We start from the raw sequence: 144,179 nt of genomic DNA, 5'->3' as shown, positions 1-144,179 counted from the left end.
CAAGTACTTTATTTTTTTTTTTTTAATTTTTTTTCAACGTTTTTTATTTATTTTTGGGACAGAGAGAGACAGAGCATGAACGGGGGAGGGGCAGAGAGAGAGGGAGACACAGAATCGGAAACAGGCTCCAGGCTCCGAGCCATCAGCCCAGAGCCTGACGCGGGGCTCGAACTCACGGACCGCAAGATCGTGACCTGGCTGAAGTCGGACGCTTAACCGACTGCGCCACCCAGGCGCCCCTAGTCAAGTACTTTAATAGATGTGTGCTGTTTGGCTGGTCCTACAACACTTTACTTACCAACTTCAACCCTCAGAGCTAGTAGAATGCACTAACAGCACCATTCAGACTCAATCAACAAAATTTGTAGAGACCCTTCAAATGCCTTAGCTAAAAGCATTGCCATTGGTCCTTCTAAATATGAGATCCATCCCCTTTGGAACTCATAGACTCTCACCTTTTCAGATAGTCACAGGGCACCCGATGCACCTGGCCCTGCCTCTTTGGAGCCACAGCCGATAAAAGGAGATACACTCCAATACCGTAAAGACCTAACTGCCTTAGTTGAGAATAACCATGCTTTAGTAGAATAATGGTTTCACAGAACACTCCCACAAGACAAAGACCTTTAGCATCATACCTTGCCACCTAGAGATTTAGCCTATTGGAAAAGACACCTCCAAAAAGACTCTCTTCAACCTTGCTGGAAGGACCCCTACAGGTACTGTTAACCAACACTGTGCTGTCAAACTTTAGGGAATAGACTCCTAGATTCATGTGTCACATCTAAAGAAAACAGCAAACCCCAAATGGCCCTGCACACAAACTAGTGACCTAAAAGTAAATATTTCCAGTAACGAAACCAGATGGCATCTTATAAAGACAGCTTTCCCAAGATATCCAGACCAGTCTGTATACCTTTTTCTCATTGTTGCTTCCTACATTAATTTTTCTCTCTTTTTTGGAAAGACAATGATCTTACTGGTATTTCCCAGTCTATTGCAAAAGGGAGAAACCTTTCTGACTGTTGGATCTGTCAACAGGAACTCCAATCTGTTCATGATATCTGAGATCCTTTAGTCTTACTGTAACCCATTTCTCTTGTAATCTATTCCGCATACTCAAATGGAATATGAATGGGACGAGTCCTCATTTAAGGCTTTTAGAAAAGACCCCTTAAGGATGGGATGGTGCCTCACAGAATGTCATCCTAATTCCTCTGATCCCTGGCTTAAAATGGCCAATTAGGAAATTCCAGCCAATGGATCTATCAATGACCAGACCTTAGTTGCAGTCATCTGTGCTCCACCTGGTATCTTTTTTGTTTGTGGTTAGCCTTTCCCAAGGGCATATGAATGTTTAGATAGCTGGGGAAACTTACTGAGATATTTAGCTGTCCCTGTCAACATCCATAAATCCGAAATCCCCCATTGATCTGCCCACTCATCCTCTAGAGCTAACTTAAACAGGAACTTCCAGGAAGTAGTCATGACTGCAGTTTTGCCTTCATAGGGAGAGCCTTTCTCCCTTCTGTTGGAGTAAGTGTCAATGAGTACATGATTGGGAACTTCTTCTGAAATAGAAGAGCTGGCTGATTCCATAGCCAAAGCAGTAACAGCCCAACAATGATCACTTCAGGCATTGGTTAAAGTAGTTTTGGACAATCGCATAACCCTTGATTATTTACTTGCTGAACAAAAAGGTATTTGTGCAATAGCAAATACGACATGTTGCACATGGATAAATGCCTCTGGACAGGTAGAAATTCAATTACACAAGATCAGGGAATAAGGCCACCCATTACAACAAATTTTATCAAATGACCTCTAGTCTTTTGACCTATTTAGCCAGTTACCTTCAGGTTTGGGCTCCTGGTTTTGAAGACGGTCTAAACTGGATTTATCATATTAGTTTTGATTCTGCTTTGCATAATTATTTTTAAGTTTTGTACCTGTCGCCTGTCAAACCTTTGTGAAAAAAGGCATACCCAATAGGGTGATGCTAGCTTAGTGCTTGGAGAGGATCTCCAATGTTTATCACCTTGATAAGACTTTAGAAAAGAAATGCCTGAGAGTTCTCTCTCTCCTAACCTTCCTTGCTACTCAAATGTGGCCTTAAGCGGTTTTCAACTGCTATGTACTTTCCCTCAAGGTACATGACAACCAGGAAAAGGTCCTTTCTGGCACCAAGGGACAAAAACCACTAAATACAAAAAACTTGACTCTAGATGAGCGCTGCTTTCTTCAAAAGATCTTGACCAAAAGGGGGAAATCTCTCTTCAAGGTTCGAAAACATTTATCTTCTATTCTACCTCATCCTGAAAAATATCAGTTCTGAGACTAGGGAGGCAAAGAGGTAACTAAGGCATCCAGATAACTCTAGAAACAAGAAAAGCCCTTGATCACTTAAAAGACTCTGATTCTAGCTCTTCAAGAGTAAATCAACCTATGCTCGTTTAGCTTGGCTTTGTCGCTTAAAATTGCAGTGAGGAGAAATAAGAGTTATTGGTGTCTTTTGTTTCGGGGGTGTTTTGTTTTGTTTTGTTTTTAGCACAGGAAAAGTTACACTTTTGCTCAAAGGCAGTCCTTTAAATTTCTCACTGATTCTGTCTCTTAAGGCTGAGGGCAGCCTATTTTGGCCTATAGTTGCAAGGCATAAAAGAGGGTCAAGGGCACAGAGAGAATGGAATGGGAATCTTGGGTGAAGAAATGGAAGCACGTGTACTGTCTGTTCTGAACCTCTTCCTGCAAGAGTCCTCAAAATACCAAGTGCTGCTACCGTGTGTTTCCAGGCAATGCACATGCCCGCCCTTGCAAAATGACCTCCCACAGCCACCCGAATTCCCTCAGATGTCTTTTCAGAATTGAGACTAAAGGGCTTAAATTACCAAAACCTGGAAGAATTAACCTGCTCATATGAATGAGTTGTAAATGTAAATGATGGTCTCAGATCTTTGTTTGAATTGAGGGAGAGCTTCAAAAACTGTAAGAATAAAGACAATCATGTAAACTCTAAGAATAAGGGGAAAGGGAGGGTTTGACACTGAAGAATAGTAAACCCAAAGCAGAGGCTGCAGAGAGAGGAACGTTTCCAGGCATTTCACCTGGACTGGAGAAAGACCAAGCTATAGTACAAGGGACACTAACTAGCCAGGTTTGGTCAGGTCCAAGGCGTTACCTAGGACTGAGAGGTTTCCCAAGATGTGACACTTCCACTGCTAAAACCAGAAAAGCCACTGGCAAACCAGGACTGTCACCTTAACTATACTTCATACCCAGGGGGCTCTAAGGAAGGTCACATTAGCCAGAAATCAGATTTCAGAGTAAAGGCCTCAGGGCACTTTCCATGACTTAAAGTTACGATTCCTGGGGTATTTAGTTTACTGGAGTTCCTGCCTTCCTTCCTCCGGCTCCTCACTGTGAGTGGGTAGAAGGTACAGATCCATGAGCTTTGTAAGAACAGTGGGCCTTTGAACAACTCGGGATTGAACTGAGCTGGTCCACTTACATGTGGATTTTTTGAATAAATACAGTGTAATACTGTACATGTATTTTCTCTTCCTTATGATTTTCTTAATAACATTTCCCTTTCTCTAGCTTACCTTATTGTAAGAATAATACATTATTATTATACAATATTGTATTATTGTAAGAATAACACATTGACATGTATATGATACATGCTATTACGTTAACTGGCTGTTTATGTTTTTCATAAGGCGTCTGATCAGCAGTAGACTATTAGTAGTTAAGTTTTAGATAAGTCAAAAGTTATATGTGGATTTTTGACTGTGATCCCTGTTTCTCACACATAGCGTGGCACAACAGCAATTCAGAATGGCTGGACCCAAGTCATTGGTCAGCCCCAGCTTCTCTCTCAAGCAATGTAGTTGTGTGCAAGGATCTAGAAGGGAAAAATGTAGCCTGACCAAAGAAACATGATACACTCCCCTGCAGTTCAATTACAAGTACAGTATAAAGTGTTGTTTTCAGGATCTTGACCTTTAAATAATAATTGAAGTGACTTTATTTTTACTTTCAAATGTAGCTATTTTGGAGGGGTGGTTACTTTTATATTATGGATTCTTATTTAATTTTGGTCTCCTATGTTCCTTATTCCCATAAATGGCGCCCCACACTGCCCAAGCTGGAAGCCTACAATTGCCCTTCTCTTTTCCCCCCTTCCCCAACTACAGTGACCATCTTATTTACTAATCCATCCTCTTCTCCCCACCCCTGATCAACTGGGTGTAAGCCCTCACTGTCACTCATAGCTTTTAGCAAAAACCTATTTGCTCATGTCCTCACTATTCCATTTTCCTCAAAGAATTAAAGAGACATTTTAAAGTACAAATGGAGACAAATATGTCTCCATCCTGCTTGAAAGGCTTTACTGATTCCCAGTTAGTGGTGGGAAAAGAACCAAGTCCTTAGCATTGTATACACAGTCCTTCCCATCTGGCCCTTACTCCTGGCTCCAGCCTCAGCTCCTGCTGTGACCCTACCAGTTTCACAAGGATAGAAGCTTTATTTTTGCATCCCCAGCACTTATCCCACTCCCGGATTTGATAAATGTTTGCACAATAAGGGAAGGCTTGCATATAGTAAGAAGCGTGAATTTTAAAAAGATACTTTTTAGGGGCACCTGGGTGGCTCAGTCGGTTAAACATCCGACTTTGGCTCAGGTCATGATCTCGTGGTTCATGAGTTCGAGCCCCGCATAGGGTTCTATGCTGACAGCTTGGAGCCTGGAGCCTGCATCGGATTCTGTGTCTCCTTCTCTCTCTGCCCCTCCCCTGCTCGTGCTCTGTCTCTCTCTCTCTCTCAAAAATAAATAAACCTAAATAAATAAATAAATAAATAAATAAATAAACAAAGAAAAAATAAAAAGATACTTTGTAGCTCTGAATTTTCTATGAATGGTTCAAATTTATTTCAGATTGTCACATTGAAACTTCAAAGTTAGCTAAAGCTCAATTTCAACACTTAGAAAGTGGTCATAGAAAACATATTTTATATAGATGTACAGATATGTGTATATATGTGTGTATATTATGTGTGTGTATATATATATATATATATATATATATATATATATATATATACACATAGGCATATTTCATAGAACATAAATACATTTATCTCCTAAACATCTGTTTTAAGTTTTATCTGCTTCCTAAAAACATCATTTAGCACAATAAACATATTGACGTTTATATCTTTTTGCCAGATAAAAAATGAGATGTTTTTTATTAAAGAGTGACAATTAAAAATTAGAATAATTGAAAATGAAGAGTACTGAAGACCACCCCCCTCCCCCAAAACAAAAAACAAAACAAAACAAAAGGCTAGGCAAGGAGATACTGTGTTTGGAGGCCCAAGGAGTAAAGATCAGGCCAAAGGAAAGCATACCTGAACAAAGTGTAGCTATGACCTGATAGAAGGTCTTGTTGACCTATGTATGTGGCAACTCATTAGACATCATTTCACCCAGGTGCACATTATCAAAGCTAAACTGAGTCCCTCCTATGTGCCAAGCACTATGCTGGGTGACAGGAGGCCTAGATGACCATGAAATAGATATTAAGGAGTTCACAATCTAGCAGGACAAATAAGCCGTTGATAATTATAATATGGTGGCATATTCAAAATGCTGTGAAACACAAAGAAGGAGCTTGAGTGTTGGGACCAACAAGGAGGCCAAATCAAGGAAAGCTTTTTAAGGGAGGTAGCATGAACCGGCCTTTAAGGAAAAACGGTGAAGGGTTATCCATCAGAGGACCCAGTGTGAATACTGGCAAGAAGTTTGGGAATTCATGGCATATTAGGTGCCAGATGAGAGGTGGGGTGGGGGTGGGGGCTGGTAATGAAGCTGGACCAGTAGGTGGAGGACAGATGATCCAGTGTGAAGGACAATCTAAATAATTAATGGAGGACAAGTCATAAAGCCAGTACCCTAATCTGATGCTCAGAAACCAGACCTCTCCAGAGTGGAGAGGCACTGGATGCCTGTTTTTTATCCATGAAGCAATAGGGAATACTTCGCAAGGGTCATTTTGATTAAGTTTCGAAATATAGAATCACACTTTTCATTCAGTGCTGCAGATGTAGTCCTCTTCCTAACCACAGTTTTCAAAATGCTAGTCAAATCATGTATAATCCAAACACAGGGATTTTCTAAATGTGGCCAGCCTCATTAGAGCTAGCTATTTGATCTTCTTTCCAGGAAAATGCGCTTTATTTGAGGATTGTGGGCTTCTTTTCCCCTTTTACATTTATGCGTGTATTTATACTCCTACCACTTTCACAAATGATTTGGTGTAGTCTGTGCTATTTGCTATAGAATAAAATAAGGATAAAATAGAAGTAGAAATAATTATGACCAGGAAAAATTGGGGAAAAAAGAGTTCAAGACCAAGGAAAAAAGAACACAAATGTACAGATGATAAGATCAGATATAATTCATCAGAGCTTCAAATCTAATGCTGAGCTTCCTGGAAATCAAAGCAAAAAGGGGTATCCACCAGTCAGCTATCTGTTTTCAGCAGGAGAAAGAACATAGCATACCAGTTGATCAGGAGACACGGGCTCTAGAACAGGTCTTTTCTAATTTGTGTGACCTTAGGACAGTAACTGAGCCACTCTGTGCTTCAGAGTTCTCATCTGTGAAATGTATAATCATATTTCACTTGGTCTCATTCAGGAGGATCATCTGGAATTATAACACAGAAGTACTTTGAATAATTTAAAATGTCATACCAATGGATTATTATTTGTAACAGAATGCTGAAAAAATTGCCTTAGGAGTATTTGCTATCCATCTACAATGACGCAACTGCATGGCAACATCCCTGATGGCATGACAATCGTGTTGACATTTACATCAACTTGCAAATAAATCAAACACCAGCATCCCACAGGACTGTCATTTGTGTGGCTTTAGATAGTGCAATTCCTGGGACACATCAAGTCTGCCTCTTAATAGAAATAGCATCTCTGATTCTTATCAGCCCAGGCAAAAACATCTCTCTATCCTCCCACTATATATAATCATCTCCTTAGCTATTTATTTATATGTTTATTTGGAACAAGAGAGCAGAGCACTGAGTTAATCCATACTAATCACATTACTGTCCCATTTATGGAACATTATCACTGCTAACACATGCAAAAATCTTCTATTGATTTTTATATCAATTTACTCATTTCCCCCTATATCCACTACCATTGCCTTCCCTCATATGTACACCCAATTTACTATTTGATGTACATCATTTTATTTGCATATTTCCTTATAAAATATGTATTTTCCTGCGTGTCTTTATTTTAATGAACTTCTGTTTCCTACTTTCTTAGCAATGTTTTTAAGATATATACATGGTGGCCCATGGACATCTAGTCTACTCTGGTGACAGCATTCCCCACATTAACCTCCCCATATCCCCCATAACAGATACCCAGATTACCTCTATTTCCTTGCTCATAAATGTGTTGTCATAACATTTTTGAATGTTTCTCTGGGAATGATTGTTTAGACTCAAAAGCTTAACAATTCTAATTGAAATTATTGAAGAACAACTTAAATGAGAAATATTTATTGTAATAAAATAGTTGAAATATGGTCTGTACCATCTAAGACAGAAAGAAGGGAGTAAAGGAAAATGAAATCAGGAATATAAATGAGTTTAAAATGAAAAAAAAATTACATTTTTAAAAAATGTTTATTTATTTATGACAGAGAGAGACAAAGCATGAGTGGAGGAGGGGCAGAGAAAGAGGGAAACAGAATCCGAAGTAGGTTCCAGGTTCTGAGCCATCAGCACAGAGCCTGATGCAGGGCTCGAACTTCTGAACTGCAAGGTCATGACCTGAAGTTGGATGCTTAACCCACTGAGCCACCCAGGCATCCCCAAACTTACTTTTTATAGAAGGAAAATAATAGAAGAATCATCAATATAGATGTGTCTGTTGGAGAAGAAAATTGACAAGCCGTGACCACCGGTTGACCCAAGCGATTGGACCCAAGCGATTGGAGGGTCCTCACTCCTTCCCCCGTGCTTGAAATGTACACTCTCCCCACCATTCCCACAGTGGGAGCTGTTTGCAAGGACACAGCCTTGAGAGAGCAATGTGTTGTTGAGACCACCTAGGCGGTATATGTGACTAAAACCAGTTAAGGTCTATCTATAGATTTTTTAAGATTTGGTGGATGGTTGAAGAGATCTACTCATCTTGTGGCTGCCTAAGACAAACCTCAGAGTAAGTTCCCTTCTTTACTAAACATGCTCACCTACAAATTTGGAGTAGTCTAAGCCTCTCTCCTCAGTCTCCTCTTCCCCTGTGTATACGAGTGTCAGTTTGCAAACTAACAGCCTGGAGAGTACGCGACAGGAAGAGTATGGGGAAAACTGGCTGAATTATAGGAATATCCATTTTCCTTTTGCTACTTCTGGGGTATGTGTAGTGGGAAGTAAAGAAGAAGAAAGACTGGCAAGATCCATGGTTGACTTCTGGAATTGATTTCTTAACTTAAATGTAAATACAGTTACATCATGTATGTTGCTCACCCACATCGCTGTATGTCATGCTCACTTATGCAACAGCAATAGTCTTTCCCTTTCCCTTGCAACTGGGTACATGAACTGCCAAGCCTCCTCTGCTTCTGCTCTGGGAATCCAAGACCTACTTGGGCCTTTTTTCCCTTTCCCACCCTACCAATGATTGGCCTCAGGACATGTTTATGTTATGACTTCTGAATTCAAAAATATTCAGTCTCCTCATCCAGGGACACCTGCTCACTAAATGTACAAGCAAATATACAAGCCAGATCTAATTTTTTCTATTTCTCAATATTACAAATCCTTCTAAACCTGGATTGCAAAAGAGGACTGAATATCCCCTGAGCAAATTTCAATAATATGATGAGTTTGAGTAAGTCAAGAGTCCTGTGAGATGCTGGTGTTCAATTTAAGGTAAACTTAGTGGTGACCAAGGCATTCCACATTCTTATTTTCCTTGCTTCCACTCTTCTTCTCCCATTTATTGTGCTGTTTCAAATAATAAGGAGGAAATTAAGGCAGCAAAACCATTTATAGATAAGAAAAATAAGATTAATCGATTGCTGAGATTGTAACATCTATCCCAATATCAAAACTAGAATACAGATGATCCCATTTCCCCTTATTCTTTGCTATGGTTAATTGTTCACATTCCCAATTTTTATTTTGTGTCTCTGTGGTAAGTTAATGTAATTTTTTTGTAATTTTTGGGGGGCAGGTATTCTCTTACCCAATTCCATTAGGCCTGGTCTTGAAAGTGTTTCACATTGACATCTCCCCCTTTGTTGCCTGATCCAAATCTCAGTGCAAACAAAAGGGATAAAGTGGGAAAATAGATGTATCTTAGTCATTAAAACCAATGTGCTGGGGCAAGAAGCTCATCTGTGTCATTAAAATGCACCAAAGAGCAGTAAAATTTGGGGTGAATCTTAGCACATTCCTAGACCCCCTTTTCCTCATTAGTACAATGAGAATTTTAGTGAGATAAGTTCTAAATATCATCTCATTCTCCACTTCTCCCACTGCTGATGGTCCTCTTTGGAGGAGTTTTCCTTTACAGCAATCACAAATAAATTATGGAAAAGCTGTGTATCTAGATACACATAGGTAAGTGTTCTACATGATATCATTGACTCTCTATTATGTCCTGGGCATTTCACATTCATTGTTTCATTTAACCTTCAAAATAATGTTGCAAGGTATAAGTAATCACACTTTACATAAGAGAAAACAGAAATCTAGACAGACTAAGCAAGCTGCATGAGAACCCACAGTTAGGACACGATGGAGCTTGGGGTCAAGTGGGTCAGCCCCCATCTCTACACTCTTTACATTAAAACATACTGTCAATCATGCAAATCAGGGCAAACCAATGTGCAGACTGTAAAGGCCAAAATTATTCTCATTCTATTCTAAATACCACCAAAGAAATGTTAAAGTGTTTGTGTTGTACTAGAAATTAAGTATTCCAAAAAGTTATCATAGGATCTTGAATTTGCAGGAAGAGATGGAAAGAGAGAGAGATGCCAAACTGAGTCGATAAAAGGAGTTCAGAGGAGAGGGCTTATTTTGGGCTGGACTTTCTGGGCTGCTTCACAGAGATAATAGAACTTAAAACTTATGGGGCCCAGAGAAAATGTCTTTGTCTAATAAGCAGAACAAGGGCTTATATATTATTTAGGATGCTTCCAACTTCATAAAACAGATAATATACAACTCAGCTTGGCTTAAATATTAAGGAAAATGTATCTCATATAGCAAGAATTCTCAAGGTCAGATGGCTTCTGGATTAACTTCATGCTCTAGAATACCACCAGGACCCATGATTTTTGCACCCTCATGGTTTGCCCTTTTACTCCTAGTTTTTCTATGGTTGCAAGAAAGCTACTGTAGTTCATGATATTAAATGCAGACATAACCATATCCAGAAGAAAAATACGTATTGCTTCTTCCCATGAACTTATTTATTTATGTATGTATGTATTTATTTTAAATGTTTATTTTTGAGAGACAGAGACAGAGTGCGAGCAGGGGAGGGGCAGAGAGAGAGGGAGACACAGAATCCAAAGCAGGCTCCAGGCTGTCAGCACAGAGCCCAACGCAGGGCTCGAACTCATAGACCGGGAGATCATGACCTGAGCTGAAGTCAGACCCTTAACCAACTGAGCCACCCAGGCGCCCCTTCCCATGAATTTATTTTTAAGACCAAAGATACATTTCCTAGAGTCTCCTAGCAGATTTCCTTCATGTTGCATTTGCCAGAAGATATATGCCCAGGCCTAAACCAATCACTGACAGATGAATGAGACCAAGTTGGGCTTAGGCCAATCAGGATTAACCCCTAGAACTGAGAACAGAGCCACTCTTCTCTGAGTCTCTTGGAGGAGGGTTGGGTACCCTTAGAGAATTAGAGTCCTGTCCCCAGCAAGAAGGGGGGAAGGTAACGAGTAGGTAATTAGTGCGGCTACCTAGCACACCAAGATAAGGAGGGAGCAATGTTCTGGAAAAATCACCATAGCAAGGGAAGGCACTAATGGGGACAGGATTGGATCAATAGGTAAGTAGACCAAAATGAGAATTTTCAGGGCTACAAAGATAAAAGAACTTATCTTTGGGCAAGCAGAAAGATGCTATATTATTTCCTTCACATGCCAGGAAAATAGGTTATTATCAAGGGATTTTAGCACAGTTTGTATTCTGTCTGGATGATTAACTCTTTTAATTTCTCTCCCTCTCTCTCTCTCTCTCTACCTACCTCTACACCCAACATGGGGCTTGAACTCATGACCCCAATATCAAGAGTTGCATGCTCTTCCAAATGAGTCAGCCAGGCGCCCTGTAACTCATTTTTTAATATTCCTGAAAATCATGTCTTTTTTTTCATTTTCAAAATTGTTTTAAATGTCTAATATATTGCCAGCAGTTTTCTTGTTCCTTTACTGTTGACTGTGTCTTTCATGCATAATTGGTTACTTTCTGACCATTGGATTCTGCAACGTAGGGATGAAATGACAGACTTGGAGATATAGGCCATCAAGTATAAACTCTAACACAGAAACAGACAAAAGGGAAAGTTTTCCAAGTTCAGTCTTGCCAAGAAGAAGAGATCTCTTGAGACTCAGCAAAATCTCAAGGCCAATAAGTATAACAAGAAATACATTAATGACAGCTAATATTTATTGTTTATGTTGTACCGAGCACTGTACCAAACACTTTTCCATATATTAACTCATTCATTCCTCACAATGACCCCACAAAGTAGGTACAAGGTCTTCATCTATAAAATGGGGATAATAACTAAGGCATGGAACAGTTAAATGACATTTCCATGATCACACGAGTAATAAGTAAATGGCAGGTCCAAGATTCAGAATTGGGCAGTTACACTCTCTTTCCATTACTGTCTCTTTGAGAAGGTACAAATCAGAATAAAGTTTTGCTACAAGTCAATGACAGAAACAACTCATATTTATTAAGTACTTATTAAATGTCTGGCATTGTACTAAGCACTTTCAAGCATCTAACATTTACTAATCAGAGCAATCATGCAAAGTATTATTATTCCTATTTTGTAGGTAGAAAAACCAAGGCTTAGAAAGATTAAGCGATTATGTACAAAATTACACAGTGCATGACAGAGCCAGGATTCAAATTCAGATCTGAATAACTCCAAAGCCAATGCCCTTACTTATGCAAACAATGGAAATAAACTTTCAGATGAGGTGAATTACCATTCAAAGACCAAAAGAACACACAGGCGTTAAAAGTCAAATATATACCAGACACTGTCACAGGTGCTTTTTCATCATTATTTCACTTCATCTCTGTTACTAACATTTTGTTAGGATTAGGTCTCACTTCTGAAAACTTGGGATGACATTAGGTATTAATTATTCTTGTCCAGACAAAGATTCATGAGATATAAACTCTTAAAAAATATAATTACCTTTTAAAAAGCTGTACAGATTTTAAAAGGAAAAAAAAAAAAAAAGAGGCCTAGGATGGTTGAGTCAGAAGACCTAAATTCCAGTTTCTGCTCTGAAAATAAACAGCAGTGCAGTTTGGGACAAGTTAGTGTTCTGGACTCAGTTTCTTCATGTACAAGGTGGCACAGGTTGGCCTGAATGATATCATTCTAAAAACAAGACTGTCCTCTTAGGGATTGCTGCAATGTATGATTCAGGGAGAGAGTAATTCACTGGCTCCTGGTGGCTCGTGAATATCAAAATCACTCAGCTCACAGCATGAGACATAATAAAAGGGAGTTGCACTTTATCAACATCTCCCTTGATTCCTACTCACATGTCCACTTCACTATTTGGATTCCTACTCACCAACTAAAATGCGAGTGGCATGCCCCTTCAATCAGACTGTCCACTTGCACCGTTTCCCTGTCACTCCCCTTCCCAATCCCCCCACCCCGCTGCTATCTCCCGGTGTTTGACCCCCATTTGCCTTCCTTGACTGTTTCTCTTCAACCCCTTGTAAAGACTCAGGCACTCAGCAAGTACTTATCAAGTGTTCACAGGGTATATCTAACAAGGGCTCTTTTCTTCCCTATTTCTTTTAATCAAAAAGTCACCTCCTTAAAAAAAAAATCAAAAATTGATGGGTACCTGGGTGGCTCAGTTGGTTGAGTGTCCGACTTCGGCTCAGGTCATGATCTTGTGGTTCATGAGTTCAAGCTCCACGTCGAGCTCGCTGCTGTCAGTGCAGAGCCCATTTCATATTCTCTGCCCCTCTCTCTCTGCCCCTCCCCCACTTGCACTCTCTCAAAAATAAAAATTTAAAAAATCAAAATTTGAGCATTTACTGTTGACAGCCATGTTTCCTAAGCATGCTTCATGATGGGAAACATGTGGGTACTTATTCAAACTATGGATCTTCAGGAATCTCCCCTGAAGAATCTAGTTCAGAAGGTCTATGGTGGGGCCTTAGAGAATCCATGTTTTTCACAAATATGCCAGGCGTTCTTATTATCAAGCCAGTTTTGGAAAGACTCCTGTGAAGTATAAGAAAGGAATCAGGCATTGTGAGTGTGACACTAAGAAGTTAACTATTATAAACCTTAAGAAGCTTGTAATCTATTTGGGGAAACTAGATCCATATATGTAAAATAACGTGGGATTTTTACATTACATTACAAGGTGGGATAAATAAATGCGTTAGACCATAAAAGTACATAAGATCAGAATAAGTTCAGGGGGAGAAGAGAGCTCTGGGCTGGGCCCAGAAGGAAGACTTGGGCTATGCTGCTGAAGACACAAGGACATGATTAAGTATGGAGAGCATGGAGGGAGGAGTGCATGGAATGGCAGAAATGTCGGCAAACATGGAGCAAAGGAAATACGTAAGAGAGGAGTTGCTAAATTTCAACTTAATCATGTAGGGGCTGGGGAACCATTCAAGATGTTTGAGCTAGGGGGCAACAGATAAAACAATGTTGCTAGCAGATGAGTCTGGCTATCACGTTTATCAGTGGCTCAGAGGTTCTCACCTAGAGGGCCCAGCCCCACCTCAAGTTTCGGATGGAGAAGCATGAGAATTTGCATTTCTAAAAAGTTTCCAAGCAATACACATGCTGCTAGTCCAGGAACCACGCAGTGAGAACCACTGTTGTACCAGTGATGGATTGGAGAGCACAATAAAGAGGTGGGGATGCCTGAGTGCCAAGACAATAGTGGTGGTTTTAAAATAGGAACGAAAGGAAGGAATTATGAAAGAAACTGATGTGTGGTACGGATGGGTGTGGATAGGCAAAGCAGGAAGAAAGGGAGATAAAATTATTTAGAGTTCAAATCTGTGGACCAAAATAGCACAAAAAAGAAAAGAAGAATGTTGAATATAGAGCCATCTTGATTTTAGGAAGACGAAAAGTTCAGTCTCTTATAAGGAGCTGCTGCTTGACTTGAATCCTTCTTGTCCGGTTCCATGTGGCCCCTGATCGCAGACAATTAAGCAGCAAGGACCAGCCGGTGAGGACAAAAGGAATGCAGAGATTCACAAGAGTGCAAGAAAGTGCTCTGGGCGCTCACTGGATAGATTGGGTAATCAGTGAGTGACAATGTCTTCCAACCTGACCTGACCCAGTTAGCCATCAGTCCCTGGCTGAGCCCTGCAGCATTGTTTCAAATCAGTCATTTACGTAAACTCCCACCCAAACCAGAAAATCCTGCTTAGGACCAGAACCACAACTGTTGTCACTGTCAATCCACTCCTACCTGCTGGCTGTGAACCTTGACTCACTAGGCCACAGCTCCCAAACTTCAGGGATGGGTGACATCTCAGTATCTCTTGTCCTTACCACAAGGGGGCCCTTTCCAGCCCTACAGAGAATTCTGGCTAGCCTCAGAGTATGGAGAAGCCTCCAGCCCAGGGTGGGGAGAATATCTGGTTATGACAGAGTCGGCCCTTGGGGAGTCCCCACCAGAAGGGGAACCAGGATCCCCTCAGAGACAGCAACAGAGTGGGGAGAGAGGACAGCACTCCCACATCCTGCCCTCACCAGCCTCCCAGATCCTGCAGGCACACTGGGACACACTGCTTGCCCCTTGTGTTCTGTCAACACTTCTATGTACTTGCTCTACCATACTATCAATGAGAACTAGAAAGTCAATGCTAGGACATCTGGGCTACAGCCAAAAAAAAAAAAAAAATTCCTTTTCATATCATGAAAGAGGAGAAACACAGAAATAAGCACCTGGAGGGCAGGAACTTCAGTTTACTTCATTTATTTGAATATAGACATACTTTGTGTCGGGGCATGTAACATGTGATGCCTCTGTGGAAAGGTAAATCCCTAATTCTGTATGAAATCCTCCCTGTCAGTTAAGGTTATTTCTGGAAAAAATGGTCTGCATCTGTGAACATCCTTCATTCCTAAAATCCAAGTGTTGCAAAGTAAGTCACTTGGAATGGGTGGTGACCATGAAGGACATCTTATTTTGTCTACTACTCTAGGATTACATCAGTCCATTGTGCTTGCCAGGTTGCTGATATAGCCAATATTGGTTTTCTCTGTATTCAACCAATATTTATCAAGTGTCAGCTATGGAGCAGGCATTATATTAGGCTCTGAGAATATAGTAGTGAACAAAACTGATAAAAAAGCTTTACATCCTGGCAACCGGTATTATACTGAGGGTGGGGGAGGGAAAGAGGGATAAATAGTAAAATAAAAACAAAAATCTAAATCCGTTCTGGGGAATGTTAGAAGGACAAATACACAAAAAGTAATAAAGCAGCAAGGAAGGGGATTATGGAGTGGAAGGGGAAGGGGATAATGACTTTAAATATGCTATTTAAGGAAGGCTTCATTAGGAAAATGACACTTGAACAAACAGAGGAAGATGAGGGAAAAAGCCTAGTGGCTACCAAGGAGAAAGCACTCTAGAAGAGGGAACAGCAAGTCCAAACGCCATAAGGTAGGAGTGTGCCTACCACACTCAAGATACGCCTGCATACAGCAGGAGCCCTATCCTTCACGGACATGGGCATTTACTCTGAATTAGATGGGAGTCAGTTGGAAGGTACTGAAGAGAGAGCAAAGTGCCTGACTCATATTGGAACAAATCACTCTGGCTGTCCTATAAAGAACAGAACATGTAGGGACAAGAGTGAAAGCACAGCCAACAGTTAGAAAGTTATTGCAATGACCCAAGGTGACGTAGGTGCTGGTGGGGAGGAATGTTTGAATTCTAGATATATATTGAAAATGGAATCAACAGAATTTTCTGGTTAAATAGCCTTTGTCTCCGCCCTGAAATATTAATTAAACCTACTCACAAAGATAATAGGTTGGCCACCACACATCAGCGACAGCTTAAATGTGAACCCAAATTTCAATTGCCAAATCTAATATCAAATTGCTGATAAAAAAAAGTTTCCATGATGGTATCACAATCTTTATTTATCTATGGGTTTGTTAGTTATGTTTTAGGACAAATATTAACTTCCATTCCCATCAGTTCTGAATTATTTTACACAAAACATAGAGAAATATCCTTATACATTCACATCATAGGATATTACACAGGAATTAAAAATTATATTTATGAAGGGTTTAAATGACTTAGGAAAAATGCTTGAGAAAGGTAGGTGGAAAAATAAAGAGTATAAAGTTATAAATATATTATCTCGGTGCAAATATGCCAACTGTTAATAGTAATTAACTGAGGATGATGGGACTGGGAGTTATTTATGCTTTTATTATACTTTTCAAGTAGATTAAGATGAGACTATTATTTTCCTTTGATAGTAACATTAAAAAAAAACCACTATTGAATATTTCACGAGCAACAGTCTCTATCTATAGTTGCTTTACACGTACCCAACAAGACGAGATAGAGGCAATGTACCAGGTTTATTTAGGCTGATCAGAGTGCCACCAAAGGGAAGAGAGGCAGCATGCGTGAGTCCCCACACATATGCAACCCCAGTGTTCCCAACTCTTCTCCAAAGGTGTCTTTTCATACCACCCCATGCTTCACCACCAAACTTCTATTATATTTTCCTCCGTCTAGTCCATAGTTGCTCCATGACTAATTATCATTTTCTTCATCTGCATATGCTTTAAAAAAATTTTTTTTGGTAATGTTCATTTATTTTTGAGAGAGAGACAGAGACAGAGACAGAGTATGAGCGGGGGAGGGGCAGAGAGAGAAGGAGACACAGAATCTGAAACAGGCTCCAGGCTCTGAGCTGTCAGCACAGAGCCCGACACGGGGCTCGAACCCACAAACTGTGAGATCATGACCTGCAAAGTTGGATGCTCAACCAACTGAGCCACCCAGGCGCCCCTGCATATGCTTTTTATTTTCAAAGAGGATTATAATATCCTTAAACTAAGTGGAGACTTTGGAACAGAGTTTCCACTGGATCCTCTGTTCCACTTGATAGAAAGCCAACTGTGTTCCTGCCTCTTATAGTAGCAAGAATGTAAACCATTCACAATCACCTCCTCATTTCACCTATGAGTACAGGGGCTGACCTTGTTATCTCAAATTGGCTAATTTAGTGTTTTTCTAATAACATAGTACACAAATCACTCCCATATATACACCCATACGACTCTACAAACATTGTAACATAATAAACATTATTATTACTTTTACTAAACAACTAGTCAATATGATTACTAATACATTTCTCTTTTCAAAACAATACACTTTCTTTCTGGACAAGTAGAGCAGAGAAGAAAGGAAGAAAATAAAGAGGAAGGGCAAAGAACCATAGAAAGCATCCCAAACTTGTTTGCAATACTTTGGGAAAGTAGCATCAATTAAAAATCCTCCAAAATGCCATGACAAGAAAAAGCAGAATATTTTTATTCTCTCTGTGTCACTCAATACCTAGTAGTCCTAGGAGGCCCTGAATACAGGGAAAGAATCCCTGACTGAAGCAAAGTAAGAAAGAGTATTGCCGTATCTTCTTATAAATTTTAGTGCTGTTCATCATGTATTTTTTAGCCCTCTTTCTGGACGCATGATCATTACATTAAACCATGCAACTTCTTTAGCCAATGAATTGTGAAAAGGATGGGCACAGAGCCCAATGCAGGCCTCGAACTCACGAATTGTGAGATCATGTCCTGAGCTGAAACCAAGAGTCGGACGCTTAACTGAGCCACCCAGGTGCCCCTTTGAGTGGTAATTTTAAGAAGCAATAATTTATCATGCTTTCCCTTTCTGTCTGCCACAGCAAACAACAGTGGGGCACCAGATAGCCTGGGTCCAAGAGTGAGGGCAATGCAGAGCAACATCCTACTCCTCCCTCTCCCACAGACATTAGTGAGAAATAAAATTTCATTGTTTAAAGTTATGGACATCTTTCAGGGTTACTTGTTACCATGGCAAAACCTAACCTACCCTGATTGATACTGATACTCGTTTAATAGCAAATGCTGGTGTGAAAATTAAAAGGAAATCTCATTTAGAATGGAGTCAGGAGGTTGGGCAGTGGGAGGTCTTATATCCTAACACTGTTGTTAATTACAAATCCAACAGAAGAGATGGACCTAGCATACGGATACTACTTTGCTATCTCAGTAAGAATAAAAGCTTTCCTCCTTCGCCTGGCAACAGCTCAGCCAATGAAAAGCCACTATACTTTAAACTGCCACTTTACTCCAATAGACTTTTTGTTTATATCAGCCTTCCAAACATCCCCTTCCTCTACAAAAGTGCTCCTCTGTCTTGTTCTGTGGACTTGCCTATGATTCTGCTGTAGCTTGCTTGTTCCAGATTGCAATTCTCTGCTATTCCCAAATAAAACCATCTTTTGCTGGTAAAATAACTCTCAGTTTTATTTTTTAAGATTAACACTGGCTTCCTCTGGAATTTCCAACAATTGAGATCAAGCAAATCGGAGATCATGAAGGCTGACAAATTCACAAGAAGGTAAGTGTAAAGAGTAAACATTGCAAGCTTCAGACTGCTGTCCTTAACAAGGTCTGCTTGGAAGGTTGCCTTTGGCCAGAATCTTGGAACTCAGATTTGAGGAGTGTTCCCACCATTGCCTAAATAATGAGTAGGCTCCCAGTGCCTGATTTGTGAGGTATAAACAATGTGGTGTATGCTAAATACCTCCTTTCCTTCTGGGAGCCTAAAATTTCAGCACATGTTAGGCAGTACATGACCAGTCCCCCAAGACACTTAGAGTGACAAGTCTGTAATAAGCTTCTGTCATAGACAACATTTAGTAGGTATTGTCACAACTTATCACTGGGCAATTAAGTGCATCCTATATGAGTCACTGGGAAAGGGCACTTGGAAACCTGTGGCTTGTTTCCTGCAGACTTTGCTTCATGCACCTTCATACCTTCACACCTTTTCCCTTTGCTGATTTTGCTTTATATCCGTCCACTAGTAATAAATCATGGCCATGAATGTGACCAAATCCTGTGAGTTCTAGCAAATCATCAAACTTTGGGGGTGATCTTAGAGACCTCCAACACAGTTAGAAACCAATGACAGAATTAGACAACAAAAGAGATTTTAATTCAAAAACTTCAAGTACTAGAATTGCAGATATGGAATATAAAATTGTTCCATGTAAAATGACTAAAGAAATAAATGATAAGAATCACACATTTGAGGAGGAAGCAAATAACCATCGAGGAAGAACAAGCAGATTTGAAAAGTAACCAAAGGAAATTTCTAAAAATGAAAAAGTTTAAAGAGATAATGGCTGAGAATTTTTCAGAATTAAGAAGATATATGATTCCACAGACTTGGGAAGCATAATATATACCAAACAAGATTAAAAACAAAACAAAATCAATAACTGGCCATATTTTAGTGAAACAGATCACAGAGCTTTAGATATTAAAAGTAGCCAGAGGAAAAAGGAAGATCACTTATATAGAAATAGATGGATATTAGAAATAATAATCAGATGGACAGACTCTGAAAAAAACAATCTTCATGAAAACAAGGCTGAATTAAAACATTTTCAAGTAAGCAAAAAGATAATTTTATTATCAATGGATTTTTGCTAAAGCAATTTTCCAAAAGCATACTTCAAAAAGAGAGGAGATCCTCTCAAAAGCATAATTTGAGGTACAAGGAATGTATAAAATAGCAAATGTTTCTGTGAATCTAAGTAAGTATTTCTGTATAAAATCCTAATAGTAGTCTTGGGGTTATAATAGGATAAAACTAAAATATACCACGATTGTCACAGAAGTTGTGCTAATGTGGTTAAAATACATTACAATCTTTCTTGTTTGGTTGAGAAGGCTGAGATACTTAAGTCTTTGTTAAATTAAATAACGGTAACATTTAAGACTAATCACTAAAAACAAACCAAAAAAACCAAGACTCTAAACCTTCCAAGCCATCAGAGGGAAAATTATAGAATAGAACAACAAACACAAAACTAAAAAGGAGGGGGAGGGAGGAACAAGAATAAAGGAGGGGCGCCTGGGTGGCTCAGTCGGTTAAGCATCCAACTTCATCTCAGTTCAGGCTCTCACAGTGGATTCGAGCCCCGCATCGGGCTCTGTGCTGACAGCTTGCTCCGAGTGTGGAGCCTACTTCGGATTCTGTGTCTCCTTCTCTCTCTGCCCCTCCCCCACTCATGCACTGTCTCACTCTCTCAAAAATAAATAAATGTAAACAAAAAAATTAAAAAAAAAGGAAGGACACAAGTGGATCAGATAGAAATGCAAACATATTATAGTAGAAACATATTTACTATAATCATAACAAATATTAATAGATTAAATTTGTCAGGCAAAAGAGACAAATTATCAATGACTGGATATAAAGTAAAATTCAGTATGTTATTTACAAAGGATATTCCTAAAAGGCCATAGAAAAGCTCAGTTAAAATTACACACACACACACACACACACACACAATCAGGGAACTATTAACCAAGAGAAACCTGAAAAGGACACATTTAGAAGAAATAAATACATATTTAGAAATTGAGGAGATCCCTATGAAATGGTAAACATCATAATTAACCAGGAAGATAAAAAAACTAATTATGCATGCACCTAGCAAAATAGCCTCAAAATATATAAGGCAAAAATGAACTTAACTTAGCAACTGAAAGTGGTATTTTAAACATATTTATATATTGTCATCCTGACTGGATAGCTTGTCCCTTATCTAAGGTTTTATTGTTTCAGAAAACATGTGATACATTGTAATTTTTCCATTTAACATAATAGAAAATAGGCTCCTGGTTAGGAGATATTTTTACACAGACATCTGGTTTTTCAAAAACAGATTAAATAGGAGACACCAACATACTGTTCAAGAATAATTTTTAAAGAGCAAAAGAAAGGTAATTTAGATCAACCCTCCTAAGGACAAACTTTAAAAAATTGGGAAAAAAATAATCATAAAAAAAGTTAACATTTAGTGGTAGGGAGCCTCAAAGATGACCCATGATGATTTCTGCCTTCTGGTAGTCATACCCTCAAGAGTAATTTAAAAAGTATTTTGAATAAATGAAAATACAACATATCCAAATTTGTGGGATGCAGCAAAAGCAGTGCACAGAGAAAAATCTATAATATTGAATGCATATGTTAGAAAAGAAGAAGGTTCTACAATCAGTGATCCAAGTTTCTACTTTAGGAAACTAAAAAAATAAAAGCAAACTAAATCCAAAGTAAGAAGAAGAAAAGAAATAATAAGTAGAGCAGAAATAGATGAAATTGAAAACAGGAAATCAATAGAGAAAAATCAATGAAACCAAAAGCTGATTCTTTAAAAGATCAATAAAATCAACAAGCTTCTAGTCTGACAAAGCATAAAACAGAGAGGACACAAATATCAGAATTTAATATCAGAAATAATAATACTAATATCAGAAAAAAAAAAGAAAGGACCTAACTACAGATTCTGTGGACATTAAAAGGATACTAAAGGAATAGCATGAACAACTCTATGCTCACAAATTTGATAAACTAGATGAAATGGACCAATTTCTTGGAAAACACAATTTGCCAAAACTCACACAAGAAGAAATAAACAATCTGAGTAGGTTTGTATCTATTAAAGAAATTGAATCAATAATTCATGACCTTCCAGATGGGATCCCAGGACCAGAGGGGTTCACTGGTGAATTCTACCAATTATTTAAGAAAGAATTTTGTACAAGCTCTTTCAGAACACAGAAGCATAGGGAATACTTCCTAACTCATGCTATAGGGCCAGCATTACCTTTATACCAAAACCAAAGACAGGGGTGCCTAAATGGCTCAGTCGGTTGAGCATCGGACTCTTGATTTCAGTTCAGGTCATGATCTCATGGTTGTGGGATCGAGCCCTGATGGACTCTGTGCTGGGCATGGAGCCTACTTGGGATTCTCTCTCCCTCTCCCTCTGCCCCTCCCCTGCTCATGCATGGTCTCTCTCTCGCTCAAAAAAAAAAAAAAAAAAACATTACAGGAAACCTACAGATCAATATCTCTCATGAATATAGATGCAAAAATCCTCAATAAAATATTAGCAAATGTATAAAAAGAATTATACACCACAACTCAATAAGATTTATCCCAAGTATGCAAGGCTGGTCCAACATTCAAAAATCAATTAATGTAATCAATCACATCAACAGGCTACAAAAGAAAATTCACATGATCATTATTAACAGATGCAAAAAAGCAATCTACAAAGTGTAACATCAATTCACGATTAAAAAAAAAACAACTAAGAATAAAGGGGAACTTCCTCAACTTAATAAAGAATATCTATAAAAAAAACCATATAGCTAACTAATATATCATAGTTAATGCTGAGAAACTTGAAGCTTTCCTACTAAGATCAGAAACAAGGCAAGAAGTCCCTTCACCACTCCTTTCAATAGCATACTGGAAGTGCTAGCTAATGCAAGACAAGGGAGCCTGGTTAGCTCAGTTAGATCAAGAGCATGTGACTCTTGATCTTGGGATTGTGAGCTGCAGCTCCACACTGGGTATAGAGATTACTTTAAAAACCAAACCAAACCAAAACAAAACAAAAAGAAGAAACAAAAGGTATGCAGATTGGGAGGGAATAAATAAACAGTCTTGTTTGCAGATGATATGATCATCTACGTAGAAGACCCAAAAGAACCAAAAACTCCTGGAACTAATAAACAATTATAGAAAGGTTGCAGGATACAAGGTTAATATACAAAAGTCCATCATTGTCCTATATAATAGCAATAGACAAGTGGAATTTGAAATTAAAAAAACACAATACCATTTACATTAGCACCCTCAAAAATTAAATAATTGGGAATAAATCTCATATATACGAGGTCTATATGAAAAAAACTACAAAACTCTGATGAACAAAATCAAGGAAGAATAAATGGAGAAATATTCCAATCATGGATAGGAAGACTCAATATTGTCAAAATGTCAGTTCTTCCCAACTTGATCTACTAACTGAATGCAATCCCAGTCAAATTCCCAGCAAGTTTTCTTATGGTTATTGACAAACCAATTCTAAGGTTTATATGGAAAGGAAAAAATAACAATAGTCAACACAATATTGAAGGAGACAAAGTTGGAGAATTGATACTATCCAACTTTAAGACCTACTATAAAGTGACAGCAATCAAGACAGCATGGTATTGGTGAGGGGATAAAGAAATTTTGTTAATTCTTCACAAAAATTAACACAAAGTGGATCACAAATCTAAATGTAATGTAAACTGCAAAACGGTAAAACTCTAGAAGATAACACAGCAAGAAACAGATGACCTTGGGTGTGGTGATGACTTTTCAGCACGATCCATTTAAGAAATAATTGACAAGCTGGAGTACATTAAGATTAAAAACTTCTGCTCTGTGAGAGACAATATCAAGAAAATGAGAAGACAACCGAATGAGAAAAAATATTTGCAAAGATATCTGATAAAGGACTGCTATCCAAAATACACAAAGAATTCTTAAAACTTAACCTTAAGAAAACAAACCACCCAATCTAAAAAATAAACCAAAGACATCTCACCAAAGATGGTATCAGTTGGCAAGTAAGCATATTAAAAGACACTCCACATCATGTGTCAGTGGGAAAATGCAAAATAAAAAAACAATGAGATACTATTATTAGAATGGCCAAAATCTGGAATCCTGACAACACCAAATGCTGGCGAGGTCGTGGGGCAACAGGAACCCTCATTCACTGCTGGAAGGAATGCAAAATGGTACAGCCACTTTGGAAGACAGTTTGGCAGTTTCTTACCAAACTAAACATAGTCTTTACATACAATCCATCAAACATGCTCCTTGGTATTTACACAAAAGAGTTGAAAACTTACGTCCACACAAAAACCTGCACACAGATTATAGCAGCTTTATTCGTAATTGTCAAAATTTGGAAGCAATAATCAAGATGACCTTCAGTAGTTGGATGGATGAACTGCAGTACATACACATAATGGAATATCATTAGGCACTGAAAAGATCTGGAGGAACCTTTTTTTTTTTTTTTGTTTTTGTTTGTTTATTTTTGAGAGAGACCGAGTGCAAGTGGGGAAGGGGCAGAGAGAGGGAGACACAGAATCCAAAGTGGGCTCCAGGCTCCGAGCTGTCTGCACAGAGCTAATGCGGGGCTCAAACTCACGAACTGTGAGATCATGACCTGAGCCAAAGTTGGACGCCCAACCGACTGAGACACCCAGGTGCCCCTGGAGGAACCTTTTCTAAGTGAAAGAAATTAATGTGAAAAGGTTACCAACTGTACAACTCCCAACTACATGGTGTTCTGGAAAAGGCAAAACTATCGACACAATAAAATCAGTGGTTGCCAAGGGATTATGGGGTAGGGGTGGGATGAATAGGAGGAGCACAGAGAATTTTTAGGGCCATGAAAATTCTCTGTATTCTCATTATACACTTGTCCAAATGCACAGAATGTACACCAGCAAGAATGAACTGTAATGTAAGCTACGGACTTCAGACAACTATTATGGTGTACCAATGTAGGTTCATTAAATTTAAGAAATGTACCAATCTGGTGGGGGATGTTGATAATAGGGGAGATGGTGCATGTGTGGAGGCAAAGGCTATATGGGAAATCTCTGCACCTTCCCCTCAATTTTTCTGTGGACCTAAAACTGATCTAAAAAAGATCTTAAAAAGTCTATTGAGGGGCACCTGGGTGACTCAGTCCATTGAATGTCCAACTCTTGGTTTCAGCCCAGGTCATGATCTCACAGTTTGTGAGATAGAGCCCGAGTCAGGCTCTGCACTGACAGAGTCAGGCTCTGCACTGAGCCTGCTAGGGATTCTCTCTCTCTCTTTTTCTCTCTGCCCCTCCCCTGCTCACGCTCTCTCTCAAAACAAATAAACTTAAAAAAAAAAAAAAAAGTCTAATGAAATCTAAAAAAAGAAGAGAAAAGATAAGATGGAGGGAGAATGTATTAGATTTAGTCCCAAAGATTCTAAGACTACATTGGTAATTACCAATTACCAAGCAAGTCATACACTGAGGGCATGCCCTATACAACTTATACCACAGAAGCCAGCATGATACTCTAAACACCAAAAACAATCGGTATTATGAAGAATCAAAGGGAGAATTAAAAGAACCAGTGCAGCTCTAAAACTCTGGACTGTATCAGTGCCATAAAGCAATCAGGAAATCTATTTTAGAATTCAAACCCTTTGGAATTTTCTTCTTGAAGACTCTTGTGTCTTCCCTTAACTCAATTTTTTTAAAGTGTTTTGCTGCCATACCAGCAGTGCATTAGCTTAAAGAAAATAACCATACATTTTTTTACATTTTAGTGTCATTTTATGCTACAAAGCTTTATTTACATAGTTCTTCAGAATATATTTCAGTTGTCCATCCACTATTCTAAGTGTGATATGATATCAAATAGAGTAGATTTGCAGGAAAGCATAAAAGAGAGAGAACAATTCTACAACTTAATATATATAGTATCATTAGTGGTTATTATTTTTACAGTTTTCTTTTGAGAATAATCCACTGAATTTTTCTGCCATTGACATTTCTGGATTAAGTTGTCCTTAAGAGCAGTTTCCACAGAGAATTAAGAGTATAACAGTCCAATATATTTTTACAGTTGATATTTGACAGTTTGTGAGTAGGTGCAAATCATTTTTTCTCCCATTTTTTTTCAAAAGTCTTGGATGATGAAGAGGAATCATGACCTTCACCACTACTATATCGGTCATATAAAGTCTGAAATTAAAAACACACACCTGTTTTGTAACTTTTTAAATTCAATGGATTATCAGATTAATAAAGATAACTAAACATATTCTAACATGAAATGAATTTCTCTCTTGTTCTTATAACTACAAAATTATTTTATAAACTATTGAAGATAATTAAGAATTGTAAACACCTAGCTTGGCCTAAAAATCTATCATAAGATACAGCTCAATATTTCTGTAAAAGAAATGTACCATAGCTATTAATAAGCATACATATGCACCTTCAAGCCCTTTTTAGTCTCCCGTATTTTTTTTTAAATAAAGCTAGTCTTAGATAAATTGCTACACTTTAAAATACCCTCATCAGGAAATAGACTATCAGATGATATTTCAACTAATAAACAGATGACATTAAAAAAAATAATACAAATTATTATATAAATAGGCATAATCAGCTATAATAAAATCTACATATTTTTTAAAGGATTCAAGACTAAACCAACATCTAATTTATGAAGATGACAGACATCTCTGTCTTAGAGAACACATAACCTTAGTGATAAAGGAAACTAATTCATCTCTATTTATAAAAGGCTCTAAATAATACACTGGTAGAAATTTAAAACATGAAGATGTTATTACTGAAATAAATAATTAGTAACTGCTTGGTTAACTAAACCAGTGGGCAATAAACATACATAGGGTTCTAGAAATGACAAGGTGTTTGATGGCAATGAGATCCAAAAAATGGTGGCATAGACATAAACCAACACTGGGAGGCTGAAAGGTTTGAGGCATTCACTTTGAGAAGTGTTCTGACTGCTGTACACAGCTGTAAGTCATTACATGTAACAAATACTGAGACTTCTCCAAGATGGTTTAAGAAAAAAATGGCTAGAAGAAATGAATTCAAAAGCTGTGTTAAGAATATTGTTGATTCAAAAGACAGGTTGCTTTTTAAATTTATCCAGCTGAGACCTGACTGCAATCTTAGGTATGCACCTTGTATGACAATTCACTTTCAATTGTGCTATCTGTACAATAAGAATGTAAATCAAGTAAGTCTATTTTGTCAAAAAGCACAAGTATCTAAATGTCGAAATATATTTCATAGTTGTCTTATGATTGGACCAAGTTTTCTTTGGAGTACCTGTTTAAGCATCTAATTCACTAAACTATACAAAACAATTAAAAGTAATGTAAATAGAGAACAGACATTCTTACTTTAGCAGCTTTCAAAATGGAGTTAGGAGAATTCAGACCAACGAGTTGGCCCAGAACATATTTCATTTCTTCAGTGGTGCCCTTAGCCATCTGATTACCTGTAATAAAAATATAATCAATAACCTACTAGTACCATTAAAAAAATATAAAATACACAAATACATTCTGTTTAACAGCACAATGGCTGGCTTTATGTAATTTATCATTGATCAAAGCTACTTACCAAGGATAAGTGAAAATGAATGCAAGTTAAAAAAAAGGCGATTTCATTTATTTTAGTATTTTAGAATAAAAGAAACTTCCTTAAGGAAGGAGGAAATCTGGAAGTAGCCCATTCAAATTCTGGTTTTGTTATAGCTAAACGTCTGTTTATATTAGTAATTAGTATAATTACTTAGTATAATTAGTGTAATTACTTAGTAATTAATTAGTAATCTAATAAACTGATTTTCAAAGAAATACCTGGATGAGTTTGAATTTGAACATATGGATGCACCAGAAGCTCAGGAATGGATATCCTCTGTTTAGGGTCCCTTATTAAACAACACTATAAAAATAAGGATTAATTTTTTTAAAAATCAAGTTTTCTTATGTAATATTGACATAAAGTGTTTTTCAAGATTGCACCATACTACAGAAGTTGCTTTCTAGATAGCCCACTCAGAAATGACAAGATTCCATAAGTCATTCTTGCAAAATTCCCAAGTATTCATAAGCTTTTTAAAAATACCTTCAAAATAAACCTAACATTACTTAAAAAGCTAAGTCATTCAATAATTCCCTCCAATAGACTAGTTATATCTACCTATGCCAGATTTCAATGATTTCTTCTAAGCAAACAATTTAAGTATATGAAATATCATTCTTCTATATCCATATACTATTAATGTTACCTTTAACACATCCTGAAGATCTTTCTCTGGGATATCAGGAAATTCGATTTCATGATTAGGGTCAATTATGGCATGTAATTTAGAAATCTGATTAATTATATGTTGAAATGGTGTCTTCCCATAAGTCATATAGTACAAAATGCATCCTAAGGACCAAACGTCACTTTTGGGGCTTATCTAATTCAGAAAAAAAAAAAAAAAAAAAAAAAAAAATTTATTTTAACATAAAATTAAATGTAAGAGTATTTTATATACACACATGTAAACATATATTCCCTGCCATTTAAAATCATAACTAAACCTCAAGGAATGTGCAAGTACTAGATTAAGTTTACATAAAAAAAACATCTTTCTCTAGTTTTTGCTATATTTGGTTATTTTACCAAGAAATGAGCTTTAAGTCTCTCAACAAACTTGTAATTAAAATATTTCAACCAAAACATATATTACGTTCTTGTCAGCTTGCAACAATATAAACTAAAAAACATTAACTGCAAATTTTAAATTTATTTTTCTCCAAAATTATTTTATTATAATAAATTTGTATATAAAATTAATAATATGTAAATATGCATAGATTTCAAAAATGTTAAGTTGAACTATCCTAAACCCAAGAATGCAAATTATAGAGCCAGGCTGGGCTGCATTTGAATCCTGGCCTTATCATTAGCTAATTCTATGTGTCTCCATTTCCTCACCCCTAAAACAGAAATAATAAAAGTACATTGTCATGGGCATTAAATGATGTAACCATGAGATATGGGTAAGCATAAAGAATAATTTCCAGTTATAGTAAGTTCTCAAAAATATTACTTATCATAACATGTTCTTTGTATTAAACAATCTCATTAGAAACAATGCAGTATTATAACATAATTACCATTTTGACTTTAAGAGAGAGAAAGAAAAAAAGAAAGCAGAATAGCAGTGTTGACATTAGGAAAGGAGAACAAGAACATAACAAAATACTTTTAACAGAAGAAAGAAAGGCATTTTATAATGATAAGAGATACAACCAACCAAGAAGATGGTCATGAACTTCTTTGCACGGAAACTACATTTAATAGAACTATATTTAGTAAAAACTACAATAAATTCTTTTGGTTGGAAGGGTAGAGAGATTTTAGCACACCTTTCAGAAAACGGCAGATAAAACAGACCCCATTGCCGAACACAAAGAAAACTAAAAATTAATAAAAATACTCCTCTTCCTCCAACTTAACCATCTGGAAATTAAATCTGTTTCTACATAAATCATGGATTAAAAAAGGATTTCAGAGTCTAGAAAAATAGCAGTGGCTGTGGCAGAATAGTTTTTCTTATTTATTTTTTTTAATTAAAGTATAGCTGACACAATGTTAGTTTCAGGTGTGCAACATAGTGACAATTCAATACGTTATGCTATGCTCACCACAAGTATAGCTACTGTCTGTCAGTACACAACACTATTACAATACCATTGACTAGATTCCCTATGCTGTACCTTCCATCCCATGACTTACTCATTCCAGAGCTGGAGGCCTGTACCTCCCACTCCTCTTTTGGAGATCTATTTTGCCAGATCTCTTACCCACCTCCCTCCCCTCTGGCAACCATCAATTTGTTCTCTGTATTTAGGAGTCTGTTTCTGCTTTTTATTTGTTTTGCATTTTAGATTGCAGCACAGTTTTTCATTCTGTCCAAATCCCCAGATAAGACAGACAGAGAAGCCTGTAGCAAAACCATAGACATATGGAGAAGATTTACAACAAAACAAAGTGAAAAGCCATACCCCAAAACCCCAGAATACGAAGGGACACAAACTACCAACAGCCACAAGTCGTGTATAGTAGAGGCATTTGAAACAGAAACAGAGGGAAATAGTGAATGTGCCCAATAGACCTCAGAATAGAAACTCCAAATAGCCAACAGATGTTCACTGGAAAGTAATTTGCAAACAGAGCTAGACTGGGAAGGGTTTGAGCTTTTCACAAGCAGGGATTATCTTACATGGTGGGATAAAAAATTTGTCTTCTGTTCAGAATCATTAAGGCCACTGTTTAGCAGGTGATTACATCGAATGGAGATTTACCCATAATATTAAAGCACTTAGTTGAAAACTGAAAAAATCTGAACTCTACAAGCAATTCAAAATAAATCTTATTTCAAAGTATTTTAAAACTGCAACTGAAAACTTTAGAATTAATGAAAATTAATACTACAAAAAAGTGGAAGTAGAAGTTAAAGTAAAACTCAGTAAAATTCAGTTTTAATGTTTTCATTAAGAAAGAATACAAAAATTAAATTGGCAATTATCTAAATCCAGAAACTACAAAAAAAAAGAAACCTAAAGGAAATACAATTAATAAAGATAAAAACAGAAATTAGAGAGCAAATGAAAATAGAATTAATAAATGAAGACTTGGTTCTTTAAAATTAACAAAACCTTGGAAAGTCTAACCAAGAAAAAGAAAAAAGACAACAAATCTAAGTATTAAAAGAAAAGGGGAAGCTAAACAAATGATAAAAAGAATTTTATAAGAGACTATTTGACATAATGTTATGTCAGTTATTTGAAAAGAAATTTACAAGCCACAATTTTCTAGGAAGGAAAATATAATTAGTAAATAAGCACATATTTATCAAGCAATTATTTAGGGCTAGACAATGTATTAAGTGATTTATATTCTTTATCATTTAATCCTCACCTTTAAAATAGGTACTGTTTATAAGCTGAATTTATAGATGAAGAAACCAGGCAAGTTAATTCATAAAGATGGTTGTTAACAAAGAGGCAGGTCTATTACTTGAATGCAGGTCCCTGGACAACAATGTAATGCTTGCATGCACTTGGTTACACTGCTATAGAGCAACGAAGGATTAGCTTGGGAGCCAGAGGCATCCAGGCAAGCAAAATGAGCCCAAGAAGAGACACCAATGAGGCTAACACAAAGTTCACTGAGGTGGTAAAATAAGGCAAGTGGGAAAGTAGCTGTGGCAGGCTGGGAAAAAACTGCCTATTAGAATTGTACTTGGAAATGTAGAATTCACAAATGAATAAATAGTAAGAGATAAAATGTAAGAATCAAAGAGGAAACAAAAGACTTCAAAGATCATTTTAATGTGCCTAATTCTGAGCTAATTTAGTCTTAATTTCTACCTTTCATTTTGAAACTGAAAAAAAATACCCTGGGTACATTTTTTGTTAGAGCACATTGTTGAGACATCCCATATTAAAAGCACAATATTAAAAGAACAGTCTCAAATCAATAACTGTAAAACTGAATCCCATGACCATTTGCCAAAGAAAGCAAGGTCTCTAAAATGGCCTAAAAAGTTTTAGAACTTAAGCAACTTTCAGTTATCCGTTAGGTTTAATCAGAGAATAGTCCATTCCCTTCTGATGCCAGATAAATGGGATCTAAATAACCTTCATAATACCTTTGACTTGGATTTCCCATTCTCTCTTGAGGAAGACATATCTTTGATTGCTTCTGGTGGCATGTAATTAACTGTACCAACCTGTATGCCAAAGCACAGAAAACACTAATCAATGAAAATATTTTATTCTGCTTTAGATTTTTTAAAACACAAATGTCAGATTCTTAGAAACTTGAATAATTACATATTTCAATAATATATTTTAAAAAATCAAGTAACTGACAATGATATTAGGACATAAGTTTCTTCACAACTCCAGAAAAATAAATTGGGTCCATAATCAGAAAAGTTATTCCTTTCAGAATGCTAGGCTTTTTCTATGATTATGATAGGCAACTACCATAAAACTGTAGAGGCTAAAATTATATTAATGGCCATAAACTTGAGGAATTGATCTCACTCATTTCTCTGTGCTGGAACAGGCCTAGAATGCTTAAAAAAAAATAAAAAAAAATAAAAAAAAAATCAACCAAGCAACAATTCAAAAATCTAGCTATGTCTCCAAGTATTCCTTGGGCCCATGTCCAGAGTGAGATGGGGCAGGAATCTAAACCATGCAAGAGTTTCCACAGTCAGATTATGCCAACCTTAAAAGGCATTTATTTTAGTCTAAAATAAGTGGTTCTGTTTTCAAGCACCGAATACCTGTACTTTAGGGCCTTGCCATAGAGGGAATCTTCAAGTTGATTTACAATTACATGTTCAGCCATATTTTTGATACAAAGAGAAGTTATTATCAAATAGAATTGTTTCAAAGGCATGCTGTTCATCTATTCCTCCTAAAAATAGTCTAGTTTTACTTCTAGGATTATGGCACATCCACACCAGAAATCTGCATACATAGAATACATCATCTTGACTTCAAGCAGGATTATTTTTAGTTATTCTTTGGTGTTATCACCTCAGTTTTTATGGAGACAAATTTATTAAGTTTGTAACTGCATATCCTATTAGAAAAAGGCAGTAGAGTACAATATTATGGTTGTTTCCAATATGAAGGCCCATTTAAGAACTTTTTTTCAAATGCAAGTGATAGGAAAAGCTTTACTTCTCCAGAAGAATGAAATAATCTTACCTCATGGACAATAAAAAAAACATGTAACTGCAATTCCCTCTTTGGTTGCTACCAGGAATCTCTGAGACAAAGTTTCAGGTGAACTCAAGATCATGACAAAGGTGATTTCCAAGACAGGCATTATGCTTCTCTACCTCAGCTATAGGAAAATCATTTCAAAGTGCCAGATTTGTTTCTACCTGATCTTGACTCTCTAAAGTGTATTAAATATGGTTTTTATTCTTATAGTATCTATTCTTAATACAAAGGTTTCAAATCCTTTGAAGAATGAGGTAGGAAAAATAAAATCCCCATTAGCAAAATACTTTACAGGTGAAATGGAACTGAACTGTAGTGGGTAGTAACCAACCATTCGTTAAGTCTTACCTGAGAGTCTTTAACAATACTTGTTGTATCTGGTTGCATTTGATTTGCAATCCCAAAATCAATTAGTTTTAGCATTCCATCAACTATCAGAAAGTTAGCAGGTTTCAGATCACTGTGAACGATGCCTTCAAAATAAAAATCCATTGTAATATCAGACAATGTAAAACATTCTAAGTATAAAATAAATTTCACAACGGGATGCCTAGGTGGCTCAGTCGGTTGAGTGTCCGACTTCTGCTCATGTCATGATCTCACGGCTCGTGAGGTAGAGCCCTGCATCGGGCTCTGTACCGACAGCTCAGAGCCTGGAGCCTGCTTTGGATTCTGTGTCTCCTCTCTCTGCCCCTCCCCCGCTCACTCTGTGTGTGTCTCTCTCTCTCTCTCAAAAATCAATAAATGTTAAAAAAAAAAAAAAAGAAATTTCACAATCTACTGGCCTAGTTGATTCCTTTGGTCAAAGTAAATGCTCATGTATAATATTTTTTTAATGTTTATTTATCTTGAGAGCGAGAAGAGAGCATGTGAGTTGGGGAGGGGCAGAAAGAGAATCCCAAGCAGACTCCATACTGTCAGCTCAGAGCCCGATGCAAGGCTCATCTCAATCAACCGTGAGATCATGACCTGAGCCGAAACCAAGAGTCGAACACTTAACCAACTGAGCCACTCAGGAGCCCCTCCTTTTTAATATTTTCTAAAAAGATATAGTACCGGCAATGTACCAAGCACTATTCTAAGTTTGCTGCTTATCTTGAATCATTTAATCCTCACACCAGAACTGGGGTAATTACTATACTAATATTATCCTTTTAAGTGAAAAAACTAAGGCACAGAGATTAAGTAATTTGCTCAAGGTCATAAAACCTAAGTGACAGGGCCTCTGGCTTCAGAGTTTATGATCTTCACCACCCACTAGATAACATCATAAATTATATTGTCAGATGGAAGACCCTAATGCTCCTGACACCTCTATCCCTACAGCCCTGATCTTAATCACTGAATTATCTTTTAACTTATAGGGAGACATGAGGAGAAAAATTACAATTAATCTAGGTTAGCAGTTATTTTTTAAAAAGGATAAGGTAAAAATAAATAAATAAATAAATAAATAAATAAATAAAATAATAAATAAAAAAAATAAAAAGGATAAGGTAAAGGCAGAGAAGCCCTAAAAAGAACCAAGTCCAAGTAAAAAAAAAACAACCTAGGGCTAACAATTGAAAAAGAATAAAACCAACTCCCACACAAGGGACACAATACAAAACGACTAACATAATGAGCACAATAAACATCTCAGATCTTTGGGATGCCTGAACCCCAAAGTCTCAGATCTGCTATAACTGAACTATTTGGAGACACAGGATAATGGACTATGTTAATACTAATAAAGATATGGGTATATTTTGCACTATGGATGCATTATGGCTGTGGGGACTTGAGTTCATGCACTATATCCTTTGGTTAACGGTGTTTTAAAGAAATGTTTTTTGTGCCTCCATCTTTAAATGAGCGTCCAAATATTTAGTTTATCTAGTCTAGAGGTGCCAATAACAAATACCTAAAAATCGTAAGATGACACTATTAATGATTATTGTAACTCAGCATATAACGAGTTTTAAAATACCATGTTGATGAATTGTGTAAACTGCCTCCAACATATTTTTCCAGTAACTTTTACGTTCCCATGGATTGATGGATTTTTTCTTTTTGAGCCAACTATTAAGATCTATATTTCCACATTCCATTACCATATAAATGTACTGGTCCGTGATTTCACTGCCATTAAAAACAAAAACAACAACAAAAAAATACATGGTTAGCTTACACTATTAAGACTAAGTATTTATCTTCTTTATCTGTAGAATTATAGCAAAAATAGTGTTCTTTTATATTAAAAAAAATCCTTACTAATCATAAAGTCGGATGATCTTATCACTGTGTTGTTGTAGTTTATTCAAATAAGCAATTTCATTCCGATAACTATCGATTGTTTGATTATCTGCTTCTTCTAAGTTCACATACTTTATAGCATGTATCTGTTTCTTTTCATTCAATACCTGGAATACCTATATAGAACAAAAGAAAAAGTTTAGAATGCACTACTTTTACACTATCACGATATCTCTAAATTTATTAGAATTTTAGGTTGAGAAATACCGATATGAATAATTAAACGTGTCTGGGCTTATTTTGAGTATTGAAGGGAAAAAAAATATGTTAGGAGAGTTAACAGACCATTCTCAACTACCTATGACAATGGGCATTCAATAACACAAAGGCATAAACATAAAGTTTTTATAACAACATATAAGAAAGATTATTTAAATTTCATATCTATTCATAACACTGTTGGGTTGCCCTGACCAAAAAAATAACCTAAAGCAAAAGACATTCAAAAATGTTAAGAGGGGTGCCTGGGTGGCTTAATTGGTTGAGTGTCTGACTCTTGGTTTTGGCTCAGGTCGTGATCCCAAAGTCACGGGATAGAGCTCAGCAGGGAATGTGAAGCCTGCTTAAGATTTTCTCTCTCCCACCACTGCTGCCCTCTTCTCTGTTTTGCACTCATGCACATGCTCTCTCTTTCATAAATGAATTAAATAAATAAATAAATAATTCAATAAAATGTTAAGAACTACTAAGGGCTTTCATAAAGAGTCAATTCATTTCACAGATGGTGTTTTTTCCAGGTGCCTGGAATTGGCATCTCATTCATGTGGTATTTTAAAATATGTAATAATTGTAAGCTATTTGTATATTCAGTTGTGAAAAGTAGATTAGATCAAAGTTTATGAATTTTTCTTTAAGTAGGCTTCACACCCAGCTCAGAGCACAATGTGGGGTTTGAACTCACACCCTGAGATCAAAACCTGAGCTCAGATCAAGAATCTGTAGCTTAACTGACTGAGCCACCCAGGCGCCCCAGATTAGGTCCCATTTTCAAAGTCAAGTTGACAAGAACAAGATGTTCCTATAAGCCCACTGTCAGGTATGGGTCAAACAGCTCTGGCTATAATGACAGTCAACTTCTAAGCAATAGGGCAGATAATAAATACATTTTGAAAAGTAGAAAATACTGTTAATGTATCCAACTTTCAGAAAACATGCAAGAGGCATGAAGCTTCTAAAATGCAAGTATACAAATACAAATGCCATTATAAGCAAGAAAAATTACATTCATTCATCCCTTTTGACAAAATGAAGTAAAATATCATTTATTTAAAAACCATTTAACCTTGACCAGGTCGGGGCAAGGATAAGAAGAGAACGAATGTGTCTATGAGATTCATGCATTTACAACTGTACTAATAAGGACAGTCTATCAAGCAATCAGGTATAGTTACTTTAAAATTTTAAATATAAAACTAACAAAGTATTACTGGTTTTATTTGCACACACAGCAAATTAGACAAAGAGGGGCATTAAAACAGTGATAGGGCAAGAGACCGCAGAAAAGAGCAAAGGATGATAAAAGGAATTTTAAAACAGTGTAAAACCACTTTGTATATGGTAAACAGCCTTCTAAACCTCAGAGAATTGAGAGTACCTACCACTCTAGTAGAATTAAAATGTTGTTAGTAGTTCCTACCACACAGGGTTGGAAGGATGACCAAGATGGATGTGTCTGGAATGTAGCAAAGTTAGCTACCATCATTAAGGACAATTAGGACAGAATGAAGTGGACATTTTAAAACCTATTAAAGTTGTCAGGTATATCAGAAAAAGAGATTTGCAAGATATTAAAACTATATAATAAGATCTCAAAGTTTTGAAGGAAATAAAAACTTTTCAATCAACTTTTTGCACGTATGTGCTTTTACTCCCCTACTGCCCCTTTTCTGGCAAAATTCTTGCAATAACTGATGATTAGATAGCCTCTACTTCCATCTCATAGAGATAGTATCAGAGTTATAATTTTCAGTTTCATGGGAAGTTGGTGAAAGAACTAGACAGGCTAGTATCATGACTATTCCTATTAGCCTCTATGACCTTCCTAAATGTTCTTAATACTGTATAAGTTGGCCACTGCCTAAACTCTAGAATAGAACATAAATGGTTAGTTTCACAAAGCATGTTACCCTCTTTCCCTGAGGTACATTGATTTTGTCAACTCCACCATAATAATTAAATTAAAAAATGATAATATAATCACACTAAAAAAAATATGGGCCAGTCGTGTCTTTATCATCTGACACTTCACTTAAGCTAACATCTTCATTATGCTCCAAGGAAAAAATGTTTAAAACACCGTCAAGATTATTTTACATCCTCTGAAAACATGCCACTAAATAAGTATCTCACCTGGACACTATTCAACTATAGCTAAAGTAATAAAGGTTAACAAAAGAATTTCTATTAAAGCAACTAAATCAGATAATTCAAATATATTGATAAAAATCAATTGTCCCTTTATTCCCATGCCTGAAATCTGAGACAAGGGAAAGAAGAAAATGTATACAAAAAAGGAATGAATATTATTGAACTGCTACTCATAGTAATGTACACACCTTTTTATAATAAGTTAACAAGACCATCTTAAACAAATCTAGCTATTGTTAGTTGGCTTAGAAAATACAGTAAAACTTAAACCCAACAGGCTGTGCTTCATACATCATCCTTAACTTATAACAGCAAAACAGTTGAGGAGGGACATTCATTCAACAAATAACTTCACTCTGTCATGTTCTAGGTAGTATTCTAGATAACAGAGCAAACACTGTTGAGCAAATCAGACAAACATCCCTATCTTGATGGAACTATATTCAAGTTCAGGAAGACACAAACAACAAACCAAATAAGTAAATTACAAAGCACAGAGGATGGGCTACAGAGAAAAATAAAGAAGGAAATGGAGCTCACCAGTGACTGGAAGGTTAAGAGTTGTGGTACTAAAGAGTATGGCCAAGGAAGGCCTGATTGAGAAGATATTTGAGCAAAGACATGAGGAGATCTAGAGGAAAACTGACTCTTACGTTAAAATACACCAGGAAAGCAAGGATTAAATCAATGAAACTAGGGATACGGCTATTATAATAATCCAGGTGGAAAGATGGCAGTTGTTTTGAACAAAATGATAGTAGTGGAGGTGGTGAGAAATAGGCAAATGTTAGATATGCTCTGAGGTAGAACCAACAAGATTTACCAACTGACTGGGTGTATGTGTGAGAGAAAGTGAGGTCAATTATGATTTCAGAGTTTTTGGCCTAGTTAGTGGAAGAATGAAGTTGCCATTTACTGAACTGGGAAACAATATGGAGCCAGAGTTATGTTTGGGACATATTAAGTTTTAAATATCTAGTAGACACCCAAGGAGAGATAGTGAGCAATGAGACTGGATATACAAGTCTGGAATTCAAGTGGGAGGTCTAAGCTAGAAAGATGTTTAAGAACTGTCAGCATATACATGGTATCTAAAACCATGAGTCTGGACAACACCAGTGAGTTTAGAAAGAGAAGAAAAGAGGTCAAGGACTAAACCCTGGGGCATTGCACCATTAGGATGGGGGACAAGAACACTTAAAAGGAATGGCCAATTGGAGAAGAGGAAAACTGAGGGAGGCCAAGTGGGAATAAAAAAAAGTTCCAATAAGAAAAGAACAATCAACTCTCCCAAATGCTAAGTAACCCAAATTAAAGCAAAGAATTAGATTTAATAAAAACATTGAGATCACTGGTGATCTTGATAGCAATTGTTTTTGCTAAGTGATAAAGGTAAAAATCTGACTGAAGTGGATTTAAGAGAACCGAATGAGAAGAACTAAAGATGGTAAGTTTAGACAGATCTTTTGAGATGCCTTCCACCCAGAAAAGCAGAACCATGTAAATTTAGAGCTCAAATACATTTAGAAAATGATCTAATCTAATTCCAGAAACTCTCATTACTAAACTGTTTTTGAAATGAAAAACTCAAAAAACTCAAAATATTAATCATATATCTTGCTGAATCATCCTAAAATATTATTTACAACATGCCCTACCTGATGTTTATAAAGATTCTTTTATGATAATACATAGCCTCATTTGCCACCCCAAATCCATGTTAATGTCATTTAGAGAAGAAATCTAGAGGCATAGGACATCAGAGGGAAGAACAGAGAATTAGAATTAGGAGATAGGTCTAAAGAGATATGTCATTTGTTGGAAAGAGGGAATGGGAGCAGGGGATAAGGATATTTTTGGCTCAAAAGCAATATGGGCCCCTAGATGTTAAGAAAAAAGAACCCCAAAGGGTAAAAAGACAAAGAAAGGAAAGCTGAAAATATTTTTCTTTCTTAAATATTTAAGATACTTACCTTACTTGAGCCTCCACTTCCTATCTGCTTCAATATGGAATAAATTCTTCCTTTAACTGAAATGCATTCATTTGTTGAAGAGGATGCTGAAATCTAAATAATTAAAATATATAAAGATTCAAAGGTGCAAAGAATATGCCTGAGAAACTAGCATGCATTTAGTACAGTGAAATGCTTCCAATTTTTAAATTATCTTAAATTTCAAGTAATTAGATATTAGTCATAATATTTTAAAGAGGAAGTTTACATATTTTAGTCAAATTAATAAACTTATTAATATATAGATAGACTTCCAAGGTCTCCCTCTAACTTGCCTTTACTTAATTTTAAAAAAACTTTTAAATTTAAGTATAGTTGACATACAATGTTCACCTTTACTTCTTAACATAAATAAATAGAAGATTCAGGGGAGAAAACACTTAATGCCAATACACAAACTCACAAGCTATTACTTTTCACCTTATTCTTTTTTCTTATATATCCCTCTTCACTTACATACATGCATAAATAATTATATCTAAATTCTTCTTCCTCATTTAGCACTACATTATAAGGGAAGCAGTATGCTAGCTCCAGAGTCAATCAGACAAATGCAAATTTCAGCAATGCCCCCTTTCTGCTGAATGATGTTCAACAAGTTAGTTAATTTGAACTTCAGCATCTACCTTGGCAAACTTGTAGCTGATGTACTATTGCAACAGACCCCATTTCCCTTCCTTATGCCAGAGCTCTCAGAGAATCTATAAATGCTTTGCACAGATGGAGTGCAGTGAGAGGACCCATTCCAAGCTGACAAGAAAGCTGAAGACACAAAGCGCATCTGATTAGCTGATTTACTAAGTTGAAACGGGTCTGTCTGAATAAACCTCAATTTAACCAAGTCCTGCTTTAAATCCCAAATGGTAGAACTCTCTCATGTAATCTCTTTCTTTACCTTTTAACCTCAGGGGTTAAAAAACACTATTGAGTCATGAAATATGTTTTCTGTAAGAAAGTATTAGGCTTTGAAATATGTACCTGTTATTTTTCATTCAGTTATAATTTCAGAAAGGCTCTTCACTACCTACTCCCACCCCTCTTCCTTTTGGAGCATCTTCTCGCACTTAAACTGAAAACTTCTGAGAGAGAAGAAAGCAGTTCAATGTTTTTGCCCCCTAACTGCTGACAGTTGTTAGAGTAAGTAATTCTGACTTATTTCTGACTCAATACTAATGTGAAGTTCAGTTTCCTACATAGGACATTCCACATCCCCCTTAGCCCATCCTCCTCACTGTGGCCAGAGTAGTTTTTTTCAAAATGCAAATAAGATCACTTCACTTTCCTGCTCCAACCTGTTACACAGCTTCTTATCCCTCTTGGGGTAAAGTTCAAAGGGCCCAGAGGAACCCTAAGGATCACCTCGTCCCTCTTGGACTCTTTTTAGTTTCCTCCTGACACTGGCCTTTTCTAGAAGGCTCCTGGCCCATTCATGTGGTCATGACTTGACTTCTAGATATCAACTCAAACAGGGTCTGACATGAGGAAGAGTTCAACAAATGTTTTGAATCAATGTATGGACAAACCTGATCATCTTTTTCTCCTTAGTAATTTATTATTCTGCTTCAATCTTCAAAATACTATTTCTCTTTCCATAGGATAATCTATTGTCAGCTTTTTTGTTCTTTATTAATTGCAAAATATACATAACAAAAATTTGCATTTTACTCTACACCCATTAAACAGTAATTCCTCATTCCTCCCTCCCTCTAGACACTGGTGACCATTGTTCCACTTTTTGTTAGCTAATTTTTTTTTTAATCTCTCAATATGTAATAGCTAATTACCTGTTTGTGTGTGTGTGTGTGTGTGTGTGTGTGTGTGTGTATGTGTGTGTTTTGCTGTTTTATTTAAATAACAATTGCTGCTATCTTTTCTTTACTAAGTAGCAGGCTCCACTGTACAAGTTCCATATATGTTAACTAATTTAATCTTCACAAATATCCTCTATGGTAGGTATCTTTATTATCCCCACCTTATAGATGATGAAATGGCCACAGAAAATTTAAGTAACTTACAAAAGGTCATACAGTTGGTAAGTAGTGAGGCCAAGAGTCATGGCCAGAAAGCCTCTCTTCAAAGTTCATGCTTTCCACCAGTATTTAGTGGCCACTCAGATAGTTATTAGAAACTAATTTTAATAGTATTGATATCAGGAGTATTTTTTATCCAGATGACAATACAATTGCCTCACCAGCAAAAATTTTCCTATTTTTATAATTACTTTATATTTTAGTAGCATCTTATATTGCTATTCTGATACTCTTGAAAACTTAACTGCATATTAACCAGCCAGTGAAATGAGGCTGCACAGTTAATAGTAGGCTTAAGTAGTGAAACAGAATAAAAAGTTACCTAAATTACAAGACAAATTTTGCCTAGCTATTCAAACTGGATCTTTTGGCCTAGTTCATGAAAAAGCTTCATTAGCTTCTTCAATAACTAACCTCTCAAAGTCACAAGGCACCCTTAATAGGTTTTCCCTATTAAGAGTTTTGCCTAAGAATGGACAAGTTCTTAAGGCCTTTCCTAACAACTAGATGCTATGAAAATAAAATCTTTGGATCATACCTTAAACATATACCATCATAAATAAAATTTATCAAACCTGTAAAGTTTGAAGTGGAGTAACAGGTATTTGCTGCTGCTGCTGCTGCTGCTGGAAACAGGCAAGTTGGCTATAAGGTGTTGACAACTGACAAGCAGGTGGAAAGTCATTCTTTACAACTGGAGTTCTAAAACTAGGAAAGAAATGGTTTTAATTTAAAACATGAAAAATGTAGAAACAAGATTCTGACTCAGTGTTTGTGTGATTTTAAAAGATGCATATAAACTTAAATGTATTACATCAAACAGAATCCACATCAGTTTTCATAATATAGCTAAGTTATTTATTCTAGATATACTATCACCAGAAATTTCATTTTGAGGAAATTCTTTCTGAAAGTAATTTTTTGTCCCTAGACAAGAAATCCTTACTAGTAAAAATAATAAGATGGCATTTAAAAGTGAAGTTGGGTTATTTTAGAAAATTTAGCCAGTGCAAAGGTCAGCCTATTGTATACGAGTGCTTTTTAACAATAGTGCTCTACAACAGCATGCTATCAGAAAGCCAATTACATTACAGGAGTTTGGACTTTTTTTTTTTTTTATTCTTTTTTAACGTTTATTTATTTTTGAGACAGAGAGAGACAGAGCATGAACGGGAGAGGGTCACAGAGAGAGGGAGACACAGAATCCGAAACAGGCTCCAGGCTCTGAGCGGTCAGCACAGAGCCCGACGCAGGGCTCCAACTCACGGACCGTGAGATCATGACCTGAGACAAGTCGGATGCCCAACCGACCAAGCCACCCAGGCGCCCCCAGGAGTTTGGACTTTTGAGATTAAAGCTGTTGAGTTCACATTTGTGTTTTGCTTATCTTATTCACTATCACATCCTCAACACCTAGAAGAGTGCTTGGCACAAAGGAGTTTAAATACTTGTTGACAATATATAACCTAACTTCACAAAAAATAACTATATCACTATTCTAGTTATCAACTTTCTTTAAAATATTCCACATATGGGGTGTCTAGGTGGCACAATAGGTCAAGCATCCAATTCTTGGCTTCAGCTCAGGTCATGATCTCGCAGTTCATGAGTTCAAGCCCCACATCAGGCTCTGTAGAGAGCCTGCTTGGGATCCCCTCTCTCTCCTTTTCTCTGTTCCTCCCCTGCTCTCTCTCTCTCTCAAAATAAATAAACTTAAAAAAAAATTAAAATATTCCACATATAATAAAATGAAGTAATATATAGCAAAACTATATTAAATTGGTAAGAGCCCAGGTTATAAAACTTCTAAGGCCAGTTCTAATTAAAATCAAAGATTACATTATGAAAATTAAAAACAAAAGGCATCATGGACTTAAGTTATCCTCTAAGACATTAAAAATATAGCTACTAGTTGGATGATATGATGTGCCACATTCCTTTATTTTCTTTCTTTGAAATGTCATTAATTTGCTTTTGCAATATCCCTGTGTTTCCTATCAATCCGCATTGACCATCCAATTTCTTTACTCATCCCTCATTCCCATACACTCAAGTCTTTTACCTTTGAACACTCCCAGAACTATGTGACCTATACAACCAACTTCTTTCAGAAACTATCACATTCCAATTAAAAACCCTCCTTTGCTATAAAATGTAGCTACCCTTTATCATGTATAAGAATGCTAACCTTTAAAATACCTCTCTCAGTTACATAAAGATATCCATGTAGCAATGTGTAATTACCAAGAAGTTTTACATATTTAGAGTATTTATAGATTGTAGGTACAAATTACAATAGGACAGAGACTTTCAAAACAATCCTTAAAAATGTATTGTAGCCACCTTCCCCTCCCCTTTTACAGGTGAAATAACTGATGCTCAGAAAAATAATATAAATTTGGAAACTCTTTAAAGTAACAGAGCAGGATTCAACTTCAGATCTATTTAACCCCGAAGCCCATGTTATTTCCACTGTGCCAAACTAGAATGCCAAAAGTAATTACCAGCTCATGTAATCATCCAAGGCACTGCTACTGGGTGTCTTACAAACAGATTTTGGGTCAATCCATTTAGGTGCTGATATTGGTGGTGACTGCTTTGAAACTGAAAAGGCAGGTTGCTCAAAAGTGGTTTGTTTCTGCTAAAAAAAAAAAAAAAAATCACGATTTTCAGTTTTTAGACACCTGTTCAATAGCTTTACAAACATTTTAATTTCTAAAAGAAAAAATAATGTAATACACAAACATGCTAAAATAAGTAAACATATGTATTCCAGACTTCCAATAACTTTTTAGTATAGCTTTCACTCTAAGTTCTGAAGCCTATTATATTTTCTTCAAAAGGATTACAAGGAGAGGGAAGACTCATGGTATTGTTTAACAAAACAAGATCTAATATCCTCTGCCATCAGGACTACTATAACCATTACTGAACTTCTATAATCTAAATAAGTACTCTGTACTTCTGAAAACTTAGCTTCCTTTAATCAATAAAACCACAGTATATGGGATATAGGAACGGGTAGCTAAAGTGCAATTAAGGAAATGGTCAGAAGGGAGGAAGAAATTATTAATCAGAAGTAGGTGGAAGTTATCCAGAGCCTAATATCCTCAAGGAATGATGGGGAGTCACTAGGATGTCCAGAGATGATAGCAATGAGCAAGGAACAGGATGGTATATCCAAAAAACAGGAGCCTCAAAAGGTCAGGGCTCTGTAAGAGAAGAAATGATCTGGATATAGCTACAGGGAGTTTTTAGCTATAAGGTAAGTGAGATGTGAAATAAAAACAATCTCTACTTGAGAGGGCTGCTGGAGAAGCAGTGACTTCAGGAAACCACCTAATTCCTTTTTCTTCTTTTCATAAGTATGCTATCCAGTGGATTTTAGTATGTTCACAAGAGTACACAATCAGCACTATTTAATTACAAAACCTTTTCATCATCCTAAGAAACTCCATATCCATTAGTGGTCACCCTCCGTTCTCCACTCTTCCTAGTCTCTGGCAGCCGCTAATCTACTTTCTGCCTCTATATGGATTTGCCTATTCTGGACATTTCTTATAAATGGGATCACATAATATGTGGCCTTTTGTGATAGATTTCTTTCACTTAGCATGTCTTTAAAGTTCATCCATGTTGTAGCATTTGTTAGTACTTCATTACCTTTCATTGTGGAATAATAAAATGAAATAATGAAATTAAAGTACCACATTTTGTTTATTCACTCACCAGCTGTTGGATATTTGGGATTATTTCCACTTTTGGCAATTATGAATAATGCTGCTATGAACATGCAAGTACAAGTTTTTGTGTGGATATAGATTTTCAGTTTTCTTGAGTATATACTTATAAGTAGAATTGCTAGATCATATGATAACTCTATATTTAGCCTTCTGAGAAACTGCCATACCATTTTCCAAGTAACTACACCATTTTATATTCTTACCAGTAGTACATGAGGGTTCCAATTTATCCACTTCATCACCAACATTTGTTATTGTCTCTTTTAAATTATAGCATCTTAGTGGGTATGCAGTGGTATCTCATTGTGGTTTTGATTTGCATTTCCCTAATGACAAATAAATGGTTTTGAATCCTCTCACCCTGCTATTGACTTTCAAGTTTCAAAAAGAAAAAAGAAAAGATGCTGTTTCATATGATGCATGATTTAACCCATCAGGATTCTTCCCATCTAATATTTATTATTTACTTTATTACTTAGATCTTTAATTAAATAAGATAAAGTCTCTTCAATAAATGGTGTTGGGAAAACTGGACAGCAACAAGCAAAAGAATGAAACTGGACCACTTTCTTGCACTATATACAAAAATTAAATCAAAATGGATTAAAGACTTGAATGTAAGACCCTACACCATAAAAGTTCTAGAAGAAAACACAGGCAGTAGGCTCCCTGATAGGAGTCTTAGCAAGGATTTTTTTGGATGTGATACCAAAAGCAAAGGCAACAAGGCAACAAAAGCAAAATAAGTAAGTGGGGCTATAATTGAACTTAAAGAGCTTCTGCGCAGCAAAGGAAATCATTAACAGAATGAAAAGGCAAACTACTGAATGGGAGAAAATATATGCAAATCATGTATCTGATAAGGGGTTAATATCCAAGATATATAATGAACCCCTACAATTCAATAGCAAAAAAGCAAACAATCCAATTAAAAATTGGGCAGAATATGTAAATATGTCTAAACATATAGACATATTTTTCCAAAGATATATAGATAGCCAACAGGTAGAGAAAAAGACGTTCAACATCACTAATCATCAGGGAAATACAAATCAAAACCACACTGAGATACCACCTCATACCTGTTAGAATTTTGTCAAAAAGACAAAAGCCTCATACCTGTTAGAATTTTGTCAAAAAGACAAAAACTAATAGTGTTGGCAAGGATGTGGAGAAAAGAGAATTCTTGTGCAATATTGGTAGGAATGTAAATCAGTGCAGCCACTATAGAAGACAGTAGGAAGGTTCCTCAAAAAATTAAAAATAGAACTATCATATGATCCAGCAGTTCCACTTCTGGGTATTTATCCAAAGAAAATGAAAATACTAACTCAAAAAGATACAATCTTATGTTTACTGCAGCATTATTTACTATAGTCATGACATGGAAACAACCTAAGTGTCCACTGATGGATGAACGGATAAAGAAAATATGGTGTGTGTATATATACATAGTATACAGTGGAGTATTTGCCATAAAAGAGAATGAAATCTTGCCATTTGTGACATGGATGGACGCTGATGGCATTAAGTGAAATAAGCCAGATATAGACAAATACTGCATAATATCACTTACCTATGAATTAAAACAAACAAACAAACAAAAAAACGACTTCATAGATTCAGAGGGCAAATTAATGGTTGACAGTGGTGGGGATGGGTGGTGGACGAAACAGGTGAAAGGGATCAAAAGATACAAAGATAGGGTACCAGGGTGGCTCAGTCTGTTAAGCATCTGACTTTGGCTCAGGTCATGATCTGGAGGTCCATGAGTTTGAGCCCCATGGCAGGCTCTGTGCTGACAGCTCAGAGCCTGGAGCCTGCTTCAGATTCTGTGTGCCTCTCTCTCTCTCTCTCTCTAATATAAATAAACATTAAATAAAGACATACAAAGGTATTTCCAGTTACAAAATAAGTTATGAGGATGCATGTGTAGCATGGTGGCTATATTTATTAATACTATATGCATATTTGAAAATTGCTAAGAGAGTAAATCTTGTAAGTTTCACCATAAGAAAAAAAATTGTGTAGCTGTATGGGTACAGATGTTAATTGAACTTATTATGGTGATCACTTCATAATTCAAATATTGAGTTAGATTGTACACCTGAAACTGATGTTATATGTCAATTACACCTCAATAAAAGAAAACACAAAAATACTTATTTTTCATAAAATATCCATATTCACATGTGATTCATTATTGTTATTTTTAGTAAGTTAATAAATATTTTTAAAATGTCTGTTTTACTTTCTAATACAGTAAATACAGATAAATATAACTTACATAAACAAAGCTCTTTAGTGGTCTTGATAATGAAGAGTGTAAAGACGATCCCAACACAAAAACATGTGAGAACCCACTGAGTTAGAATATAACTGAAAGTAGTGAGGACAGTATAGCCATGGACTATATATAGTATGACTCTCTAGTAACCTACCAGATCATTCCTTCTGAAATGACCTTTGACCATTGGGAATGATCATTCAACCTGTTATAAATTCACATACAGTGTCTAGTCTATATTTTTCTATTTTATCCATGGGATAATAGGAAATTATCAAATCTTTTGGTACAGCATTGCACTGGTTCAGGGGTCAGCATATCGTATTCTGTAAAGGGCAAGGTAGTAAACATATGGGGCTTTTTAAGGCAGAGTCTCTGTTGCAACTACTCAATTCTGCTGTTACAGTTCAAAAGCAGCCCTAGACAGTAATAAATGGGGATGGTTGTCTTCCAGTAAAACATACTTTACAGACAGGCTGAGAACTAGATTTGACTGATATAGGCTGTAGTTTGCTGACCCCTGCACAGTCTACCAGAAATCCAAAAGCACCACTGAAAATAAAAAAAGACTTCAGCTTGACATACTTTTACTGAATCTGTCACTAGTAGTGATCATTGTTTTGTGAATAATAAGAAACATCCTTTAAGTAAACTATTCCACTAAAAATGGTACATAAGGATTTAATAAAAGAAAAAAATTTAACATGACGATCACATTACAAATAATGGCAATGTTACACTTTAGAGGAAAAGAAAGTTACCTCTGTATCAACTTTTTGGGCTGTGTCTGGAATCTGCCACTGATTTGAAGATACAGCAGGATTCTGGTTTATACATTCTGACTTTCTCTTAGACTGCCATTGTTTCTGGTTACTCTCTGGAACCTTTGGTTCTTGATGTTCCTTAATTTCTGAAATTGCATTTGTTGTTATCAATAAAAGGAAAGAATATTTGATAATAAAATTAAATCTGAAATACGAAACATGTTACAAACTATATTAGTACAAAGAGAGAAGGGGTGCTTTGGTTGCTCAGTTGGTTAGGTGACCGACTTAGGCTCAGGTCACGATCTAGCAGTTTGTGAGTTCGAGCCCCACATCAGGCTCTGTGCTGACAGCTCAGAGCCTGGAGCCTACTTTTACTTGAATTATGACTAAGTTATGTTTATTCTTAAATGTGACGTTTGCTTAACATGTGAAAATCAATTTGATTTGCCATAATAACAGGACTAAGAAGAAAAATACATGATCAACTCAATAAATGCAGAAAAAGCATTTGACAAGATTCAACAGTCACAAAAAATATCTAATGATAATCTAGGTATAAAGCAAAATTCACTGTTTTGGTATTTGATTAAGAGTAGATAAAAAATCTACAGCAATTATTTCATATAAAGGTAAAATATGGAAAGCTTCCCTCTAAAATAAGTAATAAGATTGCCCACCTATCATCTCTTCTATTCATTATGATGTTACATGCAATACAAAGAAAAAAATGAAGGTTAAAAGGATAAGGAAAAAATGTTATATTATTTTCTCTCTATGAAAGAATTCATAGAAAAATGTTAGAATTATTCCGTGAATTTAGTAACTCACTGACTATATCTAAGATCAATAGCTAAAACCAGCTGTATTTTTATATACCAGCAATGAGGTAGAAGATGAAAAAATAGTTTAAAAATATTCCATTCACCATCACAGCATTGAAAATGCCAGGTATCTAGCAAGAACTCTAGCAAAAGAGAAGAAAAACCTCTAACAGAAAATAGTTCTCAATAACATCTTAAATACTACTTAAATGAATGAAGGGATATATGCCAGATTAGTGGATTAGAAAACCTATCTGATAAATGCCAACCTGCCCCATTAGGATCTCAATAAAAAAAATCCCATTTTAAAAAAAGAATCTGGTAGATTCTAATATTTATATGGAAACCCAAAAGGCCCAATAGCTGATACAGCCTTGAAGATGAATGAAGTTGGAAGATTTTCAATTGATTGCAGTAAATAAGATAGTATTGGCACAAAGATCTATGGAACAGAGAAGAATCCAAAACCAGATATCACAGGATATCTAATTTATAATTCACTAAGGGAGGGGCGCCTGGGTGGCTCAGTCAGTTAAGCATCAGACTCTTTTGGATCAGGTTATGATCTCATGGTTCATGAGTTTTGAGTCCTACATCAGGCTCTGTGCTGACAACATGGAGCCTGCTCAGGATTCTGTCTCCATCTCTCTCTGCCCCTCCCCTGCTCACTCTCTGTCTCTCTCTCAAAAATAAATAAATAAACATTATAATTCACTGACGGGAAAAGAGGGTCTTTTCAATAAATGATGCTGGACCGACTGGATATCCACATGAGGGAAAAAAACAACAGAATCTTGATACGTCATCTTACTTATACACAAATATTAAATTCAGTTAGAATGTAAGTCCATATGTGAAAGGCAAAATGATAAATCATCTAAAATATGCAGAAATATCATTACAATCTTGGAGCAGGCATAGATTTGTTAAAAGACATAGGAAATACCACAAAGGAAAAGACTGATAAATTAAAATGCATAATAATTAAGAATTTCTTTTCCGGGGCGCCTGGGTGGCTCAGTCGGTTAAGCGGCCGACTTCAGCTCAGGTCACGATCTCGCGGTCCGTGAGTTCGAGCCCCGCGTCAGGCTCTGGGCTGATGGCTCAGAGCCTGGAGCCTGCTTCAGATTCTGTGTCTCCCTCTCTCTCTGCCCCTCCCCCGTTCATGCTCTGTCTCTCTCTGTCTCAAAAATAAATAAAACGTTAAAAAAAAAAAAATTAAAAAAAAAAAAAAGAATTTCTTTTCCTAAAAAGTCTTCACTACATAATGGGAGAAATTACTTGCAACACACATATGCAACAAAGGATATGTATCTAGATGATATAAATATCTCCTAAAAATCAATGAGAAAAAGAAAGAAAACCCAATAGAAAAACTGGCAAGAGTTTCAAACAAGTACTTCACAAGAGAATATCCAAATGGCCAATAAACATAAAAAAAGATGTTCAACATCATAAACCATCAGAGAAGCGCAAATTAAAACCACAGTAAGATATCACTTAGCAGCAACCAAATGTCTAAAATTAAAAACCAACAATAAAACAATTGGGACTAATATGGAGCAAGAGCAACATCCCTGCTAGTCAAAGGGACCACCATTCTAGAAAACTAGCACTATTTGCCAAAGTTGAACATACACACATTCTGTGACCCTACAACCCCACTCTTTGGATACACTCAAAAGAAACGTGTATGAATGGAATGATATTTCAACAGACCGTACTCTCATGATTTGGGTGATTTGTAATTGGCAGTTTTACTATATAATAAAGTATTACTGGCACTGTATAGGTACTCAACAAGTATTTACTGAAAAACATTAAATTAGGTATAAGATTAGTATTATTAACAAGCATATTTGGTAAAGATAATTTTTCAGTAATACCAGTTTATGATAGATGCCATGAAAATATCCTTCAAATACTAGGAAAAGGAATCTATTCCAAATCAAAATAATGGCAAATAGACCATTCTAGGGTGAATAACAGTCTCAGTTTGCTGGGAACTGATGGTCATTCTGCTATATATAGAACTTTTCAGGGCTAACACCAGGGAAGTTCCAGTCTGGAAACCAAAGAGTCTCAACAAGCCTAGTATGTCCGTTTTCCTCTTCAGTCCAATTAAAGAAAACCATTAGTAAATCTGGTAAACTTTGTTTGGACAAGGATCATCCAATTCATGATCTTGTTCAAAAATCTCTAATGGTACTCTGATATCTACAAAAAAAAAAATGTAAGCGTGGAATTCAGTTTACCTAGTTTTACCTTCTACTTCTATATGACCTGTTATAGTTTTCTGCATAGACTATCTTTTGTTCCTAAAATATTTTATTCTTTTGTTTTCATTATTTCCTCCATCTGAAATACTCTATCATTGCCATTTCTTCCTATTTAAACCTAAATAGTTCTTCACCTTTCTTCTCCATAAAACATGTTCTTACCCTAAACCAAATAGTTCCTCACATTTCTCCTTCTTCTGAATTCTCACAGCATTTTATTTATGTGCTTCTCAATATGCCCTCTAAAATTCTACACAGCATTATATTTATCAGTCTGTCTCCCACACTGGATGGCAATCTCCTTGGGACTGTTTCATTCATTTATATCCCCTTAGAACATATCATACTACTCATATAGTAGAAAATCAAATGTCTGATAAAAAAGAGAATTATCATAAAGATACAGCTTGTGTTTTTTTCCAGAAAAGTATTTGTCAAGCCAACTGAAAAACCTAACTCAGCCCCAATGTACTTTCCCTCCACTCTTGCTTTTACACAGCTTTTAGCCAAATAAACTTCCACTGCTACAGAATTCAACACTTTTCATAGACTCTATATAATTCAATTGACATACAAGATAAAGGGACATATAGTCTTACATTGTAATTTGTAGATGGCTGGTCAACTTTCACAAGCACCAGAGTGCTATTCTTAATTAACAAAAGCCTATTTTGTCTCTCTTACCTTCTAATTTTGATAGAAGACTTGATTCAGTTTTATTCTTCAAGGTTACTGAATCTGTAATAAGTTCAGAACTCTTCTCATCCGACATCAGAGGTTCCTTGGAATGGATATTTTGAATAGACTACATGAAAAGAATAAGACATAAAAATAATAAAGTCTCATAAACAGTAATAGTACAAATTTGTCTTAGTGTTCAATAGACTAAAGTCTCATCTATGTGAAAAGATTGCTAAGAAAATTATCTACTATAATCAGATATAGACTCACAAACTGAGAAAAGATTAACTTCTTGAATTATTGACTAGAACAGTGGAACTGGCCATAACCATAAATTTGGCCAATGTGCTTTCAATGGACGTAATCAACTCATAAAATATAATCACTTAAAAAGAGAGGTTGAAAATTTGAATATAACATAAGACATACCTCATTATTTTGTGACTATGATGGCATTTTATCCCCAAAATAACATTAGTGAAAATTAAGATTTGCATAAGTCTAAAACAGTAGTTATTCTAAAATCCAAAAAGTAAACTTTTTAAACAACTATGCACTATTCTCTAAGGTAGCTATGATCAGTTAAAATAATAAGCATAGACCATGAAAAAGATGAATTACAAAAAATATAAACTTGAAAAGACCCACATTGTGAGGCCAGGGGTTGAACTCAAGTACAATAAGAACAGTAGGAGACTAAAACTGTTTCCAGTCTTTGCATTTACAAAGACACATCACAATTTACTCTCATTGCTATATAAGATGTCCTGTCAGAACATATGATTAAACACACCAGCCAAGAAACAGAATTTGGGGGGAATGACTCCCCTAGCTATTCCCAAACCCAACTAGTCTGTTTAAATATAAGCATGATAAGTATTATGTCAAAGTTATCCCAGGAGATCATTGATCATTTCTCTACATGAAATGTACATGTTCCTCAACTTTGGAGGAACAGTTTAGGACTTCTGTACCACTTCCCACTAGTGGTCCTGTATCTCTTGGGGCTTCAGGAACACTGTTGGACCCCTTCCCCGGGAAAAACTCCATGGATCCTAGATCAGGAAACCTTGCTCCATATAAAGATTTAAAAATTAAGATACCTTTAAATTTCTCAATTCACTGGAATCATTTCCACTTGATTTAGATCCAGGTACAATCATATCTTGGCGTTCTGATCCAGAGGTCTGTCTGCTACCCACAAACCAAAATAGTTTTAATGCTTAATTTGAAATTAATCTTTTTAATGTGCTATTTTTTCCATTTTAAAATTGACTTCTTAACAATATATACACTTTTTAATTGGAAAGATCTCTTGAAAAATTATTTTTAAAAATAACATGATTGTAGTACAAATGTAATGAAGTTAGGTGCTGGGCAATGATGAAAAGGACAGATAAGTGGTAGGTGATTTTGTACTTCATAACGTAATAAGTAACAATTGGGGCTAAGTAGGAATGTGGTAAAGAAGGGGACAGCAGTGTTAAGCGTCCGACTTCAGCCAGGTCACGATCTCGCGGTCCGTGAGTTCGAGCCCTGCGTCAGGCTCTGGGCTGATGGCTCGGAGCCTGGAGCCTGTTTCCGATTCTGTGTCTCCCTCTCTCTCTCTGCCCCTCCCCCATTCATGTTCTGTCTCTCTCTCTGTCCCAAAAATAAATAAAAAACGTTGAAAAAAAAAATTAAAAAAAAAAAAAAAAAAAAAAAGAAGGGGACAGCAGTATGTAGGTGAAACCACACTTAGAAATGCAAGCAGCTTAAGGAAAAGGACTAGAGTATAAACCTTTCCATAGGCCTCCACAGTGCCAACCATACAGTGTATCATGGCAAGCACCAAGAAAATGGCTGGTTTTGTTTTATTTTTATTTTTTTACAATGGGAGAAAGTCTCCTTTTATTATTCGGAGAGGTATTTAAAATGGAGACAAGAAAAAAGTCATCTCATAAGATTCTGGACAACCAAAATATGCTTAGTATCTATCTTTAGTCAAGTGCTAAGTATAACCGAATTTTAATTAAAGATGCCAACTAAAAACAATCAGGGGCGCCTGGGTGGCTTAGTCAGTTAAGCATCCAATGACTCTTGATTTCAGCTCAGGTCATGATCTCACAGTTCGTGGGTTTGAGCCCTGCATTGAGCTCTGCGCTGACAGCATGAGCCAGCTTGGGATTTTCTGTCTCCCTCTCTCTCTGCCCCTCACCCTCTCCTGCTTGTGCACACACGTGTGCTCACTCTCTTTCTCAAAAATGAATAAATAAACATTTTATAAATAAATAAATGATAAAAACAACCTGTTGTATTTCTGAAGTTTATTTGCAAAATGATTCTCTGGAATCCAAGGGGCTTTTTCTAATAGAAATAAGGTTACCAAGAATGGTTAGAGTTAAGAACAGACCAGAATAATTCCCTTAGCTAAGATGGAAAACTAGATTCCCGCTTCTTTTAAGGGGATAAATATCCAGGTTGAAGAAAGGAGAACACATTGGACGTGATGAACAATATTTCATCTCTACCTGCTCTGCCCCACCTCTTGATGCCCTGGGCTCTGTAGCAAATGAGTGAATTAATCATCTTTCCCACTGATAGTTATTCTTCTCCTTGAACTTGCTAGCAAAGAAATTGTTCCTAGACCTCCTTCCTCCCCTGCTATGAAGACTTTCACAAACATAAGAAACGGATTCTTACCAGAGAAACTACCCATAAGCGAGAAATGCCCAGATACTAGGAGTTTTTACCCCAAAGATGTCTGCATATATCTTTTAAGCTTAATATTGATTTAATATTTTTTCCTCCATGTTCCATAATTTGTTAATCATTCCTTTTTTTTTTTTTTTTTTTTTTAAGATTTTTACCTTTAAGTAATCTCTACACCTCACATGGGGCTCAAACTCACAACTCTTACCTAGATCAAGAGTCACATGTTCCACCAACAGAGCTAGCCAGGTGCCCCCATTTCTTTAATTTTTAATGAGTGAAAAGCAAAATAAAGTCACATTCCCCACTCATTCCTTTGTCCCTAACCTTTAATACTAAGTAAAAATACTTAATCATAATTACTATTATGCAATAAAAAACTGTGTGACCATCCTGTCATCAATCTTTAAGTATTGAAAACAAATTAAAAAATTAAAATTCAAACATACCTTTTTGTAAAACTTGGTACAACTGAATCATCTGTCTTCCCATAATCCGGGCTACTTAGAAGGTTAACTGGGACTCTTCCAAAAGGGCATGACTAGAAATGTTTTGAAAGATTAAGGAACCAACTAGGAAATAAGTATAGACCTCACCACTATCACTTTAATCAAGGTACATTAAAAATAACTTACCCGTTTAGCTTTCTTTGTTTGTTTCAAGGGATTTCGATGACCTATTTCTGCATCTTGAGGGGGCAAGTTTTCTCTATACAGGAAGAAAATACCCCAATTTTTAAAAGAATAATATTAATAGGAATTGCCATTAACTGCTAATGTTATTACTCTAACACTAAAGTACAGATGTAGATGTATAAATAACATAAATGTATGATGAACATTTAAAAAACAGATTCAGTTTCATTACCCATACAAAAACTTGGCTTTAGTAGTCTGTCCTCTGGAATCACAACTGATGTTCCTATTCTGTAAATGTCCAAGTGAATTGGGGAACGATTCTTGAGCAGTTAATATTGTAGATGCTATAAAAAAATTTAAATTGTAATTAAATTTATAAAGACATAAGAAATACACAAAAAGTAACCTCACAAATATGAATACTTAAAAAGATAATTCAGGGGCACCTCAGTGGCTCAGTCAGTTAAGAGTCTGACTTCAGCTCAGGTCACAATCTCGTGGTTCATGATTTCGAGCCCCACATCAAGCTCTATGCTTGATAGCTCAGAGCCTAGAGCCTGGAGACTGCTTTGGATTCTGGGATTCTGTGTCCCCCTCTCTCCCTGCCCCTCCCCCATTGTACTTTCTCTCTCTCTCAAAAAAAAAGAAAAAAAAAAAAAGATAATTCATAGTAAACATTTGTCCCCAAATAAGATATGCAGACATGAAGATGTTGTGAAGGTAATTCTCTAAGTATACATGTAATGGTTTCAAAATTACATAATTGTTTCCCCAGAATAAAGGTATATTCCTTATTTCTAAAAAGTCATTCTCTTGCTTAGACTGAATTTTTTAATTTACTAATGAGTTTGATTAGCAAAAAAAAAAAAAAAAATTCCAACATGGTTAATAAAGATTTTGGTACTTCTAAAAGCCCTACACCTCCTTTACATCTGAAATTTAATCTGAGATTTTGATCATTCTACACAGATGGTATTTTTCTTTAAAATGTTATCCTGAACTCTTTCTTGCCGGACAATCTACCACAGAAAAGTAGTAGCACACAGTAATACCCTTACCTGATAAACTCTTCTTTTCCTCCTCTGAAAGCAGCTGCTTTTTTTGAAGGTTTAAATTCCGAATGGCAATTTCTAGCATTTCCAGTGGTACTGCTCCACATTCTACAGCTTTATGAAGAAGTTGTTTACTTTTTTTGAAATTACCTAACAAAGTAAAAAAAATTTGTCATTTAAATGCAGCAATCTTCATTCCCCAGATACTTATTCCTCAGGACCTAGGGAAAAAATTTAAAAGGCTTAGGTAAAAATATTTATTCCAAGATTCACATACCTTATCTCATAAACAAATAAAAGCAATTTCTCTCTTTTGGTAAGAATTCTTGTCAAATAGCTTACTTATATAATAAGTAGTTAACATAATTATGCATTCGTTTTAGCAACACTGCCCATTTTCAGAAGTAAAAGGAATATACCAAAGCAGTATAAAGCGGGGGCAGCAAAAACTAAATAAAACAGAAACTTAGGGGATGTAGTAAAAGGAAAAACTAAGCTCTAGATGTTACTACAGTCCCAAGAGCATCAATCTGTTACAATGTAGTATAATAATCATTCATAACAACATTTAGTTATTAAGGACGACATATTTTGCTAAAGGGAATCCTCCATCAAAAGATTCATATTTTAAAAAATAGTAATAGGGACGCCTGGGTGGCTCAGTCGGTTGAGCGTCCCGACTTCAGCTCAGGTCATAACCTCGCGGTTTGTGGGTTCCAGCCCCGTGAGGAGCTTTGTACTGACAGCTCAGAGGCTGGAGCCTGCTTCAGATTGTGTCTCCCTCTCTCTCTGTCCCCCCACCCCCCCCACTCACACTATCTCTCTCTCCTTCAAAAATAAACAAACATTAAATAAATAAATAAAGACTAGTCTTTAGCTATCAGACTTAGCTATGCCGCCCCCCAAATGTAAAATAACTGACACCACCATAATTATTTTTCTGACTACAGATAAACCACCAAATTTTCTTTCAATTGCCAACTTACTCAATATATTTTGTCTAGAATTTGATTTAAAATGTCAAATGTGTACATCATGTATCATATGGAATGTGTTATCAGCATTTCTGGGAGCAACTCAGCTATGCTACACACTTGGGCACTTAGGATTTATTTATTTTTTTTAATGTTTTTTTATTTATTTTTGAGACAGAGAGAGACAGAGCATGAACGGGGGAGGGTCAGAGAGAGAGGGAGACACAGAATCCGAAGCAGGCTCCAGGCTCTGAGCTGTCAGCACAGAGCCCAATGCGGGGCTCAAACTCACGGACCGTGAGATAATGACCTGAGCCGAAGTCGGACGCTCAGCCGACTGAGCCACCCAGGCGCCCCATTGGGCACTTAGGATTTAAAAATGATTAGGAAATCTCTATCTTCTGACAGTTTACAAATTTTAAGAATTTAAACATATCTGATAGTGGCTAAGTATATGTTTATTCAGAGTAGTGGTATTTCACAATTTAAGCATTTTAGGGCAGCACAAGAAGGTAGGCTTAGATAAAAACTAGTAATTAGGGAGCTTAATAAAGTAACAGACCCCTTTGAGAGTCTAATAAAAAAATACCAAATGTCCTCTAACCATACACACCAAACTGCACATAGAATTTCAGAGATGTGCATACTTCCTAAAAACCCATTCATAATCTTGTCCAAAATAACTGCAATTTTGACCTTGAGTGATAAGATTTTTTTACAGATAACAAAATTTGAGGTTTTCAATATTTGTGTGTTCTAAAGATACAAAACTTGTAGTTGCTATTGATAGGCTACAATACTTCAACAAATGCTTTAAGTAGAATGACAAAAAGAGAGAGAGGGTACTAAAGGCCTTGCCAAACTTCCTCGAACAAGCAAGGAGGAATCAATGTTCCTAGGCAGAAAAGGAATGGTTTTTTTAAAAGTCACCTGACAGTGCACAGGATAGATTAGAGGTGATTCAGATAACTAGGACTCAGAAATCATGTAAACACGTAAAAGTTAACGGTTCTCAAACCATTTCCTGAGCTATTACAGTGCTCTTCTCTAACCTCAATCCTGGGAAATACGTGCCAGTGACTGAGCCCTGCTTTGGGCACCGTGATGGAAACTCTGGCTGAACCAAAACACTAGCGATAATGTGTGCATCACAGGTAACAAATGGGATTAGGGTTGGAGCAGAAACAAGACAGAGGGAAACAGTAACATGTGGCCAGAGGGCAGACTGAAGCCCTCATGGATCCAAAAGCCCCAGAAAATTAGAAAAAGAAAAGACTAAGGAATGGGCAGGCTAAAAATGTGAGGAAGACATTGCCATAGTTCTATCCAAAAACTCAAGACTATGAAGAATCAAAAGAACAAGAAATAAAAGCTTCCACAGCAGTTTCCTTTTTTTTTTTTTTTTTAAATTAAAAAGAAGAACTACCAGTTAATGCTACAATTTTATTTTGGTGTATATATTTTAGTACTATGAAACCATAGTATAAGGAAAGCTTATCTAAGCACTAACTTAAGTATCTTATATGCTTCTCTCGCACAAATACTCAATGAAAAAGCCACTTTCCTTTAGACGCTTCCTGAATCTAATTAATGGCACAAACACGATGTTCACTTACATCTCTGGATTATCTGTTACAAGTAGAAAAGCTAGTATAACAAACATTCTCTACATTTACACTTTGGTGGCATTCTTCCCCCATACTCTCACCTGATCAATTTTCATGCCTTTAGCCTCAAATTTTTACTTCATATGTATGATTTAATATTAGAATGTGAGTTACAGCGCGAAGTTAACATTTTTCAAATTTGGACTTGACATTTTCAAATTACCTTGTGATAATTCAAATTGTGCAAAAGATATATGCACAAAAGCAAATTTCTTGCAGTTTGCTCTGGCCATCTGAAAGTAGTCCCGTGCATCATCTGGCTCTTGAATACTGTAAAAAAGATTTCAGAGTCAAATTTTAGAAAAAAGGGCACAGCTACCTAAGTTTGATAACTCCTTATTCAATTTTCTTTTTTTTTAACGTTTATTTATTTTTGAGCCAGAGAGAGACACAGCATGAACGGGGGAGGGGCAGAGAGAAAGGGAGACACAGAATCGGAAGCAGGCTCCAGGCTCTGAGCCATCAGCCCAGAGCCCGACGTGGGGCTCGAACTCGCCTACCACGAGATCGTGACCTGAGCTGAAGTCGGACGCTCAACCGACTGAGCCACCCAGGCGCCCCTCAATTTTCCAAAGGACATGGGATTCTGGTTTTTTTCTGTGTAAAATTAAATACTAATAAGTTAATTTTTAACATCTTTCTAGGCAGAGTCCAGAATACAAACTTTTGTGGAAATATATACATAGTAAACAGAGTTTACAATATTCATTTGCTCATTATAAACAGAAGGATTTGGTTAAAAAATACTAATTTTCTTACAATTAATACTAACAACATGTCTTTTATAATGTAGTTGTGTACTATGTAATGTAGTTAGTTAAACATAATTCAAAAGTGAATACTTACGCTTTTAATTCAGCAAATCTCACTTGAATTTGAGCAAAACTCTCATTTTGGCCATATTTATCTGGAGGAAGTGCTTCAATTGCTTGACTGTAACGACCAATTAATTTATTTAAAAGAGCATCATTCAGAGGGACACTGTTTTTCTCTAGTTTGAGCAACAAATTTAACCAGTCCTCCGGGTTGTTTGCCATCATCATAATTTGGTTGACAGTTCCCGAGTTATCTGAATTAGAGGAAGAAAATATGCCACAAGAAATGCCAAATTGCACTTTTTCTTCAAATTAAAGTTAGTAATTTATATTCTTAATATAAATATACATAAACTCCTTAAATTATTTTAAAAACCTTAACAATTCATATAAATGTAAGCAACATATTTCCTGCATATATGTCTTCGTAAGAGTTTATTTTACTCCAAAAGTTACATATTCTGAAGGAAAGAAAAACTTTGGAAATAAGCTAGTTTTTTATAGCTTTTAAAAAACCATATGTAAGGGCACCTGGGTGGCTCAGTCAGTTAAGCGTCTGTTGATTTCAGCTCAGGTCATGATCTCACAGGTTTGTGAGACAGAGCCCTCATCATAGAGCAGGGCGTGCTTGGAATTCTCTCTCCCTCTCTCTCTACCCTTCCCCAACTTGCATGTGTTCTCTCTCTCTCAAAATAATAAACATTAAAAAAAGAAAACCCTATGTAGTCTAAAAAAATTTTATCTTGTAGCAGCATAATTCTATTTCATCCCCCTAACTACCCAAAGAAAACCTAAACCTCCCCGACTATCACCTATAACAACTTTGTCAGAAAATTCATCAATGACTTATTCGTTAAAAATTTTTAAACATATCACCTTATTCCTCCCAACATAATCTTTACAACTTCATCCATCCAACATTATCTCCATAGACTTCAAACTTACCTTTAATCCAATTAAATAAAATCAATTTATAAAAGATAAGTAACTGGTATGGTTATTTTCTTCTCCCTCCAAGTTACCCATATTTCTCCATAAAGATTGTAATTTATTTTCTTACTTTCTTTACTGTCAATTGTTTTAAAAAGACAAATTGAATTAATGTCAGTCTCCTGTTCAGGATATTTTAGTCATTACTAAATATTATTAAACACAGATTTCCCAGAGAAACTATCATTCTTTCTATAAGTTTTGGTTACCTTCAATAAGAGCTAAATCTATGCTTTTATAAACAAAATTACAGTTTCTGTTTTACTAAAACATAACTTTAACTCTGCTTTTTTATTTTAAATTTATTCTGGACTGGGGAACCTGGGTGGCTCAGTCAGTTAAGCGTCCAACTTCGGCTTAGGTCATGATCTCATACTTTCTGAGTTCGAGCCCTGCATCACACTCTGTGCTGACAGCTCAGAGCTTGGAGCCTGCTTCAGATTCTTTGTCTCCCTCTCTCTCTCCGCCCCTGCCATGCTCGCTCTCTCTCTCTCTCAAAAATAAACATTAAAAAAAAATTTTTTTTTTAATTTACTTTGGACTGATATTAATTTCACTTTCCATTTTTTACTTCCCTTCCATTGTTGTCCTAGCAAATTAGTTTACAAGATGTCTAAAAACCACTGTGTTTGTAAATGTATTCCCCATGCCTCTGAGTACCATTCTCCTTCTATTCAGAACTTAAATTGTATCTTTATATTGTTAGTGTTCACTTGATGACAAACATATTTTGCAATGCAGTGTAGTGGATGCATACTCTTCCCATCTATAAATCACGGTTTTAAGTATCTTTGATACTTATGATACTGTCTTATGTCCCAGTTACCCATATATGTTAAGTATTTACAAGTTTGGAGATCACCTGGGTGGCTCAGTCCGTTGCGCATCCAACTCTTGATCTCGGCTCAGGTCATAATCTGTTTGTGGGATCGAGCTCCGAGTTGGGCTCTGCACTGACAGCATGGAACCTGCCTGGGATTCTAATTCTCCCTCTCACCTTGCTCTTTCCCAGCTCACACGCACGCACACTCTTTCTCAAGATAAATGAACTTTAAAAAAAAAAAAAAAAAAAAAGTCTTGGAGCCCCTGACTATGTGGCTCAGTTAGTTAAGCCACCAACTGTTGATTTCAGCTCAGGTCATGATCTCACAGCTCATGAGATCAAGCCCCATGTTGGGTTCTGTGCTGACAGTGTTAAATAAACTTAAAAAAAAAAAAAAAAAAGTATTTACATGTTTGAGTGAGCTAAGGATATTTAAAAAAAAAATTTTTTTTTCATGTTTATTTATTTTTGAGAGAGAGACAGAGCACAAGCTGGGGAGAGGCAGACAGAGGAGGGAGACACAGAATCCAAAGCAGGCTCCAGGCTCTGAGCTGTCAGCACAGAGCCCAACATGGGGCTCAAAGTCACAATCCGCAAGATCATGACCTGAGCTGAAGTCTGATGCTTAACTGACTGAGGCACCCAGGCGCCCCATGACCGAAGGATTTTAAATAAAGACTCATCTTGGTGTTCAAGCTTTGTTAACATTATTTAAATACATTTAATAAAGTATGGTGATACTCTCCTAAGATTTTGTTTAACACCAAAACGATCAGTTTCTAGGTTGTTTCAAGTGAATATGATCTGCCATCTTGACTAGACTTCAGGTTCTTCCATTTATTTTCAATCCTTCACTCATTTAATGGTCAGTATACATATAACAAACTTATCCAAAGGTCACTTTTCAAACAACCTCAACAGTGTGAAATATAGAAAGAGTTAGGCTTATAAGCTAACTTTTCATAAAGCTAAGGTATTAAACTTTGGGCACATTCTACTCATTAATCATCCAATAAATATTTAAGTACATATTGCATGTCAGACAGCATTCCAAGCTCTATAGATATAACAAAACAGATAAAAATCATGCCCTCATGGAGCTCACATTCTAGTAGAAGAGACAGACAATAAACAAATTCATGAGTAAATTAGATACAAGATGATTAGTGCTATGGAGAAATATAATACAGAGAAGGAAGAGAGGTGTCACATGCCCACACCAGCAGGTTGCTATTTTAAATAGGTGGGTGAGGAAAGGCATCAATGAGAGGACCTTTGAACAGACCTGGAAAAGGAAAAGGTAGACAGTTATCTGGGGAGTGGCGTTTAAGGCAGAGAGCAAGAACAAAGGCATTGGGGTAGGATCTGGTCTAGTATATAGTAGAGACAGCAAGGAAGCCATTGTGGCTGGAACAGAGTGAACAAGGAAGAAAAGGAGAAAAGGGGTAGTAATAGGAAGATTCTCCCCTATCAAAAATTGAGTGTTTGACTTTAAGTTTATACATAATTTCATTGCAATTGGTGAGATCTTCTCAGTTTACAGAAAAAAAAGGAATGGAAAAAAATGGCATATCTACTGCTGGCATGTGTATCAGCAGAAATAACAGCTGACAATAATGGAAGAGTTAAGAGCACACTGTAATAAATTATATTAAGTTTCCATTTTTAAGAAAGCAGAAAATTGTGGGAACGTTTCCAAACAGCAGGGTTAAATTATAAAGTGTCTGTAGTCTAACTGGTAAAGAACAATTACTGAGGAAATTACAATTGTGAATACACAAGGTTAACACTTCATTCCTTTACATTAGAGGGCACTCAAAGAAAAGGAACTCACCTGTAGTATCGGCAGAGACTTTATTCAAGCTTAGCTCATCAGTAAGGTCTTCATTTTTAAATTTATTTTTAATATCCCTCACTTTGTTCATTATAGAATCAATTGTCAATTCTCTGCCACTTAAATCCTCGGCCTCCATTTCTAAGGCATAAAAAAAGTAAACGTCATATCATTCCTTTTTACTAGCATTAAAGAAAAAAAAGATGTCTCAACTAGCCTTTTTTTTTACCCAGAAGACTATAGCATTAGTTATACGAACACATCTAAACAGATTAATTAGAGTTATTTGTGAAGCTATGTGGATAAAAACAACAGCACATCCTTGTAATTTGTCCAGCAAGGTTTCCAATAGGCCACATATACCTTTTCTTCCCAAAAGAACTTCAACGAAGTCATTGCACAACACAGACGTTGCTACCCCTCCTTGCTTTCAAACTTTCCATTTTTCTTCCACAATTTCCTTTCACTCTTTTTCCAGAATTATTTTCTCTGGGCCATCTGCAAATTCACTTATTATTATTTTTTTAATGTGAGGGAATGCTTGCTTGGATTCTGGTAATGACATATAGACATAATATTTTTGGTAATGAAAATAACCATTCTTTTATTCACTCTCTGTATGCCAGTAAACCTGCACACTCAAAGTGCTTCCAAAGCAGAACATGTACAACATCATAACCCTTTACTGATAAATGGGATATCAGCAGGCTTGTTCTTATGCATGTCTGGCATAATTATGCTTTGCTATCTCAATCGTTCTAAAACCAAGAATCTACTGTATTCTTACACTACTGAGCACTTGCTCATCTGCATGGTGGTGATGGTGCAAAGTGTCTGCAGTCGTTCTTCCTATCAATCTCAGGTTTGTGATTCTCAAGGTTAATACCCAGTAACCCAGGGTAACTGATATCAATGCCGCTCCTGACCTCGAGTTTGACAATGAAAAGGGGTGATAAAGTAGGCAGCTAGATACCACTATTTGAAGTCAGGTTCGAAAGGTAACTGTCAGAAAGGGGCCACCATCTCCTCGCTCTCTTCTAAAAAACCAGACGAGAGGGCGTGCCTTTTGGGAGAGGATTTCCTGTCCCCCAAACTCTCCCCAGGTGCCACACCCGATGCACACACCCACCTCCGGCTTCCAGGGTCAACAAAACCTCTCTCACCACCCAGTGGATTGGCGGAAGCAGCGAGACTTCCCCTCCCCCTCCAGTTCGTTTAGCCGCGCCCCACGTCTCCTACCAGGCTCTGAGTCCTCCCTGCCTCGCCCTCACCACTCACCGACCCTCGCGCTAAACAGCCTACACACGGGCCGCTGCCGTTCCTCGGTGTGCCCCCAAGGAAGAACTCACCGCCAGAAAGCGGAGTTGGGAAGAAAAGATGGAACCCAAATCCCTCTCCGCAAACACGTTTGAATTTCCCCGCCGCTATCTTCGCGTCTGCTTATTGCTCAGTTCTCGTCACGTGAAAACGTCTTCTCTGATTGGCTTGCGTGCGTAGGCAATGCCCCGCCCCCAGTGATCTGCGGAGTGCGTCTTGGGAGTGTCTCACACTCTAACCCCGGGCGGGGCGCCTGCGGTAGCGAGGTGCTCGATTTCCATGCGCGTTCGGGAGGTGTTTTTGAGCTGGCTTTCTTGCACTTCCCTGTTTAACCAGGCCAAATTTTTGCCGGGGAGCGAACCACCTCTGGGCGGAGCTACTGATGAGAGGAAAATAGCGACGGGGACGTTGCTTGGGATCTAAAAGATGCCCTGTGAATCGGTCCATTCCGCCCCATTCCGCCCCTTTCCGCCGCACTGCCACGCGATTGTGTCCTTCACGCGCCTCACTGCCCGGCTTAGGGAGAAGGTGGCAAGAAAGGGTCGTTCGCAGGGCTACTTTCAGCCCTGCGGCCAGCTCGAGAATCTCAGTGCTTATTGTCCTTGAGCTTCAACTAAACGCTTTTCCACTATCCTAAAATAAGTAACTCCGCACTTCCTCTTTAAGCCAACGCCTTCCTCTTTGTCAGAATTCCGCACAGAATTCACCAGCTGTCGGGATTGCTGCGTCTGAATTTGCGCGATCAGACCCCTGCCTCCGAATTTGTCCCATTTAACAGTTCAGGTGCCTTCAGGGAAAGGGCACCTCCCTAGTAATCTACCCGTGCTAGGCCTCTGTGCTGAAGTGGGGTTGTGATCCAAGATAACACTTTTCTCTGCCAATGGGAGAGGTGTCTTTGTTGTACCAGCATTAGGACATACGCTGTATGGTCGAACAGGCTGGTTGATTTTGTGTGTGTGTAGAAACTAACTACAGCTGTCACGTAACGCCAAAGCTGTCCTTAGAATCCTCACATTCACGGGTCTGCTGGCCACTTAGCCAGCAAGAAAGCCTTTCCTTGTTTAATGAATCTTTCCATATCTACTGGCTATGTGATTTCACTTCAGCTGAGCAAAATCATCCGTTGTAGCATGGTTGGCTAATTGTTACCTTTGCATCATTGCAAGGAATTTTTTAATTGCAAGGAATTGATTATTCCACCAATTCTTGTTGATCTCTTGGGGCCTGATTTCAAAACTTGCATTTTCCTAAAAATACAGCTGCTGAATAACCTCACCCTAATACTTCTTTCTGTACACTTATTCCTTTCGTGATCTCTAGTCTTAATTTTTAAATATCAGCTATATGCTAAATGTATATGTCCAGCTGAACTCTGTTCCCTGAACTCCAGACTCCTGTATTCATTGCCTACTTAACATCTCCACTTAAATGTCTCACAGCCACCTAAGACTCAAAATTGCAAAACTGAGCCCCCGGTCTTCTCCTTTACCCCCCAAACCTGCTGCTTACAAAATCTCTGTAAAAGACAATCTCATTGTCCTAATTTTTAGGCCAAAATCATTGGCGTCATCCATGACCCCATATCCAATCTAAGAGCATATTGTGTTAGGTCCAACAAAGTACTCCTGGAATCCTACCACTTCTCCCCACCTTTACTGCTACCACCCTAGTCCATCACTCACCTGGATTTGTGCAATAGCTTCCTGGCTGATCTCCTTGCTTCTGCCTTTGCCACACTTCAATTTTTTTTCCAGCACAGCAAAATATTCTTAAATTACATCATATCACTCCTTTGTTCAAAACCCTTCAGAGCTCTCTGTCTCACTCAGAATAAAAGCCAAAGATCCTTACAGTGGTCTAGAGCTGCACTATTCAATATGGTAGCTGTTAGCTACATATATATGGCTACTGAACACTTGAAATGTGGCTAGTGCAGCTGAGGAACTGAATTTTTTAATTAATGAAACTAAGTTTAAAAACTGATATTCAGTGCAATTATTAGAAGACTTTTAAGCATGTTTAGAACCTGAGTATGTGAATCTACTTGTTCACCTGTAAATCTTGTGAGATCTAAATGCAGATTAAGTACTTTCAACGAAAGTGCTTATATGTCGTAAGTATAAATACACACTGGGTTCTGAAGACTTATTATGAAAAAATAATGTAAAACATATTGTGGATAATGTAAAAAATATTGATCACTGTCTGAAGTGATATTTTTATATATTGTATTAAAATATATTATGAAAATTAGTATCCCTTGTAACAGACTAGAGGAGATTGACATGACAACTAAATGCAATATGGTATCATGGATTGGATCCTGGAACAGAAAGTGGACATTAATGGACAAACTGATGAAATCCAAATAATAACTGTGATTTAGTTAATAGTAATGTATCTGTGTTGGTGTCTTAATTTCAAGAAATATACCACGGTAATATAAAATATTAACAATAGGGAAATTGAGTGAAACCTATACACCAACTTTCTGGATTACACGTGCAACCTTTGTAAACCAACATTTTTTCCAAAATAAAAAATTTATTGAAATTTAATTTCACCTGCTTCTTTTTAAATATGGCTAATGGAAAATTGACAATTACATATGTGGTTTACACTGTATTTCCATCAGTGGTCTAAAAAAAATCCTATAGTTTTACTTATCTGACCCACTTATTTAGCTTATTTATTTTCTGACTCTCCACCCCTTACCCACTAGAATGTAAACTCCATAAGTGCAGGAATTTTTGTCTACTTTGTTCATTACAGTATCCTTAGTGCTTAGAATGGTATCTGGTACATTGTAGACACTCAATAAATGCTAGCTAAATAATAACACAACCATTAGAGTGTTTCAGATTCCTATTTCTCCTACTATACTTGTAGACTTCTTGGGGACAGGAAAGTAACCATGTAAACTTCCTGTAAGTGCTTGAAGAACCTTTGTACTGTGTTCTACACAATTCTCAGCAACTATTCATTTACAGATTATCATAACAAGCTATTCAGAAATAAAAGTGGGTACCATTCTTGGCTAAATGTTTTACTGATTGTTTTCATGGGAGGCATGTAACAATGTACCATTTGGGGATGAATAATTCCACTGCAGTATTTATACATTTATGTATGAGGGTGTCTGTGGCTCTCCTACCTTACCCAGATTCAATGTTTCTGACTCACCTATCCAAATAAATTTTGATCCTTAACTGTTGTTCATCCATTGGAATCACAGACCAATGAGGAGCCACCTCCAAAGATGAGTGAAGAAATGAGGTTTTTCCAGTCAAGATAACATACCACAATCACTAGTTTGTCTGAAAACCAACTTCACCTGACAGTGAATAAACTTGTTTATTTTCAGAGTCAAGCCTTCCACAAAACAATACAATTCACCGAGAGGCTATGACTTTAAGATGCAAAGCTTCAGTTTTTTGTTGGGTTTTTTTTTTTTTTTTGACACAAATAAAAGTTTGGACCACGTAACTTTGCCATTATCATCATGTCACTTTTCTGCTAATCTGATGATTTTCTGTTAGCACAGTTCCTTTTATTTGTTGTTTTAATGTTTATTGTTTACATTAGAGAGAGAGCACACGCGCATGAGTGGGAGAGGGGCAGAGAGAGAAGGAGACAGACTCAGAAGCAGGCTCCAGGCCCATGCTGTTAGCGCAGAGCCTGGCGACTTTTTTTTCTTTCAGTTATTGAAGTCATTGTTACATGAGTTCACTAAGTCCCAAACTTTGGTTCCAGAAACCGTTTCCCATAGTTGGATTTACTTTGTGCATGTGCAGAAGCTAAATTTCTAATCAATTGTAAGTTTTTACAGAACGTAGTCGGTTATGAACTGCTTTACAGTGATTTATTCTGGGATAAAAACTCATTAGTATACCTGATTTGGGTGCATATAGGAATGGTGTGAAGCTATAAGGACGGTGAGAACCTGTACAAATAACAGCAGGAAAGCTACATATCACAGAATGGACCAACCTTTTTCCAAAAGAAAAAGAAGAAAAAGGGGTGGGGGGGGGGGGCAAGGGCAGCCAACAAAGTGCTTCATGATTATGAAGAAAAATGGCAATGACAGTTTAGATAATGTTCTGACAGGGAAAACAGCAGTAACAGTTTAGGATCACTGCTTGAATATCAGGTACTATTTAGTTATCCAGGCAACAGGTCATGTTAACAAATCACAGAAGAAAAATAAGATTCCTATTTTTCTTTTTTCTCCATCATGGATAATAGTGTTCAAACTAACAACCTTAAAAACAAATATGGTCGGAACTCTTATCAGGTGAAGCTACATAAGAAAGGCATTTAGGGGTGACTAGGTGGCTCAGTCGGTTAAGCATCAGGCTTCAGCTCAGGTCATTCTCCCATGCTTCATGAATTCAAGCTCCGTGTCAGGCTCTGTGCTGACAGCTCAGAGCCTGGAGCCTGCTTCGGATTCTGTGTCTCCCTCTCTCTCTGCCCCTCCCCCATTTGTGCTCTGTCTCTCTCTGTCTCTCAAAAATGAATAAATGTAAAAAAAAAATTTTTTTTAAAGAAAGGCATTTTAATGTCATCAAAATTTTCTGATAATCATGCTTTAAAAATTTTAGCCATATGTTTTCAATCTCTGCTATATAGAAGGAACTTCACATAGCTGAGTAATATACTGGAGATTATCAGCAGAATATTGAAAAAGAATTTGCATTATACTCCCAAAAATATTTTTGGCAGTTTCTGAAAAGTCATGATAAACAAGACCAAGGATGGGAAATGAGAAATGGACAAATGGCTCTTTTTTAGAAAAGGTAAAATTTGGAAGCTATAGGTCTACTTAATCTTGTGGATTTTTAGCTCAATTCTGGAATAAATTATATAATTGTTTGGAAGTAGAGATCTGCAGATACCAACATGAATACATTAAGAAAAAAGTCATAGAGCATAAACTAAACTCTCATTGTGACAGTTTCTAAATTTAGGGAACGCAGTAAATATAGAATACCTTAACTTTTGCGAAGAAAGTGATAAAGACTTATTGTTTTTGTGGGTAGGAGATGGGTATGTAAGTTCCGTGCTTACATATATGAGATGATTCTGCAACTCATATATAGACCATTATTGTCAAAGAATACTGCCTAATGGTTTGAGGAGAATTTCAGGTTGATCCCTAGTGGAAGGCCTCAGAAATCTATCCTGGTCTTAATCTAAACTACATATTTTATCTGTGTGACAAACATATAGAAATAATGATTATTAATTTTTCACATACTAATTAAAACAAAAAACCCACAAAATGTTAGAAGAGAATTAAAAGGGACTAAATTAACAATACAAAATTTATAGGGATAAATGTAAAACCACACATTTAGATTTATAAAAATAAAATTCTGAAATACAAAGTTGAGTCCAGCCAAGATGGAGAAACACTGTCCAGATTTATTCTCTGGAAACAACAAAAACTGTATAAAGTAAATGATAAGCATTTTAAAGCGTTAGACACCAGACGGCACCAGACAAGGATCCATGAAGGCAAGGAAACAAACAAATGAGTCCTGACATTGTCTGTACATTAGTGTCTGGAGAGAGTTTCCAAGATGCAGTATAAGAAGGGGAAAGCCACGTATTCCCTGGCATTCTCCATAAGTTAAAGAAATGGAGTTTGGGGGGGGCCTGGGTGTCTCAGTCGGTTAAGTGTCCATCTTCAGCTCAGGTCATGATCTCACCGTTCATGAGTTCAAGCCCTGTGTGGGGCTCTGTGCCAACAGCTCAGAGCCTGGAGCCTGCTTCAGATTCTGTATCTCCCTCTCTCTCTGCCCCTCCCCAGCTCACATTCTGCCTCTGTCTCTCTGTCTCTGTCTCTCTCTCTCTCTCTCAAAAATAAAATAAAAACATTAAAAAAATTACATGAGGAGATGGAGTTTGGGATGGCCAAGGCAGCTAACGTTCACAGGGCAGAGGAGAGAAGGACAGAAAGAATTCTGGAAATCTACAGAGAGGCCTCTTGAGGCTCTGGCTCAATACCAATGAGTACATGTGTCTTATTTTCCTCCAAGGCCAGCGGAAAATAATAGCTGAAAATATCAGTGAGAATCTCTAGAGCCTATAAAAAGCAAGGGATAGTTCATGCTCACAGAGCATCAGGCAAAGGACATATATTGCCTTAGTACTGGAACAAAACTAGCCCTATACTAAAGACTGCACTGCTCCAGCTTAACAAGGCTTAAGAGCAAGCCTTAAAAGGATCTGATTGTTTCCACATGATTTAACTGCATCCCCAAAGCTTGAGAATATGTATAGAAATTCACAATGTCTTGTATCTAATTAAAAACATTCCCAGTTATTCAAAGAATCAGGAAAATGAGTGGATTAAACAACAAAAATTTGTTTCCCCACAGTTCTGGAGGCTGGAAGTCCAAGATCAAGGCTCTAACAGTGTTGGTTTCCAAGAAGGCCTCCTTTGTTAGCTTGCAGATGGCCACCTTCTCAGTATGTCCTCAGATGGTCTCCTTTGGGATACAGGTTGAGAAAGAGAGAGAGAGAGGCAAGTCTCTTCTTATAAGAACATATCACATTGGGGGTGTCCTAATGTGATGACCATATACATTTTTTATTTTAACGTATGAATTTTAGGGGGAAACAAACATTCAGTCCATATATAATATATACACATTAGCATATATAGTGACTAATATAGTTACAACTATATATAAAACCATATGTATATATATGTGTATATATATATATATATATATATATATATATATATATATAATAGTGCAACCATACATTTATATATATGAAAATACACGTGCGCACACACACACACAGATTCCTTTAATGGTGGGTGAATGGATGAAAGCAAAATAAACATCAATGAGTAATTCCATCAGGAAGTCCCAAATATTTTGAAAATGTTTAGGAGATATTTTGAAAATGGAGTGGTGTTTCATATTTTAGCCTATTGGTGACTCACTCTTTTCTACTAGCTAATTCAGCCTACTGTTCCTTTGAAAAATCCACGTTTCTCCACTATTTCTGAAAGTCCCTTGGGTTTTGCACATGTGTTCATATATAAGAACAGGCAGCTACTGTGTAGTATTTGAATTATCTTCCTTTGGCTGCTTCAATCACTCTTCCCAAGGTCCTATCAGGTCTGCAGGACATCTCTGACATTACTATTATTAAGACCATTCAATCTCAAGTTTTATGTATATGTTGCCAAATTTCTCAACACAGGGCTGTTGTAATGTGAAAGGTAGGCCTAAAAAAGTTTGACCTCCATGAACCTCCTGGAAGAGGTAGTTGCTAGATAGTTAATTTTGCTATGGAACTCCTCCAGCAGGGAGGAAGAAACCAAAGCCACTCTGGTGTCTCAGGGAGTGTCCCATCTTATGTCTCACGGAATAAGCTGGAGTTCAGATATTTGAGTCAATGCAGAGACAGCACACATTAGTGTGCAGAGTGAGCTTGGTGGCAAGTCACTGAACAGTGCCAGCTTACATTTTCTCAGGACCAGCTCTTAAGAATTTAAGTTTCTTGAGAATTGAGGGAGAGTACTGTGAGAAGATGGAAATGAAAAATCTCAGCACTTGTTACCGTAATTGCTAAGATCATGATTGTCCCCTGCTTATAACGTTCATAGCCTTCCTAGTAACTAAAGCAAGGAGTTGTGCTCCTGAGCAAAGTCAAAGGCCCTGCATTATTTGGCCCTTCCTAATTCTCCAAAATCATCTCATCATAATTTCTCCTCTCGCTAAGCTCCAGCTCACCTCAGTTCCTTGAACAAACACTTTCTTCTCGCCCCAGGGCCCTGCCTTTTATTGTTGCTTTTGCCTGGAACACTCATCTGTAGATCGTCAGTGGTGGACTCTTTTCCATCTTTTAGGTCCCTGTTCAAATGTTACTTCTGCAGTGAGGCCTTTCAGTTGTTTGTCATCATATCACTATGCTTATTCCTTTCCCTGTACTTCACCCTATCTGCAGTTACTTATCTTGCATTAATGTTCGTGTTTATAATTTATTACCCTTGTGTTTATTGTCTACTCCTACCAAGTAAGCATTTTGAAACCAAAATCCTTCCTTGCTTACTTGTTCATTATTATGTCAAAAACATTGAATGATATCTAGCATATTGTAGGTAGTTCAAAAAGATTGTTGAATGAATGAACACATGAATCTGTGTTGCTCACTAGGCTACAAGGTCTGTAAGGACTGGATTAAAATATGTTTTGCACATGGTGTACTATATCCCCCTATGCAAAAGATATGCTTAATAATATGTGCTGAATAAAAAGGAAAGAAAAATACTAAGTCAAGGGGAACCCTTAAAAACCTAAGAGCCGGGGCGCCTGGGTGGCTGGTCGGTTGAGCGTCCGACTTCGGCTCAGGTCATGATCTCACGGTCTGTGGGTTCGAGCCCCGCGTCGGGCTCTGTGCTGACAGCTCAGAGCCTGGAGCCTGTTTCAGATTCTGTGTCTCCCTCTCTCTGTGACCCTCCCCCGTTCATGCTCTGTCTCTCTCTGTCTCAAAAATAAATAAACGTTAAAAAAAAATTAAAAAAAAAAAAAAAACCTAAGAGCCTATGCCATTTTGACAAGATCATAGTTAAACGTAGCAGCACCTTCCGTCTGTGGTTACTGTGAGCCACTATCTAGCTCCAAAGGGATCTCACCAGCCTACAGGTGCATATAGCATAACTTGAAGACTACTCAGATCTCAGATATGATTACCCCTAGTTGCATAATGCTGGTTCTCAACCCCTAAGATGTTCCCTTTAGCATTTCTCAGAGTCATAAGTGATGTCTTACTTGTGATCAGAAACAAATCTAGCCTTACTAGATACCACATTTCTCCTCTGACGGCCACCACTTCTTTTCCAGATCCTGTTCCTCCAAGCATCTCCTTCTTCAGCAAACCCTGTTGCTACTCCACTGAGCACAAAGGATGTTACAACATGCTGCAGTTCCTAAAAGTTCGTAGAACTAAAATTTGGTGATCTGTGGCAAATTGGGGTTGTCTGTCTCCAACTTGTAACATTCAATCTGAGGGGTCAAAAACAATGCAGTACATATGTGTGTACACCTTCATGTTTTATGAAGTGTTCAGTAAATGTTCTTTCAGTTTTTACTTACAGTCCTCATTTGGCCTGGGACCCAGACATGAATGTATGGGACTGGGCTGAGAACAGATGTGACATTCACAAAGCTATAATCAAAATCTCTATTTAACTCTGTTGACTAAGGGTTTGATGCTGGGGAGTTCATTAGGTCTCCCTCCTTCCAACCTTAGGATGAATTCTTTTCCAGGTAACTATAGCCCCCTTTTAATTGGACTTCTGCCAGAGATCTCATAATTTACCCCAAATTCCGAGTAGTCCAAGCAGGAGACAAAACTCAAGAATTTTCCATAGGCTTTTCAGGCCCTGGGAAAGTAGGCTGCTCACAAATTTCCCAGACATGCTCAAACAGGTATAAACCTATGGGAGCTGCACCCCAGATTTGCTATCCTGATGCACAAGAAGATCTTTAAATAAACTCAGCAGTGACAAGCTTTCATATCACATAAAGCCACCCACACTCTTGGTAAGAAAGCAGCCAGCAGCAACAGAGGCCACAGTCCGCAGCAAGAGCAATTTAAAGGCCACCAAAGGGAACACAAAGGCCAATCACACCAAAGGATATTCTATCAAGGGCAGGAAGGAATTTGGGCTTTCAAGAATTTTGCTGAAATTCTTCCATGATACTCCTCAAATTGGAAACACAGGTTACTTGTTACTATATACGTATATTGACTGGAAGGATATACACAGCATTAAAACAGTTGCTTTATTTGCATGATGGAATTGTGGTGCTTTTTCAAAATAAAGTTTGGTTTTTGTATTTTGTTACTGTGTTTCCACAATTAAAGGGCCAAAGAATAAGTGAAGATTACTGTCATATGTCTGTAAACCTAGGTATTCTAAGATCATCAACACAACAATAACTTCTTGTTCAAACCAGGAATTAATAATTAATTCTCTCTAATCCCTTGTTCAGTTCATGAATGTGTATGCTAAAAGCCATAACATAGGAATTGCAGAATCGTAGTTCACAAATTCAAAAGTGCAAAACTATCATATTTGTTTATAATCTATAAATCACTTGAAATCCAACTCCATGTCCTATTCTTACAGGCTGGTGGGAAATTCAGCAACAATTGGGCTGTACCTGTGTCTCATGTATGACCAAGATTCTGGGAGGCTCCAGTCATCATCAATCATTTGCTCATAGTGATTACTGGAGAAGTGCTGGGACATTTTCAGGGAATCTGCTGCTTTGGTCCACATTCACGGCCTTGGAATCATGAGCAAGGCTTAAAGGATCTGTGCTGAAGATACAGCATTCTGTGTATCCCCAGACAGACACCAGGTCCTCTAGAAATCTTGCTACCTCTTGCCTCTGAGGCAAGAAAATACTAAGGGACTGGTCACCTATTTGGAATAAATAATTCCAAATAAGTCATCAACATGAATTACTACAGAACATTTATAACAACTAAAACACATATAATTAACTATGTAACACAGAGCTGTGACAATCAACATTATAAGCAGTATTCTGAAATTCTAAAATAACTTATTTTAAATTATTATATCAGGCACAGAGTGGTTAAAGTCTTTTCTTATCTATCTATCCATCTATCTACCCATCCTATTTAAAATTATCTTCTAATTGAATTGCCTGGGAGGAGCCTGAATTAACTTATTACCTGAATACATAAAGTGACCAAGAGCTTTCCTCATTTAATAAAAGAATTTAATACGTTATTTTATTCTAATATTTGGGTGCCTGAAGTTTTCTTACATAATTAAATGCTACTATCTATTAGTGATAGGAGTAATGCCTTAATATTTTCATAACATTCTCTTTTATTTCAAATCTTAAGAAAGGATTTCATGGACTCTGAGCACACAGAATCAGTGAGGCATTTATCTAGGGCGAGGAAAAAGTCACCCACCCATAGCCTCTTGCACAACCATGTGTACGCAGGGTCTGATTAGAGTGCCACTTTGCGCCATGGACACCCGGGATAGTGACAGCAGTACCTGTCAGAGGCTCACTCCCTGATTTATCTGATAGGGCAAGATTGCACAGGGAGTGTCCAACAGCCCAACTAGTCCTGTCAGAGTGGAACCCACAGATGGTTCAAGGGTGAAGAAGAGAGCCACAAGAGTCCCTTTCTGTAAAAACACTCAAGATGAGAAAATTAGGAGACACCTTCCCCATCAACTGTAGATGAGTGCAGGAAGGAGAGACAGAAGAAAAGCAGACATTGGTAAATGGTAATTTTTTTTGACAACATAAGTATCTTATAGAAAATAAGTCATCTGATTTTTTTAAATGAAAGAAGAGGGAAAGAGAAATAGGAATTCAAGGGGAAAATATAACACTCTTAGCGAAATTGATGAGGTTAAAAAAAATTAAGTTTCTTTGGAATAATACTTTAATAAAGTTTGGATATTTAATAATTGGTGATTTAGGGGCACCTGGGTGGCTTAGTTGGTTAAGTGTTCGACTTCAGGTCAGGTCATGATCTCATGGTTTGTGGGTTTGAGCCTGCGTCAGGCTGTGTGCTGACAGCTCAGAGCCTGGAGCCTGCTTCGGATTCTGTGTTTCCCTCACTCTCTGTCCCTCCCCCGCTCACGCTCTGCCTCTCCCTGTCTCTCAAAAATGAATAAACGTTAAAAAAAAATAATTGGTGATTTAGAGTTCTGAATTGTAGTCATTTGGGAAAAAATATATCCTACAATATAATCACATTAAATAAACTCATATCAATATGTAATGATAATAGCTATTATAGAAATCAGTCCCAATTCCTGAAGGAAATATCAAGAGTGAAACAAAAAATGATGTTTTCTGTTTGTAAATAACTTTACAGTTTTCAAAGTGTCTCATTTTGATCCTCATATCAGTTTATGAAAGAGGCATAACATATTTTTCATCATTTTTCAGGTAGGAGATTGAAGATTAGATCAGTTTAGTGACTTACCCTCGGTTATATGACTGGAAAATAGCAAAAGTAGGACTAGGACTCTGGATTCCCGCTTCCAAGTCCATTTTTACTCCTGCCGTAATGACCACTCATAATTCTACAGTTTTTGTTACTGAAAATAGTTACTAATTTTCAAAGTTGAGTAAAGCTTGTCCAGGGATAGATATAATTCATAGTTCTATTCATATTGGATTGATACATTTTGTGGTTGTCCCTTCTCATGTATTATTAAAATAATATGTGAATCAACTTAATAAACAACACCACTCACAATTTTCCTTTGTGTTCTCCAAGAACCTTACTCTTCAATCATAGCTTAGTTGGCAGACGGCTGAGTGTTCCATTTGAAGAACATCCCTTCCTCCTACTCCACCCTTTGACCCAGTTTCTACCAAAGTTGGCACCACGGCCATGATATTGCATATATTTCAGAAATTCTGAATTGGCTTTAAACCTGTCTCAGCAATTGCCAACCAGGCTATTTAACTTAGTCTGGAAAAGGCAAAAGTAGGAAGACACATATGCAAAAACATCATTAGGTTTATTCTCTTCCCCACCAATTTCTTAGATTCACCCCTTCCATCTAGGCCCAGGCGTAAATGTGCAGATGAGTTAGGCTGGACACCCTATTTGGGTCACAAAGACCTTGAGAAGGCCAAACGAATGTTCTCAGCTCTAAAGCTTCCCCGGAAACCATGGACGCTTCACATGATGTGGTTCCATGGAGAATATCATGCTTACTTAGAAATTCTTGGTTACCCTGGGATGATCAGAAAAGGTCCACCCCTAACATTTGCGAGCTCCACAGCAAGAGTACAAATAGAGGTCCACATGACCATATATCTAAATACTTAAATGTTATATATAGGTCAGGCTAACAAGTTATAAGGTGAAATATGTTCTCTCCTCCTACTGAAACAGCAGTACACTCATAATAACAAAAATAAAATACATGTTTAAAGCTATGGTTGGTGTTACTGACAGTTGGCAAAACATAAAAGACATTTGAGTTTAATTATTACACTACCTTTTAGGGATTTTTTTTGTTGATGGGTCATAGATGTTTATATTAATAATAACATAAAGATATATAATTTATAAATCATTTATAAGTTAATTCATTCCATACATTTATTTTTCTTACTTTCATTAGAAAAAGGTAACTCACTATATTACTCTAATTAAGATTTTTACATTATTTGTGTTCTATTGACAGTAAAGAGCGAAAAGATTAAAAATTAGTTGCAACTATATTGAGTACAAAATTTGAATATATTTTCAGCAAAATTAAAATAGATATAAAAATTATGATTATGTTACATATATTTTCCTAAAAAGTCATCTTCTTCTAAAATATTCAAATTATATATATTAAAATTAAGTCAAAATACAAATTATGATCAATGCATATGAAAAATTTTAATCAAGTTTATTAAATTAAGTTGATTTTTTTTTTAACGTTTTATTTATTTTTGAGACAGAGAGAGACAGAGCATGAACGGGGGAGGGGCAGAGAGAGAGGGAGACACAGAATCTGAAGCAGGCTCCAGGCTCTGAGCCATCAGCCCAGAGCCTGACGCGGGGCTCGAACTCACGGACCGCGAGATCGTGACCTGAGCTGAAGTCGGCCGCTTAACCGACTGAGCCACCCAGGCGCCCCTAAGTTGATTTTTTAAATCATCTTTAAACATTAATTAAATCTTATTAAACATTTTTATAAAAATAAAACTATCCATTCATGGACCTTGAGGGCTTTATGCTAAATGAAATAGGTCAGACAGAGGAAAACAAATACTGTATTATCTCACTTATATGTGAAATGTTAAAACAAAACAGAAACCCTAAACCCCAAACTCATAGATACAGAGAACAGACTGATGGTTGCAGGAGGTAGGGGAAGAGGGGTGGAAAAAATAGGTAAATGTGATCAAAAGGTATAAACTTCTACTTAAAAAATAAGTTCTGGGGATGCAATTGTACAGTATAGTGACTACAGTTAATAATACTATATTGAATATTTAAAAGTTGCTAAGAGAGTAGATCTTAAAAGTTCTCTTCATAAAAAAAAAAATGTATAAGTATGTATGATGACAATTGTTAACCCTGAAAGTAATATGTTGTATGTCAGTTATATCTCAATTAAAACAAAAACAAAGCTATTTACGATACTAGCATTGCATATCCATTTAATTGTTAATAAAGAATCAGTATCACATTTTATAAATATTATGTCTAGATTAGCACCATCCAATAGAAATATTGTGCAAGCTATGTGCATAACTTCTACTTTTTTACATTAAAAAATTTAGAATTGAAAAGTAAATATTTAAAGTAATTAAAATTAATTTTAATAATGTATATTATTTAATTGAACATATTAAAATATTATTCCAACATGTAATCAATATAATAACAATTAATGAAGCTTTTTATATTCTTCTTTTCACATTGAATGTTCAAAATTCAATGTCTATGTTACACTTACAGCACTTCTCTGTTGGAGTAGCTACATTTCAGGTGCCCCAACAACCTCATGTGGTTAAGGCTACCATATTGGACAGCCATGTGTGCTGTTACAAATACCATATTAATTGGTGAGGGTCTTCTGACCCATACATTGAAACACAAAGAGAAGCAAGCAAATGGATGTTCCACACTACTGGGAATGATGTTAAGAGAAAGAACTTGACTAGTTAATTAGTCTTTCTCTAATCTAAGCACTTCTACCACTAACAGTCCTCTGAAGCAATGTCCGTTTCTGCTGTTGGCCATGGCACAACCCACGAACTCTCATGGGTGCAGGTGCCTTTTGTTTCCAAGGTCCTAGCATAAGAGGTTTGGGGAAGCATTTCCTTGGGGTGTGAATGGAGTGAGAAACAAGAGTGGATGTTTAGGGTTACAAATAACACTGTGCAAAGCCAAGCACTAGAGGAGTAACAGAGATAGAATGTGTTTATTAATAGCCATTTCTTGGTGTGTTTTGTAAAAATTGGGGTTCAGGAGAGGGGCTGCTCTTGCTCTGGTATGAGGGGGGTATTGGATCAGGGTAGCCCTAGAGCTAGCCGGGCTTCCTGGGGCTACAGCAGAATAGGAAGGGACAGAGACAGGCCAGTCCTCGCAGGACTATGCTAGACAGGGACTGTGAATCCAGGATCACACCAGTTTCTCAGTGTTGAGTTATTGAAGTCTTCAGCATAAAGATATTCACTGGTACATATTTTCCCCTTTGTTGGGCTTTTTGAAGCATTGGTTCCAATATCAAGGTTAAATTTGGAAAAAAAAGAAAGAAAGAAAAGCAAGGAATGAAAGAGGGAGATACCTTCTGACAGATACATAACAAATAATGACTGATCCAACCTCCCTCACCACCCTCCCATCTCTCAAACACACAGATATAGCCCTTATCATATAACACAAACGTGAAATTCCAAGGCAAGAAGTATTGCATTGTATTGTTTTTATGCTTTTATTTTAAAAGTATATATGATAAAATATATGAGAGGACACAGAATCTCCCAGAAATACATGCTGCCAATATATTTTGCTAAAACTGACTCCCAAGAGTTTCATCTGCATTTCATATTATAACTGACACTGACAGCTTCCCTGAAAGCCTTGTAAAGAGGAGCCTGCTTGCCCCTTTAGAGAGATGGTACCATGTAGTGTTGCATACATGATAGTCTTTGCAGTGCCTCACCTCAGAAGATACATGCCATCACTTTGTCCCTTATTGGTCATATTACCTTGACTATGTCATTAAGATACTATCTGCCAATTACCCATTGTAAAACTTCCTTCGCCCCTTTGTAATTAATGTGAGCTGTGTTAAGTGATGTTTCAGGTTATATGACTATCCTGCATCTATTGATAGTTCTAGCCAGAATCAACTATTATTACAGCTGCTGAAAAATCGTGGCTTTTCTACTCTTATTATTCCTTCTATATTTACTGGTGAGCATTTGTGTCAAAAGATACAAAAATGTCCCTCATTTATGTTCATTTTATGGAAGTTGTAGGAATTTTACTATGCTACCTCTGATGTAAGCTCCTTCCACTCATATCTTATCATTATTATAGTAATTCAATTAAAAGACTATGGAATAAGAAGTGCTATTTTGGGAATACCCAAACGGTAAGGATGGTGGTATTAGCTTCTTCTTTTCTTATTACTCACCAGCAGTGTTACAGGATACATGCCATTCTTGCTGCATAATATCAAAGAGAACAGATGCTGTAAATTCATACTCAGGCAGGACATAGAAAGGATCGTTCAGAATGTGTACATGACAAGAAATCATTGCTTGGTTCTAGATGTTCTGCTGTCACAGCGTTTTGGTTTTTTGCCTTCCTCTTCTTTTTGACTTTGTTTATATTCAGCTTTACTCTTTTGCCCCACATTCCTACTCAGAAGAAATGTCTGCTCATTTACATTTGTAATGCTACAAAACTTTGAATAAAATGCTTAAGTATCAATTATAGTGAATAGAGATTTTTATAAATATTCATCACACACTATAATCTACTATTTCCTAGCGAGCAAATTAGTAAAGCTCAGTGCATTGTAAATAACAATCTTCACGGTACTTTGGTTTTATTTATTTTTGCCAAATGATTATTAGGAGAGTGGAGACTGGCACTGGTAATTACAGAAAGAGATAGGATGCCCAGGGTGCACATGTGTAGGTGCCTGACTGTTATTCCCACCCCTATCCTCAATCCTGCCAAGTTACAAGACTGAAAGAGATTATGATACATTGCTTTAGTCTATATTTTCTTTTTTTTAAATGTTCAATTATTTATTTTGAGAGGGGAGGGGCAGAGAGAAGGAGAGAAACAATCCCAAGCAGGTTCCGTGCTGTCAGCGTGGAGCCAAGTGGGGGGGGGGGGGGGAGCTCAGTCTCACAAACCATGAGATCATGACCTGAGCCATAATTAAGAGTTGGATATTTAACCAGCTGAGCCACCCAGCATTCCTAATCTATATTTTCTAGGTAAGTCTATTATAACTACTTGTCCATCCACCCATCCATTTATCCATCCATCCATCCATCCATCCATCCATCCATCCATCCATCCAACATTTGCCATCTATATTGAACATCTAGTCACTGTCAGGCACTGTTCATAGCATCACAAATATAGAGATGAATAGGACATAGTCCCTACTCTTAAATAACTCCTATTACTATATAGGAATCAATCTACCTCTAAGGCCTTCTTTCTTTTCTGTACAGTAATTTCCTTGCAAATGTGAATACCTACTGTGTTTCTCCTCCATGCTGATGCAGATAAAGCCTACTTTTGAGGACTGTTATCCACATCGGCTTCATCTAGGAAGCTAAAAATCACTGCACAACAACTCTAGAGTTGTCCTTTTAAGACAACTTGTTAGGAAAACTGTATATTTCTCTCACCTCCTATGAATTACTGAAAAGAAAACATGATAGAGAAAGAAGGGATGGAAGTATTTGTCATGAAGGGACAGATAAAAATCCTAAAGAAAACTTAAGTTCTCCTTTCCCAATATATCCCTCAATAACTCTATGAGAGAGAAGAGAATATCTAATAAAATATTAGAGAATATAATTCATGCTATTCTTTTTAAGAACAATAAAAATAATTAAAAATTCCAAGTTATCTAGGGTGTGGGGTGCCTGGGTGGCTTAGTTGGTTAAGTAACTGACTCTTGATTTCGGCTCAGGTCATGATCTCATGGTTTGTGAGATTGAACCTCACATTGGGCTCTACATTGAAAGCACGTAGCCTGCTTGGGATTCTCTCTTTCCTTCTTTTTCTGCCTCTCTCTTTCTCTCTCTCTCTCTCTCTCTCAAAATAAATAAATAAAACGTAAAAAAATAAAGGTATTGGGGGGAGGTTTTCTCTTTGTTCTTTTTAATTTTTTTAATGTTTATTTATTTTTGAGAGAGAGAAAGAGACAAAGTGCAAGCAGGGGAAGTGCACAGAGAGGGAGACCCAGAATCTGAAGCAGGCTCCAAGCTCTGAGCTGTCAGCACAGAGAGCCTGACGCGGGGCTCGAACCCATGAACAGTGAGATCATAACCTGAGCCGAAGTCGGATGCTTAACCGACTGAGCCATCCAGGTGCCCTGGGGGGAGGTTTTTTTCAACATGAGAAAATATAATAGAATACCTAGAGGGCTATACTTTTTCCACATGGAAAGAGATAGTTATCAGTGCTTATTTCCTTTTTATACAAAGTAAATTTTTAGAATATTATTTATGGTTACTCAATTCAACTACTAATGAAGAGAGATATATCTCAATATCTTTTTAAAAATCTTTTCAATTTTCCATGAAGAACTTATTCTCTTTTAAGTACATTTATTAGTAACAATTTCAGTAGTAAAATGCTGTGCTTTAAATATACTTTCATATTCATTATCTCATTTCACCCATATAACAATTTCATGAAGTAGATAGAGAATGAATTATCTTCATTTATCAGATACGGAGAACCATAAAGTGACTAGTGACTTGTTCATGCCCACACACCTTAGAGCCAGAGATAAAAATAGATGTAAGCTCTCCATGATTCCTGGTCCAGGATGCTTTCCATTATAACAATTATCTTCCTAGTTGCTCTTAATATCTATGATCTGTTGCAGACAAAATGCCAAAGGAAAATTCTTTCAGTAAAATAAGGAACATACTAGTTAGGATCTAATAAAAGGTGTTTAAAAATGTGTTGCTTTCCTTCAGTCGTATCCTTATTTACCCTAGATCAGAAAAGGATGAATGCATACTACCAGAAATTTACCATGAGACTAATTATTTCATAGTTTTGTTAATTTTGTGGCCAACACTAATTCATGTGTCAATCTTTACTTGGAAACCTTCTGTATCATTCTAGACCAAAATCTTACTAGTAATATAAGAAATGTTGCTGAATCTTTGCCAATTATAATTTGGGAGTTTGCTGATGAGTTAAGTTAGACCATATTACTTACAGATTTGATTTAGTTTATTGGTTTAATGATCTTCTCAGTAGAACATGAAAGCGTAATATTTCTTTCACTTTCCACTTTGACTTTATAACTAGGGAGAATTTTATGATCACTAAGGTCCTATTCACATCCAAACCCATGCAATTTAATTCTATATATGTCTTGGCCAGGACAACACTCTCCAATTTACAGAGAAAGTTTTCTCCAAAGAATGTCCATTAGTTCCCAATATGATACTGACAGATATCATCTATTTTAAAGAAAAAGTACAAGTTATAGAAGGCATCAATATGATGGGGAAATCACTTTTGATTTCTCAAAAAAAAATGATGGAGTAGTGCCTGACATACAGAGCAGTGACTCAATGAATGTTTGCCGAATGAACACATGAACTGGTTAGCATTTATGCATGACATGTATCTTGGCTATTTACCTTTTCTAGAGAGGCACTGGCATTCCCAGTCTAAGTTAGGAGATCCTCGTTTCCATAGCATTCCATCATACTCCGGTCTTAAATTTGTCATCAAGGCTGTTGAGGTTAATACCATTGTTACTAGTATATTTACTGGGTGCCAGAAGCAGAGGCAGTAGATTATTAGCTCATCTACTTATCTCTCTATTACACTGTTAGTTCTTTAAGGATTGTGCCTGGGTCAGAGTCAAAAGAGCAGCAACCAATATTTATTGAGTTCTCATGCTACTTGTATAGGCTGACCTCATTTAAGTTTCATAGCATGCTTATGCTGTAGGTACTACTGTAAAATCTACTTTACCATAAGATAACACTGTAGCTATTTCTTTAAGATATATTCCTAAAACTGAAATTACTGCAAAGGCTCTAACTATTTTTCCATGTTTTAATTATTTACTTAAAAAAATTTTAATGTTTATTTTTGAGAGAGAAAGTGAGAGAGAGACATAGCGCAAGTGGGGGAGGGACAAAGAGAGAGAGACACACACAGAATCTGAAGCAGGCTTCAGGCTCTGAGCTGTCAGCATAGAGCTCGTCGCAGGGCTTGAACCCACAAACTGCCAAATCATGACCTGAGCTGAAGTCAGACACTTAACTGACTGAGCCACCCAGGTGTCCCCCATATTTTAATTATTTATAATTTTAAAAAATCTTTATTTTTTAGAACAGTTTAGATTTAAATAAAAACTGAAAGTAGAGTCCCATATACTCTACACCCAGTTTCCCTTATTATTAACATCTTACATTAATACGATACCTTTGTCTCAATTATTGAACTAATGCTGAGATAGCACTTTACTCAGATTTCTTTTTTTTTATTTAAAAAAAAATTTTTTAACGTTTATTTATTATTGAGAGACAGACCATGAGCAGGGGAGGGGCAGAGAGAGAGGGAGACACAGAATCTGAAGCAGGCTCCAGCCTCAGAGCTTGTCAGCACAGAGCCCGATGCGGGGCTCGAACTCACAAACCAAGAGATCATGACCTGTGCCGAAGTTGGACGCTTAACAGACTGAGCCACCCAGGCGCCCCAGTACTTTACTCAGATTTCTTTAGTTTTTACCTAATGTGCTTTTTCTGTTCCAGGATCCCATCCAGAATAATGCATTATTTTTAGTTTTCATGCCTTCTTAGGCTCCTCTTGGCTATGACAGTTTTTTAAACTTTCTTTGCTTTTGATGACCTTGGCAGTTTTAAAGAGTACTAGTTAGATATTTTATATAATGGCCCTCAATTGGAATTTATTTGATGTTTTCCACATGATTCTACTTGGGTTATGAGTTTGGGGTAGAAAGACCATTTTCATTACACAGGGTAAAGCGCCACTTTCATTACATCAGAGCAAGGTATATACTATCAACATTTCTTATCATTATTGATGTTGACCCTGATCACCTGGCTGAGGGAGTGTTTGTCAGATTTACCCATTGTAAAATTTCTCTTTTTCTTCCCTTTCCATATTGTGCTCTTTGGAGATAAGTCACTATGTGTATCCCTTACTCAAGGAATTATTTGGAATTCGTCTACAAGAGATATTTCTCTCTTCTTCCCCATTTATCTAGTCTAGTGATTTGTTTATATCAGTATGTACTCATAAATATTTATTTTAAACACTACTTTACCTATTTTTTTGCTCAAAGTGTTTCAGCTTTGGGCATTGGGAGCTCTTCCAGTTGTCTCCTGTGTCCTTTTGCCGTACCCACACCAATTATTTTTTCCTCTTTGAACACATCTTTAATTTCTAGTACTAAAAGATGTTCTGAGATCCTCTTATGCATTTCCTGCCCCAGTCTTAGAATCAGTCATTTTTCCAAGGATCCCTGATTACTTTGATTGGAGAATAGTATTAGAAACCAAAATCTGGGTAATAAGTGTGCTTGTCGCTAGTGATGTATCAATGCTTCTAAATCCTCTCAGTTGACAAAGCAAAAATATAGACATGCATATATTAACTTGTGTATATACACATATTGATAAATACATCTATGTTTAACCATTTTCATGTATCTTAAGCTAAACATGAGTTTACACTGGTGTCTCAAACTGTAATCTATTACCACATGGATCATTCTAGCCTCCTCCAGCTTACCTATAAACTTCCACTCCAACAGTGTGAAACCTAGCTCACATCATTTGCCATGTGTTTACTTAATTGTTTAATCCTACTATACACATACAGCAATATCAGAATTGTTGACTTGTACTCCTGTGGAAAACTACTTTACCAACTAGAGTACATTGCCTATGTGCAGTTCCATTTGCCTTTAGTCTTACAGATGCTACTCATTTCCAAATTTATTTACATCAGTAAATTTTACTCTGACCCCATTCTGTGAGGTCATAGCATACATTTTATAAAACAATTGTATTCTTTTGTCACAGTCTATATTCCATCTTGGGATTCCCCAACCTCTAAATGATTAAAAAAATTTTTTTTATATGTTAAGACTCACTCTTTGCTGAGTGAGTTCTATGGATTGTGAGACACACATAGTGTTACTGATCTACCATTACACTACCATATAAAACAGTTTCGTTGCCCTATGAAATGTCCTGTACTACACAGGTTCAACCTCCTCCTATCTCCCTGGGCCCCTGGGAACCACAGGTCTTTTTACTGTCTCTATAGTTTTGCCTTTTCAGAAATTTCAAACAATTGGAATCATATAGTATATAGCCTTTTGACTAGTTTCTTTCAATTAGCAACATTCATTTAGGTTTCAACCATGTCTCTCATGGCTTAATAGCCTATTTCTTTTTGTTGCTGAACAATATTTCACTGTATGAATGTACCACAACTTGTGTATCCATTCATCTATTAAAGAGCAGCTTGGGGGGGTGCCTGGGTGGCTCAGTCAGTTGAATGTCTGACTGTTGATTTTGGCTGGGGTCATGATCCCAGAGTCATGGGATTAAGCCCCACTTCAGACTCTGCACTGAGTGTGGAACCTGCTTGGGATTCTCTCTCTGTCTCTGTATCTCTCTCACTCTGCCCCTTTCCCCCACTAGTGCTCTCTCTCTCTCTCTCTCTTTCTCTCTCTCAAATAAAAAAAATAATAAAAAACAGCCTGGTTGCTTTCAGTTTTTAGTGATTATGAATAAAGCTACTATACACATCAATTGCAACTTTTTATAAGTTTTTAAAAAACTATTTATTTAGAGACAGAGAGAAAGAGAGGGAGGGGGTGGGGCAGAGAGAAAGGGGGACAGAGTTTTTTAAAACTTTCTTTGCTTTTGATGACCTTGGCAGTTTTAAAAAGTACTAGAACCGGTGCAGAACCTGATTTGGGGCTCAAACTCATGAATTGTGAGATCATGACCTGAGCTGAAGTTGGGCACTTAACCGACTGAGCCATGCAGGCATCCCAATGTGAAACATTTTGTTGGACATAAGTTTTCAAATTGTTTGGGCAAATACCCAGGAGCACAATTTGTGGATTATATGATAAGACTATGTTTAGAAACTGCCAAACTGTGTTCCAAAATGGGTGTACCAGTTTTTTTTTCCTTTTGCATTCTTATCAGTGAATGAAAACTCCTATTGCTCTGTAACTTTACCAGCAAATGGATTTGTCAGGCTCTTTTGGAATTTAGCCATTCTAATAGGCATGTAGTATATCATTGTTGTATTTATTTTTTATTTATTTATTATTTTTAAATGCTTATTTATTTTTGAGAGTGAGAACGCCTGAGAACAGGTAGGGCAGAGAGAGAGAGAGAGAGAGAGAGAGAGAGAGAGAGAGGATCCAAAGCAGACTCCGTGCTGACAGCAGAGAGCCTGATGTGGGGCTCCAACTCACAAGTTGTGAAATCATGGCCTGAGCTGAAGTCGGATGCTAAAACAACTGAGCCACCCAGGTGCCCCATCACTGTTGTTTTAATTTACAGTTCTCTAATGGAAAATGACATTGAGCATCTCATGTGTTTATTTGCTGTCTGTATATTTTCTTTGGTGAGGTGTCCAGATCTCTTGCTCGTTTTTAAATTGAGTTATATGTCTTATTACTGTTGAGTTGTAAGAATAGCCTGTATATTTTATTTTTTTCAATGTTTATTTATTTTTGAGAGAGAGACAGAGCACAAGTGAGGGAGGAGCAGAGAGAGAGGGAGCCAAAGCCAGGGTCCAGGCTCTGAGCTGTCAGTACAGAGCCCAATGCGGGGCTCGAACTCTTGAATCCTGAGATCATGACCTGAGCCGAAGTCGGATGCTCAACCAACTGAGCCACCCAGGTGCCCCAAGAATACTCTGTATATTTTCAATACAAAGCTTTGTCAGATAAGTGTTCTGCAAATATTTTCTCCAAGTCTGTGGTTTGTTTCTTCATTCTCTAAACAATCTTTCACATAGCAGAAGTTCTTATTTTAATGGCATCAATTTTTTTTCTTTCACAGATTGTGCTTTTGTGTTGTATCTAAAAAACTAATCACCAAAAGTCACCTAGATTATACTATCTTTTCACCTAGAAGTTTTATTATTTTACATTTACATTTAGGTCTATGATCCAATTTGAGTTCATTTTGATGAAAGATAGATGGTCTCTGTCTAGTTTTTATTGTTGTTATTGTTTTGTTTTGCATATGGATGTACAATTTTTCTAGTACCATTTGTTGAAAATCTAACCCTTTTTCATTGAACTGGCTTTGTTCCTTTGTCAAAGATCAGTTGACTATATATGTGTGAATCTATTTCTGGGCTTTATATTTCTTCCATTGTTCTATGAGTTCATTCTTTCAATACCACACCATCTTGATTACTGAGCTTGATAGGAAGCCTTGAAAGCAGTATAAGTTCTCCAATTGTGTTCTCCAGTATTGTGTTTGCTATTCTTTTGCATTCCATAAAAACTTTAGAATCAGTTTGTTAACAGTTATAAAAGAGTTTGCTGGGATTTTGATTGGTACTGCATTGAATATCTAGGTCAGATTGGGAAGCACTGACATCTTAACAACATTTAGTCTTCCAGTCAGTGAACATGGAATATCATTTCTCTCCATTTACTTGTATATTTTAAAATTTATTTCATTAGGGTTTTGTAGTTTCCATATACAGATCTCGTATATAGATCATATACCTGAGTTAGATTTATACCTAAATATTTATTTTCCTAGATACCATTGTAAGTGATACTATTTTTAGATTTCAAATTCCAATTGTTCATTACTGGTAAAGCAACTGACTTTTGTATACTATTCTTGTATGCTATGAACTTCCTCTATTCACTTAGTAGTTCCAAAAGTTTTTTGTTGTGGTTTATTCTTTGGGGTTTTCCATATAGTCAGTGTTATACCCTGTTTTCCAATCTGTATGCACTTACTTCCTTTTATTTTCTTATCGCACTAGCTAGGGCTTACCGTACAATATTGAATAGGAGTAGTGAGAAGGGATATCCTCATCTTGTTCATTATTTTAAAAAGAAAGTGTCCAATTTTTCATTTTTAAATATGATATTAGCTATATGTTGTAAAGATTCTTTATCAAGTTGAGGAAATCCCTTATATTTCTTGTTTAGTGAGAGTTTTTAATGTGAATAGATGTTGGATTTTGTCAAATGACTTTTATGTATTAGTCGATAAGATCAATAAGAATTTCTCCTGTAGCTTGTTGATATGGTGGATTACATTGATTTTTGAATATTGAACCAGCCTTGCCTAGCTAGAATAAGTCCACTTTAGAGTAAGTCTAATTATTTTTATACACTGTTGGATTTAATTTGGTAATATTTTCTTGAGGATTTTTACATCTATGTTGATGAGAGATTTTGATCTGTAGTTTTCCTTTATCATAATGTCTTGATCTGTTTTTGGTATTGGGATAATGGTGGCCTCATAGAATGAGTTAGAAAGTGTTCCCTCTGGTTCTATTTTCTGGAAGAAATTGTAAATAATTGTTCTTTACAAATACAATTTTTACAAGAAATTGTAAAGAATCATTTTCTCCTTAAATGTGTGTTAGAATTTACTAGCGAAACCATCTGGGACTGGGTTTATGAATTACTAATTACATTTTAAAAATAGATATAGCTCCATTTACATTTTCAGTTTCTTCTTGTATGAATTTTGGTGGATTTTTAAATTTATTTATTTTTATTTCTTATTTTACAGAGATGGGGGTGGGAGACAGAGGGAGAGAGAGAGAGAATCTTATGCAGGGCTCAATCCTATGACCCTGGGATCATGACCTGAGCTGAAATCAAGAGTCAGATGCTCAACTGACTGAGCCAACCAGGTGCCCCTGAATTTTGGTAGTTTGTGTCTTTCAAGAAATTGGTCTGTTTCATCTAAGTTATCAAATTTGTGGACATAGATTTGTTCAGAGTCTTCATTTATTATCCTTTTAGTGTCCATGGAACCAGTAGTAATGACCACTTTTTCATTTCTATCAATAATTTGTGTCTTCTTTCCTTTTTTCCTTAAAGTTGGTTTGGCTACAGGTGTATGAATTTTAGATCTTATTTGGCTTCACTAGGTCACTGGACCTTTATCAATTATATTTTTGTTTTCAAAGTGTAGCTTTTGGTTTTATTGGTTTTTTTCTCTGTTTCCTTATTTTCAATTTCATTAATTTCTCCTCTAATTTTTCTTTTCTTCTGTTTGCTTTAAATTCACATTGATAATCTCCAGCTTCCTAAATTAAAAGCTTAATAATGATTTTAGATTTCTTTCTCTAATATATTCCTTTAATACAATAAAAACTCTCTGAGCACTATTTTTGCCACATTATACAAGTTTTAATGTTTTATTTTTATTTTAACTTAGTTCAGAATATTTAAAAATTTTTCTTGAACCCTCTTCTTTGACCCATGTGTTATTTAGAAATATGCTGTTTAATCTCCAAATATTTGAGGTTTTTCAAGTTATTTTTCTGTTATTGATTTATAGTTTGATTGTGTTATGGTCTGAGGACATATTGTATGACTTCTATGCTTTTTAACTTGTTAAAGTGTGTTTATGGCCTAGAATATAGTCTATCTTGGTGAATGTTCCATATAAGCTTGAGAAGAAGACATATACTGTTGTTAGAGTATTTTATGTCAGATCAGGTGATTGATAGTGTTGTTTAGGCCAACTATAGCCTTACTGATTTTCTGCCTGCTTCACCTATCAATTACTGAAAAGGGGTGTTGAAGTCTCCAACTATAATAATGGAGCTTTCAACTTCTCCTTGCAGTTCTATTAGTTTTTGCCTCATGTATTTTGACATGCTGTTATTCGGTGCATTAAAGATGTGTTATCCTCCTTACATTTTGCTGAATTTGCTTTGATAGATTTTAAAAGGATTTTTATATCTATGTTCATGAGGAATGTTACACTGTATTTTACATTTCTTGACAACTCTTTTTTAGATTTTGGTATAAGAGTTACATTGACATCATAAAATAAGTTGGGAAGAGTTATCTTCTTTGTATTCTAAAAAAATGCGTAAGATTGGCATTATTCTTTCCTTAAATGTTTCATAGAATTTGGCAATTAGGGGCGCCTGGGTGGTGCAGTCGGTTAAGCGTCCGACTTCAGCCAGGTCACGATCTCGCGGTCCGTGAGTTCGAGCCCCGCGTCAGGCTCTGGGCTGATGGCTCGGAGCCTGGAGCCTGTTTCCAATTCTGTGTCTCCCCCTCTCTCTGCCCCTCCCCCGTTCATGCTCTGTCTCTCTCTCTCTGTCCCAAAAATAAATTTAAAAAAAAAAGTTGAAAAAAAAAATTAAAAAAAAAAAAAAGAATTTGGCAATGATGCTATCGGTCTGGAGCTTTTTGTTGGGACATTTTAAAATTACAAACTTAATTTCTTTTATGGTTTATGGCTATTCAGATTTCACATTTCTTCATTTCTTCTTGTTTTAGTTTTGATAAGCTACATTTTCTGAGGAACTAGTCTATTTTATCCAATTTATCAAATCTTCTAGCATAAAATTGCTCATAGTATTACATTATCATTTTTATGCCTGCAAGTTCTGTGATAATATCCTTCTTTCATTCACCTTTTCTTTCTTTCTTTCTTTTTTATTATCTCAGTTCAGGGTTTATCAACTTTCTTAACCTTTTCAAAGAGTCTACTGTTGGTTCTGCTGATTTTCTCAACAGGCTATTTTCTGTTTCCTTTTACTTCTGCTCTTATCTTTATTATTTTATTTCTTTTAATTACTTTGATTTTATTTTCTTCCCAGCTCTTTAAGCTAGAAGCTTAGAGCACTGATTGTAAATCTTTCTTCTTGTCTAATAAAAGTGTTTTAAGTTATTTTTTTTTCTTCTCACAGCTGCTCTAGCTACATCCCACACATTTTAGTATGTTATGTTTTAATTATTATTCAGTTTGGAGAATTTTCTAATTTCTATTTTGAATTTTTTTGACCCATGTGTTATTTAAGATCATGTTCTTAATATATAAGTAGTTAGCATTTTTTTAGTACTGTTATTGATTTTTTATTTAATTCCCTTGTGGTCAGAGAACATAGGGTATATTATTTCAATATTTTGAAACGTGTTGAGAATTATTTGATGGCCCAGAAAATTCTAGATCTTTGTGAATGTTCTGTGGGCACTAAAAAAGAATGTGTATTCTTTAGTAGTTGGATTTAGTATCCCATAAGCCTCAACGAGGTCAAATGATTTACATTGTAATATAAATCTATATTTTGTCCATTTATCCTATCAAATATAAGAGATGGTATTAAATTCCCTGACAATGATTTTGAATTTGTCTAGTTTTTTCCTTAGTCTGTAAAAATTACTTTATGTATTTTGAAGTTGTATAAAAGATGATTACCTTTTACTGTTCTTTTTCTCTCTACTAGCTTTGGTCAGCCTACCTCCTGACTCCAAGTAAGTCATAAAAAAAAAAAACCAAAAAACACTTCTATCATGTTTTAGGCACGCCTTAAAAAAAATTTTTTTTAATGTTTATTTATTTTTGAGAGAGAGAGAGAGAGACAGAGCATGAGCGGGGGAGGGGCAAAGAGAGAGGGAGACACAGAGTCCAAAGCAGGCTCCAGGCTCTGAGCTATCAGCACAGAGCCTAACGCGGGGCTCAAACTCACAAACCATGAGATCATGACCTGAGCCAAAGTTGGACACTTAGCCGACTGAGCCACCCAGGCGCCCCATTTTAGGCACTCTTATTTTCAGTTTTTCTGTAATATATATCCATACCTAATAGTCAATGACATAAGTAGTATGATAGAAAAGTACAAGATACCATGAAGGTGTATACAACTTAGCCATGGAAATCAGGAAGAGCTCTCCATGGAGGTGATATATTACTAGTAAGGTGGAAGTTAGCTCTAATAGCAGGTTGTGAAAGGAACATTCGAAGAAACAGAAAACTTGTGTGCATAAGCCTTGAGGCAAGGAGGAGTTTGGATCTTTGAAGAAACTCAAAGAAGTCAAGAATAGCTCCATTGCTTCATTGTAGAGTGAAGGCAGAGGTGGCAGAGGAATAGTGGGCACGGAGGCATATGTAGAGGCTTGAAGCTTCCTGAGAACAGTGGAAGTATTAAGAGGTTTTAAGGCAAGAAGCACCATGATCTGGTGTACAATTTTTAACAAGTACTTAAACTGTTGTGAGAATAAATTGCAGAAAGGAAGAAATGGATGCAGAGAGTTAAGAGGTGATTGAGGTAAGGTGCAGGAGACGAGGGAGGCTTAGGTTAAAGTGTATATAGGAGAGCTGAGGTAAGTGGAAGAAGTCAAAGATAAATTTTGCATCTAGAATGATAGTTGGTCATGGATTGGATGTCGGTGGTAAGAGAGAATGAAGTACCAGTGATGCTTTTTGGCATGTGTGGAAATAGAGAAATATGAACGAACAGATGGGGGTGGGGTGGGGAATAGGTTCTAGTACACTGCAATTCAGATGTCTAAGGTACATCAAAAAGAAAGTATTACACAAGCTGTGAGATATATAAGCCTGAAGAAGGATCTAAGCTGAAGATATACATTTTGGGAGTTATAAACAGATGGCAACTAATGCCAAAAGAATGGATCAAATAATTTAGACAGGAAGTATAATTACAAGAAAAAGAGAAGACTATAAAACAACCAGAAAGAACTCTTAACATTCAAAGGTCAGAAAGAAGGAGCTGATGAGAAAAAAGGAGAAAAGGGGGCCAGGTATACAAAGTGATCTTATAAAAGTCAATACTTTCCTTCTGGTGATGTCCTTTTGTTTTGTCTATGGATTCTTCAGAGTCAAGGCTCTTTCTCCAAGGTCTGAAGGAGGTTACTCATTTTTGTGTAATCATTCATTTTGTGTGCATGTCCCTCTGCACAGCTGCTGGGCCCAAAACATTGCAGCTAATTACTAGAAAATGTCTTTAAATTCATACACAGTCATTTTCCTTAAGGCATTCACAGAATATCAGAATGGCTCATGAAAGATGGCTTCTGGAATTAGCTAAACATTGGCCTGGAACCAAGGGTCAGATTTTTATACTAAGTCCTTGAAATACAGTTTCTTTCCTTTATAATGATTAATTAATTTCCTCTTAGGAACCCCCTGGTCTTTTCTTACAATGAAACCAGACTGACTGTTAGTAATGGCAAGACAAAAGCATGGTGAAGAGGAACTATCCTTAACACTTTCCATTTACTATCAGATTTCTTGGTCAAGGTTTGTATCACTGGTGAAGATGGAGGTGTTCTAGGATATAGTAAATGAAGGAACTGGGAACCCAGACAATATTCAAGTGAGAGTGACAGAACTTTTCTCAGTGTAATCAAGCCTGGAAGAGCTGGCATGGTTTGGCAGATTTATCACTACATCCTTGAGTGCTGACTTGAAGTGTGGCTACATGGCTTTAACGGATGGCTATGTGAAGGAAGATTGAATCAGTGGCATTAACCATAAAAAGGAAAGACTGGTTGTACATACTAGATGACCCAAAAATGATGATTATCCAGTGCAAGCTATTTATAGTTGAGATTCTTGGGAAGGGAGCAGCATATGCTCCTAAAAGTGTGAATCAGAACTTCCAGGGGTTATACAGTTTGAAAATGATCACAAGACATTCTGTCACATAATTCTTTGTTTTAAGTTTATTTATTTAAGTAATTTCTACACCTGGCATAGGGCTTGAACCCATGACCTCAAGATTAAGAGTCACATACTCTGGCAACTGAGCCAGACAGGCACCCCTCTGATACATAATTCTGGGGGAAGTGGTGGTAGGTACACCTAACTTATTTCCAGTCTCCAATATGCCCAGTTAAAAATTATTACAACAAATCCAGTAAAAGACAAATAAACTGGGAAAATATACTGGCAACATGTATAGCAGATAAACTTATTAATTTTGTTACATAAAATCTTATATATATCCATAAAAAAATAGACACAACTAATAGACAAAAAATAGCCAGAGAATGCAAATAGATGGTTCTCAAAATAAGCTAAAATGACAATTAACATGATAAAACATTAAGCAACAATGAAATAATATTTGCCTATCAGATTGGTAATGATTACAAGGCATAAATTCAGTGAGGAGCATAAATTCAGGCTTGATGGTTTCCACAGTTTTTTCTATAACCATGATGGCATCCTTCCTTACTTTCATCGTGCATTAACAACCCTTTCCACAGAGTACCATGTGTAACGAGCCTTAAAGGTCCTTATGACCCCCTAATCTAGAGGCTGAATTAGAGACATTGTGTTTGGGGGCAAGTAGACCATTTTAACACTTTTGGTGTTGAAATCACTGGGTTCTGGGTGGCCAGAGGCATTGTCCAATATCAAAAGAACTTTAAAAGGCAATCCCCAAAGGCAAGATCCTTCCTGACTTCAGGGACAAACTATTGAGGGGACCAATCCAGAAAAAGTGTTCTTGTTGTCCAGGCCGTCTTGTTGTACAAACAAAAACCTGGCAGCTGGTGTTTATCTTTTCCCTTCAAGGCTAAGGGATTAGCAGCTTTATAGATAAGAGCAGTCCTGATCATAAACCTGACCGTATTTGCATAAAACAGTACAGGTGACTTTCCCTTCTTGCCTTCAACCTGGTGCTCACTTCTCTTTCTTTCTAATAAATGTCTTTTGTGGCATTTTATTCCAGAATAGGGCACTTCTATCTGCATTAAAAACCGGTTTAGGCAGATATCCTTTCTCCTCAATGATTTCTTAATGGTGTCTGGGAACTCATATGCTGCCTCTTGATTGGCAGAAGTTGCTTCTCCTGTTAACTTGACATTAGTAGCCAAACTTCTTTTTTAAAATTATCAAACCATCCTTCACTGGCATTAAATTCTCTAGCATCACACGCTTCACCTTCCTTTTGCTTTAAGTTGTCATATAATAACTTCACTTTTTTTTCAAATATTAGAGTCTATAATTATGCCTTTTTTATAGCAATCCAGAACCCACATAAAAGCTGCATTTTCAGTATGAGATAAAAAGGCAGTTTGCAAAAAGTTCAAGGTTTCTGCACCTGCTGGCAGAACTGTAGCAACAGCTTCATGTCTTGTCCTTTTATTTATTTATTTTTATTTTTTTTTTTTGACAACGGTCCTTACACTAGATTCATTTGTCTTGAAACAGCAGGCATCTGCAGCTGCAGATCTCAATCTATGGTACATATTAAGCAATTCACCTTTTTCTTGTAATGTCGTGACTTTTCTCTGCTTCTTGGGAGCACTCCCAGCATCACTAGTGACACTTTGTATAGGTCCCATTCAAGGCTTGCACTAAACATGATGAAAAATATGTGAGATCCAGGAGAGATCACTTATTACTGTGGTTCCCAGTTTACTGGAGAGACATATCATTCATACAGAGAGGATCAGTATCATACAGTGTGTATTTAAAAAATTTTATTTGAGAGAGAGAGAGAGAGAAGCAGAGGGGGAGAGGGAGAGAATCTTAAGCAGGCTCCATGCTTAGTCCTGATGCAGAGCTCTATCCCACAACCTGAGCTGGGATCATGACCTGAGCTGAAATCAAGGGTTGGATGCTCAACTGACTGAGCCACACAGGTGCCCCTCACACAGTGTTTTAAGTGGATACTGGCAACACTTGAGCTCACCACAATAACAGGAAGGGGCTATGAAATTATCACAATAGTACAGTATGTACTACAGTTAATTTCATGCAGTTATGACTTAGTATTGTATCTTTACACTTGTTTACATTTCTCTCAACTGTGAATCATGCCTTGTATGGTCTATAAATGTTTGTGTGGGTAAGTTTTGATAAGTTTAACTTTTTATAATAGATTTGCTATATTTTATGATAGCAAATGATAAAATAGATTAGTATCTACATATATTGTACACATTCATGACACACCTAATTTTATTTTTTTGATATTTCTAGATTATGTGGTTCATCTGTGAGTTTTTCATATTGTTGCAAATCTCCAAAAGTTTTTCCTAGATTCTTATGAGAAAAAATCCATGTATAAGTAGACCCACATAGTTCAAACCTGTGTTGTTCAAGGGTCAACTTTATTACCAACGAGTTTCTCCATTTTCTGTAAGTATTATCTACAATTTACTTATGTAACATTTAAGGCCTTTCTACGATTCTTCATCAAACTACATGCTTTCACTCCTGATTCGACAGATTCCTAGGTTCACTTTTTTTTTTGAAAGCACACGTTGCTAATGATATTGACAATGTGGAAAGGCAGAAACACTAGGGAAAAAATGGACAGCTTGATTTATGTTGTTAACTCTGCATGGGCTGTAAGAAATGTTAAAATATTTTACTATTTTATATAAAATCAATTTTTATGATAATCATATCCCCTCTCAATTTTTTGTAGATAACTACATCTTATTTGTATTCAATCCACAACAAATAACTCTAGGCCTCAAAATTTTGCAGATACTGTGGATGCATATATTTGATTTTGTTCTGTCACGATGCCACCAAGATCTTGGTTAGATGGTTGTCACTCTAGGTGAATGAACATGCAGGTCTCCTTCCCTTTGCAAATTGAGTATGTACTGGACTATTAGTCTCTACACTGGGTAATGGAGCTCCAGAGTGGGTAAGTTCTAGGGTACTTTTCTTGCTGTATGATTAGACAGCTCATAAATGCAAATAAACATACTACTCTTCTCGGTACTGTGAAGGAAGTGTAAGTGCCACTCCTGACTTTTTGTCATCACTTGTCTAGGATTTTCTTGTATGTGACAGGCGCCCCCTAGTGAATAGAGGGGCTTAAATTGGCCTCTACTACAGAGAGGCTAGAAAAATACTTGAAGCTGTTATAACAAGTTCACACTGCATTAAACAACTAAGATGCTGAATGAAGTTTTGTGTGTGTGAATGTGGGTGAGGATGGGGATCTGTTCTCCATAAAAAGTATCCAGGATTTCACTATATAGAAGTAGTAATCAATTTTCTAGGTGAAGGTCAAACTAATCTGAACTTCACTAGATCATCAAAGTACATAGAGTAGATCACTGATCCTTATCTACTCTTCAGGTATTACAGCTTGACTGTGTGTATATAGATATCTACTAAATTCTGTATGATACACATAACTTTGGGGTTGAGACTTGAGAAACCATAATTTCAATCCAAAAACTTTAATCTGGTAAATATATTTGATAAATTACATTTTATTTGGTTAATTTCAAGAATACACCATTAAGACTGTGGTTGCTTGATATAATAAATCAATTAGATTTAATTACCTCTTCTCTCCCTAAATCTCCTGCCACTTATAATAGTCTTTATGTTCTGAAATAAGTATGCTATAATGTTGACATCATCATAAACATTCATTAGTTATTATTTATAGCACTGGGTTAGGTCCTCAATGAGGAACTAAAAATAATTCTTATCCTCTAGGATGTTGCCAAGATAAAATAAAATCAAAGAATATATAACCAAATCAACTGGAAAACAAATAAATTATCCAAATATGCTAAAAAACAGCATTCCTTTTATTTTAACAGTGCCAAAGAGCAGAAGCAATCACACACTTGACTCAGTGGTTTAAATGGAGCATCCTAAACCAACAACTGGAGAAAAGGTTAAACAAAGAGTAGGTGACATGTTTAAGTAACAAGTAGGTGAGAAGTTTATTCTCAAAGGTCTTGCTGACGTCAGAAACTATCAAATTAAGAACTGTATGTAGATTATACTTGCTACTTTTCAGGGGTATATTATACCGTTGGCTCCCACCTTACCATCTAAACAACTTTTAAAATAAAAAATTAATATTTTCCTCTTTCCCCTAGATTGTCCTTTGTCTCCTGAGCAATTATCCTTTTACATTCACCTCAACTTCTTCAGGTCCAAGAGGACTTCTCTAACAGTAAGGGCTCTCTCCGTCCTCCCTCTTGTCTGAAGCCATAATGACCTTATTTAACACAATTATATTGCTTTGATTATTCCAGGTATAATAAAAGAGTCTACAAAACACATGCAAGCATTCATTCAAATTATTTGTAAATTGGTTAGTGAGTAGACCCCAAAGTCCAATCTCCATCAGTCTAGCTTGGAAGACAAATATCACTTCACTAACTTAGAGGGATAACTTGTGCATTTCTCTTGTCAGGACAGGCATGTGCTAGTAGGGGTGAAAAAACCGAACCTAAAGGAAATAGAAGTGAATGACAGGTAAGGACCAAAGCACCTCGCCTACCTCATCCTTGCTCACAAAACGCCCATTCTTCCCTGTCTTGTTTCCTAAGATGTATCGGGGAGGAAGCGAGGTCACCCGTGGGAAGGCGGCGTACCCTCCTCCTGACGACCGAGACCGAGAAGGAGCCTTAAGGAGACTCGCGGGGTGGGCGGTGGGAAGACAGACAGCTCGAAAGGGCCCAGGTGTCTTGCTCCCGCACGGCGAGAGGTGCGGGGCGGCGCGCGCCTGCGCGGACCTGGCTCTCGCCACCCCACGACCGCAGCATCCCTGCGCAAGAGTCCCAGCAGCGCGGGCGGGAGGAGGGGCGGCGGCCCCTCCGCCCCGCGCGTGGCCACGTGACTCGGGCCGAGGGGATTGGAGCGGCGGCGGCGCGAGGCGGCAGACTGGTGCTGCGCCTGGAGCTCACGGCGGGATCTCCTCCTCCTCTTTCTCCTGGGAACCTGGACGGTACCTTCTCCTCCGCCCGGCTAGTCGGCGCAGCCGCCGCAACCCTACCTCCGCGGCGCCCCGAGGAGGAGGAGAAGACGCAGCTGGGCCGCCGCCGTTAGAGGGGTCCCCGGCTGCCTCTCACTCCGTCGGCCGTCGCCTCCGGGGTCAACCCGCCCGCGGTGTCTCCGCTTTCTCCTCCCGCTGCCGCCGGCGCCCGCTTACAGCCGCGATGGGGCTCTTGGACTCGGAGCCGGGCAGTGTCCTCAACGTGGTGTCCACGGCGTTGAACGACACCGTGGAGTTCTACCGCTGGACCTGGTCCATCACAGGTAAAGCGGCTGGCTGCCCCGTCTTCGTCCGGCCCTGCAGTCCCTCGCTCCCTGCGGCTTTTGGGATGCTGCGGATCAGAGGAGATGCGGGGCGCGGGGACCGCGGTCTGGCACTGGTTAATCTGATCCGAACGTTAAGGCCTCCCCCTCCCCCCGCGACGCTCGCAGGGTTTTCGTCTGAGCTTCCATCTCTCGTCAGCTTCTCGGATGCTGGGGCTGACATATCAGATGGAGCCTGGGCTGCTAAGAGCTCGTCGCAGGAACCACTCCACCCTGTACTCCCACATCTCCCAGTCTCGTCTGACAGTTTTAACTTATGCACAGGATTGGTTTTAACATTTACTAATAATAGTCCTTTTGTAGAGATGGCTGGGGAAAGGAGGAGGGCTTCAGTGGTAGCTGTCTTTTTTTTGCGTCTCTTCGGCCTCCTGGTTGCATTGACACAATCTGCTAAACCTTCTAGTGTTTAGTCTAACTCATCCATCTATACCATAATTTGGAACAAAAAGTAAAAAGCCATTGTTTGTCCTCTTGAACCTTGCAGGATGTTAGTTTCTGAGGCTTTTTCAGCAGCAAATATGTTTGAAGTGATTGTCTATAATGGCTTTGCGCAGTGCAGTGCAGTTAGGGGGTGGGGGAGGCTAAAATACCCGGAAAGAAATAAGTCTTTAGGAAGGGGGTCTCTCTACAGCAGCACCTAGAGGTCGTCCCAGCAGCCTGCATGTATACAATTTTCTTAAATTAGCAAACTTTTTCCCCTTAGCGGTTGTAGTTTGACAGGGATCGTCTATTGGTGGATTTATGCAGCTCTTCTAGTGGGAGCAGTTGGGCTATTATGTTATTTTTACATTTTGCCATTGATTTTCTTAATTTGCTTCAGTTGCTTTTGGTTTTAAAGCATTTAAAAGTTTTTGAAATTACAAAAAAATTAGCCTAACAGGATTTTAGAAATGATCTTATGATTTATAATTTTCTAGTCCTTTTGCAGTGTGGCACTGCATCTCCAGCAGTGGAGGAGAGTAACCTTACACATTATGACTCTGCCTCCTTTCCCTAGAAATGAAAATATATTCCTGTAGTTTTGTATTTGTTGTCAGAGTAAATGGAACCGTGGTTACAGCGTGATTACAGTACAATATGTGGGATACATTTTGTAGAGAAAAATGTGTGCTGGAATTATTTCTGTGTGAGACAAAATGATTCTTCAACATTGATGTGGCTTTAACTTCTTCAGCTAGGAATCTCATGTTTGGCACTGGTAAATAAGCTGTTTTAATTAGCCCTTGCAGTTGGAAATGGTTAAAAGGCAGTTTTTAATGGAGTCTTTCTTTAAATCTTCTATGTGCTGTTACACTGAGGTTACCCTGTACCTACGAGAGCTGGGAAAGATGTACCCATCCCTTCATCTCTGATTTTGGTTATTTAAGCATTGCATCAGGGTTTCCCATTACACAATTGTGCAGAGCTGAACATCAGCTTTGGCAGATAATTGTACTTTGCATACTTTAGAGTACAGACATCGTCAAGGTCCTCCAATCTCAATTCAGCCAGAGCCACACCCAGAGGTTCTCATTCCTGTCTATTATTCCCCTCCTATCTCAGAGCTTTCTTACTTCTCGAGTCTCAGAAACAAAAACTGAGTGCAAAGGTAGAATACACCTTTCTGTGTTGGTTCATTCCTTCCTAATGATGCTGCTGTAAAAAATATGAAAAAGATAGGAAATTTTGTGCAGTTGCTTCATGTGAAAACTTGCTACTAGCCTGTGAAGGGCATATAAGATAATATTGTAGACCAAGTCTGAGAAGTGAGAGTAGCCACTGGAACACAAGTGACCTCTCACTAGCAAGTTAGAGGGAAGGTATTCACCCATGCCCTGGCTATCCACTTACGAAACCTGAGACTGCTTCCTTGCTTTCTGTAATGAGCTACCTGCTGTAGGTAGATGGTATTTCTTAAACCAACTTAGAGGCTTAGTGGGATATAGTTTGTTCTGCCTTTCTGCTGTGAGGAGAAATATTTTTTTAGATGCAGGCAGGACAGACCTGAACCCCATGGTGTCCCATTTCCTTTCACCCCCTATCCTATGCTCTCCGTGCTACCTTTCTTTCACAACTTCACACTGCTCTCCACAAGGATTTCCTCTTGCTATAATTTCATGAAAATCTGAGTGAAGGAGTTTCAAAGTAGAAGAGTAGCTTATTAGATGAAGCTGAATAAAAGTTGATGAGTCAGATGTTTGGAAAGAGGGAGAAATAAAAATGGGTGGAGAGAAAAGATGATCTTGAGAAATAGAGGTGAGTGATGAAAGGACACAGATTATTCAGAGAGCAAGATACGAACTAGGCTCTGTGCCCTTGAGTGCTTTCATTCCCAGACTGTAGTTACATGCTTCTATCTCCGTTTTATTAGTCCATTAAATAGTTCTCTCCACTGAAGTTTCTACCTAAGTGTAAATGAGTGTATCTGCTTTGGACTGTCATAACAAGAATAGTTACAGATTTGTAGAGTATATTTGGTGATGCAAGAGATCTTTTGCCCTAGGGCAAACGGTTTCTGGAAAAATATCATTTTGTGCTATTATATCAAATGGTACTATTTAATAAAACATACGGTGATGCTCAAAGCAATGTATAAAAACTGGGCTTTTCAAAGGCACATGTCTAGCAAATACAGAATATGACCCATAGAGTATTAACACAGATAATGTTACTTTTACTATAATTGTTAGCACTGAAGATTTTTTTTAATGTTTGTTTATTTTTGAGAGAGACAGAGACAGAATGTGAGTGGGTTAGGGACAGAGAGGGAGCCCGATGCGGGGCTCAAACTCATGAGCTGTGAGATCATGACCTAAGCTGAAGTCTGATGCTCAACCAACTGAGCCACCCAGGAGCCCCAGCTGTTAACACTTTATACATTAGTATTGAAACTTTGAAAAAGCTGTACTTTAGGAAAAACAACAAAAATAATTCTCTACTTCCCTATATTATATTTTTAGAGATTTTGAACAATGAGTTAATCTCGGTGCATATTACACAGGAAAGTATAGACTGCTTAGAACTTTATACTAGTTGGTGGCAGGGGAGTAGGTATTCTGATGTTATTGAACTGTTTTTCCTAATGTTCTTTTACTTTATGAGTACATTAAAATTATTAGGACTGGGATACTAGGCTCAAAGTATATAAAATCAAAGTTGTATGTAAAATTTTAAACCTGGTGAATCTTAGTATTCTCCAACTTATAAATACCCAAATTATCTACAATATCTATTGTATTTGTTTATTAAAATAAATGCTTATTAGTAGCCTTTTGTGTAACTGAATTTAGCATAGAAATATCCTACAGAGTTAATAGCCAGCATGCCTGCAGTAAGGCCAGCTGTCTCCTGAACTGCCATATTTCTTTTTGGCAGCATGTTTTTAAACAGCCATTGTTCATGGAGTACGTATTGGTAGTGGTGGGGAGGGGGGCGGGGAGTGGAGGTGGTTGGCATTGCTCTCTGTTTACAGATAATAGTAGTCCATATTTTGATGCAAAATTTGTGTTTACTTGGGAGTTAAACTTAGAGCATAAAGGGCCTGCTTATTTTTGGAGGGGCAGAAGGGAGAGGAGGATGAGTGGTACAGGAGGAAGGAGGACTCTTGTAGGATGATGATGAAATTTGGAAGCAAGGCTTGTATAATGATTTATTCTTTTCTCCTTACCATGTGTAGGCATAGTTCTGGGCTCTGGAGAAAGAATGAGGACACTTGGTCACTGCACCCATGCAGCTTATGAAGTCATGGCTATTCCACCTTGGGAATCCAAAGGGTCCTTTGAAGGCATGATCTGTGATTCTGTGATCTGTCAGAATTAGGCCTAGCTGGTGCCTAGGAAAGTCAGAAAAGTCCTTCTTTACTATTCTTATCTTTACTTCTTTTACCTGCAGTACGGTCTTGAGTTGTAAGAAGAATATACAAGCCCTATTTTTAGAATATTTCAGCTGTCACCATGTGGAGTTGATGTGAATATTGTCAGAGAGTATTTGTATAGGTAGACTAAGGAGAAGGGCTTCAAAGACTAAAAATTCATGGAACTGAGAATGTGTTTTAGGGTCAGCGAGTCATCCTGATTTGCTAAAACTGGGGGTGTGTGAGAGGGGACATTTAACTCAGCTCATATAAGCTGGGGTAAAAGGTCTGTCCCTGGGAGTGCTAGGCCCACATGCTAGCATGTGTTTTAAACATGTTACAATATATTTATATTAGTTTTATTATTTGTCACAGTTAATGTATAGTCTTTAATCTTTGTTATTGTCTAAAGTATGTTTTGTTTGTTTGTTTGGCCTAGCCTGGAAGCCTAGTTACCATTTTTGATGTTTCTTTGGGAAAGGCATTCTAAATTCCAGGCAGCTAATTAAAGATAAATATGTGGGACATCATCAGCTCCTAACATGAGATCTCCCTTAGCTAGTGTTTTCAGTGAGGTCCTAGAGCTATCCTTCTCTCTCATAACCTCCCTGAAGCTTCTAAAAGGTCCACACCATTTTAGGATTTTTTGTTTTTGTTCTTGTTTTGGTGGTAGATTCTTAGACTTTAATGTCTGCTACTCTTGTCCATTCCGCAACAGCCTCATAGCAGAACATCCAATCACAGATGAAATTACAGGAGGGTAAAACAATGCAAATTCTAAAACTGGTGTCGGGACAGTTTTATACAGTTAGATTTTTTGGCTTAGGAAGATGAGGTTTTACGAATTACATAGGTAATTATGTCAGACAGTGCTTTTGTGAGCCACAAAAAAGTTGGTTATCCTTTTAAAATTGAATTTGTTAGATTTTTTTTTTCTCAAGTCGTATGATAATGTCATTAGTGAGTGATTTAATATTACTAACCTAAGTATTATTTTGGATTTATTGAGTCATTTATTATTTCAAATTAGACATACAAGCACATAGAGAAGGATTCTATAACAGAGCAGACTCTTTTCTCACTTTAGATGGCTCTTTTTTCCTTTTCATGATTTGGACATTTTTCCTTTTAAAAATTAAGGCACTAGGGCACCTGGGTGGCTCAGTCAGTTAAGCTTTCGACTTCAACTCAGGTCACGATCTCACGGTCTGTGAGTTCGAGCCTGCGTCGGGCTCTGGGCTAATGGCTCAGAGCCTGGAGCCTGCTTCCGATTCTGTGCCTCCCTCTCTCTCTACCCCTCCCCCGTTCATGCTCTGTCTCTCTCTGTCTCAAAAACAAATAAATGTTAAAAAAAATTTTTTTTAAATAAAAAAATAAAAAAATAAAAAAAAACAAGGCACTATTGTTTTATTTTCCCTTAGAATGAGAATGAATTCTAATATATTTTTAAAACTCACCAGAGTTTTGACTTTTAGAAAAGAGAAGGGAGGAAATACAATGGACTTTCGAAACCAGATTTCCAAGTTTCCTTTTCAGTCTCGTCAGCCTGTAGTATTTCCTCACCCATAGACCTGTAGCTCTAGCCAACTTGGATAACTCCCTCTTGAGTAAATCATGCCCATGTCTGTCTTTGTTTCTCAATACACTGTTCCCTTTGCCTTTGCTGCCCTTTCTCCTCTCTACCTCTCCAGGAGCACTGCAGTAGAACCCAACTCAATTGCCCTCTTTCACAAAGCCTTTCTTGGCCTTGGTAACCTTGGAGCAGTTCATTCCTTCATCTGATCCCATTCCTGTTAGCAATTGCTCATGCATTTCCTTGTGCCATTCCTTCTGTAACTCTATTTTCTTGAACCGTCTTAACCTTCATTATTATTTACCCTTTCACCTCTTTGTATTTTTCTCCCCAACACTAGGGAGTATCCTTGTATTTGTTGATTTGATACGTGTCAAGAGATGACCCCCTTAATCTAGCGTATTTTCAAATAGTGATATATTCTGTTGCTAAATACTAATAATGTTTGGTGCCACAGTAAATTATATAAAGTTTTTTTAATGACCTTTATCATAAATTAGCCATATTCAATTGATGTTGACTAAATTTAGTGAAGGAATCAAACCATTAAATCATTTATTAGCACAAAACCGTTACTTTTGAGAGATCTGAAATCAGATGTAATTCTTTCTTCCTATCTATGTGGAAGTATCATGATGAATGTGGAAGTGAGGAGGGCAGCGTGGACTGGACTGGGATTTAGATGACCAATGCTTTAGTCTTACTAATTAGTTGGGAGACTTTGGACAGGTCCCTCTTTCCAATCTCAACTTTTTTCATCGGTAAATTGAGAGAGTTGAATCAGGTCATCTCTACGGTCTCACCCAGCTCTTAAATTCTGGATATATATGCAATTAAAAAAAAATTCTTTAAATAGGTCAAGCAATTTCCTATAAACATACATTGATCGGTAATTTAAAAACCTCACTCTATGCAATAATTTTAATCTTTTCCAACAAACCTGTTATTAGTGTTGCTAAGATAGTAAAAATAACAATAGATTCATATTTAATCTTTTTTACTTTCTTATCTGCTCCATAAGAAGTAGGTAAAGGAATAGAAAAACAAAGGGATACAGATATTTAAGTACCTGCTTTGACATAGCACTGTTTGTTGCCATTTTACTGTACCTATTTAATCATCTAGATATTTCTTGAATAATCAAGAGTTGCCTATATTGTCAAAGCTAATAGTAATAACATTAAATAATTAGTTTATTGTACATTATATACAATATATACAATTATGTGTTACATTTATTATGTAATATATGACTTCTGAGGATGGCTTGTTATGTGGTTTGGGGCAAGTTCATGATTCTTTGTGTTTCATATTTCTACCTGTACCATGAGATGGTTGAAACAGTATCATCTCTTAAGGCCACTTTATTGAATTCTCATAATAACTCCTAAAGTGATGGCTTAAATAGTCTAAACTTAATCTTACTTTACATTCTTTCCTACAGAAAATGCAAAATTTTATCATATGTCGTTACAAAAGATTTTCAGTTATAGGCACTTTATGAGCATTTCTAAAATTTGAAAGTATGGCTTAAAATTTTTGTAAAATTGCTACAAATATGTAGGTCTTAGTATATGGGGTAAACAAAAAAATTAAATAATTTTGTTGTAAATATGTCCTTAACCAAATGTGAATTTTAAAAACTCTTAATTTTGTTATTTCTTCCCATAGAATATTGTCATTTTTAAATACCTGTCAATATATTTTGATTACATTTAAATTAGACTACAAATCTTGGAATTTGAAAGGCAAATGCATTAATCCACTGAAGGAATCAGTTACTCACTGTTAGGTGTAATCACAGATAGGCATTGTGATTTTGAACTGGAGCATTCAAAGGAATAAGCTTTCTTTTCATTTTTATTTATTAAACAAAGACTAAGGCACAGATATGTATTGTTAAACAAGTTTGTATAGTTTTGCACACCTATGTTCATGGCAGCATTATTCACAATAGCCAAGAGGTGGAAGATGTCCATTGGTGAATGAATGGATAAACAAAATGTAGTGTGTACATACAAGGGAATGTTATTTAGCCTTAAAAGAGAAGGAAATCCGATGTATGCTATAAAAGGGTGAGCCCTGAAGACATGATGCTAAGTGAAAAAAGCCAGTCACAAAAACAAATATTGATGATTCCACTTATATAAGCTCTCTGAAGTGGTCTAATTCATAGAAACAGAAAGTACAGTGTTGATTGCCATGGCCTAAGAGGAGGGAAAGATGGGGAGTTGTTTAATAGGTAGAGAGTTTCAGTTTTGCAAGATGAGAAAGTTCTGGAGATTGGTTGTACAACACTGTGAATATACTTAATATCATTAAACTGTACACTTAAAAACGATTAAGTCAATTTTTTTATGTGTTTTCACCACAATTAAAAAAATTCATATATTATAAAATTAATATAGCACCTGTAGAAATGATCTTTCTTCAGTGTTCAGTGGTACAACAGTTGATTCTGTGAAAATGTATAAAGGAAAACCTCATTAAAAATGGAATTGGGAAGTCGTGAAGGGAGAACTCTCAGGCATGTACCATTTGTCACAGCCTACTTTATATACTCCCACAGACAAGAAGAGGCTTACTTTAATACCCTAGCAGGAGGAAGATTTTCTCCTTGGCCAGCAGCAACCCAGCCAATGAGAAGTTGCCACAGCCCTGAACTCTCACCCTCTTCCTTCCCATGGACCATTCTTAACAACCTCTACCAACTTGTTTTTTCCCCTCTATTAAAAGGATCCTCTCGGGGCACCTGGCTGGCTCAGTCCGATTTCGGCTCAGGTCATGAGCTTGCAGTTTGTGAGTTCGAGTCCCGTGTCGGGCTCTGTGCTGACAGCTTGGAGCCTGGAGCCTGCTTTGGATTCTGTGTCTCTCCATCTCTTGGCCCCTCCCCTGCTCATGCTCTGTGTCTCTCTGTCTCTCGATAATAAATAAACGTTAGAAAAAACAAAATTACAAAAAAAAAAAGGATGCTCTCCTCCTTTGTTCTTAGGACTTTCCTGTGGTTCACCATGGTTTGCGTGTTCAAAATTGTAATTTCTCTGCTCTCCTCACATAAATTCATTTTGTTGTTAAACTAAATATCTATTTTATTCGGGGCGCCTGGGTGGCTCAGTCGGTTGGGCGACCAACTTCGGCTCAGGTCATGATCTCGCAGTCCGTGAGTTCGAGCCCCGCATCGAGCTCCATGCTGACAGCTCAGAGCCTGGAGCCTGTTTCAGATTCTGTGTCTCCCTCTCTCTCTGACCCTCCCCCGTTCATGCTCTCTGTCTCAAAAATAAATAAACATAAAAAAAAAATTTTTTTTTAATAAATAAATATCTATTTTATTCTTTAAGTTTTTATTGTTTTATTTTTTCAGCTTACAATAAAATGGCTTTAAAAAGGGAATGCATAGGTGTTGCCTAAAGAGCAGTACCCAAATGGCTAGAAAGCAGCAAATAACGAGAAAGACAACCTTGCCTTTGTATTTTATTTTACAATTTTAGCAAGAACTTTACAACCTTGGAAGATGGGACTGGTAGGCATTATTATTTTCATATGTTTAGAAGTCTCTGAGAGTCATAGAAGTTAAATCACTTGTGGATGAACGCTGTAGCAAAAATGGGTATTAATAGGATGTTTTGTCTCTTAGCCTAGTGCTCTTGTCTCCCATCACACTAGCCAAGCAGGAAAGCAATAATCAAACCTCTGACCTACTTTACTTGATCTTATACTGCTATCTATCTTATCTATGTACTGTCACTACTTAGAATACTAAATCTGAACAAAGTTGTAATACCGCCAGAGGCAATCTAAAGAAAAACATCTGAAATACTCAAAAGTACTGTAAGGCTGTTGTATGAGATTAAACTAAAAACTGATATTTATATAGATTTATATATTTAAATTATATATATGTAAAATATAAACAACATAAGTATTTAGCCTGAGAAGATAAAGTTGACTTCTACATGGTGGAGTGGCTAGAACTATAAAAAAGTATATTCAGGGGCTTTTGGGTGGCTCAGTTGGTTGAGCATCCAACTCTTGGTTTCGGCTCAGCTTGTGATGTCATGGTGGGATGGTGGGGGTGGGGGGGCAGGCAGGAGGCAGGAGGCAGGTCCAGGCATGGAGCCTGCTTGGGATTCTCTCTTCCTCTACCACACGTGCTCTCTTTAAAAATAAAAAAATATGGGGCGCCTGGGTGGCTCAGTCGGTTAAGCGTCCGACTTCAGCTCAGGTCACGATCTTGCGGTCCGTGAGTTCGAGCCCCGCGTCGGGCTCTGGGCTGATGGCTCGGAGCCTGGAGCCTGCTTCTGATTCTGTCTCCCTCTCTCTCTGCCCCTCCCCTGTTCATGCTCTGTCTCTCTCTATCTCAAAAATAAATAAAACGTTAAAAAAAATTTTTTAAAATAAAAAAATATATTCAAAGTGAATTATGAAAATGTTTGCTAAATTTCACAGTCTAAGAATGTGAAACTATTGGTAATTAGTGAAAAGAAATAAATTCAGGACCAACAGTAAATTACCCATTGGATATTCAGCATATAGAACTGTTAGCAAGAGAAGATTATGGTCACAGTTCCCATTAAAACATACACACACTTCAATGGTATTTTCAGTGTTTTTGTTTGTTTTGTTTTGTTTTTTTTGCTAAAAGGAAATACCATTTCAGTTTCCTTAAATCCTTAAGATCATTAGTGGCACTAAGGGGGATGTTTGGACTTTGAACTTCCAGATTAGCACAGGGAGGAAGTTTTATGACTACTTTTCTGAGAAGTCAAGCAAAATGTGAAAATGCAGCAAGAAGGAAACCACTTAGCTGCATTTTATCTTGGCTTCCAGGATGTGAGGCGTCATTCTTTCATATCAAATACATATATATGAAGACATATTCATAAGAGCCAGTTTGTAGGGAAAGGGAAACAATGCCAAAAGGTGGGGGGATTTGAGGCAATTAAGAGGTCTGGGGGAAAAATACACAACTGACTCTTAAATAATTCAGGGGTTAAGAAATGCTGCCCCCTGCACAGTCAAAAATCCATGTATAACCTTTGATTCCCCAAAAACTTAACTTCGTATAGCCTACTATTGACCAGAAACCTCACCATAACATAAATAGTTGATTAATGTACTTTGTGTTATATGTATTATATATTGTATTCTTAATTATAAAGAAAGTTAGAGAAAAGAAATGTTATTAAGAAGATCATATTAAGAAGATCATAAGGAAAATACATTTACAGTTCTGTACTGTATTTATTGAAAATAACTTGTGAATTGAAGTGGACTCGTGGTTTAAACCCATGATGTTTGAGGGTCAAATATATACATAAGTATATATAAATATGTGTGTGTGTGTGTGTGTATATATATATATATATACACACACATGTGTGTATATGTATATATATGTGTGTGTGTATATATATATATATATATATATATATATATATTTCAACCATGGATTTAGATGTCATCTGCACATAGTGAAACTTACTGCTATTTATTGAGCTTCTAGAATAAGACCCTTATGGACTTGTAAAATGCTGTAGTATGTGTTTTATACACCTTATTTAATGTTCATAGCATCCCTATAAGGTAGGTATTATTTAATCATTATATGATGAAGAAACAGACTTAAAACTACACAGCTTGGGGTCACCTGGGTGGCTCAGCAGTTAAACATATGACTTTGACTCAGGTCATGATCTTGTGGTTTGTGAGTTTGAGCCCCACATCGGGCTCACTGATGTCAGTGCAGAGCCCACTTCGATCCTCTGTCCTCCTCTCCCGCTTCTGCTCTCTCTCTCTTTCTCAAAACTCAATTAACATTTTTTTTTGAAAAGCTAAATTCTTAACACCAGCAAAACAGCTGGAAAGTAATGGAGCTGGGACCTAATCAAGCTGGGACCTTTCACCTTCCTACACGAGCGACTTTTTCCTAAGGCAGTATAAGCTTCCTATTCATCCAACAAGTACTGTTTTACTGTCTACTAATAATAGCAAACATTTATTGGATGCTTACTAAGTTCCAGGCACTATGTCTAATGCTTTATATGTATTATCACATTTAATCCTCATATTCCTTTGGGCTGTATTTATTGAAAAGAATAAATTATTATTATTCCCTTTTCCCAAGTGAGTGAACTGACTTTCCTTGGATCTTCTCCTTCTAGTACTAATCCTTTCAAGTTAAACCTCAAAGGAATCAGTCTTCCAGCTTGCAACACACAATGATTCACTCACCTCATCTGTGTTATTGTCTTTTCTCCTTTGCAGTGTCTGAATCCCCCTCTGTGCATCTGCTCTCTGTGGGAGATTTTATCATTTGTCTCACTCTCTACCTTTTTCATGATCTCTGCTCAGGCAGACAGAACCAAATTTCTTCTTTCCTTTTTTCTCTATTTTTTAACTCCTTTATCCATGCTTTCAGGCTCTTTGGTGACTGTTCTACAACTCAGTTACAGAAAACATGTTTGCCCTCCTGTTGTAACTACTTTCAGGCCATTTGCCCCCTCGTCCCCTCAGATGCTGCAGCTTACCCTTGCCTTGCTGGTGGAGACCTCCATTCCCTCCTGTCTGCCCATCACACGCTGACCTCTTCGTCGTTTTTTAGCTGAACCTCTGCCTGCACCACCTCTATATTCTGCAAGGTCTGCCCTTTCCTTACATTCATCCAGGCACTCTTCCTAACTCAAACCATCACCCTTTTTCCTGAGGATGTAAGGGGAGGCTAAAGCAGAAATTTTCCCTGCTCATCACTCTGACTCAATGGGAACGTACTACACTTTCCTTCATGCAGTGCCTTCAGAATCTGTGTTTTACTTCCAGAGTATATCTTGGATTGTTACCTATCCATTGTATCCAGCTGTATAAAGACCCTTTCTCCTCTAGTTCTGCCTTCTTCATCTCACTGATACCCAAAATCTTACTTGGCTTGGAGAATATATTAAGCATCACATGTTAGACTAGAATCCAGAAAAGGCCTTGTGCTGTTATTTGGTTTACCCCTATCATAGAGATAAAATCCTTCTCAAACTCTTCTTGACAACAGTTACCTACATTTTTCATTAAAAATTTTCTTTTCAACAAATGTTTGAGGGCGCTTGTATCCTAGGCATTGTTACATGGATACATCAAGGAATAAAGACTGTGGCCCTGGCCCTTATGACCTTTATAATTAATGGAGGAAGACATTGACTACCTCATTAAGAAAAAGTCTGCGGTTTCCCTCTGGGGTTCCTCTAGTGTACGGTGTGACATTGACTATTATTTTTGTGTAGTCAGTAAAGGCAAATGGATTTTTAACAATATTACTTGTATAGTAGTGGTTAGTATACAGGTGTAAAAAATGGTATTGATTCGCAGCTGTTGGTTCTAACTTATTAAAGAAGGATGAATAGTTTTGGAAAATATATAGTACATACTTCTCAATGTCTTGAATATACTCCCAAAGCTACTCAGTATCTCTAGTTGGTTGTTAGGCGTGTGTTTTTGTTTATGGCAGGTTAAATAGATGTAGATGTTGTTAAAAGGAAAATAAAGTGATTCAGGTAGACTCTAGGAACAAATAAATAAACCAAGCTTTTATGACTGGATTTTAATATAAAATAGGCCCACGTTTATGAGTAAACTAGAGCAGTTCTTCTTAGATTTTAGTGTGTAAATCACCTGCGAATCTTATTAAAATACACATTCTGGCTTAGTAGTCCTGGAATGAGGCCTGAAATGCTGTATTTCTTTAAAATTTTTTTTTTAACATGTATTTATTTTCAAGAGACACAGAGAGACAGAGTGCGAGTGTGGGAGGGGCAGAGAGAGAGGGAGACACAGAATCCGAAGCAGGCTCCAGGCTCTGAGCTGTCAGCACAGAGCCCGACACGAGGCTTGAACCCACCAACAGTGAGATCATGACCTGAGCTGAAGTTGGACACTTAACCGACTGAACCACTCAGGCGCCCCTGAAATGCTGCATTTCTGTTAGCTCCCAGGAGATATTTTCTGCTGGTGTACCACACTTGGAATAGCAAGGGAATGGAGGATTCTTAATTTCTTTGATAATCTGCTACTTTGTACTAATATTGAAAAAGAAGATTTACAAATGTTCCTAAGCGATTGCTTTAAAAATATATTTAAGAAAAACAAACAATGGCATGGATTTTTATAGAATATTTAGTTGTTTTTTTTACCCCAGCAGGGACTTTGTATACCTTTTAGAACCATATTGATCAATAACTCTTGCTCATTTTAACTGAATCAAAAGGGCAGTTGAGAAATGTCTTGAATGTCTATTCTCACAATAGCAGTAGCCATAATAATAATATTTATTTTCCAGACACTTTGCGGCCTTCATCCAGTCCACTAGTCTTCAGCCATTTGCTGGGTACATCCACTGTTAACAAGCCTTTATGGCTATAGAAATAACAATACTGCCCCTGCCCAGTCTGTGTGGGATGTGCTTAAACAGACTAAACGGACAGTTGCATGGTATAATAGAGGTAATCATAGTGTGCTTTAAAGGTTTCAAAAGAAATACATATTTAATACTTTTAAAATAAAAAACGAGTTAATGTTGGAGGGGCTTCTTACAGAGGGTTATCAATTTGAGCCTCAAAGCAACTCTGTGATTTGGGTAATTTTATTATTACCCCCATTTTACATAAGAGGAAAGTGTGCTCCAACAGTTTCAGGTGTTAAGTCATGGGGCTAGCACATAGATAGACCTGGGATCCAGGTGTTCTTAATTCAAGTCCTGTCCCTTGTCCCTGTACCACACTCCCTCTGTTCCATGTGTGTTCCTAAGTCATCACCTGACTAGAATTATTTCCTAGTCTTGTGCTCACTCTTGTTAATTCTAGAAATTTGTATGTCCTAAAAATTAAAAATGTTACTGCTTTTTATTTTGGAAGATGATAACTAGCTTAGACTACTTGGGAAATAAAGTTCATTTTGATTGGTAGAAACCTGAATTCTAAAAAGCTTTAAGAAAAATCAATTACAAGAATTAATTACAGTTGTTTGTGTATAAGTAGAGGTTTATAAAGGACTTGGATTACTTCAAAACTATTGGATTATGAATATTTTGTTATGAAAACTAAATCCATATTATTTATTTACATTTTCTTTTTTTTTCTTTCTTTCATTTTTAATGTTTTTAACATTTATTCATTTTTGAGAGGCAAAGAGAGACAAAGTACGAGCGGGGGCGGGGCAGAGAGAGAGGGAGACACAGAATCCGAAGCAGGCTCCAGGCTCTGAGCTATAAGCACAGATCCTGATGCGGGGCTCCAGCCCATGAACTGTGAGATCATGACCTGAGCCGAAGTCAGAGGCTTAGCCAACTGAGCCACCCACGCACCTCTGGTTTACACTTCATTAAAAAAGAGGTTTTGTTCTTTTAAGTAGCCTCTAAATAATTCAAAATGCAAAGTTAGACTTGTTATGTATTTGTTTTCCTGAATAAATTATAGAATGTGCTGTCTTCTCAGTATATAAGTTATAAAAATGTTCTGTTTTCTCAGTTTAAACTCTTATACAATTTATTATTGATGGTATTTTCCCTTCATTTGGTTAAGCTCTTCTCTTGGAAAAGAGGATTTAGTGGTTTAATTATTATCAATAATAATGACAGTGCCCACACTTATTGAACTCTTATTCTGTGTCAGGCACCATACATATAGCAATATCTTATTCCTCCCAACAACGCTGTTATCATCCATAAAGCCAGAGAGACTTAAGTGACTTGCTCAATGTATTTACCTAGTAAATTAGAGAGCTAGGATTCCAATGTTGGTAGGCTGACTTGAGAGTCAATATTTGCAATCTAGAGAACTTTAGAGCAGGAAGAAAAGGCATAGAAGACATCGCAGGACTTGACTTTAAAAAAAAAAACCTTTTTTTTAAATGTTTATTTTTGAGAGAGAGACAGAGTGCAGGTGTGGGAGGGGCAGAAAGAGAGGATGACACAGAACCCAATGCAGGCTCCAGGCTCTGAGCTGTCAGCACAGAGTCCGACGCGGGACTCAAACTCACAAACTGTGAGATCATGACCTGAACTGAAGTCAGAAACTTAACTGACTGAGCCACCCAGGCACCTCAGGACTTGACTTTTAATGGGAGGGACTCAGCTTATTCCTGAAATAAGACACACCTGTGTGAAGATGTGGCATGGATAGGGAATAGGATACAGCAGAAGGAACAACAATTGTGGTATTCATGTGTGCTACAGCTTTTACATTTAATCATCACACATCAACCTGTGAAGTAGTTACTATCTCCTGATTGAAAAGAAAAGAACAGTTGATTCTCCATCTGTAGGTGTCTGTTGCTTACCCCATCCTTTTGGAAACATCTTACTCTCCTTTCCTTTTTCTCTGGTTGCTTCACTTCCATTTCTCCCGCTCTTCCCTTAAGTGTTCCCCAGGCTTCATTCCTTGTTCATTTTATTCTCTCATTCCACATGCTCTTTCCCTTGTGACCTCAAACTCCATGTGAGTGAGTCACATTGCCAGTGACTCTTCCATGTGTCTGCAACCCTGGTAGTTCTCTGCAGCCACAAGGCCTACTGAATACGTCCACCCAGGTACTTCAGACATACACAAGTACTTCAGACACAGGATGTTTAAAAAGTCACCTGGTCATTTCCTTCCAGATTCATTTCTCTTCCTTTATGTTCTGTCCTGGATCTCCTTCCAGATCTGTTCCTCTCCTTTTATGCTCTGGCCAGGATCATGGTTTCACCACTTCTGCCACCAGCCATGCCAGAAATCTGGGAGTACTTTTGAATTTTCTTTTACCCTTAGCTCTTACATCTGCATCAGTCACCACGTCTGTAGAGATTACTTTCATGTCTGCCTATGTTCATCACCAGTGCAGCCCTCTTAATTCAGGTTTCCGTCATTTCTTGCATTATAGTGGTGTCCAAGTCTTACTGCCCACCAGAATCACCAGAGGAACTTTGAGATCACAGTCCTGGCCCTATCCATGGAGATTTTGATTCAGTAGATCTAGGGTGGGGCCCAACAATCTATACTTTTAACAAGCAGATGGTTCTTATGTGGGTGGCCTGGCAACAAAGATGTTTGAGAACCACCGATCCAACTGGTTTCCTTGCCTCTTGATGTATCTTCTTCCCCTTCAGTCCATCTCCCACTGCTTCTGCCATTATTTTTTATAAGCTAAATGTGATCCCCTATTTTTAACCAATTAAGCATCTCTCCATTATCTACCAGACAGATTCTAGCCTCTTTAGCATATCTTGTAAGACTCTCCTAGGTCTGATCTGACCCATAAGTCTCCAGTCATTTCCTGCCATCTTCCTTTGTAAATATCCTCTACCTCAGGCCTGCTTAGTTTTCAGAATAAATGTGTTATTTCTTGATTTGGGGCTTTTTATACATATGTTTCTGTCTGTAAGAAGGCCTTCGTTCTCTCTGTTTGGCAAATTCCTCTTCTTTCCTTCAAGAAACAATTCAGATGTCTATCCCTGCAGTCCATCTTGTCCCCTGTCCTACCACTGTTCTTAACTGTCTTCTCTTATATTGTGCTCATTGTCCTGCAAAGCAATAGATTTTTTATGTCTGTCTCCTTTTCTAGTAAATGAGTTTTTACAGGTCAGGAACTAGACTACCTGCCCCAAATCACTTAGCTCAGAAGGGGTGGAGAGTCTCACTTCAAAATCTATTCTATGTATCCATCATGCTGTGTGATTTTAAGATACAGATCAGGTTAAGAATAAAAACCTGTTGGTGTAGCATGTTTGAAGGAAGCTCCACTTCAGATAGACCATTTTACCTCCCATTTGTGAAGGTATAATCTACACATAATAAAACTAACTCTTTTTATTTAGCAGTGAGTTTTGACACATACAGTTGTGTAACTATTACATGACCTTTTAATACAAATAAAATTTTATGATTACTGACTGAACGAATGTTTGTAAATAAATCATTCTCACTTGGTATGAGCTTTATGAAACAATCAAAATGTTCTAAATGGAAACTATTTCTTGAGGAAAAAAATTAACTCTTAAGGGTCTGAAAGAGTTAAGATAATGTATCTTAGTAATTCTTATTGTTAAAATAGTCTCTTGCTCCTGAACTTGATGTGCTACAATGTTTAGCTCTAGGTTTGCTTAAATTTAATTTAAAACTAGGATAAGGAACTCATTGCCAAAGAAGACAGCTCTTTCTTCTTACAAAAAGAAAGACCAAGTTCTTAGAAATTTTCTGAATATAGGTGTAATTCAGCTTCCTAAAACTTCTTTTCATTGGTTCTACTTCTATGGAATTAGAGAATAAATCTGAGCTCTCTTTAGGTCTTTTAGTATTTGATGAGTCCTCTTTCTTTTCTCCAGGCTGGACATCCTTAGTTTTTTCCCACCTTTCTTTGTGTTATGGCTTCCAAAGCATTCATGATCCTAGACCAGGTGTGTTAGATGTAGCACCTAAAAAAGTATGAAACTTAGTGTGAATATCTCTTGTCCTTCTTTCTACTAAGGGAACTTTTGTAGGTCTCTCTTATTTTCTTTCCCTTAAAGAAACATGATTGATAGTCACAATTCTATCTTAACATACCATTTGTACCCAAAATTTGGTATTGGTATCAAATTGATGGAAGAAATTGATGGAAATCATCTCTCTTAAAATTAATGGACATGAAAACTGAGTGGTATTGGAATACCTGCTAGGCTACATGAGGCTCTTGACTTCTCTGAATTTCATTTTAATATAAAGAGATCATATCTAAATCTAAAATTGTACAGCCCTTCTTTAGGTAAAGGTTTACATGTAACACAAATGGCTTAAAATTGTTGATAAGCTCAAAATAAGAGCAAAATCACTAAGACATGGAGGCATAAACATGTTAATAAACAGATATAAAATATAAAAATAAGACAATATAGATATAAAATATAAAAATAAGACAATTTATAAAAATAAGTCAACTAGAGTCAGTTTATATTTGTGCCATATTGATCCCCTCCCCCCAAACTGTACAAATAGAGAATTTCTAAGAATGTTATATAAAACCCATTTGAATCTTGGGTATTCCTTGATGACAGTTTGACTTCAGTGGTGGCAGGAGGAATAGGATTTCAGTTGAATTGTTTTCTCTCTTGTTTTTTTCCTAATAAATTCATGGTGTGAATTCCTGTCCACAACTGTATAGAATTAGGATATTGACAGCATATTGGAGATATGTCATCATTTACTCTAATGTGTGTAATCTACATTTAGATTCAGTGTAACTCAAATGAATAGAAGATTTAATTTATCCTTAAAATATGCTGTTTACAACAAATAAACAAATAAAACTCAGAAAAAGGGATCAGATTTGTCCTTACCAAGGGAAGGGGGAAGGGGGTGTTAGAAGAAGGTGGTCAAAAGGCACAAACTTCCAGTTATAAAATAAATAAGCACTAGGGGTGTAATGTACAACATGATGACTGTAGCAAACACTGCTGTATGATACACATGGAAGTTGTTATGAGAGTAAATCCTAGGAGTTTTCATCACAAGGAAACCATTTTTTCCCTTTATTGTTTTCTTTCTGTTTTATCTATGAAAAGATAGATGTTAGCTGAACCTATTGTGGTAATCATTTAACAATATATGTAAATCAGACCATCATGCTGTATGCCTTATACTTACATAGTGAAGTATGTCAATTATGTCTCAATAGAACTAGAAAAAACAAAGAATCTAAGCAGATGTGCACATCTTTCTTAGAAGAAAGGCAACATGTAAAAATGTTATTGAAACATTTGAGTTAATGACAGGCTGGATAATTCATTATTTTAAGATTATATAAAATAAAAGCTTTAGTATTCACGATCTTCTTTTACTGTTCTAACTCCACATCTTTTTTCTTTCTTTTCTTTTTGTTTCTTTCTTTCTTTCTTTTTTTTTTTTTTTTTGGCTCAAGACTTGTGTGGGGGACCTGTTAGTAATAGTGAATTTTCATATTATTGTATGACACTATTGTGACTCACTTCATCCTTTTTAGTGGAAAAGGGAACAAGTAAAAGAAGTATTGGATATACGCATCTTGTCAGAAGTACTAAAGGAAATATTTATGCAAATAAATTTAGAAAGACACAAGTAATTGCAGAGACATGGAGAGATATGCAAATATCACCATAGGATGGGGGTTGTGATGCTGTGTTCAGATTGCTGACAGTTACTACAACTTCCATAATGCTTATTGCAGGTGGAATTCTTGAGGGCTTTCTGACCCTGGTGAACTGGTGGGTTATTTTGAGAAAGATATGGTGTGAACTATGGACTTTTATAGTCTGAAGATGGTTTTGTTAAGTGGTTGCTAAATGAACACATGACTTGCAATGTTGGATATAGAAATGGGAGGCATTGCCTTTTTTCCCTGGAGAAAGCAATGAAGTAAAGACACTGAGGCAGAGAGAGAGAGCACACATTTACCCCTAAATACGGGATTGAAGTGCTGACTTGGGTTCAAGTTATATGTCCCATAGAGGAGGATCTGGGAGGAGCTGTAGAAAGGGTTACTGGGCACTGAAGAAACCTGGAATATCAGTAAATGCACTGTTGGATTTCATTTGAAGGTATCAAGAATAAAGGACTAAAATGGAAAAACAAATCAACCACTCATAATTTATGTATCAAATAAATGTTGTTTAGGCACCCTCATGAGCATTGCAGTACACGAATGAAAGACACAGCCCCTGCCTTCAGGGACATTGCATTTTAAAAGAAGGTACAGGACAGTGTGATGAGTGCCGCAGTGGAATAGAAATGTTGGGTACTTTGGCATGCAAAATGTGTTCCCTGACCAGTGAAAATTGCCCATTTTTTGGACCCAGTTTTCCTCACCTTAAGTTTCATTCTTCTTCCTAATTATCATTTTTTAAAAGTAACAACTTTCAGAAATTAAAATTAAAAAACCCTAAGAGATTATGTAGCTTCTTGCTACTCAGAGGATGGGCCATGGAATATTGACATAGCATCCATTGGAGCTTCCTAGAAAATGCAGAATCTTCCTAATAAGTGGACTATATCCAAGACCTACTGAGTCAGAACCTGCATTTAAGCTATGCTTTCCCTCCCCGTGATTGTTTTTCTCATTAAAGTTGGGGGAAATACTAATCTAGTTCCCTTTCTCTCCAATAGGTTTTATAGATGAACAGAATGAAGACCGGTGGTGCCCTTAAATGGTAGCAGAGCTGATATTAAAACTCAGCCCATCTGTTTACTGATAGAGTCTCAAATGCCTTTTCTAATATCTCTGTTATTTCTTACCTACTCCCCTCCACCTTTTTACTCTTATGTTGGCCTCTATTGTTTCATATTGTCAGATCTCCAGCTTCTTACTTGTGTCCCTTCCTCTCGGTGTCTTTCTTAGTTCTCTCTTTAAACTTCTCTGTTGAATAAGAGAATGGTACAGGCTACCCACACTGTATATCAAAAAGAATGAACATTTTTATTCATTCTTGATTTGGGGAAAATTTTTGGACCTTTTTCTCTAATTGCTTTCTACTTGTTCAGAACTTAACTTTGCAATCAGCAGGAATTCAGTGTGTGATAAGAGTGTGATATAATCTGTGATGTTAGAAATTAGAATCTCCTTTCAGATGAATTTATCTTCCTTTCTTTGCTATGTGGATTATCTCATAACAGACACCTTTTGCTCTTTGTTTCAAACACTTGGAAAAAATGTCTGCCCTCTAGTTTCTAGAAAGGAATAGGACACCACAAGCTACTAGGATTTAGGGATTTGTATTAAGTTTTTTTCCTGTAGGAAATAAATATCTAAGTGGATAAATGTGCCATGTTTTAAGGGGGGACTTTGGCATAGAAAGATATGGTCATAGCAGGATAATATGACAATATTAAAGAAAAGCAGACAATCAGTGATAAGACCATTGTGGCACGATGCCTTCAACAAAAGTCAGCCACTCATCTTTTAAGCCACACTCTCTTTATAAGAGGACTATTTTCTCCTGTCTTGTGTTTTAGTTTATTTTTAACTCTGGAATATGTTTTGATTTGAGTGGCAGAACCATAATTTCCATTAGTAGATAGTAAGCCTCTCCTGTAAACTCTGAAATAAAGTCAGTTTTTGTTTTTTCTTGTTTTCATATGTGTTTTTCTTTCAAGTCACTAGCCCATCTTTCTAACAACTCCTATTTCGTAGAAACCATAGTTATTATGTCACTTCCTGACTTGGGAGACTATGTTATTAAACATTGTTCTACTTCCATTTCCTTCCTTTTATCTTATTTTCTATCAATAGTGTATAGAAACAGACTAATTTTAAGTAAGTTATTTTGAAACCTAATTATCTAATCCAGAACTCTTCTGCATATATAGTCTCAGTAAAACTGACATTTTAAATGGTGGGATATTGTAATGAGTAATTAAGTTAAATTTATTCAGGCTAGATTTTAGGAATGGATTGAAAGACAGGATTTTTTTATTGTTGCTATTTTAAAAGTACATCCTATTCTTCAGCATGGAACAAAGAAATGTTTTGCATTACCAAGCGTAAACTAGACATTAGATTCACAACCTGTAAAATACTGGTTAGACTTTAGAAATATAAATTTCACTATCTTTTTATAATTTATTAGAATATTAATCTTTGTTAGCCCTGTATTTCATTATCATGCTTCTCTTAGAAATGTTACTTGTGGCAGAGCTCTATTGTAAAATTGATTCAAGGTTGCATATCTGAATATTAAGGACAATTGACTCATTTTAAGTGAAATACTTGCACATATGGGAAGTAAATGCTTATAGCTTTAGAGAAGAGCTCATAAGTTGGTTATATTCAATGTCTTGAATATAATGGAAATGTCTTGGGTATGGTGATTTCCACTTAAATAAATTAGAGAACTGTAGTCCCCCCAATTTAATCACACAAACATAACTATCCTCTTGTCTTAGTGTCCAAAAATATGCCGGCAATTGCTTGCATTGCTCCACCTCTTCAGTTTGCTGTTTTTTCCTGCTTTGCTTTAGGTAGGGAGGGAGCAGCTTCCAAACTGCTCTGATAAATCTCATACGTTTGATATGAATGACAAGTTTCTCCTTAAAATATTTATTTTCTGGGACGCCTGGGTGGCTCAGTCTGTTAGGCGTCTGACTTTAGCTCAGGTCATGATTCTACGATTCTTTTTTTTTTTTTTTTTTTTTTTTTTTAATTTTTTATTTATTTATGGGACAGAGAGAGACAGAGCATGAACGGGGGAGGGGCAGAGAGAGAGGGAGACACAGAATCAGAAACAGGCTCCAGGCTCTGAGCCATCAGCCCAGAGCCTGACGCGGGGCTCGAACTCACGGACCGCGAGATCGCGACCTGGCCGAAGTCGGACGCTCAACCGACTGCGCCACCCAGGCGCCCCCTACGATTCTTGAGTTCGAGCCCCGCATCGTTGCTTTGTGCTGACAGCTCGGAGCCTGGAGCCTGCTTCAGATTCTGTGTCTCCCTCTTTCTCTGTTCTTCCTCCACTCGCACTGTCTCTCAAAAATAATAAATAAACGTTTAAAAAAATGTATTTTCTGTCTATGAAGTCTTTCATTAACTTTTCACCCCAGCTTGTTCTGTGTTTTTAGCAAGGTTGATTTCTTGTCTTTGTTCTCTAGGTTCTCTGTAAAACTTAATGTGTGCCATAGGAATGAAACATAATTTTCAAAAGCTACTCACAGGAATTGGTCTCATTTCTTTGGTTTTAATGCCATGTATTTTTGTTGTGACTCAGAGAAAAATGACTTGCATTTGGTCAAATTAGGAAAAAAGCTAAGTTGAAATATTATAATTCCTGATAAATTCATTTCAAAAGAATGTATTGTTTAATGAATTTAATATCACTTTGTTCTTTCTGTAGATAAACGTGTGGAGAACTGGCCTCTGATGCAGTCTCCATGGCCTACACTTTGTATAAGTACTTTTTATCTCTTGTTCGTGTGGCTGGGTCCAAAATGGATGAAGGACCGAGAACCTTTCCAGATGCGCTTAGTACTCATTATCTATAATTTTGGGATGGTTTTGCTTAACCTTTTTATCTTCAGAGAGGTAGGTTTACTAAAGTCAGCTTGTAATTCCCCAAGGTTATTGGAAATTAAGAAATTAGAATGTGTAAAACCATCATGTAATATTGTACCCCAAGATAACCGTTAGCTACTCTAAAAGGTAAATTTTGTATTATTGACATTTTTCATGTTTGGATAACAAAAATATGAAATATACAGAAAGTATAGAACAGTTGTTTTAAAATGGAATTTTGAAGCAGACACACTAGATTCCAAGATAACCCTTATTAACTGTTCTGACACTAAAAGTTATTTAACTTTTCTGAGACTCATTTTCTCCATCTGTAAAATGGGAATAATACCTGCCTTCTAGGTCAGAAATAAGTGAAATAATTTTTGATAGTGTTGCCACATACTAAATAGTCAGTAAATAGTTGCTGTTGTTTATTTATAATTCTTATTCAGCAGTTTCAGATTTGGTAACAGATTAAAATATGCAGGTGTAAAATACTGATTTCAAGTGAAATCCTATTACATTATGTCATTATATTTTGGGTTGCAACTAAAATGAGTTAACTGTTACACACTGTTAATCATCATATACTTTTCTGGTCACCAGCAAATGCTCCCTGACATTCTGGAAAGAAATCCTAAAGGCTAGATCGACACAGGCATTTTTTAAGTTGTAAGAGTGGAAGGATTTTGTTTCCAAAGAGACTCCTTATTAAAAGTCTGTATGAACCCAGAGAATGGGAGTGGTGAGGTTAGGAAAATAAACAGTACTCTTTTAAAGAAATCTTTGACAACTTAGCCTATAGAATCTCAACTTCATAACAATTTTTATTTAACTTAGTTAGATACTTTGACCTCATTTGTTAGATAAAAACCACTCTGGAGCAAGAAATCAGTGTCACGCTTAGATCTGAGTCATAGTTAATCAAAAATTCTCTTAATATTATAAAGTAGATAGATTTGAAGCCTCAGTCAATGAGTTACTGGTGATTTTTAATTTAGATTTCAATTTGAGAGTAACTTGACACACAGCAAATTTTAGAAATTCTAATACATTAAATGTTTAATGCATTTGAATTTTTTAGACAATATGGCTTTTTAAAATAATTTGAAAGGTTGCATATTGTATTTAGAGTTTTTAAAATTCTGTATCTACTAAAACTTTACTTTAAATATTATTCCCCTTTTTTTCCAGTTATTCATGGGATCATATAATGCAGGATATAGCTATATTTGCCAGAGTGTGGATTATTCTGATAATGTTCATGAAGTTAGGGTAAGTACATTAAAAATACCATTCGTCAGTAGAAGTGGGTTTAATTTTATAATCTCCACTCTGAAAATGTACTTTTGTAGAGTGGCAAAAGTGGATAGGATTGTGGTATGTCAGTAAAGCTGTGCGTTTCTTTAAAAGCATATAACTGAAAATATTTTCATGTCCCATTTGGCTGTGGGAGAGTGCATTTGTTCTGGATTACCAGAATGCAGTACTTAGAAAATTCCATGTTTAGTGTAAAGATGACATTTTGGAGTTTTGTTGGTTCCAGTCAAGAATAGAAACTTATAAAGAGAGTCTAATTCATTTGTTAAGAGCCTGAGGGAAAACAAATGTTTTATAAACTATGTAATGTTTAGTAAATTAAGCATAGCACAATCTGTATAGGCATAAACTCAGTTTTTATTATATTTGCAGAAAAATAAAGCATTGATAATATAATGTTACCATATTTTACTTTCCAGTCACCTCTGACACACAAAAGATTTATAAACAGTTCAGTTATGTACTGTCTTCTTTGTTGTTGGTACACAGGATACATAACAGAGAAAATACCTAATATAAAAAAAGTTGAGTCTAGGTTACTATTATAGTAGGGTTCTTGCAAAATATTTTAAAACATTTACAGAGGTCACCTCTCACTGGATCCTTGGATCCTTAATCTCAGCATGTAACATAATCTTTCTGCACCATCTGGTGTCTTAATTAGAGCCCAGGAAAAGAAAAGATTTATTCATGTAAGTAGGATTATATTTATGACCTAGGAAATATTTGTTACTTTAGTTCGTTTGTTTGTTTCAACTCACTACTTTAAAGATTTTACTGCCTAATACTAAATGCTATGATTAGGTATTTACTTTGTTGCACATGTTAAAGTGCCAGACAGACACTAACAGAGACTGGAGCTACCCAAACATACTTGCCAGAATATCTGAAGTTTAGTATAGGCTAAGCATGAACATCTGAAATAACCTTTACAAAGTAACTATCTCTGTTTCTCTACCATATTGAAAAACAGTAGTGTGAAGGTGTTTACGGCTCTGTGTTCAGCAGTTTGGTACTTCAGGTCATCTCACTATGTAGCAGACTAGAAATTTTCTCTAAACTGTTGCCACTGTGTAGATATAGCCTTGGACCCTTTCTTTCTCATCTCCCCCGCCCGCCCCCCCCACCCCCCCCCCCCAACGGAGAGATGCCTAGGTTTCACACCTACTTAGGCAAAAATGATTCTATGCCTCATATATTTTGTGCAATGAAGATTGTTTAGGACTAAGAATGAATAGAAAGCCATATAATACAGTGTCACTCTGGTGTTTATAACATGCTCCCCCCCCCCTTTTTTTTTTTTTTTTACAGATAGCTGCTGCTCTGTGGTGGTACTTTGTATCTAAAGGGGTTGAGTATTTGGACACCGTATTTTTTATCCTGAGGAAGAAAAACAACCAAGTCTCTTTCCTTCATGTATATCATCACTGTACAATGTTTACACTGTGGTGGATTGGAATTAAGTGGGTCGCCGGGGGACAAGGTGAGCATTTTCAGGAACATATCTGCATATATTAAGTTATATAAATGTGTTGTGTGGAAAAGTAATTATAAGCTGGAAATTTGACTTGGTCTTTAACTTACTTTCATGGTTAATTATTTCTGTGTTAATTTCATTTTAAAGAAATTTGAACAAAGTGAAGCTTTAGCTTTTTATCTGTGGCTACTTAAATTCCTAAAGATTTGTCTCAGAGATAAGCATAAACTAATCTTAAATGTGGCAAATGATATTTTGATAAGCAATTGTAGTTGTTCTGATTCAAAGGGTACTAAGCTGTAACTCCTGAGTTTGAAGGTTCCGTCTCCAGTCCAAGCCCAGAGCCCATTCCTGCTCTAAAACAGGCCTTAAATGAACCTGTTGGATCTTACTCAAAGGAAATCATATATAGCCTTGTTAAAGAGGATCTGAATTCACAGTTTGTCCAAGATCTGTCTTCAGCTTTTCAGATGAAGATTGAAGATGATTTACATCACTGAGCTGGAAACAGACTATTGCTGTATTGGAGACCCAGGGTACGGGTCATTACAGTAGTACAGTTCACCTTCTATTTTCATTTAAAACTGTTAGGAAAGTAAGAAATAAGTATGATTTTTTCATAGATATATTTATGGGCACATCTAAAGGCAATAATGAGGCTTTAAAAATCTGCTTATACAATTACATGTACCATGACTTTTTTCCCCAAGCATGAAAAATAATATAGGTAGTAGTTCTATATTAGGGCATACTGAAGCCACTGGGGTGCTCCATTTGGAACCTTGCCACTTTGAAAATCCTTTGCATTTGAAGAACACTCATTTTTTTAATATGCTAAAAGCCTGAGTCTAAACTTTAAAAATACCTAGCATGATCTGAAGAGAAATGTTTTCTGTTAGTACTACTTTACAATTTTTTATTCCTAATCTGTACCCAAGATTAAATGTTAAAAAATAATGTGGATTCATTTATTTTATGTTCAGATGGTTTATTGCCTACTAAAGTTTTCTGTATCTTGTGATTCTGTTTTTCTGAAGCATTTTTTGGAGCACAGCTGAATTCCTTCATCCATGTGATTATGTACTCATACTACGGGTTAACTGCATTTGGCCCATGGATTCAGAAATATCTTTGGTGGAAAAGATACTTGACCATGTTGCAGCTGGTGAGTAAAATGCTTCTAAAGTTTCTTGTGGTGAACCACTGAAAATGTTTGAATTTACTAATTTTAAATGCAGTTTTTTTTAATGTTTATTTATTTTTAGAGAGTGCGAGTGGAGGAGGGGCAGAGAGAGGTTAGACACAGAATCCGAAGCAGGCTCCAAGCTCTGAGCTGTCAGCACAGAGTCCAACACAGGGCTTGAACTCATGAACTGCGAGATCATGACCTGAGCTGAAGTTGAACCTTAAATGACTGAGCCACCAGGCACCCCTGAATTTACTAATTTTAAAGGGCTAAGTTATCCTCGACAACTTTCTGTTACAAAGTCGACTTTCTCTGTGCTCTAGATGTGAGAGTTGAGGCTGCTTAGCTCTGAGCTTCTTGTTCATAGACCTAGTTGTCACTGCCACTAACTTTTAAGATACTCTTAAAAGGCTAAACACAACTCTGGTCTAAGAGAAATGTTCGAAGTACATCATAAAGTACATAAATTCATATATGACCAGAAAAATAGTGTAACTTCTTTCTCAGGTGATTTTTTTCTAATTTAAAATGTTACTATTACCTCTCTTCATCCTGCCCTTGCTTGAATTTTGTTTTCTGTTCCATTTTTCAGTCCTTTTAACAGAGCCCATACGTTTAGAGAATGAAAGTTGAGGAGAAGGTACAGAACCAAGGAAGGGGTGGGGTAAAGGAAGGGAATAAGGACAAGAGAACTCCTCTTAATTCCCTAACACATAGTCCTTAGAGAGCAAAGCTAGGTTTTTTCAAATGCTAGCCTTTAGAGGCGACAATTTTCAGCACATATGCCTAGTGGGACTTCTTGCAGCATCTGGATATATCAGTGAAACATTCAGAGAGAGGCGCTAGCCCAGTAATCAAACTGGAAATCCAACACCAACCTGATAGCTATTCTTCAAGCCTTGGAATTTATTATAATTTGCTGTAATCATAGCATGTACACAATTTATCAGTGGAATCACATTTGGAAATATTATTCATCTCTGCTTTAAGTTGCTAAACAGTTGGCTGGCCGAACAGGAAACACAACTTTTGGGGAATGCTGGGTGTGAAAGATTCATTTGTAACTAAAATGCTGCAGGAGGCTTCCTCCAGTTTATGTTTAAGCTGTTTATATAGTTTGTGTAATTCATTTTTCTCAGTCATCAGTAAATGGTCACAAGAAAATGAAGAGATGACAGAAGTCATCTGAACTTTGTATCTATTTTGTTGGAGTCTTCACCACAGTCTCCTTGAGTAATGCCACACTTGATCACACCTATACACATACATACTCTTTTGGTGACTTAGGTTCTAAGAACCAGTGTGAAATCAAAACTTCTTAAAATCTGGATTTTGTCCTAGAGAATTTAAAGTTCTTTAGTCTGATATAAATTTAGGGCTTACATGGAATAAATTATTTTAGTAATATTTATATAATAATTAACTTAGATAGTGCTGTGCTTAAAAGAGAAACCACAATTGCCCATTCCAGATAGGATGTTAATTTTGTGAAAAGCACAGTATTTTCAAACCAGAAGTTCTCATAACAGTCAATCATATCAGTTAATCTTATAAAAAGCTAACCCTTGTTAACACTATGGAATTCATAATTCTTCTACTGAGAGTCATTCATTTATTGATATATTGGAATTTAAACTGATTTGCCTTATCTGAATTAAAAAGCTTCTTAATTTTTGGCTTTTCTTCTTTTATTTTTATTCATTTATTTTATTTTAAAAATTTCTTTTTTTTTTTTTAACATTTATTTTTGAGAGACAGAGACAGAACATGAGCAGGGGAGGGGGACAGAGGGAGAGGGTGACACAGAATCCAAAGCAGCCTCCAGGCTCTGAGCAGTTTGTCAGCACAGAGCCCAACACGGGGCTCAAACTCACGAGCTGCAAGACCACGTTCTGAGCCGAAGTTGGACGCTTAACCACCTGAGCCACCCAGGCGCCCCTGGCTTTTCTTCTTTTAAAAACTTTCAAAGTTAGGGGTGCCTGGGTGGCTCAGTCGGTTGAGCGTCTGACTTCAGCTCAGGTCATGATTTTGTGGTTTGTGATGTTCGAGCCTCACATCGGGCTCTGTGCTAATAGCTCAGAGCCTGGAGCCTGCTTTGGATTCTGTGTTTCCCTCTCTATCTGCCCCTCCTCCACTCACACTCTATCTCTCTTTCTCTCTCTCACTGTCTCTCAAAAATAAATAAACATTAAAAAAAAATTAAAAAACTTTTAAAGTTGAAAGTGATTCTCTCTTTTTGCACTTATTCTCAAATATCTACTAAATTTTACTAAAAATCTTAGTTTGTAAAGGATAGTGTTAATTCAAACGCAGTTTTACCTGTGTGCTATTTTGTAAGAAATAAAAAACCCTTTTGGTAGTTTCAATTTTAAAAGGATTTGTACCAGCTTACAGTTTTGTGGAAAGAAATTAGTTAAAATGTGAGAAGAAAACAAATATCAAAAAGGGCATACGGTACTACTTACTTTATTCTTTTAGGCCATTGATATTCCCTCTCATTAACAACATTATTCAGCATTATCCAACAAATACTCATTGAATCCAGACCCTGTGCCAAGGACTCAGGAATCCTCAGGGAGCAACACATAGCCTTACCCTCTGGAGTTATATACTAGTGGAAAGATGGACAACCAAGAAGTTAAGAATTCCAGATAGGTTTAATTGTTTTAAAGAAGAAAGTGCACACAAAACAAAAACCCTGATGAATGGGATAGAGAGGGCCAGCTGGATGGAGGTACTTTGTAGCAGCAGGAAAAACAACAAAAAAAGTCAGGAAAAGAAAAAGAAAAAAAACAAAAAGGCAGGAAGCCCTTCCTGAGGGAAGGAGAGGGAGCTGGAGTTGGGTGTGGGAGCCCGAGAGCTATTAAACTTTGAACAGTGTGGCAAGATTAGGCCCTATCTTAGCCAGGCAGAAGATCCTGGTGTTGTTAAAAGTTATTTACTATTTGCAGTAAATGTATCCTGCATCGTGGTTTTGTTTTGTTTTTCAGGTTCAGTTCCACGTGACCATCGGGCACACAGCACTGTCTCTGTACACTGATTGCCCCTTCCCCAAGTGGATGCACTGGGCTCTCATCGCCTACGCAATCAGCTTCATATTTCTCTTTCTTAACTTCTATGTTCGGACATACAAAGAGCCTAAGAAAGCAAAAGCTGGAAAAACAGCTGTGAATGGTATTTCAGCAAATGGTGTGAGCAAATCAGAGAAACAACTAGTAATAGAAAATGGAAAAAAGCAGAAAAATGGAAAAGCAAAAGGAGAGTAAATTGAACTGGGCCTTAACTGTTGTTGACAGTGAGGAAGCTCCCATTTCATATAAAATTTCAGGGAAAAAGAAGCAAATGAGGGTTTGGGGTGGGGAGAAAAAGACAAATGTGCTCTATGTATTAGTAACCTCTAGATAGAGTAAAGTGTTAAATACAATATCCGGATGTTTTATTTATGAAGTTTTATTTTAAACATTTTTTTTATTAGCCTTGATGTTGTCCAGACCAAAGCAATCATTATGTGACTTGGGAGGCTCTCCCTCTGTTCACATCTGTTGTCTAATGCATGAGATTTTTCATGTATCTTATATACAGTCATTCTTCAGTCTGATGATCACAGAAACACAGTATGAATTTTTTGGCTAAATTGTTATTGCGTACTGATGAAAATCAGTTATCTAACATTTTCTGGTCCAAAGCTGGAACTGTAGATACTTTAAAATTTGCACATTTGGATTCATTTGCTGACTGGAATGGTCGAATCTCTCCACCTCTAGTCTGAATATACCCTTTTGGTTGTAATTAAATTAAAAAAATCTGATGATCTCTGTAGACTCTTAGAGGCTTGATGATGATGGTGTTGGTGAAAATAAGAAAGAATTACAGTAAAAGCCTGTCTAGCGACCCAAAGGTCACCATGACTTGCGGCACAAATCACTGTGGGAAACAATTTTTGTGATGAAAAGGCAGCCTTTTAATACTCTTGTTACTATCAGAAATATATTATGAAAATTAAGATTATTGTCTGATTGGAACATGAAACAACTCATGTCTTTATTAGTAACATCACAAAAGAGTTACACTTATGTGCTGTTAGAAGAGAGTATGTTGATTTTTATCAGGCTTTCCTTGTTTTGATTTGTGGCTGTTACCGATTTTTCATATGTGGAAATATACCTACCTCTTATGTTGGAAAGAACATTTAAAATTAAATAAATTTTAATTAAAAAATCAAGGAGTCCTTTAATGTAAATTTTAATAACTTTCGAATCCGCTAGTATTTTTTTTGCGTTTTTTACAAATAGCATACACCCAATTTTTCGTGAAACGATCCTTCTCTTTCAATGTGTTTAATTTTGGAGTGATATTTTCCTTGTGACAAAGTTGCAAGATCTTATTTATTAACTAGATATGAAGTGTATACCCATCTTGGGGCAATATTCTTGACTCCTTGGTGCTAAAGATCATTAAATTTAGTGTGTGATTGTTATAAGGTGTTAACTGTTAAGACACAAAATGAATAAAAGTAAGAGTAGTCAGAACCAGAAAATTAAATTTGCTGTTGACAAATAAAGTGTTTTATGTAATATAAATGAGCAACTGGAAATAGACTAGGAAAGAGACTTGTACATTGTCTTATTGCATAGGTTGAATTGGTAGGGGATGTTGACCAGGGATCATTATTGAAAGAGAAAATGTGACAAAAAAAAAAAAAGCATGAATATTTTAACTATCTCAACATGTCAAAACTGCATGGTGCAGGATGTATGCTGTTTGTGCAGACAAACTATTTCAGAATATTTTGTAAACTATAACATATTTATTGTGCATTAAAGTTACCCACTTTTTCCCCCAAAGGCATGCAGTCATGAGAAATACAGAATATTTGCAAAACTTTTAATAGTTTGGCCTGAGAGGATTCAACACCTTTGTCTTTGCTGCTTGGTGTGGAATGACTGGAGACTTGTAAATCTTTGTGAACATTCTGTACTGCTTCCCCAGACCTATTCATTCCCCACTACCTGATTTCAGCACAATAAATATACTACTGCTGTGGGAAAAAATGATTTTTTTCTGTTAATCAGTTTATTACGTAAATTATCTGCTAAATATTTATTTGATTCAGTTGTTAGTATTCTGAATTCTCTTCCACTGCCAATTACTAATGTAGAAAAGAAGTGAAATTAGAACTTGGGTGCCTAAAACTTCTGGTGAAAAGCTTCTTTTTTTATTGTGGCATTTTTTACTGTAAAAATTAGTTGCCTTTGGAAGAGCTTTTGGATCCAGACATAAAACATACCATTTTCTTCTAAATTATCCTTCCATTTGTTGCTTCAAATGTTAGCTTAACACTTTTTCATGCTGCGGGGTTTTTTGGTTCCAAAAATAAAGTGGAGGAGCTCTTGTGTTCTTACATTAGATCATTCAGCTCTTTCTACACTTTATAAGATTCCTTATCTAGGATGACTTTAAGATGTGATGTGCAGCCGTTCTGGTAGCTTTCCTAACTTCTCAGTCATCACACTGAGTTGCATGCCTCATACCTAAAATCAGGGGAGGAGGATTGCATCCTCTTCTGGGTAAAACTTTGTCACTAACGAAAGAAATGTTTTCTTACGCAGAAAACAGAAGTTTTTAATGTTTGCAGTGGCTAGCAATACCTTAGGCATGCGACAGTGCATTTTCCTAGTATAATCAGTGACTGCATCTCTTCTTTTTTCTCTTTTCTGTGATACTCTTGACTCTGTTTTTCTGATGGACACTGACTGATGACTAGTTTCAGTTGTAGCACCATTAATTTAGTCATTCTCTGTTTCTCCCCACACGCTTCCTAGGTATTCAAAAATATTTTCATATGGATTTTTACATTCACATTTTAGAACATGGAATGTAGTGTTTGTAGTTTATTAGGAACATTTTAACTTACAGATTTATTCCATGTATGCAATTCATATGTGAAATGAAAGAGAACATAGAGGTGGAAGTGATTTTTGCTGCCCGGTCCATCTGATAATACAACAATCCAGGCATTACATATTGACAGTTGGGACCCGACTTTTGAATCTCACCTTGATGAGAATGTGACAGCATGCCGAACTGTCCCGCTCTCTCAGCTCTTGCCTTGTTGTAGCCTGAAGTTCAGCCAGCTGAATTCCTGGCATTGTCCTTATCGAGAAAAAGAAGGCTACAGACTGTGTAGGAGGGCAAGTGCTTACTACAGACCTGCGTGACATAGACTGGGATCCTGCTGGATGGTGGCTAAGGCTGCAGAGCTGAGGTTCTGAGCTACTCCCCCAGGAACATAACACCCGCCTAATAGATGGTTCACCTGCCCCTCAGCATGCAAGCAGTTTTGGCAAATCACCTTGGAAAGCAAGTTCTTAATAGTGTATTTTAGAACCCATGCTTAAGCTTTGGTATTTTAGGCTGATGCTATCTGAACCAGAAAAATAGTTATGAAAAGGCAGAGAAGTGTAAACAAATTCATTGTTTTAAAACACTACAGATCATGTAAGTATTAGAAGTTAGTTTTCCTGGGGTGCCTGGGTGGCTCAGTCGGTTAAGCGGCCGACTTCAGCTCAGGTCATGATCTCACAGCCCGTGAGTTCGAGCCCCGTGTCGGGCTCTGTGCTGACCGCTCAGAGCCTGGAGCCTGTTTCAGATTCTGTGTCTCCCTCTCTCTGACCCTCCCCCGTTCATGCTCTCTCTCTGTCTCAAAAATAAATAAACGTTAAAAAAAAATTTTTTTTTAAAAAGTTAGTTTTCCTAATTCTCTCTGGAATTTCCTAATTTCCCTCCTAAATTATAGAGGGAAGGCACACCTGTTAAGTTTAAAAATAGGAGGCTATAACACAACTATGTTCCTGAAGGGGATTCAAAGGGATATGTTAAAAATTATAATTGACGTGTAGAACTATTACCAGATGAAGACTAAGATTCTAAGATTCTGGAATATATCACTAAAAGAGTATGTGAGTTATGAAGAAGGTGGTCAACAGCTGTCTTTAGATGGCGATTCGTTAATAGAAGTTTTAGGTTTGTAAAGGATGATATGAGATACAACTTGGTGTTCTTTTGCACTTATAACTCTAGGTTTTCCTTTGAGAAAATAAGCTTTTTTCTACCTGTTTAAAAAAAAAAGCCTAGAACTTAGGTCTTTTCTCTTTGTCTTTTTCATTTTACCACATGAAAGCATGTTTACATGTCCACACGTGAACAAATTTCCTTCATACTTTTATTCCTTCAAGATCCATCTGGTCTTAAATAGAAATACAACAGAACTTTTTCTCTTTTTCTCCTTCTCATAGGTGAGGTTCTCCAAAGGATTGTGTCCTTAAAGTAGTATCTCCTTTGAGAATAAATACATGCTGAAACACATCACTTGATAACTATCTACCTAATTATAATAATCTCATGCAGCTATCAGAAGGTCACATTGTAATCAAACATCTACACAGGACATACACAGAGAATATGTCCAAATTAAAAGCCATTCTAAAACTAAAAAATCTTGGAAGGTTTAAATAATCTAGCCATTTCTAAAAAGATAGGGTCTGGATATTATTGGGTATTTCCCAATTTAAATACAAGACTATGAGTTGTAAAGAGAATTTGTCAGTCCTCATGCATATTCTGTATACTCTATCAGTCTCCAGGAACCCCTGGATCCCTTTTCTGCAATTTTAGAGAAGCCAGTTAGGTTACTCCTTTCCTCAGTTTTAAAATCTTTCTTTGAATTTGCCTTTGGGAAAAAGCATCCAATTGAAATTCCTTCTTTGTCATCCCTGATGCATCATATTTAAACTGAGTTTCTCCTCCCTGTGAGGAAGCTATCCTAAGAACCAGTCTTTCAAGAATAATGATTAGTTAGCTATTTGGTAATGAGAGGGTGGTAGGTTACGAGTCTTGCACAGGAGGTAGCATTATGTTAGTGACACTCATACCTCACCTTTGAAAGTGGCTTGTGTTCTAATTTTTTAATAAATCTGGGAATCAAATACAACATTTACATTTTTATAAGCATATTATATAGTTAGGGTATATCAGTTGTACATATACGGTTAGATTCTAAATATTTTTTGAGGTCAGTCCTCACAGTGAAAATGTAATAAAGATGTCATATGGTCACAAAAGAACAAATAGCTGTGCTTCAAAGCTGTATTTATTCACCAACATTTAAGTGTTTTCGTTATGTTTGAATTATTACTGTCAGCCCTTATGAAAGTGGGGTCTGGTCTTTTTTTCAGAAAGAAAAGGAGTATGGGAACACATTTCTAATTTCTAGTTGTATTTGAGATTTTGAGTTTATATCTTAGAATCTACCCTAAATACTACTTGAGAAATCCAGCAACCATCTTTAGATTAGTGTGCTAGATATTTATTGGTTCTATGAATCCATTTCTATCCCCTCAATACATCTCCCTCCTTCCCTCCCCCGGTCTAAAGAACTAAAAATTACACTTCTCAGATTCCCTCACAAATTTAGGTTTTATCAACATGCAGCACTCATGAAATTTTTGGAAGGTAGAAGGGAGGTGGATGTCATCCTTCTGGAGAACATAATTATATAAATGGGCTCCTTACAGATACAAGTGTTGGCAACAGCTGAATTACATGTTCCACTATCTTGACACCATTTTTGTAAATGCAGGCAGTGGTAATAGTGATAATGATCATGGCAGATGTGGTCTTACAAATTTGAAGTTAAAGACTAGGGGTGTCCTCTTGACTCATTCCTCCAAGTTACCAATAATCTTATAAGCATCTAATCCTTTGAATTAAAGCACTCTGCTTGAAATACCTAGTGGTATCTATTTCATGCAGTGAACCTTGCCTAATTTAGTATTCAGCACCAAAATTTGATCAGGAAATAGACTGCCAAAGATAATAATATGAAATTGGTTATCTGACCTGTTTGAGTTTACAGGCAGTGATAACTTAATGACCACTGGGAAATGCAATACAGTTTTCCATGTAGTGAATAGCTGAATTTTCACCTATGGCCACCTACAATGAAATAGTTATTGCAAGACAAGATATTGGCCGAATAAGTGGTAGCTACATTGTAGTATTGTGATGGAAATGAGAAATATAAATAAAGATTTAAGTGAGATAGTTGCCTCTGATTGCCCTGCAGAGTTTATAGGAAAAAAAAAAAATAGCTTGTGTCTTAAATTCTTGGCTGCCCTTTAAGGACCTGTTATATCTTATAGGTACAGATCTGAAACATCTTAAAATAAGATCCAAAGGTTGATCCAAAGTGGGTTGCAAAATTACAACTTCAGTTCACAGCCTCAATAGTTTTCTAAGTGAAAATTGTGGCATTAATTGAAAACAGGGCCAGGAGGGGGAGGGACCCAAAGAATTGAAATGGGGACACATAGATAGATTTGGATGAAACTGCAAACCTGAATCTCTCAATCCTATTAAATATCCCTGGCCAAGAAAAGCAGTCCCTCCTCCATTGTCAGATGACCTTAGTTTTTCATTGCTTGAGATCCTGTAATGACTTGAACCAAGGTAGTTACCTTCCAAGAGGATGCTGATCTTCCTTAGGGCTGCCTCTTATTCTCTCAGTGCCATCAGATCTGTAAAGATAATTTCAACACAGGATGCCTCAGGGGGAAAGTTCAAAATCTACCCTGGGAGGAGGTAGTTTAGAATGATAGGATTTGGCTAATTTCCACCTGCAGAAATGTGTAGGAATAGAAAGAGTGCCAAGTAAAGTAGAAAGAAACATACCTTTAGATTGGACTGAAATTATTCATACAGGTGCATTTACCAGACATTGTTAATTTAAGGATATAGCTCAACAGTGAGAAGCAGCTTTTAACTAAAGCCTGAAATCACTGGGGGCCTACACTAAAATGAGATATATGTTAGAAATTCACTGGAATAATGTGAAGGAATGAATCCAAAGGCTTAAGGCATAAGGAATGTTGCAGATGATTTATCATGTGCAACCCACTTGACCACCCCCCCCCCACTATGTTTGAGAAATACGTAGGTAAATGTACATTGGTAATAGGTCTTTGAAAAAATCCTGTAGTGGCTGTTTTCCATAAGCTGAGGACTATAGAGAGGAAAACTTTTCCCCCACCTTCTTAGGTTAGTGACTGAGGCTTGTGAATTATTGACAAAAGACAAATTAATAGGGGGAACGTTTGTAACTTCTATTGATACTAGTATTTTTTTTAATATTTATTTATTCTTGAGAGAGATAGAGACAGAGCACGAGTGGGGGAAGGACAGAGAGAGAAGGGGAGACACAGAATCCGAAGCAGGCTCCAGGCTCTGAGCTGTCAGCACAGAGTGCAATGCGGGGCTCGAACCTCACGAACCATGAGATCTTGACCTGAGCTGAAGTCAGAAGCTTAACCGATGGAGCCATCCATGTGCCCCGATACTAGTGTTTTTAATTTTATGTGCATGGAGCTTCATGGAAAAGAAGTGAAAAACTCAAAGAAGTGGTTAGTTAGCCTTATAGACTTGTATACCATTTTAACAAAAGGCAGTAAATTGTGGAAAAGTGACTAGACAAGGAAAGGGAGTCTGATAAATTGTGGGAAAGTGAGTAGGGAACATATGGGGGAAACTAATGGTAGATAAGGGTTATTCCAAAAACATTGTTTATGCAGACTCATCTCAGTGCCATCACTGTTTCCAGTGATAAGGGTTGTTCTCTATCTCTTGATACAGTTTCACACATTTATGCCCTGCTGTTAGGCAGGTAGAGGGAGGACAAAGAGCTGTTCTGGTGCTTGCTTTTTCTCAATTGCCCTCAGTTCAAAAGAATCTTTATGTCACGGTTGTATATTTTCAAGTGACATATTCTGATCTCCTTCAGAATAACAAGGAAGGGGGATGCTGTCTCTGAAATGGGCTCCCTGACTTCAGTAGGAATGAAGGCATTATTCATTGCTAGAGGCCAAATGGCAGTACTTAAATGCCAGAGATGAAGTGGACTTGGTTACAGTACTGGGCAGAAAAGTCAGAGTGGTTATTAGAATGGCTTAGTAGCATGAGTATCTATGATGGTGGCTAATTTATTATGATGCCTTTAGGACTGAAATAGGCAACCTACTAAAGTCCTACTTGATCTGTATACCTGACTCTAAAGTTACTGAACACAGTTTGAGTCAACACAATAGCACAGCCCCTCCTGAGTCACTTCATAGACCCAAAGGTCCTTAAGTGAAGGAAATGTTGGGTTCCTTTGAGGAAATTTTCTGTGATGATGTCACAAGGATGTACTATAAATCCTCATCCTAGCTTTCACCAAAAGGGAAGGGAAATAATCAGACTTTGGGAGCATTACTGGTACATTGAGCTGATGCTGATTATTAGGTGTCCAAATTTTTGCTGTGGTCACCAATCAAAATGGAGGCTTATGGAGGCCAGGTGATAAGTGCAGTTTGGGCCAGAGTCCTTGTCACAATAGACCCAGTGGGTCCCTAAACTTACTCTCTCCAGTTCCTGAATGTATTTTTAGATTAGACATACTTAGCTTCTAGCTAAATATCCACATTATTTCCCTGTCTCATAGATAGGGCTAGTATGATATGAAGACCCAAGTCAAAGCTCAAAAAATGTAACCACCTTCTTAAAACAGTGGACCAAAAGTAGTGTCACATTTCTGGGTGAAAGTCAGAGGTTCATGCCAACATCAAAGTCATGGAAGATTCAAGGGTGATGATTACTTATCAGACACCCATTTAACTTTCCTGTTTGACTTGAGTAGAAATCGGAGTCTTGGAGAATAACAGTGGATTATCATCAACTTAATCATGTAATTCCAAGTTTAATAGCTGTTCTAGATATACTCAAATAACTGAAGCAAATCAATGTAATTTTGGCATTTGATATTCTGCAACCAAGCTATTAAATGTTTTCTTCTCCTTTCCAATAAAGATATTACAGAAGAAGCTTCTTTCACCTGTATTCCCTCATGGTCCTGCCTCAGGGCAATATTAACTATTCAGTATTCTTTAATAATCTAGGAACCTTGTTTGTCTCATCATGTGATAAGACACTGCTTTGGCCCATCATGTGACCGCATTTGGTGAGTAGGAGGTAGCAAGTGGCATAGATTCTTTGGTAAGGAACATGTACGCCAGAGGGTGGGAGGGGAAAATAACCATAAACTCAAGGGCCATGACGTCAGTAAAGTCTTCAGTGGTCCTGTGGTCTATAACAGATTGAGACGTTTCCTCCTCAGGGAAAGACAATTGCTACATCCATCACTGTTAAAGAAGTGAATTTCTTAGGCTCGTAAATCTCACTGGGCTTTGGAAACAACATATACACATTTCAGGGTACTGCTTTGACTCTCTTATCAAGTAACCCATAAGGCTGCTAGATCTGAATAAGGCCAGAGTAAGAGAAGGCTTTGTTACTACTATGGACTACAGTGCAAGTTATTTTGCTATTTGAGCCTTAAGATCCAATAGATCAAATGGTGCTTGAAGTGCCTGGCAGAAAGCAATCCTCTAGGGGCCTCTGCCAAGACTTGATTTAGAATTACAGTTTAGAGCAAAGCCATGGCCTATTCTCCATATAACTATTCTTTTAAGAAACATATCCTGGGTTGCTTCTGGACCACAGTAGAAGTTTGTGTATCTGACCATGGAATATCAAATTATCATGTAAGCTAAGCTGCTTACATGGATTGGGTGTTATCTGATCCACCATGTAATAAACTAGGGCATGAACAGCAGCACTCTTTCATCAAGTAGAAGGTTATGAAGACACAGGTAAATGGCAAGATCAGTGCCTAAGACTACCATTGCATCACTCCTGAAGCATTGTCACTTCTCCCTCAACCCACATGTTTGACCTCTTGAAAGTTGCTATGAAATGTTGGCTGATTGTATTTTCACACCTCTGATTCATTTTGCCTTGTTTTGTGTCCTAGGATACTGATACATATAGGCACTGAATCACCTTGTCTTCCTTGCCAGCTGACTTCCAGTTGGGTGCAATGAGTAGAAGATCAACAGGTAGATGTATAGAGTGGCTAGGACATCCATTCTGTGCTCTCTCCCTACTTAGGTGTTGTATCTCTAGCTCTAGCTACTTCCTTCCATAATCATAGCCCCTACCATAGTTTTAGTTCTCGTTGAGCTCCAGGATCATTGTTTCTCCTCTTGTTTCTTCAGTTCTGAGGATGATAATAACATCACACTCTTGCTAGCATCTAAGTACCTCACTATCCTTTGTTCCTTTAACCTTGCCTATACGTCTGCAAGCAATTCTTTATTAAAGGATATTTATTTAAACCACATGGGATAAATTTTAATTTATGCTGAAACCCTGATTGAGACACTGGAAAAGAAAGTAATTGATCCTGGTTTACAAACTATTCCATATAATATGCAAACACAAGCTGGAAATGGACCATGGCAGCATTACAGCTTTACTTAGGAGTGGCCCTGAGGGATATATTGAGGGAAAATATTACCAATGAAAGGACTTTGGGCAGTACATCTGGTCGCCCACTTTTCCTAGAAGGAAAAATAACCAGTGTTATAAACATAAATTGGCTTTTGGATAATTGATAATGGTTTGGCCAGACGTTCAAAAGCTTGGAAGGGATAAAATTGAGGATTGGTGACAAGAAGTTCTGAGAAGCTCTGGGTATGACATTATTTGTGTTTCATGTAAATGCTTACCAAAGGCACCCACCATAGAAGAGTTTCTCAACAGAGGGACAGAGTGACTGGTTCTATGGTTATTTGTTAGCCTCTTTTCCTAACAACCTCACGTTTGCTCAACGGGTTCATAAACAAAATGAGCAAGGTGCAATGTAATGGGCTGAACGGTGGCCCCCAAAATATCAAGGCCTATCCCTAAAATCTATAAAGGTTTGGGGCAAAAAAGTCTTTTTAGGTGTGATTAAGTTGAAGATCTTGAGGTGAGGCAATAACCCTAGATTATCTAGGTGGTCCCTAAATGCCATTGTCAGTGTTCTTATAATAGATAGGATACACAAAATGGAGAAGTGATGTGAAGATGGAGGCAGAGATCGGAGTGATGCAGGTCAGGAATGTTGGCAGCTACTAGGAACTGGAAGAGACAAGGAACAGTTGCTCCTCTAGAGCCTCCAGAAGAGATATGGCCCTGCTGACACCTTGATTTCAGACTTATGTCCTCTAGAACTGTGAGAAAATAAATTTCTGTTGCTTAACCAATTGTAATGCAGTAATTTGTTGCAGAAGCCACAGGAAGCTAATGCATACAGGGAAGGAGGTTGTATCAGAGCTTGAACAGCATGGACTTCTTAGCAAGGCTGATGTGACTAGGACCACTGCTGAGTGCCCAACCTGCCAACAGCAGAGACCAATGCAACCCTTGGGATATGGAACCGTACTTAGAATAGCCAGCCACTTGGTGGCTTCCCATTATGCAAATGGCATCAGTTAATTCCTACTAGAGTAACACTCATTCTGAAATGTACTTTCCAGGAACACCATCCATCTGTGGATTTATTGAATGCTTTATTCAACACAATGGTATACCACATAACATTGCTTCTTATCTGGAAAATCATTTTATAATAAAAGAAATATGACAATGGGCTTAACCCATGGGATTCCAATTATATTTCCATTTATTATTCAAGATAGGCTAACTACTGAAATAAGCAAACTCCGATGAAGGGGTATTAAATAAATACAATAAATTGATAATTAAACAAATTCTATTTCACAAGCCTGTAGAACTCATCAGAGCGGGGCAGTAGAGGTGGAAGGCTCTGCTCCGTGCAGTCATTCAGGGATCCCGAGCCTCCTTCTCTCAACTGGCCTTCTTCATTCAGTCACAGAGATGGGGTTAGAGCGAGATCGCTCAGAGGATTTTATGAAAGGAGTGGCCAAGTTTGGCGGTGACAGTCATCAAATACAACTTAGACTCCATTGGCAACAGCTTACTCAATTACAGCACTTAAGAGCAAGGGATACCGAGAAATGTCATCGAAATGTGTTTCCAGGAGGAACTGTGTTTGTGAGATTCTACCCATTATCTCCAACATACCATATACTCAGACTCGATTTCCCCAGAGCATGTGACCTTTAAAACAGTAAAGTGTTCTATTGAAGACTATTATGACTATAGCATGAAGATAAGAGTTTGAGAAGCTGGAGTGCTTTCCTACCAGTATATGCTCTGAACCGGTCAGAAATGTATGGTACTATTTCCCCCTTAGCCAGAATACTTGGGTTTGGGAAACAAGGGATACATTTGAAAATGGATCTTTTCATTATTACACTTACATGCAACATTAAATGTTTTTTTTGCTTTTTCAACTTCGTGCTGTGTTAGTTTAAAGAGCTGAGTTTCTAAAGAAGGAAAGTCTTTACTAAGGGATACTAAGTTGTGATTTCACTTAACCTGAAGTTGAAACCACCACCTGGAATTTAGGGATTCTTATGCCATTCAGCAAATAGGCAAAGAAGGGAAGACAGTACCAGCTGGGGTAATTGCTGCTGCAAAATGGAGGAAAGGAGGAATATTTTTGCAACCCAGACCTTCTTTGGTGCTTCCAAGTATTCATGTGACCAGTGACAAAATTGACTGAATGCCTTTAGTGATCCCAAGAGACAGGAATATCAAGCGCTCCAACTTTTCAGCTGTAAAGGCACAGGTTACTCTACCATGTGAAGAACCCTGTACAAATCAAGTTATGACTGAGGCAAAACATAACTGGAATGAACCATGGAAAAATTAAGTTAACTGTACTGTTTATGGTTTTATGACCAGTTCTTGCAGAAACATGACCTCGGATAGTTTTGCATATTTTTCTTGCTTTATGTATATGTTTGTATATCTTAGCCAAAAATTTCCCCCCCTCTCTCTTTCTCTTCATACTTGATATAAGGCATATTAATGGTGATAAAGTTTACAATTTACTCTTTAATATAAAGGATATCAAGGGGCACCTTGGTGGCTAAGGCGTCCAACTCTTGATTTCAGTTCAGGTCATGATCTCATGGTTCATGGGTTTGATCCCCACGACCAGGTCCGTGCTGGCAGTGCAGAGCCTGC

The 144,179-nt window shown here is 37.0% G+C and overlaps 2 protein-coding genes across 9 annotated transcripts; one reads left to right on the top strand and one right to left on the bottom strand.

Moving 5' to 3' along the window:
* Positions 1–25,795: 25,795 nt before the first annotated feature.
* On the bottom strand, positions 25,796–77,311 carry TTK (TTK protein kinase). 8 transcript variants are annotated; one of them, XM_042986708.1, is made up of 23 exons: positions 64,934–64,951; positions 63,948–64,082; positions 63,585–63,725; positions 59,969–60,191; positions 59,286–59,392; positions 56,488–56,631; positions 55,659–55,773; positions 55,427–55,499; positions 55,241–55,332; positions 53,204–53,294; positions 52,104–52,224; positions 48,314–48,462; positions 44,027–44,163; positions 42,098–42,230; positions 39,454–39,546; positions 35,072–35,229; positions 34,788–34,939; positions 33,167–33,291; positions 31,726–31,806; positions 28,306–28,482; positions 27,875–27,959; positions 27,413–27,510; positions 25,796–26,213 (listed from the first exon to the last, which is right to left on the bottom strand). In XM_042986708.1, exons 3-23 carry the CDS (start codon positions 63,721–63,723, stop codon positions 26,127–26,129), a joined length of 2,580 nt encoding a protein of 859 aa, XP_042842642.1. In that variant the 5' UTR covers positions 63,724–63,725; positions 63,948–64,082; positions 64,934–64,951; the 3' UTR covers positions 25,796–26,126. The 8 variants fall into 8 exon arrangements, with proteins under 8 accessions (XP_042842642.1, XP_042842644.1, XP_042842646.1 ...); XM_042986710.1 differs by lacking the exons at positions 63,948–64,082; positions 64,934–64,951 and adding an exon at positions 77,194–77,311; XM_042986712.1 differs by lacking the exon at positions 63,948–64,082 and having other exon boundaries at positions 44,027–44,160; positions 64,934–65,036.
* Positions 77,312–100,311: 23,000 nt separating this feature from the next.
* Positions 100,312–133,173, top strand: ELOVL4 (ELOVL fatty acid elongase 4). The gene is made up of 6 exons (XM_007090140.3): positions 100,312–100,696; positions 124,010–124,197; positions 125,362–125,442; positions 126,799–126,970; positions 128,002–128,129; positions 131,141–133,173. The coding sequence occupies exons 1-6, from the start codon at positions 100,597–100,599 to the stop codon at positions 131,414–131,416; spliced, it is 945 nt and encodes a 314-aa protein (XP_007090202.1). The 5' UTR covers positions 100,312–100,596; the 3' UTR covers positions 131,417–133,173.
* Positions 133,174–144,179: the final 11,006 nt, after the last annotated feature.

The sequence above is a fragment of the Panthera tigris genome, chromosome B2, assembly GCF_018350195.1.
Source record: "Panthera tigris isolate Pti1 chromosome B2, P.tigris_Pti1_mat1.1, whole genome shotgun sequence".
NCBI lineage: Eukaryota > Metazoa > Chordata > Mammalia > Carnivora > Felidae > Panthera > Panthera tigris.
The sequence above is the reverse complement of the archived record's forward strand: the minus strand, read 5'-3'. Positions and strand labels throughout refer to the sequence as shown.

What these genes read in the sequence shown, in the direction of transcription:
- TTK (XM_042986710.1), bottom strand. Translation starts at nt 63,723, where the DNA reads ATGGAGGCCGAGGATTTAAGTGGCAGAGAATTGACAATTGATTCTATA. An exon ending in GTGAATTGAGAAATTTAAAG is followed by an intron (nt 52,225 to 53,203) that starts GTATCTTAATTT and finishes CTTTTCATGTAG; the next exon opens with TCTATTCAAAATATCCATTC. An exon ending in GTATTGTTAAAGACTCTCAG is followed by an intron (nt 31,807 to 33,166) that starts GTAAGACTTAAC and finishes TTTGGCATACAG; the next exon opens with GTTGGTACAGTTAATTACAT.
- ELOVL4 (XM_007090140.3), top strand. Translation starts at nt 100,597, where the DNA reads ATGGGGCTCTTGGACTCGGAGCCGGGCAGTGTCCTCAACGTGGTGTCC. An exon ending in CTGGACCTGGTCCATCACAG is followed by an intron (nt 100,697 to 124,009) that starts GTAAAGCGGCTG and finishes TTCTTTCTGTAG; the next exon opens with ATAAACGTGTGGAGAACTGG. An exon ending in ATAATGTTCATGAAGTTAGG is followed by an intron (nt 125,443 to 126,798) that starts GTAAGTACATTA and finishes TTTTTTTTACAG; the next exon opens with ATAGCTGCTGCTCTGTGGTG.